Here is a 121,896-nt window from a genome sequence, read left to right on the forward strand (position 1 = left end):
CATAATTTAATTTAACTTTTGCCTAATTCTAGTGTTTAAAAGCAGAATTTTTAAAACTGCCTTTTAAAATCGGATATTGCCATTTTGACTGGAGGGCATTATGGCAATTATATAGAGTTACATCAATGAGGAAAAGATCCAACCATTTTGCATCAAGTTCTATTACTAATGGCCCAGAAATGCTGACATTTTCCATCAAATAATGGGCAATAACAGGTTATTCTAAATGTCGCTGTGTTAATCATCACTTCCCTGAGGTTCAAAGGGATTTGGGAGAATTTGAATGATAATAGTCATTAATATCTGCCTCTGGATTTGAGAGATAATAAATGGAGTTATAATTCACAACCACTTTTAACATAAAATCTTTCTGATGCTTTTAACAACCTTTACACAGCTCTATCTTAGTACTTCAAACAAATGGTTTTATCTTCAATTGATCCTATTAAACTTGTGTTTTAAAGTTCGATGGCTCTTCAGTACAATGGCAGCAAATGTGAATCTCCTGATTCAGCTCAGAACCTGTAATTAGAGACTCGGGAAATGCCTTGTAGTCCATCTTATTAATTTGCTAATAATCATTGCATAGCCTTCCATCAGAAATAAAATACTGTTTTAATTTCCACCCATCTCAACTTGAAGGATGTGGATGCGCTTTGCCAATCTCATTTCTAGCTGTCCAAATGCAGTTCGAAAATCTAATCTGTGTAATTTTTGAAAGCAGTTGCACAGGACTTATTCACTGCTACTCCAGAGCCTGGCCCTTCATTCCAGACATTTTGTTAATCTGTGATCTCCTGATATGTGTTCAAATGGAAAAAAAAACCTGTTTCTAAGGAAAAAATTAGAGAGTTGGATTCACCGATCAGTCTCAATGTTGCTAAAATGGTGAAATAATTCATTTTCAGCATTAGATCTGGGGAAAATATGACAAAGCCATAGAGTAGCAAAGCTTAAAACCGTTCACTAATACACTAAATCACTACAAAATTAATCTGACACGTTCATCAACATCATTCCTCTGCATCCAGTCCCAGTTCCCATTGTTCCAGTATAGATACAAAACTCACACTTACCCAATAACGTGCAAAATTGCTCAGGCACCTCCTGTCCACAAAAGCCAGGACTAATCTGATAATTCCATCTGTCTATCCTCGATCCTCAGCAAAGTGCTGGAAGATGCCCGTGACTGTGCGATCAAGTAGTACTTCCTCAGCAATAACTTGCTCCCTGACACTCAGTTTGAGTTCCACATGGATCACTGGACTCTTGAGCTCCATTCCAGCCCTTGTTCCAAGCAATGATAACAGAGCCTAATTCCAAAAGTATGATGTCATCAAAACAGCATTTGACCAAGTGTGGCTGCAAGGAGCCTGAGCAAGTTGAACTCAATGGGAAGTATAGGGCATGTACTTGCATGCAGCAGGAACTGGGCAAGTTTTAGGCTTGGGCTGATAAGTGACAAGTAACATTTGTGCCATGCAAGTGTCAGGCAATTGCCATTTATTACCAGAGAGAATCTAACCATCTCCTCTTGACATTCAATGGCATTACCATTGTTGAATTGCCCCGCTATCAACATCCTGGAGGTTACCTCTGACCAGAAACTTAACTGGACTAGCCATATAAATACTGTGGCTACCAGAGCAAGTCAGAGACTAGGAATCCAGCAGTGCTTAATCACCTCCTGATTCCCCAAAGCCTGTTCTCTTTCTTTTTAAAAATTATTTCATGGGATATGGGTACCGTTAGTAAAGCAAGCATTTATTGCCCATCCCTAATTGCCCTTGCCAGGTCATTTCAAGACCATTTAAGAGTGAACCATATTGCTGTGGGTCTGATGTTACAAGTAGGCCAAACCAGGGAAGGATGGCAGATTTCCATCCCTAATGGGCATTAGCAAACCAGATGGGTTTTTATGACAATTGTCAATCTTTTCATGGTGATCATCAGACTCTTGATTCCATTTCTTTTAATATTAAATTCAAATTTCACCATTTGAAGTGATGGTATTTGAACCCGGGTACCTGGATCCTGGGTCTCTGAATTAGTAGTCTAGTGACAATACCATTGCGCCTTCTACAAAGCACAAGCCAGGAGTATAATCTCCCCTTACCTCAAGAAGCTCAACACCATCCAGCACAAAGCAGTTCATTTGATTGGCACCACATCCAGCACCTTTAACATTCACTCACTCCACACTGACACACAGCTGTGTGTACCATCTACAAGAAGCATTGCACAAATCACCAAAGCTCCTTTGGCAGCACCTTCTGAACCGGCGACCTCCACCACCAAGGAGGACCAGGGCAACAGGCCCATAGGGAATTCGTCTTGTGCAAACTCCCCTCCAAGTCACAAGCTATCCTGACTTGAAAATATATAATCGTTCCTTCAATTCACTGGGTCAACACTTGGAGCTTCCTCTCTAATAGCAGTGTGGCTGTATCTATGCCAAATAGACAGCAATGGTTTGAGATGGCAGCTCACCATCACCTGCTTAAAGGCAATTAACAAACCAGATGGGTTTTTTGACAATCATAAGCGAACCAAATTTAGGCCTTCACAGCGATGTTTGCATTTATGTCAACTCTCTGTTTCCTGTTAGCGAGCTAAGTTTCAATCTATGCAACTGTGAGCTTTTATTTCAAGCAATAATCTTTGATGTGGCATCTTATCAAACGTCTTCTGTAAAACTAAGTGCAGTACATCCACTGATTCCCCTTTATCCACAGTACACATGCCTCCTTCAAAGAACTTCAATAAATTGGTTAAACATGGAATCATAATTGTGCAGAAGGAAGTCATTTGGCCCATCAAATCTGCACCAGCTGATACCCAGGTTTATCCTGTGACCCCACGTATTTACCCTGCTAATCCTATATATATCAGGACACTAAGAGGCAATTTAGTACGGTTAATTAACCTAACCTGCACGTGTTTAGACTGTGGGAGGAAACTGGAGCACCCGGAGGGAACATGCACAGACACAGGGAATTTGTGTAAACTACACGGACAGTGACTCAAAGCTGGAACTGAAACCGGATCCCTAATTCTGAGAGGCAGCAGTACTAACCACTGTGCCATCATGCCATTTTTTTATGATCTCCCTTTCACAAAATCATGTTGACTTTCCCTGATTGTCTTTATTTTTTGTGCAAGCTCCCCTCCAAGTCACAAGCCATCCTGACTTGGTTCACTGGGTCAACACTTGGAGCTTCCTCTCTAATAGCACTGTGGCTGTATCTATGCCAAATAGACAGCAATGGTTCAAGATGGCAGCTCACCATCACCTGCTTAAAGGCAATTAGAAAACCAGATGGGTTTTTTGATAACAGTAAGTGAACCAAATTCAGATCTTCTTAGTGATGTTCATATTTATGCTAATTCTCTGTCTCCTGTTAGCTAGCCAAGTTTCATCCATATAACCACAACATGAGCTATGAAATCTTTAATAATGGTTTCTAACATTTTGTCAATAACAGATGTTAGGCTAATTGCCCCATAGTTTGCTGCTCTTAGTCTCTCTCCTTTTAAAAAGGAGATACATTTGCTATCTTCTGATCTAATGGACCCTTACCTGAGTTTAGGGAATTTTGGAAAATTAAAACCAGGACATCAACAATCTCATTAACCACTTCTTTCAAGGCCTTAGGGTGAAGTCTATAATGGCCTGGGGATTTGTCAGCCCAACAATTTGCTCAGTACTACTTTGTTGGTGATTACAATTTCCCTGAGTTCCTCCCTTCCATTTACAGCTATTTCTGGGATGTTACTTATATCTTCTAGAGTGAAGATGCAAAATACCTTTTTAATGCATCCTCTAGTATTACTTTCCATTTCAATTTCCCACACAAACTTTCTATAGGACCAATGTCTCCTTTCTAATTTTAATCTCTTTTCTGATTTAAGTATCCATTGAAACTCTTACTATATGTCATTACGTTATTGACCATCTTTACCTCAAGCTACTCTCTTTAACCTTTTTTTAGTTAACAGCAAATGATGGGTCTACCTCTTGGCATTTTCCTTTCTCATTGGAATGTGTACAGTTTGAAGAGTTGAGTTCTAATGAGTTCTGGTCGATTTTCGTCTCTCAATCAGCACAGCCGAGGAGGATTATCAGATCATTATCTCATCCTATTTGTGGGAGCTTTTCGTGCATATATTAGCAGCCATTTTCCTAAGTTGCAACAATGACGACACTAAAAATCTCACTGTCCGTTATTTGTAGATGACACTGAAGTTGGGAGGTAATGGATAGTGAGGAGGATTGTCAGAGGATACAACAGGATATAAATTGGCTGGAGACCTAGACCACTTTGGGACAGTCTGAAGTAATGATGTCACTATGAAAATACAAGTTCTGTAAGTAAATTAACTGAAAGATAGGTAGATAGATTTAAAAATAGATGGATATGTTGAATATCCACTGTAACCAATGATTGAATAAGCTATAGCCAACATTATCTATGCAAAGCTACTATAATCCAATACTGACCCAGGAGTGTATGTAGGGAACTATTGAGAGCAAATTCTCTGGAAGACCTATTTCATCTGGTGCGGATTATTGTTGAGATGTTGAGGTTTGTGTGTCTGTGTTAAAAGTGAATATTAGCCAAGTGGTAAAAGTTTTACTCAGAGGATCACAGAATGGTTGTCACACAGAAAGATCAAGAACCAGAGGGAACTGATTTAAAGTAATTGGCTAAAGAGGCAATAATGACATGAGAACAAATGTTTTCACACTGCAAGTGGTCAGGATTTAGGATGCATTGCCTAAGGTACAGGCAGGTTCAACTGAGACTTTCAAAAGTGATTGGATCACTAAGAACCACTTGTAGACTATGAGGGAAAAGCAGGGGTGTCAGGACGAGATTAAATTTAATTGGAAAGAGCCAGTGTAGAGACTGTGTAGTAACATTCCATGATCCATTTTCCACAATGATTTAAAAAATTCCACTTTTTTTAAAGAAATTCATCTGTTTAAATTTATTTTAGCTGCTATCTGAACGCATTCATGTTTCACTACCTGGAAAATTAAAAATGAGGATTGTGTAAACTCCCAGATTTGCTGGTTTGTGAATGCTTCTGTTTGGATATTAAGCAGTCGTCAATACAAAACTGGTTTGGACATAGAACAGTGCGGTGGAAGGGTACTTTTCTAACTAGAGTCAGTGACAAGGATCAGTGCTGAACCTCCGTTGTTTGTAATATATATAAATGATTTGGAGGAAAATGTAGGTGGTCTGATGAGTAAATTTGCAGATGACACTAAAGTTGGGGGGGGGTAACGGATAGTCAGGAGGAATGTCAGAGGATACAGCAGGATATAAATTGGCTGGAGACCTAGACCAAAAGATGGCAAATGGAATTTTACCCAGATGAATGTAAGGTAATGTGATTTGGAATGTCGACTGCAGAAGGAAAGTATATAGTAAATGGTAGAGCCCTTAGAAATATTAGCATACAGAGGGATCTAGGACTGCAGATCCACAATTCCCTGTAGATGTCAACTCAGGTAGAAAAGGTGGTCAAGAAGGCATATGACATGCTGGCCTTGATTGGTTAGTGTGTTGAGTATGGGAATTGGAAAATGATGTTGCAGCTGTAACATCAGACTTCTGTTAGGCTGCATTTGGAGTATTACGTACAATTCTGGTGGCCACAGTATCGGAAGGACACTGATGCATAAGAAAGAGTGCAGAAGAGATTTACCAGGATGTTGCCAGGTTTGGAGGATATAGACTATGAAGAAGGGTTATAGAGAACATAGAACACTACAGCACAAACAGGCCCTTCGGCCCACAAGTTGCGCCGATCACATCAACACCTATCTATAACCCCCAATCCCATAAAACCCCATATACTCATCCAGGAGTCTTTTAAAAGACCCCAGCGAGTTTGCCTCCACCACCACTGACGGCAGCCGATTCCATTCACTCACCAGCCTCTGAGTGAAAAACTTACCCCTAACATCACTTCTGTACTTTCCTCCCCGCACCCTAAACCTGTGTCCTCTCGTAGCGACCATTTCAACCCGGGGAAATAGCCTCTGAGAATCCACCCTATCTATTCCTCTCAACATTTTATAAACCTCTATCAGGTCGCCTCTCAACCTACGTCTCTCCAGGGAAATGAGACCCAGTTCCCTCAACCTATCTTCATAAGGCATGCCTCCCAGTCCAGGCAACATCCTTGTAAATCTCCTCTGTACCCTTTCAATAGCTTCTACGTCCTTCCTATAGTGAGGTGACCAGAACTGCGCACAGTACTCCAAATGAGGCCTGACAAGGGTCTTATAAAGTTGCAGCATTACCTCCCGACTCCTAAACTCAATCCCTCGATTTATGAAGGCCAGTACACCATACGCCTTCTTGACCACCTCTTCCACCTGCGAGGCCGATTTAAGAGTCCTGTGGACCCGGACCCCAAGACCCTTCTGCTCCTCAACACTACTCAGACTTCTGCCCTTGATAGTGTACTCGTTCATCCCGTTGGTTCTGCCAAAATGGACGACTACGCATTTATCCGCGTTGAAGTCCATCTGCCACTTCTCCGCCCAGTCCTGCATCCTATTTATGTCCTGCTGCAACTTTTGCCATCCAAGTTGAACAAACTTGGATTGTTTTCATAGAAGAGTCTAAGGATAAAGGGGGAGCTGATCGGGGTTTACGAGGTTATGACAGGCTTGGATAGAGTAGATAGTCAGAGTCTTGTTCCCAAGGTCAAAATGGCAATTACTCAGGGGCGTAGGTTGAAAGTGAGAGAGGGAAAGTTTAAAAGAGATGTAAGGGGAAAGTGAATGCCTGGAACATGATGCTGGAGAAGGTGGTGGAAGCAGATTCTGTTCAAGAGGCATCTGGATACATACATGAAAAGGTAGGGAATAAAAGAATATGGACCACGTAGAGGCTAGAAAATATTAGATTAGAGAGGTATCTGTGCCAGCACAGACTTGGTGGGTCGAAGGGACTGTTCTTTAATTGGTTGCCTACCTGCTCTCTATCATCACTTTTCCTGTGACCAAGACACCTTCTTAACTTGGAGCCAGATTTCAACAATCTTTGGAAGATCATTATGGATTGGCTGATTGGCTATGATGGGGTGGTGAAAGTAACTATATAAATGTAAGTTTTAATTGTACAAGTCCATTTGTTGCCCTGAATTATTTATAGTTCTTTCACCAGCATTGGTTATGTCTGGGAGTGTCCTTTCAATTGCAAATAACTCAGTAACCATTGAGGTTAAACACCCCCAGCAACACCACAGGAATCTAATGTTGATCTCCCACTGGTTGGAGGAGGAACTTCTGGGGTAATTTACACATCAGAGCATGCTGCTGGCCCAGGGCACTATCGCTCGATGTGTTGATAGAGAGTTCCCAGCAGCAAACTGAATTCCTCCCTCCCTGAGGAGAGAGGAGTGTGGGGATTCAACACCACCCCCCTCTCCATGCAGGCCTCACATGAAGACTGGTCCAGTTCCCCATAATTGTGCCCTTTCTGAAAGGGCACATTCCTCCTCAAAGATCCCAGCAACTAACCCCCTCTTCAAAAATATTGAGAATTGAAAGGTCAGATATAAATCTCTTCCGTCTTCTTCAGTAATTCTGACATTCAATCGGTTCTGGGCTAACCCCAGCCGTACCTGCTTTCTCTCTGTCGGATTATTACAGTCATTTATTATTGGTTCAATGCCATTTTTCTTTCCCTGGAGAAGTCCCGGAGAATCCCAGGAGGTGCAGAGTAATCACTTGGACTGAAGCCATTACCTAATGTGTTCCGGCTTCCAATTTAGAACTCTTTTCTCACACAAAAACAAAATGTACATTGCAGAGTATAACTGGTGATTTTTAGAAGCAAAGATAAAACCTCAAGTGCAATGCCACAATTTAATTGAAAGAACTGATTTGAACAGAATCTCTGACCAGTAAAACCAAATACTTAAAATCGTCCCAAAAACGGTCATGAAACATCTGTTGAACAAACAAAAGGAATTATTAGTGGTGTCTGAGTGAGGGGGTAAACAGAGAGGTTGTGTGGTGTTGTTGGTAGTCTGATGCGAGTGGGAGAGTTTCCTGATAACCGTACTGCAGAAAGCAAGGGCAGATCACAATGGCACTTCACCAAGCACAATGGACCAATCTCATGGAAGTCTATAATTGCCATGGTATCATGAAGGGGGAATAGTTAAAATAAATGGGGAATAAAATTTAGAGCAGGAGTGGATAAGGATGATCTGAAACCCAATGTTAATCTTCTTTTTCACAGATGAAGTCTGACTTGCGACACATTTCCAATCTTCGATCTTTGTACTCTTTGGACATTTATTTTCATTAATTCAATGACTATTGTTTCTAGAGCAGTGGCTGTAATATTTCCTAATGGTGGCCCAGTCTCGGAGCTGGGAGGGAGTTCAGGCCCAGTCTCAGAGCTGGGAGAGAGCTCAGGCCCAGTCTCGGAGCTGGGAGAGAACTCAAGCCCAGTCATGGAGCTGGGAGAGAGCTCACGCCCATTCATGGGGCTGGGAGAGAGCTCAGGCCCTGTCATGGAGCTGGGAGAGAGCTCAGGCCCAGTCATGGAGCTGGGAGAGAGCTCAGGCCCAGTCATGGAGCTGGGAGAGAGCTCAGGCCCAGTCATGGAGCTGGGAGAGAGCTCAGGCCCATTCAGGGGGCTGGGAGAGAGCTCAGGCCCAGTCTCGGAGCTGGGAGAGAACTCAAGCCCAGTCATGGAGCTGGGAGAGAGCTCACGCCCATTCATGGGGCTGGGAGAGAGCTCAGGCCCTGTCATGGAGCTGGGAGAGAGCTCAGGCCCAGTCATGGAGCTGGGAGAGAGCTCAGGCCCAGTCATGGAGCTGGGAGAGAGCTCAGGCCCAGTCATGGAGCTGGGAGAGAGCTCAGGCCCATTCAGGGGGCTGGGAGAGAGCTCAGGCCCAGTCATGGGGCTGGGAGAGAGCTCAGGCCCAGTCTCAGAGCTGGGAGAGAGCTCACCCCAGTCATGGAGCTGGGAGAGAGCTCAGGCCCATTCAGGGGGCTGGGAGAGAGCTCAGGCCCAGTCATGGAGCTGGGAGAGAGCTCAGGCCCAGTCATGGAGCTGGGAGAGAGCTCAGGCCCAGTCATGGGGCTAGGAGTGAGCTCAGGCCCAGTCATGGAGCTGGGAGAGAGCTCAGGCCCTGTCATGGGGCTAGGAGTGAGCTCAGGCCCAGTCATGGGGCTGGGAGAGAGCTCAGGCCCAGTCATGGAGCTGGGAGAGAGCTCAGACCCAGTCATGGGGCTGGGAGAGAGCTCAGGCCCAGTCATGGAGCTGGGAGAGAGCTCAGGCCGAGTCATGGAGCTGGGAGAGAGCTCAGGCCCAGTCATGGGGCTAGGAGTGAGCTCAGGCCCAGTCATGGAGATAGGAGAGAGCTCAGGCCCAGTCATGGAGATGGGAGAGAGCTCAGGCCCAGTCATGGAGATGGGAGAGAGCTCAGACCCAGTCATGGAGCTGGGAGAGAGCTCAGGCCCTGAAATGGGGCTGGGAGAGAGCTCAGGCCCAGTCATGGAGATGGGAGAGAGCTCAGGCCCAGTCATGGAGATGGGAGAGAGCTCAGGCCCAGTCATGGAGCTGGGAGAGAGCTCAGGCCCTGTCATGGAGCTGGGAGAGGGCTCAGGCCCAGTCATGGAGCTGGGAGAGACTTCAGGCCCAGTCATGGGGCTAGGAGTGAGCTCAGGCCCAGTCATGGAGATGGGAGAGAGCTCAGGCCCAGTCATGGAGCTGGGAGAGAGCTCAGGCCCTGTCATGGAGCTGGGAGAGAGCTCAGGCCCAGTCATGGAGATGGGAGAGAGCTCAGGCCCTGTCATGGAGCTGGGAGAGAGCTCAGGCCCTGTCATGGAGCTGGGAGAGAGCTCAGGCCCTGTCATGGAGCTGGGAGAGAGCTCAGGCCCAGTCATGGAGATGGGAGAGAGCTCAGGCCCAGTCATGGAGCTGGGAGAGAGCTCAGGCCCTGTCATGGAGATGGGAGAGAGCTCAGGCCCAGTCATGGGGCTGGGAGAGAGTTCAGGCCCAGTCATGGAGATGGGAGAGAGCTCAGGCCCAGTCATGGGGCTGGGAGAGAGCTCAGGCCCAGTCAGGGAGATGGGAGAGAGCTCAGGCCCAGTCAGGGAGATGGGAGAGAGCTCAGGCCCAGTCATGGGGCTGGGAGAGAGCTCAGGCCCAGTCAGGGAGATGGGAGAGAGCTCAGGCCCAGTCATGGGACTGGGAGTGAGCTCAGGCCCAGTCATGGAGATGGGAGAGAGCTCAGGCCCAGTCATGGAGATGGGAGAGAGCTCAGGCCCTGTCATGGGGCTGGGAGAGACTTCAGGCCCAGTCATGGGGCTAGGAGTGAGCTCAGGCCCAGTCATGGAGATGGGAGAGAGCTCAGGCCCAGTCATGGAGATGGGAGAGAGCTCAGGCCCTGTCATGGAGATGGGAGAGAGCTCAGGCCCTGTCATGGGGCCGGGAGAGAGTTCAGGCCCAGTCATGGAGCTGGGAGAGACTTCAGGCCCAGTCATGGGGCTAGGAGTGAGCTCAGGCCCAGTCATGGAGATGGGAGAGAGCTCAGGCCCTGTCATGGAGATGGGAGAGAGCTCAGGCCCAGTCATGGAGCTGGGAGTGAGCACAGGCCCAGTTACGGAGCTGGGAGAGAGCTCAGGCCCAGTCATGGGGCTGGGAGAGAGCTCAGGCCCTGTCATGGAGATCGGAGAGAGCTCAGGCCCAGTCATGGAGATGGGAGTGAGCTCAGGCCCAGTCATGGGGCTGGGAGTGAGCTCAGGCCCAGTCATGGAGATGGGAGAGAGCTCAAGCCCAGTCATGGAGCTGGGAGTGAGCTCAGGCCCTGTCATGGAGATGGGAGAGAGCTCAGGCCCTGTCATGGGGCTGGGAGTGAGTTCAGGCCCAGTCATGGAGATGGGAGAGAGCTCAGGCCCAGTCATGGAGATGGGAGAGAGCTCAGGCCCAGTCATGGAGATGGGAGAGAGCTCAGGCCCTGTCATGGGGCTGGGAGTGAGCTCAGGCCCAGTCATGGGGCTGGGAGAGAGCTCAGGCCTAGTCATGGAGATGGGAGAGAGCTCAGGCCCAGTCATGGAGATGGGAGAGAGCTCAGGCCCTGTCATGGGGCTGGGAGTGAGCTCAGGCCCAGTCATGGGGCTGGGAGAGAGCTCAGGCCTAGTCATGGAGATGGGAGAGAGCTCAGGCCTAGTCATGGAGATGGGAGAGAGCTCAGGCCCAGTCATGGGGCTGGGAGAGAGCTCAGGCCCTGTCATGGGGCTAGGAGTGAGCTCAGGCCCAGTCATGGAGATGGGAGAGAGCTCAGGCCCAGTCATGGAGCTGGGAGAGAGCTCAGGCCCTTTCATGGAGATGGGAGAGAGCTCAGGCCGAGTCATGGAGATGGGAGAGAGCTCAGGCCCTGTCATGGGGCTGGGAGTGAGCTCAGGCCCAGTCATGGAGATGGGAGAGAGCTCAGGCCCAGTCATGGAGCTGGGAGAGAGCTCAGGCCCAGTCATGGGGCTGGGAGAGAGCTCAGGCCCTGTCATGGAGATGGGAGAGAGCTCAGGCCCAGTCATGGAGATGGGAGAGAGCTCAGGCCCAGTCATGGGGCTGGGAGTGAGTTCAGGCCCAGTCATGGAGATGGGAGAGAGCTCAGGCCCTGTCATGGGGCTAGGAGTGAGCTCAGGCCCAGTCATGGAGATGGGAGAGAGCTCAGGTGCAGCCATGGGGCTGGGAGAGAGCTCAGGCCCAGTCATGGAGATGGGAGAGAGCTCAGGCCCAGTCATGGGGCTGGGAGTGAGCTCAGGCGCAGTCATGGGGCGAGGAGTGAGCTCAGGCCCAGTCATGGAGATGGGAGAGAGCTCAGGCCCAGTCAGGGAGCTGGGAGAGAGCTCAGGCCCAGTCATGGGGCTGGGAGTGAGTTCAGGCACAGTCATGGAGATGGGAGAGAGCTCAGGCCCAGTCATGGAGATGGGAGAGAGCTCAGGCCTGTCATGGGGCTGGGAGTGAGTTCAGGCCCAGTCATGGAGATGGGAGAGAGCTCAGGCCCAGTCATGGAGATGGGAGAGAGCTCAGGCCCAGTCATGGGGCTGGGAGTGAGTTCAGGCCCAGTCATGGAGATGGGAGAGAGCTCAGGCCCAGTCATGGAGATGGGAGAGAGCTCAGGCCCAGTCATGGAGATGGGAGAGAGCTCAGGCCCAGTCATGGGGCTGGGAGTGAGCTCAGGCCCTGTCCTGGAGATGGGAGAGAGCTCAGGCCCTGTGATGGGGCTGGGAGTGAGCTCAGGCCCAGTCATGGAGATGGAAGAGAGCTCAGGCCCTCTCATGGGGCTGGGAGTGATCTCAGGCCCAGTCATGGAGCTGGGAGAGAGCTCAGGCCCTGTCATGGAGATGGGAGAGAGCTCAGGCCCAGTCATGGAGATGGGAGAGAGCTCAGGCCCAGTCATGGAGATGGGAGAGAGCTCAGACCCAGTCATGGAGCTGGGAGAGAGCTCAGGCCCTGAAATGGGGCTGGGAGAGAGCTCAGGCCCAGTCATGGAGATGGGAGGGAGCTCAGGCCCAGTCATGGAGATGGGAGAGAGCTCAGGCCCAGTCATGGAGATGGGAGAGAGCTCAGGCCCTGTCATGGAGCTGGGAGAGAGCTTAGGCCCAGTCATGGAGCTGGGAGAGACTTCAGGCCCAGTCATGGGGCTAGGAGTGAGCTCAGGCCCAGTCATGGAGATGGGAGAGAGCTCAGGCCCAGTCATGGAGCTGGGAGAGAGCTCAGGCCCTGTCATGGAGCTGGGAGAGAGCTCAGGCCCTGTCATGGAGATGGGAGAGAGCTCAGGCCCTGTCATGGAGCTGGGAGAGAGCTCAGGCCCTGTCATGGAGCTGGGAGAGAGCTCAGGCCCTGTCATGGAGCTGGGAGAGAGCTCAGGCCCAGTCATGGAGATGGGAGAGAGCTCAGGCCCAGTCATGGAGCTGGGAGAGAGCTCAGGCCCTGTCATGGAGATGGGAGACAGCTCAGGCCCAGTCATGGGGCTGGGAGTGAGTTCAGGCCCAGTCATGGAGATGGGAGAGATCTCAGGCCCAGTCATGGGACTGGGAGTGAGCTCAGGCCCAGTCATGGAGATGGGAGAGAGCTCAGGCCCAGTCATGGAGATGGGAGAGAGCTCAGGCCCTGTCATGGGGCTGGGAGAGAGCTCAGGCCCAGTCATGGGGCTAGGAGTGAGCTCAGGCCCAGTCATGGAGATGGGAGAGAGCTCAGGCCCAGTCATGGAGATGGGAGAGAGCTCAGGCCCTGTCATGGAGCTGGGAGAGAGCTTAGGCCCAGTCATGGAGCTGGGAGAGACTTCAGGCCCAGTCATGGGGCTAGGAGTGAGCTCAGGCCCAGTCATGGAGATGGGAGAGAGCTCAGGCCCAGTCATGGAGCTGGGAGAGAGCTCAGGCCCTGTCATGGAGCTGGGAGAGAGCTCAGGCCCAGTCATGGAGATGGGAGAGAGCTCAGGCCCTGTCATGGAGCTGGGAGAGAGCTCAGGCCCTGTCATGGAGCTGGGAGAGAGCTCAGGCCCTGTCATGGAGCTGGGAGAGAGCTCAGGCCCAGTCATGGAGATGGGAGAGAGCTCAGGCCCAGTCATGGAGCTGGGAGAGAGCTCAGGCCCTGTCATGGAGATGGGAGAGAGCTCAGGCCCAGTCATGGGGCTGGGAGTGAGTTCAGACCCAGTCATGGAGATGGGAGAGAGCTCAGGCCCAGTCATGGGACTGGGAGTGAGCTCAGGCCCAGTCATGGAGATGGGAGAGAGCTCAGGCCCAGTCATGGAGATGGGAGAGAGCTCAGGCCCTGTCATGGGGCTGGGAGAGAGCTCGGGCCCAGTCATGGAGCTAGGAGTGAGCTCAGGCCCAGTTATGGAGATGGGAGAGAGCTCAGGCCCAGTCATGGAGATGGGAGAGAGCTCAGGCCCTGTCATGGAGATGGGAGAGAGCTCAGGCCCTGTCATGGGGCTGGGAGAGAGTTCAGGCCCAGTCATGGAGCTGGGAGAGACTTCAGGCCCAGTCATGGGGCTAGGAGTGAGCTCAGGCCCAGTCATGGAGATGGGAGAGAGCTCAGGCCCTGTCATGGAGATGGGAGAGAGCTCAGGCCCAGTCATGGAGCTGGGAGCCAGCACAGGCCCAGTTATGGAGCTGGGAGAGAGCTCAGGCCCAGTCATGGGGCTGGGAGAGAGCTCAGGCCCTGTCATGGAGATCGGAGAGAGCTCAGGCCCAGTCATGGAGATGGGAGTGAGCTCAGGCCCAGTCATGGGGCTGGGAGTGAGCTCAGGCCCAGTCATGGAGATGGGAGAGAGCTCAAGCCCAGTCATGGAGCTGGGAGTGAGCTCAGGCCCTGTCATGGAGATGGGAGAGAGCTCAGGCCCTGTCATGGGGCTGGGAGTGAGTTCAGGCCCAGTCATGGAGATGGGAGAGAGCTCAGGCCCAGTCATGGAGATGGGAGAGAGCTCAGGCCCAGTCATGGAGATGGGAGAGAGCTCAGGCCCTGTCATGGGGCTGGGAGTGAGCTCAGGCCCAGTCATGGGGCTGGGAGAGAGCTCAGGCCCAGTCATGGAGATGGGAGAGAGCTCAGGCCCTGTGATGGGGCTGGGAGTGAGCTCAGGCCCAGTCATGGAGATGGAAGAGAGCTCAGGCCCTCTCATGGGGCTGGGAGTGATCTCAGGCCCAGTCATGGAGCTGGGAGAGAGCTCAGGCCCTGTCATGGAGATGGGAGAGAGCTCAGGCCCAGTCATGGAGATGGGAGAGAGCTCAGGCCCAGTCATGGAGATGGGAGAGAGCTCAGACCCAGTCATGGAGCTGGGAGAGAGCTCAGGCCCTGAAATGGGGCTGGGAGAGAGCTCAGGCCCAGTCATGGAGATGGGAGAGAGCTCAGGCCCAGTCATGGAGATGGGAGAGAGCTCAGGCCCAGTCATGGAGATGGGAGAGAGCTCAGGCCCTGTCATGGAGCTGGGAGAGAGCTTAGGCCCAGTCATGGAGCTGGGAGAGACTTCAGGCCCAGTCATGGGGCTAGGAGTGAGCTCAGGCCCAGTCATGGAGATGGGAGAGAGCTCAGGCCCAGTCATGGAGCTGGGAGAGAGCTCAGGCCCTGTCATGGAGCTGGGAGAGAGCTCAGGCCCAGTCATGGAGATGGGAGAGAGCTCAGGCCCTGTCATGGAGCTGGGAGAGAGCTCAGGCCCTGTCATGGAGCTGGGAGAGAGCTCAGGCCCTGTCATGGAGCTGGGAGAGAGCTCAGGCCCAGTCATGGAGATGGGAGAGAGCTCAGGCCCAGTCATGGAGCTGGGAGAGAGCTCAGGCCCTGTCATGGAGATGGGAGACAGCTCAGGCCCAGTCATGGGGCTGGGAGTGAGTTCAGGCCCAGTCATGGAGATGGGAGAGATCTCAGGCCCAGTCATGGGACTGGGAGTGAGCTCAGGCCCAGTCATGGAGATGGGAGAGAGCTCAGGCCCAGTCATGGAGATGGGAGAGAGCTCAGGCCCTGTCATGGGGCTGGGAGAGAGCTCAGGCCCAGTCATGGGGCTAGGAGTGAGCTCAGGCCCAGTCATGGAGATGGGAGAGAGCTCAGGCCCAGTCATGGAGATGGGAGAGAGCTCAGGCCCTGTCATGGAGCTGGGAGAGAGCTTAGGCCCAGTCATGGAGCTGGGAGAGACTTCAGGCCCAGTCATGGGGCTAGGAGTGAGCTCAGGCCCAGTCATGGAGATGGGAGAGAGCTCAGGCCCAGTCATGGAGCTGGGAGAGAGCTCAGGCCCTGTCATGGAGCTGGGAGAGAGCTCAGGCCCAGTCATGGAGATGGGAGAGAGCTCAGGCCCTGTCATGGAGCTGGGAGAGAGCTCAGGCCCTGTCATGGAGCTGGGAGAGAGCTCAGGCCCTGTCATGGAGCTGGGAGAGAGCTCAGGCCCAGTCATGGAGATGGGAGAGAGCTCAGGCCCAGTCATGGAGCTGGGAGAGAGCTCAGGCCCTGTCATGGAGATGGGAGAGAGCTCAGGCCCAGTCATGGGGCTGGGAGTGAGTTCAGACCCAGTCATGGAGATGGGAGAGAGCTCAGGCCCAGTCATGGGACTGGGAGTGAGCTCAGGCCCAGTCATGGAGATGGGAGAGAGCTCAGGCCCAGTCATGGAGATGGGAGAGAGCTCAGGCCCTGTCATGGGGCTGGGAGAGAGCTCAGGCCCAGTCATGGGGCTAGGAGTGAGCTCAGGCCCAGTTATGGAGATGGGAGAGAGCTCAGGCCCTGTCATGGAGATGGGAGAGAGCTCAGGCCCTGTCATGGAGATGGGAGAGAGCTCAGGCCCTGTCATGGGGCTGGGAGAGAGTTCAGGCCCAGTCATGGAGCTGGGAGAGACTTCAGGCCCAGTCATGGGGCTAGGAGTGAGCTCAGGCCCAGTCATGGAGATGGGAGAGAGCTCAGGCCCTGTCATGGAGATGGGAGAGAGCTCAGGCCCAGTCATGGAGCTGGGAGCCAGCACAGGCCCAGTTATGGAGCTGGGAGAGAGCTCAGGCCCAGTCATGGGGCTGGGAGAGAGCTCAGGCCCTGTCATGGAGATCGGAGAGAGCTCAGGCCCAGTCATGGAGATGGGAGTGAGCTCAGGCCCAGTCATGGGGCTGGGAGTGAGCTCAGGCCCAGTCATGGAGATGGGAGAGAGCTCAAGCCCAGTCATGGAGCTGGGAGTGAGCTCAGGCCCTGTCATGGAGATGGGAGAGAGCTCAGGCCCTGTCATGGGGCTGGGAGTGAGTTCAGGCCCAGTCATGGAGATGGGAGTGAGCTCAGGCCCTGTCATGGAGATGGGAGAGAGCTCAGGCCCTGTCATGGGGCTGGGAGTGAGTTCAGGCCCAGTCATGGAGATGGGAGAGAGCTCAGGCCCAGTCATGGGGCTGGGAGAGAGCTCAGGCCCAGTCATGGAGATGGGAGAGAGCTCAGGCCCAGTCATGGAGATGGGAGAGAGCTCAGGCCCTGTCATGGAGCTGGGAGAGAGCTCAGGCCCTGTCATGGGGCTAGGAGTGAGCTCAGGCCCAGTCATGGAGATGGGAGAGAGCTCAGGCCCAGTCATGGAGCTGGGAGAGAGCTCAGGCCCTTTGATGGAGATGGGAGAGAGCTGAGGCCGAGTCATGGAGTTGGGAGAGAGCTCAGGCCCTGTCATGGGGCTGGGAGTGAGCTCAGGCCCAGTCATGGAGATGGGAGAGAGATCAGGCCCAGTCATGGAGCTGGGAGAGAGCTCAGGCCCAGTCATGGAGATGGGAGAGAGCTCAGGCCCAGTCATGGAGATGGGAGAGAGCTCAGGCCCAGTCATGGAGATGGGAGTGAGCTCAGGCCCTGTCATGGGGCTAGGAGTGAGCTCAGGCCCTGTCATGGGGCTGGGAGAGAGCTCAGGCCCTGTCATGGAGATGGGAGAGAGCTCAGGCCCAGTCATGGAGATGGGAGAGAGCTCAGGCCCAGTCATGGGGCTGGGAGTGAGTTGAGGCCCAGTTATGGAGATGGGAGAGAGCTCAGGCCCTGTCATGGGGCTAGGAGTGAGCTCAGGCCGTGTCATGGAGATGGGAGAGAGCTCAGGCGCAGTCATGGGGCTGGGAGAGAGCTCAGGCCCAGTCATGGAGACGGGAGAGAGCTCAGGCCCAGTCATGGGGCTGGGAGTGAGCTCAGGCGCAGTCATGGGACGAGGAGTGAGCTCAGGCCCAGTCATGGAGATGGGAGAGAGCTCAGGCCCAGTCAGGGAGCTGGGAGAGAGCTCAGGCCCAGTGATGGGGCTGGGAGTGAGTTCAGGCCCAGTCATGGAGATGGGAGAGAGCTCAGGCCCAGTCATGGAGATGGGAGAGAGCTCAGGTCCAGTCATGGGGCTGGGAGTGAGTTCAGGCCCAGTCATGGAGATGGGAGAGAGCTCAGGCCCAGTCATGGAGATGGGAGAGAGCTCAGGCCCAGTCATGGGGCTGGGAGTGAGTTCAGGCCCAGTCATGGAGATGGGAGAGAGCTCAGGCCCAGTCATGGAGATGGGAGAGAGCTCAGGCCCAGTCATGGAGATGGGAGAGAGCTCAGGCCCAGTCATGGGGCTGGGAGTGAGCTCAGGCCCTGTCATGGAGATGGGAGAGAGCTCAGGCCCTGTGATGGGGCTGGGAGTGAGCTCAGGCCCAGTCATGGAGATGGAAGAGAGCTCAGGCCCTCTCATAGGGCTGGGAGTGATCTCAGGCCCAGTCATGGAGCTGGGAGAGAGCTCAGGCCCTGTCATGGAGATGGGAGAGAGTTCAGGCCCAGTCATGGAGATGGGAGAGAGCTCAGGCCCAGTTATGGAGATGGGAGAGAGCTCAGACCCAGTCATGGAGCTGGGAGAGAGCTCAGGCCCTGAAATGGGGCTGGGAGAGAGCTCAGGCCCTGTCATGGAGATGGGAGAGAGCTCAGGCCCAGTCATGGAGATGGGAGAGAGCTCAGGCCCAGTCATGGAGATGGGAGAGAGCTCAGGCCCTGTCATGGAGCTGGGAGAGGGCTTAGGCCCAGTCATGGAGCTGGGAGAGACTTCAGGCCCAGTCATGGGGCTAGGAGTGAGCTCAGGCCCAGTCATGGAGATGGGAGAGAGCTCAGGCCCAGTCATGGAGATCGGAGAGAGCTCAGGCCCAGTCATGGAGATGGGAGAGAGCTCAGGCCCAGTCATGGGGCTGGGAGTGAGCTCAGGCCCAGTCATGGAGATGGGAGAGAGCTCAAGCCCAGTCATAGAGCTGGGTATGAGCTCAGGCCCTGTCATGGAGATGGGAGAGAGCTCAGGCCCAGTCATGGAGCTGGGAGCGAGCACAGGCCCAGTTATGGAGCTGGGAGAGAGCTCAGGCCCAGTCATGGGGCTGGGAGAGAGCTCAGGCCCTGTCATGGAGATCGGAGAGAGCTCAGGCCCAGTCATGGGGCTGGGAGAGAGCTCAGGCCCAGTCATGGAGATGGGAGTGAGCTCAGGCCCAGTCATGGAGATGGGAGTGAGCTCAGGCCCAGTCATGGGGCTGGGAGTGAGCTCAGGCCCAGTCATGGAGATGGGAGAGAGCTCAAGCCCAGTCATGGAGCTGGGAGTGAGCTCAGGCCCTGTCATGGAGATGGGAGAGAGCTCAGGCCCTGTCATGGGGCTGGGAGTGAGTTCAGGCCCAGTCATGGAGATGGGAGAGAGCTCAGGCCCAGTCATGGAGATGGGAGAGAGCTCAGGCCCAGTCATGGAGATGGGAGAGAGCTCAGGCCCTGTCATGGGGCTGGGAGTGAGCTCAGGCCCAGTCATGGGGCTGGGAGAGAGCTCAGGCCCAGTCATGGAGATGGGAGAGAGCTCAGGCCCAGTCATGGAGATGGGAGAGAGCTCAGGCCCTGTCATGGAGCTGGGAGAGAGCTCAGGCCCTGTCATGGGGCTAGGAGTGAGCTCAGGCCCAGTCATGGAGCTGGGAGAGAGCTCAGGCCCTTTCATGGAGATGGGAGAGAGCTCAGGCCGAGTCATGGAGTTGGGAGAGAGCTCAGGCCCTGTCATGGGGCTGGGAGTGAGCTCAGGCCCAGTCATGGAGATGGGAGAGAGATCAGGCCCTGTCATGGAGCTGGGAGAGAGCTCAGGCCCAGTCATGGAGATGGGAGAGAGCTCAGGCCCAGTCATGGAGATGGGAGAGAGCTCAGGCCCAGTCATGGAGATGGGAGTGAGCTCAGGCCCTGTCATGGGGCTAGGAGTGAGCTCAGGCCCTGTCATGGGGCTGGGAGAGAGCTCAGGCCCTGTCATGGAGATGGGAGAGAGCTCAGGCCCAGTCATGGAGATGGGAGAGAGCTCAGGCCCAGTCATGGGGCTGGGAGTGAGTTGAGGCCCAGTCATGGAGATGGGAGAGAGCTCAGGCCCTGTCATGGGGCTAGGAGTGAGCTCAGGCCCTGTCATGGAGATGGGAGAGAGCTCAGGCGCATTCATGGGGCTGGGAGAGAGCTCAGGCCCAGTCATGGAGATGGGAGAGAGCTCAGGCCCAGTCATGGGGCTGGGAGTGAGCTCAGGCGCAGTCATGGGGCGAGGAGTGAGCTCAGGCCCAGTCATGGAGATGGGAGAGAGCTCAGGCCCAGTCACGGAGCTGGGAGAGAGCTCAGGCCCAGTCATGGGGCTGGGAGTGAGTTCAGGCCCAGTCATGGAGATGGGAGAGAGCTCAGGCCCAGTCATGGAGATGGGAGAGAGCTCAGGCCCTGTCATGGGGCTGGGAGTGAGTTCAGGCCCAGTCATGGAGATGGGAGAGAGCTCAGGCCCAGTCATGGAGATGGGAGAGAGCTCAGGCCCAGTCATGGGGCTGGGAGTGAGTTCAGGCCCAGTCATGGAGATGGGAGAGAGCTCAGGCCCAGTCATGGAGATGGGAGAGAGCTCAGGCCCAGTCATGGAGATGGGAGGGAGCTCAGGCCCAGTTAAGGGGCTGGGAGTGAGCTCAGGCCCTGTCATGGAGATGGGAGAGAGCTCAGGCCCTGTGATGGGGCTGGGAGCGAGCTCAGGCCCAGTCATGGAGATGGAAGAGAGCTCAGGCCCTCTCATGGGGCTGGGAGTGATCTCAGGCCCAGTCATGGAGCTGGGAGAGAGCTCAGGCCCTGTCATGGAGATGGGAGAGAGCTCAGGCCCAGTCATGGAGATGGGAGAGAGCTCAGGCCCAGTTATGGAGATGGGAGAGAGCTCAGACCCAGTCATGGAGCTGGGAGAGAGCTCAGGCCCTGAAATGGGGCTGGGAGAGAGCTCAGGCCCTGTCATGGAGATGGGAGAGAGCTCAGGCCCAGTCATGGAGATGGGAGAGAGCTCAGGCCCAGTCATGGAGATGGGAGAGAGCTCAGGCCCTGTCATGGAGCTGGGAGAGGGCTTAGGCCCAGTCATGGAGCTGGGAGAGACTTCAGGCCCAGTCATGGGGCTAGGAGTGAGCTCAGGCCCAGTCATGGAGATGGGAGAGAGCTCAGGCCCAGTCATGGAGCTGGGAGAGACCTCAGGCCCTGTCATGGAGCTGGGAGAGAGCTCAGGCCCAGTCATGGAGATGGGAGAGAGCTCAGGCCCTGTCATGCAGCTGGGAGAGAGCTCAGGCCCAGTCATGGAGCTGGGAGAGAGCTCAGGCCCAGTCATGGAGATGGGAGAGAGCTCAGGCCCTGTCATGGAGATGGGAGAGAGCTCAGGCCCAGTCATGGAGATGGGAGTGAGCTCAGGTCCTGTCATGGGGCTAGGAGTGAGCTCAGGCCCTGTCATGGGGCTGGGAGAGAGGTCAGGCCCTGTCATGGAGATGGGAGAGAGCTCAGGCCCAGTCATGGAGATGGGAGAGAGCTCAGGCCCAGTCATGGAGATGGCAGAGAGCTCAGGCGCAGTCATGGGGCTGGGAGAGAGCTCAGGCCCTGTCATGGAGATGGGAGAGAGCTCAGGCCCAGTCATGGAGATGGGAGAGAGCTCAGGCCCAGTCATGGGGCTGGGAGTGAGCTCAGGCCGTGTCATGGAGATGGGAGAGAGCTCAGGCCCTGTCATGGGGCTGGGAGTGAGCTCAGGCCCAGTCATGGAGATGGAAGAGAGCTCAGGCCCTGTCATGGGGCTGGGAGTGATCTCAGGCCCAGTCATGGAGCTGGGAGAGAGCTCAGGCCCTGTCATGGAGATGGGAGAGAGCTCAGGCCCAGTCATGGAGATGGGCGAGAGCTCAGGCCCAGTCATGGAGATGCGAGAGAGCTCAAGCCCTGTCATGGGGCTGGGAGTGAATTCAGGACCTGTCATGGAGATGGGAGAGATCTCAGGCCCAGTCATGGAGATGGGAGAGAGCTCAGGCCCTGTCATGGAGCTGGGAGAGAGCTCAGGCCCAATCATGGAGATGGGAGAGAGCTCAGGCCCAGTCATGGGGCTGGGAGTGAGCTCAGGCCCTGTCATGGAGATGGGAGAGAGCTCAGGCCCAGTCATGGAGATGAGAGAGAGCTCAGGCCCAGTCATGGAGATGGGAGAGAGCTCAGGCCGAGTCATGGAGATGGGAGAGAGCTCAGGCCCTGTCATGGGGTTGGGAGTGAGCTCAGGCCCTGTCATGGAGCTGGGAGAGAGCTCAGGCCCAGTCATGGAGATGGGAGAGAGCTCAGGCCCAGTCATGGAGATGGGAGAGAGCTCAGGCCCAGTCATGGAGATGGGAGAGAGCTCAGGCCCAGTCATGGAGATGGGAGAGAGCTCAGGCCCTGTCATGGGGCTGGGAGTGAGCTCAGGCCCAGTCATGGAGATGGGAGAGAGCTCACGCCCAGTCATGGGGCTGGGAGAGAGCTCAGGCCCAGTCATGGAGATGGGAGAGAGCTCAGGCCCAGTCATGGGGCTGGGAGAGAGCTCAGGCCCTGTCATGGAGATGGGAGAGAGCTCAGGCCCAGTCATGGAGATGGGAGAGAGCTCAGGCCCAGTCATGGGGCTGGGAGTGAGCTCAGGCCCAGTCATGGAGATGGGAGAGAGCTCAGGCCCTGTCATGGGGCTGGGAGTGAGCTCAGGCCCAGTCATGGAGATGGGAGAGAGCTCAGGCCCTGCCATGGGGCTGGGAGTGAGCTCAGGCCCAGTCATGGAGCTGGGAGAGAGCTCAGGCCCAGTCATGGAGATGGGAGAGAGCTCAAGCCCAGTCATGGAGATGGGAGAGAGCTCAGGCCCTGTCATGGAGATGGGAGAGAGCTCAGGCCCAGTCATCGGGCTAGGAGTGAGCTCAGGCCCTGTCATGGAGATGGGAGAGAGCTCAGGCCCAGTCATGGAGATGGGAGAGAGCTCAGGCCCAGTCATGGAGCTGGGAGAGAGCTCAGGTCCAGTCATGGAGATGGGAGAGAGCTCAGGCCCAGTCATGGAGATGGGAGAGAGCTCAGGCCCTGTCATGGAGATGGGAGAGAGCTCAGGCCCAGTCATAGAGCTGGGAGAGAGCTCAGGCCTTGTCATGGGGCTAGGAGTGACCTCAGGCCCAGTCATGGAGATGGGAGAGAGCTCAGGCCCAGTCATGGAGCTGGGAGTGAGCTCAGGCCCAGTCATGGAGATGGGAGGGAGCTCAGGCCCTGTCATGGAGATGGGAGAGAGCTCAGGCCCAGTCATGGGGCTAGGAGTGAGCTCAGGCCCAGTCATGGAGATGGGAGAGAGCTCAGGCCCGGTCATGGGGCTAGGAGTGAGCTCAGGCCCAGTCATGGAGATGGGAGAGAGCTCAGGCCCTGTCATGGTGCTGGGAGTGAGCTCAGGCCCAGTCATGGAGATGGGAGAGAGCTCAGGCCCAGTCATGGAGCTGGGAGTGAGCTCAGGCCCAGTCATGGAGATGGGGCAGAGCTCAGGCCCAGTCATGGAGCTGGGAGAGAGCTCAGGCCCATTCATGGAGATGGGAGAGAGCTCAGGTCCTGTCATGGGGCTAGGAGTGAGCTCAGGCCCAGTCATGGAGATGGGAGAGAGCTCAGGCCCAGTCATGGGGCTAGGAGTGAGCTCAGGCCCAGTCATAGAACATAGAACATAGAACATTACAGCGCGGAACAGGCCCTTCGGCCCACAATGTTGCGCCGACCAGTCTTATTTTTAAAAAAAAAACATTGACCCTCTAATCTAAACCAATCCCTTTTCGTCCATAAACCTATCCACCAATCTCTTAAACGCCCCCAAACTAGGCGCATTTACAACTGCAGCAGGCAGGGCATTCCAATCCCTCACCACCCGCTGGGTAAAGAACCTGCCCCTGACATCCGTCCTATAACTACCCCCCCTTAATTTAAAGCCATGCCCCCTCGTGCTAGATTTCTCCATCCGAGGAAACAGGCTATCACCATCCACCCTATCTAAACCTCTAATCATCTTATATGTTTCTATAAGATCCCCTCTTAGCCGCCTTCTTTCCAGTGAAAACAACCCCAAATCCCTCAGTCTCTCCTCATAGGACCTCCCCTCCATACCAGGCAACATCCTGGTAAACCTCCTCTGCACCGTCTCCAAAGCCTCCACATCCTTCCTGTAACGTGGGGACCAGAACTGCACACAGTACTCCAAGTGCGGCCGCACCAGAGTTGTGTACAGTTGCAACATGACGCTGCGACTCCTAAATTCAATCCCCCTACCAATAAACGCCAAGACACCGTATGCCTTCTTAACAACCTTATCCACTTGATTCCCAACCTTCAGGGATCTATGTACACATACACCTAGATCCCTCTGTTCATCCACACTATTCAAAGTCTTCCCGTTAGCCCTATACTCAACACATCTGTTATTCCTACCAAAGTGAATTACCTCACACTTCTCCGCATTAAACTCCATTCGCCACCTCTCGGCCCAGCTCTGCAACCTGTCCAAGTCTCCCTGCAAACTTCGACACCCTTCCTCACAATCTACCACACCTCCGACTTTGGTGTCATCAGCAAATTTACTAATCCACCCAACTATACCCTCATCCAGATCATTAATAAAAATTACAAACAGCAGTGGCCCCAAAACAGATCCCTGAGGCACACCACTCGTAACCGAACTCCATGACGAATATTTACCATCAACCACCACCTTCTGTCTCCTACCTGCTAACCAATTCCTGATCCAAGTACCTAAATTACCACCAATCCCATACATCTGCATTTTCTGCAGAAGCCTACCATGGTGAACCTTATCAAACGCCTTACTAAAATCCATATATACCACGTCAACTGCCTTACCCCCATCCACCTCTTTGGTCACCTTCTCAAAGAACTCAATAAGGTTAGTAAGGCACGACCTTACCGCTACAAAACCATGCTGACTATCTCTAATCAATTCATTACTCTCCAAATAACTATAAATCCTATCCCTAATAATTCTTTCTAAAACCTTACCCACTACAGAAGTAAGACTCACTGGTCTGTAATTCCCAGGGAAGTCTCTGCTCCCCTTCTTAAACAATGGGACAACATTTGCTGTCCTCCAATCTTCCGGTACTATACCAGAGACCAACGACGACCTGAAGATCAGAGCCAGTGGCTCTGCAATCACCTCTCTTGCCTCCCATAGAATCCTAGGGTAAATCCCGTCCGGACCAGGGGATTTTCAACCCATCTAGAATATCCAATACAATATCCCATCTCATGGAGATGGGAGAGAGCTCAGGCCCAGTCATTGGGCTAGGAGTGAGCTCAGGCCCAGTCATGGGGCTGGGAGTGAGCTCAGGCCCAGTCATGGAGATGGGAGAATTCAGGCCCAGTCATGGAGATGGGAGAGAGCTCAGGCCCAGTCATGGGGCTGGGAGTGAGCTCAGGCCCTGTCATGGAGATGGGAGAATTCAGGCCCAGTCATGGAGATGGGAGAGAGCTCAGGCCCAGTCATGGGGCTAGGAGTGAGCTCAGGCCCAGTCATGGAGATGGGAGAGAGCTCAGGCCCAGTCATGGGGCTGGGAGTGAGCTCAGGCCCAGTCATGGAAATGGGAGAGAGCTCAGGCCCAGTCATGGAGATGGGGCAGAGCTCAGGCCCAGTCATGGAGATGGGAGAGAGCTCAGGCCCAGTCATGGAGATGGGAGAGAGCTCAGGCCCTGTCATGGGGCTGGGAGTGAGCTCAGGCCCAGTCATGGAGATGGGAGAGAGCTCAGGCCCAGTCATGGAGATGGGAGAGAGCTCAGGCCCAGTCATGTAGATGGGAGAGAGCTCAGGCCCAGTCATGGAGATGGGAGAGAGCTCAGGCCCTGTCATGGGGCTGGTAGGGAGCTCAGGCCCAGTCATGGAGATGGGAGAGAGCTCAGGCCCTGTCATGGAGATGGGAGAGAGCTCAGACCCAGTCATGGAGATGGGAGAGAGCTCAGGCCCAGTCATGGAGATGGGAGAGAGCTCAGGCCCAGTCATGGAGCTGGGAGTGAGCTCAGGCCCTGTTATGGAGATGGGAGAGAGCTCAGGCCCAGTCATGGAGATGGGAGAGAGCTGAGGCCCAGTCATGGAGATGGGAGTGAGCTCAGGCCCTGTCATGGAGCTGGGAGAGAGCTCAGGCCCAGTCATGGGGCTGGGAGAGAGCTCAGGCCCTGTCATGGAGATGGGAGAGAGCTCAGGCCCAGTCATGGAGCTGTGAGAGAGCTCAGGCCCAGTCATGGGGCTAGGAGTGAGCTCAGGCCCAGTCATGGAGATGGGAGTGAGCTCCGGCCCAGTCATGGAGCTGGGAGAGAGCTCAGGCCCAGTCATGGAGCTGGGAGAGAGCTCAGGCCCAGTCATGGGGCTGGGAGAGAGCTCAGGCCCAGTCATGGAGATGGGAGAGAGCTCAGGCCCAGTCATGGGGCTGGGAGAGAGCTCAGGCCCAGTCATGGAGATGGGAGAGAGCTCAGGCCCAGTCATGGAGATGGGAGTGAGCTCAGGCCCAGTCATGGAGCTGGGAGAGAGCTGAGGCCCAGTCATGGAGCTGGGAGAGAGCTCAGGCCCAGTCATGGGGCTGGGAGAGAGCTCAGGCCCAGTCATGGAGATGGGAGAGAGCTCAGGCCCAGTCATGGAGATGGGAGAGAGCTCAGGCCCTGTTATGGGGCTGGGAGAGAGCTCAGGCCCTGTCATGGAGCTGGGAGAGAGCTCAGGCCCAGTCATGGAGATGGGAGAGAGCTCAGGCCCTGTCATGGAGCTGGGAGAGAGCTCAGGCCCAGTCATGGAGATGGGAGAGAGCTCAGGCCCTGTCATGGGGCTGGGAGAGAGCTCAGGCCCTGTCATGGAGCTGGGAGAGTGCTCTGGTACTGAGTTACTGGAGATGCATTGAATAAGGTTTGAAGGTCTCTATTTAATCAAAATAAACCTCTGAACAAATTTTGGCATTTTGCTCACATTTTTACTTTGTAAAATATTACAATATAGTAAGCTGTGAAGGAAACTAGCGGCATGGTGGCACAGTTGTTAGCACTACTGCCTCACAGTACCAGGGACCTGGGTTCATTTCTGGCCTTCAGTCACTGTCTGTGTGGTGTTTATACGTTCTCCCTATGTCTGTGTGGGTTTCCTCAAACACTTCAAAGATTGCAGATGAGGTTGATTGGCCACATTGAATTGCCCCTTGGTGTTAGGGAGATTAGATGGGTTGCTGGGATAGGCCTGAGTGGGGTTGTTATCAGTGCTGGCTGAATAGGCCAAAAGGCCTCGTTCTACAGTGGAAAGATTGTATAATTCTAAAAGGAAAAATCAGGTGATTGAATTTAAGAAAGACTGCCGACAGTATAAGAATGGAAAGAATCTGAAGAAAAGGCACAAGCTGCACAGGTCCCTGAACTGGACTGCCACTTCCCTATTCCACAACATCTTGGATTCACATCACACCATCATTCACTTCCCTGCCTGACCCCTGCACTTCCGTGCCTCACTCACCTCCACTGTTCCCTGTGGAAGAAAATTTCACAGACCAACCATCGTCCCTGAACCCAACAGAACGTCATCCCCCTGAACACAACACATCTTCATCCCCCTGAACCCAACACATCTTCATCCCCCTGAACCCAACACATTTTCATCCTCCTGAACCCAACACATCTTCATCCTCCTGAACCCAACACATCTTCATCCTGAACCCAACACATCTCCATCCTGAACCCAACACATCTTAATCCCCCTGAACCCAACACATCTTCATCCTGAACCCAACACATCTTCATCCTCCTGAACCCAACACATCTTCATCCCCCTGAACCCAACACATCTTCATCCCCCGAACCCAACACATCTTCATCCTCCTGAACCCAACACATCTTCATCCTCCTTAACCCAACACATCTTCATCCTCCTGAACCCAACACATCTTCATCCTGAACCCAACACATCTTCATCCTCCTGGAACCAACACATCTTCATCCTCCTGAACACAACACATCTTCATCCTCCTGAACCCAACACATCTTCATCCTCCTGAACCCAACACATCTTCATCCCCCTGAACCCAACACATCATCATCCTCCTGAACGCAACACATCTTCATCCCCCTGAACCCAACACATCTTAATCCTCCAGAACCCAACACATCTTCATCCTCCTGAACTCAACACATCTTCATCCCCCTGAACCCAACACATCTTCATCCCCCTGAACCCAACACATCTTCATCCTCCTGAACCCAACACATCTTCATCCTCCTGAACCCAACACATCTTCATCCTCCTGAACCCAACACATCTTCATCCCCCTGAACCCAACACATCTTCATCCCCCTGAACCCAACACATCTTCATCCTCCTGAACCCAACACATCTTCATCCTCCTGAACCCAACACATCTTCATCCTCCTGAACCCAACACATCTTCATCCTCCAGAACCCAACACATCTTCATCCTCCTCAACCCAACACATCTTCATCCTCCTGAACCCAACACATCTTCATCCTCCTGAACCCAACACATCTTCATCCTCCTGAACCCAACACATCTTCATCCTGAACCCAACACATCTTCATCCTCCTGAACCCAACACATCTTCATCCCCCTGAACCCAACACATCTTCATCCTGAACCCAACACATCTTCATCCTCCTGAACCCAACACATCTTCATCCTCCTGAACCCAACACATCTTCATCCCCCTGAACCCAACACATCTTCATCCTCCTGAACCCAACACATCTTCATCCTCCTGAACCCAACACATCTTCATCCCCCTGAACCCAACACATCTTCATCCACCTGAACCCAACACATGTTCATCACCCTGAACCCAACACATCTTCATCCTCCTGAACCCAACACATCTTCATCCTCCCTGAACCCAACACAACCTCATCCTGCTGAACCCAACACATCTTCATCCCCCTGAACCCAACACATCTTCATCCCCATGAACCCAACACATCTTCATCCCCCTGAACCCAACACATCTTCATCCTCCTGAACCCAACACAACTTCATCCTCCCTGAACCCAACACATCTTCATCCCGCTGAACCCAACACATCTTCATCCCCATGAACCCAACACATCTTCATCCCCCTGAACCCAACACATCTTCATCACCCTGAACCCAACACATCTTCATCCTCCTGAACCCAACACATCTTCATCCTCCCTGAACCCAACACATCTTCATCCCCCTGAACCCAACACATCTTCATCCTCCCTGAACCCAACACATCTTCATCCCCCTGAACCCAACACATCTTCATCCTCCCTGAACCCAACACATCTTCATCCCTCTGAACCCAGACATCTTCATCCTCCTGAACCCAACACATCTTCATCCCCCTGAACCCAACACATCTTCATCCTCCTGAACCCAACACATCTTCATCCCCCTGAACCCAACACATCTTCATCCCCCTGAACCCAACACATCTTCATCCCCCTGAACCCAACACATCTTCATCCCCCTGAACCCAACACATCTTCATCCTCCTGAACCCAACACATCTTCATCCTGAACCCAACACATCTTCATCCCACTGAACCCAACACATCTTCATCCCCCTGAACCCAACACATCTTCATCCCCCTGAACCCAACACATCTTCATCCCCCTGAACCCAACACATCTTCATCCCCCTGAACCCAACACATCTTCATCCCCCTGAACCCAACACATCTTCATCCTCCTGAACCCAACACATCTTCACCCTCCTGAACCCAACACATCTTCATCCTCCTGAACCCAACACATCTTCATCCCCCTGAACCCAACACATCTTCATCCTCCTGAACCCAACACATCTTCATCCTCCCTGAACCCAACACATCTTCATCCCCCTGAACCCAACACATCTTCATCCTCCTGAACCCAACACATCTTCATCCTGAACCCAACACATCTTCATCCCCCTGAACCCAACACATCTTCATCCTCCTGAGCCCAACACATCTTCATCCTCCTGAACCCAACACATCTTCATCCCCCTGAACCCAGCACATCTTCATCCTCCCTGAACCCAACACATCTTCATCCCCCTGAACCCAACACATCTTCATCCCCCTGAACCCAACACAACTTCATCCCCCTGAACCCAACACATCTTCATCCCCCTGAACCCAACACAACTTCATCCTCCTGAACCCAACACATCATCATCCCCCTGAACCCAACACATCTTCATCCTCCTGAACCCAACACATCATCATCCTCCTGAACCCAACACATCTTCATCCCCCTGAACCCAACACATCTTCATCCTGAACCCAACACATCTTCATCCCCCTGAACCCAACACATCTTCATCCTGAACCCAACACATCTTCATCCCCCTGAACCCAACATATCTTCATCCACCTAAACCCAACACAACTTCATCCTCCGGAATCCAACACATCTTCATCCTCCTGAACCCAACACATCTTCATCCTCCTGAACCCAACACATCTTCATCCCCCTGAACCCAACACATCTTCATCCTCCTGAACCCAACACATCTTCATCCTCCTGAACCCAACACATCTTCATCCCCCTGAACCCAACACATCTTCATCCACCTGAACCCAACACATCTTCATCACCCTGAACCCAACACATCTTCATCCTCCTGAACCCAACACATCTTCATCCTCCCTGAACCCAACACAACCTCATCCTCCTGAACCCAACACATCTTCATCCCCCTGAACCCAACACATCTTCATCCTCCTGAACCCAACACAACTTCATCCTCCCTGAACCCAACACATCTTCATCCCCCTGAACCCAACACATCTTCATCCCCATGAACCCAACACATCTTCATCCCCCTGAACCCAACACATCTTCATCACCCTGAACCCAACACATCTTCATCCTCCTGAACCCAACACACCTTCATCCTCCCTGAACCCAACACATCTTCATCCCCCTGAACCCAACACATCTTCATCCTCCTGAACCCAACACATCTTCATCCTGAACCCAACACATCTTCATCCCACTGAACCCAACACATCTTCATCCCCCTGAACCCAACACATCTTCATCCCCCTGAACCCAACACATCTTCATCCCCCTGAACCCAACACATCTTCATCCCCCTGAACCCAACACATCTTCATCCCCCTGAACCCAACACATCTTCATCCTCCTGAACCCAACACATCTTCACCCTCCTGAACCCAACACATCTTCATCCTCCTGAACCCAACACATCTTCATCCCCCTGAACCCAACACATCTTCATCCTCCTGAACCCAACACATCTTCATCCTCCCTGAACCCAACACATCTTCATCCCCCTGAACCCAACACATCTTCATTCTCCTGAACCCAACACATCTTCATCCTGAACCCAACACATCTTCATCCCCCTGAACCCAACACATCTTCATCCTCCTGAACCCAACACATCTTCATCCTCCTGAACCCAACACATCTTCATCCCCCTGAACCCAGCACATCTTCATCCTCCCTGAACCCAACACATCTTCATCCCCCTGAACCCAACACATCTTCATCCCCCTGAACCCAACACAACTTCATCCCCCTGAACCCAACACATCTTCATCCCCCTGAACCCAACACAACTTCATCCTCCTGAACCCAACACATCATCATCCCCCTGAACCCAACACATCTTCATCCTCCTGAACCCAACACATCATCATCCTCCTGAACCCAACACATCTTCATCCCCCTGAACCCAACACATCTTCATCCTGAACCCAACACATCTTCATCCCCCTGAACCCAACACATCTTCATCCTGAACCCAACACATCTTCATCCCCCTGAACCCAACATATCTTCATCCACCTGAACCCAACACAACTTCATCCTCCGGAACCCAACACATCTTCATCCCCCTGAACCTAACACATCTTCATCCTCCTGAACCCAACACAACTTCATCCTCCCTGAACCCAACACATCTTCATCCTCCCTGAACCCAACACATCTTCATCCCACTGAACCGAACACATCTTCATCCGCCTGAACCCAACACATCTTCAGCCCCCTGAACCCAACGCATCTTCATCCTCCCTGAGCCCAACACATCTTCATCCCCCTGAACCCAACACATCTTCATCCTCCATGAACCCAACACATCTTCATCCCCCTGAACCCAACACATCTTCATCCTCCCTGAACCCAACACAGCTTCATCCTCCCTGAACCCAACACAACTTCATCCTCCTGAACCCAACACATCTTCATCCTCCTGAACCGAACACATCTTCATCCTCCTGAACCCAACACATCTTCATCCCCCTGAACCCAACACATCTTCATCCTCCTGAACCCAACACATCTTCATCCTCCTGAACCCAACACATCTTCATCCTCCTGAACCCAACACAACTTCATCCTCCCTGAACCCAATACATCTTCATCCTCCCTGAACCCAACACATCTTCATCCCCCTGAACCCAACACATCTTCATCCTCCTGAACACAACACATCTTCATCCCCCTGAACCCAACACATCTTCATCCTCCTGAGCCCAACACATCTTCATCCTCCTGAACCCAACACATCTTCATCCCCCTGAACCCAACACATCTTCATCCTCCTGAACCCAACACATCTTCATCCTCCTGAACCCAACACATCTTCATCCCCCTGAACCCAGCACATCTTCATCCTCCCTGAACCCAACACATCTTCATCCCCCTGAACCCAACACATCTTCATCCCCCTGAACCCAACACATCTTCATCCCCCTGAACCCAACACAACTTCATCCTCCCTGAACCCAATACATCTTCATCCTCCCTGAACCCAACCCATCTTCATCCCCCTGAACCCAACACATCTTCATCCTCCCTGAACCCAGCACATCTTCATCCCCCTGAACCCAACACATCTTCATCCTGCCTGAACCCAACACATCTTCATCCCCCTGAACCCAACACATCTTCATCCTCCTGAACCCAACACATCTTCATCCCCCTGAACCCAACACATCTTCATCCTCCTGAACCCAACACATCTTCATCCCCCTGAACCCAACACATCTTCATCCTCTTGAACCCAACACATCTTCATCCCCCTGAACCCAACACATCTTCATCCCCCTGAACCCAACACATCTTCATCCTCCTGAACCCAACACATCTTCATCCTGAACCCAACACATCTTCATCCCCCTGAACCCAACACATCTTCATCCCCCTGAACCCAACACATCTTCATCCCCCTGAACCCAACACATCTTCATCCCCCTGAACCCAACACATCTTCATCCCCCTGAACCCAACACAACTTCATCCCCCTGAACCCAACACATCTTCATCCTCCTGAACCCAACACATCTTCATCCTGAACCCAACACATCTTCATCCTCCCTGAACCCAACACATCTTCATCCTCCTGAACCCAACACATCTTCATCCCCCTGAACCCAACACATCTTCATCCCCCTGAACCCAACACATCTTCATCCTCCTGAACCCAACACATCTTCATCCCCCTGAACCCAACACATCTTCATCCTCCTGAACCCAACACATCTTCATCCCCCTGAACCCAACACATCTTCATCCTCCTGAGCCCAACACATCTTTATCCTCCTGAACCCAACACATCTTCATCCCCCTGAACCCAACACATCTTCATCCCCCTGAACCCAACACATCTTCATGCCCCTGAACCCAACACATCTTCATCCCCCTGAACCCAACACATCTTCATCCCCCTGAACCCAACACATCTTCATCCCCCTGAACCCAACACATCTTCATCCCCCTGAACCCGACAGATCTTCATCCCCCTGAACCCAACACGTCTTCATCCCCCTGAACCCAACACATCTTCATTATTTCTCTTCGGTGTTCACGCAGGACGATATGAATGTAGCTGAGGAGGTCACTGGGGTGAAGGGGTGTAAAATAGAAAGTATTGTAGTTGATACAGAGGATGTGTTGGATATTCTAGATGGGTTGAAAATAGATAAGTCCCCTGGTCCAGACGGGATTTACCCTAGGATTCTATGGGAGGCAAGAGAGGTGATTGCAGAGCCACTGGCTCTGATCTTCAGGTCGTCGTTGGTCTCTGGTATAGTACCGGAAGATTGGAGGAAAGCGAATGTTGTCCCATTGTTTAAGAAGGGGAGCAGAGACTTCCCTGGGAATTATAGACCAGTGAGTCTTACTTCTGTAGTGGGCAAGGTTTTAGAAAGAATTATTAGAGATAGGATTTATAGTTATTTGGAGAGTAATGAATTGATTAGAGATAGTCAGCATGGTTTTGTAGCGGGAAGGTCGTGCCTTACTAACCTTATTGAGTTCTTTGAGAAGGTGACCAAAGAGGTGGATAGGGGTAAGGCAGTAGATGTGGTATATATGGATTTTAGTAAGGCGTTTGATAAGGTTCACCATGGTATGCTTCTGCAGAAAATGCAGATGTATGGGATTGGTGGTAATTTAGGTACTTGGATCAGGAATTGGTTAGCAGATAGGAGACAGAGGGTGGTGGTTGATGGTAATTATTCATCATGGAGTTCGGTTACGAGTGGTGTGCCTCAGGGATCTGTTTTGGGGCCACTGCTGTTCGTAATCTTTATTAATGATCTGGATGAGGGTATAGTTGGGTGGATTAGTAAGTTTGCTGATGACACCAAAGTCGGAGGTGTGGTAGATTGTGAGGAAGGGTGTCGAAGTTTGCAGGGAGACTTGGACAGGTTGCAGAGCTGGGCCGCGAGGTGGCGGATGGAGTTTAATGCGGAGAAGTGTGAGGTAATCCATTTCGGTAGGAATAACAGATGTGTTGAGTATAGGGCTAACGGGAGGACTTTGAATAGAGTGGAGGAGCAGAGGGATCTAGGTGTATGTGTACATAGATCCCTGAAAGTTGGGAATCAAGTAGATAAGGTTGTTAAGAAGGCATACGGTGTCTTGGCGTTTATTGGTAGGGGGATTGAATTTAGGAGTCGCAGCGTCATGTTGCAACTGTACACAACTCTGGTGCGGCCGCACTTGGAGTACTGTGTGCAGTTCTGGTCCCCACATTACAGGAAGGATGTGGAGGCTTTGGAGAGGGTACAGAGGAGGTTTACCAGGATGTTGCCTGGTATGCAGGGGAGGTCCTATGAGGACAGACTGAGGGATTTGGGGTTGTTTTCACTGGAAAGAAGGCGGCTAAGAGGGGATCTTATAGAAACATATAAGATGATTAGAGGTTTAGATAGGGTGGATGGTGATAGCCTGTTTCTTCGGATGGAGAAATCTAGCACGAGGGGGCATGGCTTTAAATTAAGGGGGGGTAGTTATAGGACGGATGTCAGGGGCAGGTTCTTTACCCAGAGGGTGGTGAGGGACTGGAATGCCCTGCCTGCTGCAGTTGTAAATGCGCCTAGTTTGGGGGCGTTTAAGAGATTGGTGGATAGGTTTATGGACGAACAGGGAGTGGTTTAGATTAGTGGGTCAATGTTTTTTTTAAAAAATAAGACTGGTCGGCGCAACATTGTGGGCCGAAGGGCCTGTTCCGCGCTGTAATGTTCTATGTTCTATGTTCTATGAACCCAACACATCTTCATCCCCCTGAACCCAACACATCTTCATCCTCCCTGAACCCAACACATCTTCATCCCCCTGAACCCAACACAACTTCATCCCCCTGAACCCAACACAACTTCATCCCCCTGAACCCAACACATCTTCATCCTCCTGAACCCACCACATCTTCATCCTGAACCCAACACATCTTCATCCTCCCTGAACCCAACACATCTTCATCCCCCTGAACCCAACACAACTTCATCCTCCTGAACCCAACACATCTTCATCCCCCTGAACCCAACACATCTTCATCCTCCCTGAACCCAGCACATCTTCATCCCCCTGAACCCAACACATCTTCATCCTCCCTGAACCCAACACATCTTCATCCCCCTGAACCCAACACAACTTCATCCCCCTGAACCCAACACATCTTCATCCCCCTGAACCCAACACATCTTCATCCCCCTGAACCCAACACATCTTCATCCTCCCTGAACCCAACACATCTTCATCCTCCCTGAACCCAACACATCTTCATCCCCCTGAACCCAACACAACTTCATCCCCCTGAACCCAACACAACTTCATCCCCCTGAACCCAACACATCTTCATCCTCCTGAACCCACCACATCTTCATCCCGAACCCAACACATCTTCATCCCCCTGAACCCAACACATCTTCATCCTCCTGAACCCAACACATCTTCATCCCCCTGAACCCAACACATCTTCATCCTCCTGAACCCAACACATCTTCATCCCCCTGAACCCAACACATCTTCATCCCCCTGAACCCAACACATCTTCATTATTTCTCTTCGGTGTTCACGCAGGACGATATGAATGTAGCTGAGGAGGTCACTGGGGTGAAGGGGTGTAAAATAGAAAGTATTGTAGTTGATACAGAGGATGTGTTGGATATTCTAGATGGGTTGAAAATAGATAAGTCCCCTGGTCCAGACGGGATTTACCCTAGGATTCTATGGGAGGCAAGAGAGGTGATTGCAGAGCCACTGGCTCTGATCTTCAGGTCGTCGTTGGTCTCTGGTATAGTACCGGAAGATTGGAGGACAGCGAATGTTGTCCCATTGTTTAAGAAGGGGAGCAGAGACTTCCCTGGGAATTATAGACCAGTGAGTCTTACTTCTGTAGTGGGCAAGGTTTTAGAAAGAATTATTAGAGATAGGATTTATAGTTATTTGGAGAGTAATGAATTGATTAGAGATAGTCAGCATGGTTTTGTAGCGGGAAGGTCGTGCCTTACTAACCTTATTGAGTTCTTTGAGAAGGTGACCAAAGAGGTGGATAGGGGTAAGGCAGTAGATGTGGTATATATGGAATTTAGTAAGGCGTTTGATAAGGTTCACCATGGTATGCTTCTGCAGAAAATGCAGATGTATGGGATTGGTGGTAATTTAGGTACTTGGATCAGGAATTGGTTAGCAGATAGGAGACAGAGGGTGGTGGTTGATGGTAATTATTCATCATGGAGTTCGGTTACGAGTGGTGTGCCTCAGGGATCTGTTTTGGGGCCACTGCTGTTCGTAATCTTTATTAATGATCTGGATGAGGGTATAGTTGGGTGGATTAGTAAGTTTGCTGATGACACCAAAGTCGGAGGTGTGGTAGATTGTGAGGAAGGGTGTCGAAGTTTGCAGGGAGACTTGGACAGGTTGCAGAGCTGGGCCGCGAGGTGGCGGATGGAGTTTAATGCGGAGAAGTGTGAGGTAATCCATTTCGGTAGGAATAACAGATGTGTTGAGTATAGGGCTAACGGGAGGACTTTGAATAGAGTGGAGGAGCAGAGGGATCTAGGTGTATGTGTACATAGATCCCTGAAAGTTGGGAATCAAGTAGATAAGGTTGTTAAGAAGGCATACGGTGTCTTGGCGTTTATTGGTAGGGGGATTGAATTTAGGAGTCGCAGCGTCATGTTGCAACTGTACACAACTCTGGTGCGGCCGCACTTGGAGTACTGTGTGCAGTTCTGGTCCCCACATTACAGGAAGGATGTGGAGGCTTTGGAGAGGGTACAGAGGAGGTTTACCAGGATGTTGCCTGGTATGCAGGGGAGGTCCTATGAGGACAGACTGAGGGATTTGGGGTTGTTTTCACTGGAAAGAAGGCGGCTAAGAGGGGATCTTATAGAAACATATAAGATGATTAGAGGTTTAGATAGGGTGGAAGGTGATAGCCTGTTTCCTCGGATGGAGAAATCTAGCACGAGGGGGCATGGCTTTAAATTAAGGGGGGGTAGTTATAGGACGGATGTCAGGGGCAGGTTCTTTACCCAGAGGGTGGTGAGGGACTGGAATGCCCTGCCTGCTGCAGTTGTAAATGCGCCTAGTTTGGGGGCGTTTAAGAGATTGGTGGATAGGTTTATGGACGAACAGGGAGTGGTTTAGATTAGTGGGTCAATGTTTTTTTTTAAAAATAAGACTGGTCGGCGCAACATTGTGGGCCGAAGGGCCTGTTCCGCGCTGTAATGTTCTATGTTCTATGTTCTATGAACCCAACACATCTTCATCCCCCTGAACCCAACACATCTTCATCCTCCCTGAACCCAACACATCTTCATCCCCCTGAACCCAACACAACTTCATCCCCCTGAACCCAACACAACTTCATCCCCCTGAACCCAACACATCTTCATCCTCCTGAACCCACCACATCTTCATCCCGAACCCAACACATCTTCATCCTCCTGAACCCAACACATCTTCATCCTCCTGAACCCAACACATCTTCATCCTCCTGAACCCAACACATCTTCATCCTCCTGAACCCAACACATCTTCATCCCCCTGAACCCAACACATCTTCATCCTCCCTGAACCCAACACATCTTCATCCCCCTGAACCCAACACAACTTCATCCCCCTGAACCCAACACATCTTCATCCTCCTGAACCCAACACATCTTCATCCTCCTGAACCCAACACAACTTCATCCTCCTGAACCCAACACATCTTCATCCTCCTGAACCCAACACATCTTCATCCTCCTGAACCCAACACATCTTCATCCTCCTGAGCCCAACACATCTTCATCCTCCTGAACCCAACACATCTTCATCCCCCTGAACCCCACACATCTTCATCCCCCTGAACCCAACACATCTTCATCCCCCTGAACCCAACACATCTTCATCCCCCTGAACCCAACACATCTTCATCCCCCTGAACCCAACACATCTTCATCCCCCTGAACCCAACACATCTTCATCCCCCTGAACCCAACACATCTTCATCCCCCTGAACCCAACACATCTTCATCCCCCTGAACCCAACACATCTTCATCCCCCTGAACCCAACACATCTTCATTATTTCTCTTCGGTGTTCACGCAGGACGATATGAATGTAGCTGAGGAGGTCACTGGGGTGAAGGGGTGTAAAATAGAAAGTATTGTAGTTGATACAGAGGATGTGTTAGATATTCTAGATGGGTTGAAAATAGATAAGTCCCCTGGTCCAGACGGGATTTACCCTAGGATTCTATGGGAGGCAAGAGAGGTGATTGCAGAGCCACTGGCTCTGATCTTCAGGTCGTCGTTGGTCTCTGGTATAGTACCGGAAGATTGGAGGACAGCGAATGTTGTCCCATTGTTTAAGAAGGGGAGCAGAGACTTCCCTGGGAATTATAGACCAGTGAGTCTTACTTCTGTAGTGGGCAAGGTTTTAGAAAGAATTATTAGAGATAGGATTTATAGTTATTTGGAGAGTAATGAATTGATTAGAGATAGTCAGCATGGTTTTGTAGCGGGAAGGTCGTGCCTTACTAACCTTATTGAGTTCTTTGAGAAGGTGACCAAAGAGGTGGATAGGGGTAAGGCAGTAGATGTGGCATATATGGAATTTAGTAAGGCGTTTGATAAGGTTCACCATGGTATGCTTCTGCAGAAAATGCAGATGTATGGGATTGGTGGTAATTTAGGTACTTGGATCAGGAATTGGTTAGCAGATAGGAGACAGAGGGTGGTGGTTGATGGTAATTATTCATCATGGAGTTCGGTTACGAGTGGTGTGCCTCAGGGATCTGTTTTGGGGCCACTGCTGTTCGTAATCTTTATTAATGATCTGGATGAGGGTATAGTTGGGTGGATTAGTAAGTTTGCTGATGACACCAAAGTCGGAGGTGTGGTAGATTGTGAGGAAGGGTGTCGAAGTCTGCAGGGAGACTTGGACAGGTTGCAGAGCTGGGCCGCGAGGTGGCGGATGGAGTTTAATGCGGAGAAGTGTGAGGTAATCCATTTCGGTAGGAATAACAGATGTGTTGAGTATAGGGCTAACGGGAGGACTTTGAATAGAGTGGAGGAGCAGAGGGATCTAGGTGTATGTGTACATAGATCCCTGAAAGTAGGGAATCAAGTAGATAAGGTTGTTAAGAAGGCATACGGTGTGTTGGCGTTTATTGGTAGGGGGATTGAATTTAGGAGTCGCAGCGTCATGTTGCAACTGTACACAACTCTGGTGCGGCCGCACTTGGAGTACTGTGTGCAGTTCTGGTCCCCACATTACAGGAAGGATGTGGAGGCTTTGGAGAGGGTACAGAGGAGGTTTACCAGGATGTTGCCTGGTATGCAGGGGAGGTCCTATGAGGACAGACTGAGGGATTTGGGGTTGTTTTCACTGGAAAGAAGGCGGCTAAGAGGGGATCTTATAGAAACATATAAGATGATTAGAGGTTTAGATAGGGTGGATGGTGATAGCCTGTTTCCTCGGATGGAGAAATCTAGCACGAGGGGGCATGGCTTTAAATTAAGGGGGGGTAGTTATAGGACGGATGTCAGGGGCAGGTTCTTTACCCAGAGGGTGGTGAGGGACTGGAATGCCCTGCCTGCTGCAGTTGTAAATGCGCCTAGTTTGGGGGCGTTTAAGAGATTGGTGGATAGGTTTATGGACGAACAGGGAGTGGTTTAGATTAGTGGGTCAATGTTTTTTTTAAAAAATAAGACTGGTCGGCGCAACATTGTGGGCCGAAGGGCCTGTTCCGCGCTGTAATGTTCTATGTTCTATGTTCTATGAACCCAACACATCTTCATCCCCCTGAACCCAACACATCTTCATCCTCCCTGAACCCAACACATCTTCATCCCCCTGAACCCAACACAACTTCATCCCCCTGAACCCAACACAACTTCATCCCCCTGAACCCAACACATCTTCATCCTCCTGAACCCACCACATCTTCATCCTGAACCCAACACATCTTCATCCTCCCTGAACCCAACACATCTTCATCCCCCTGAACCCAACACAACTTCATCCTCCTGAACCCAACACATCTTCATCCCCCTGAACCCAACACATCTTCATCCTCCCTGAACCCAACACATCTTCATCCCCCTGAACCCAACACATCTTCATCCTCCCTGAACCCAACACATCTTCATCCCCCTGAACCCAACACAACTTCATCCCCCTGAACCCAACACATCTTCATCCTCCTGAGCCCAACACATCTTCATCCTCCTGAACCCAACACATCTTCATCCTCCTGAACCCAACACATCTTCATCCTCCTGAACCCAACACATCTTCATCCTCCTGAACCCAACACATCTTCATCCTCCTGAACCCAACACATCTTCATCCTCCTGAACCCAACACATCTTCATCCTCCTGAGCCCAACACATCTTCATCCTCCTGAACCCAACACATCTTCATCCCCCTGAACCCCACACATCTTCATCCCCCTGAACCCAACACATCTTCATCCCCCTGAACCCAACACATCTTCATCCCCCTGAACCCAACACATCTTCATCCCCCTGAACCCAACACATCTTCATCCCCCTGAACCCAACACATCTTCATCCCCCTGAACCCAACACATCTTCATCCCCCTGAACCCAACACATCTTCATCCCCCTGAACCCAACACATCTTCATCCCCCTGAACCCAACACATCTTCATTATTTCTCTTCGGTGTTCACGCAGGACGATATGAATGTAGCTGAGGAGGTCACTGGGGTGAAGGGGTGTAAAATAGAAAGTATTGTAGTTGATACAGAGGATGTGTTGGATATTCTAGATGGGTTGAAAATAGATAAGTCCCCTGGTCCAGACGGGATTTACCCTAGGATTCTATGGGAGGCAAGAGAGGTGATTGCAGAGCCACTGGCTCTGATCTTCAGGTCGTCGTTGGTCTCTGGTATAGTACCGGAAGATTGGAGGACAGCGAATGTTGTCCCATTGTTTAAGAAGGGGAGCAGAGACTTCCCTGGGAATTATAGACCAGTGAGTCTTACTTCTGTAGTGGGCAAGGTTTTAGAAAGAATTATTAGAGATAGGATTTATAGTTATTTGGAGAGTAATGAATTGATTAGAGATAGTCAGCATGGTTTTGTAGCGGGAAGGTCGTGCCTTACTAACCTTATTGAGTTCTTTGAGAAGGTGACCAAAGAGGTGGATAGGGGTAAGGCAGTAGATGTGGTATATATGGAATTTAGTAAGGCGTTTGATAAGGTTCACCATGGTATGCTTCTGCAGAAAATGCAGATGTATGGGATTGGTGGTAATTTAGGTACTTGGATCAGGAATTGGTTAGCAGATAGGAGACAGAGGGTGGTGGTTGATGGTAATTATTCATCATGGAGTTCGGTTACGAGTGGTGTGCCTCAGGGATCTGTTTTGGGGCCACTGCTGTTCGTAATCTTTATTAATGATCTGGATGAGGGTATAGTTGGGTGGATTAGTAAGTTTGCTGATGACACCAAAGTCGGAGGTGTGGTAGATTGTGAGGAAGGGTGTCGAAGTTTGCAGGGAGACTTGGACAGGTTGCAGAGCTGGGCCGCGAGGTGGCGGATGGAGTTTAATGCGGAGAAGTGTGAGGTAATCCATTTCGGTAGGAATAACAGATGTGTTGAGTATAGGGCTAACGGGAGGACTTTGAATAGAGTGGAGGAGCAGAGGGATCTAGGTGTATGTGTACATAGATCCCTGAAAGTAGGGAATCAAGTAGATAAGGTTGTTAAGAAGGCATACGGTGTCTTGGCGTTTATTGGTAGGGGGATTGAATTTAGGAGTCGCAGCGTCATGTTGCAACTGTACACAACTCTGGTGCGGCCGCACTTGGAGTACTGTGTGCAGTTCTGGTCCCCACATTACAGGAAGGATGTGGAGGCTTTGGAGAGGGTACAGAGGAGGTTTACCAGGATGTTGCCTGGTATGCAGGGGAGGTCCTATGAGGACAGACTGAGGGATTTGGGGTTGTTTTCACTGGAAAGAAGGCGGCTAAGAGGGGATCTTATAGAAACATATAAGATGATTAGAGGTTTAGATAGGGTGGATGGTGATAGCCTGTTTCCTCGGATGGAGAAATCTAGCACGAGGGGGCATGGCTTTAAATTAAGGGGGGGTAGTTATAGGACGGATGTCAGGGGCAGGTTCTTTACCCAGAGGGTGGTGAGGGACTGGAATGCCCTGCCTGCTGCAGTTGTAAATGCGCCTAGTTTGGGGGCGTTTAAGAGATTGGTGGATAGGTTTATGGACGAACAGGGAGTGGTTTAGATTAGTGGGTCAATGTTTTTTTTAAAAAATAAGACTGGTCGGCGCAACATTGTGGGCCGAAGGGCCTGTTCCGCGCTGTAATGTTCTATGTTCTATGTTCTATGAACCCAACACATCTTCATCCCCCTGAACCCAACACATCTTCATCCTCCCTGAACCCAACACATCTTCATCCCCCTGAACCCAACACAACTTCATCCCCCTGAACCCAACACAACTTCATCCCCCTGAACCCAACACATCTTCATCCTCCTGAACCCACCACATCTTCATCCTGAACCCAACACATCTTCATCCTCCCTGAACCCAACACATCTTCATCCCCCTGAACCCAACACAACTTCATCCTCCTGAACCCAACACATCTTCATCCCCCTGAACCCAACACATCTTCATCCTCCCTGAACCCAACACATCTTCATCCCCCTGAACCCAACACATCTTCATCCTCCCTGAACCCAACACATCTTCATCCCCCTGAACCCAACACAACTTCATCCCCCTGAACCCAACACATCTTCATCCCCCTGAACCCAACACATCTTCATCCCCCTGAACCCAACACATCTTCATCCTCCCTGAACCCAACACATCTTCATCCTCCCTGAACCCAACACATCTTCATCCCCCTGAACCCAACACAACTTCATCCCCCTGAACCCAACACAACTTCATCCCCCTGAACCCAACACATCTTCATCCTCCTGAACCCACCACATCTTCATCCCGAACCCAACACATCTTCATCCCCCTGAACCCAACACATCTTCATCCTCCTGAACCCAACACATCTTCATCCTCCTGAACCCAACACATCTTCATCCTCCTGAACCCAACACATCTTCATCCCCCTGAACCCAACACATCTTCATCCCCCTGAACCCAACACATCTTCATTATTTCTCTTCGGTGTTCACGCAGGACGATATGAATGTAGCTGAGGAGGTCACTGGGGTGAAGGGGTGTAAAATAGAAAGTATTGTAGTTGATACAGAGGATGTGTTGGATATTCTAGATGGGTTGAAAATAGATAAGTCCCCTGGTCCAGACGGGATTTACCCTAGGATTCTATGGGAGGCAAGAGAGGTGATTGCAGAGCCACTGGCTCTGATCTTCAGGTCGTCGTTGGTCTCTGGTATAGTACCGGAAGATTGGAGGACAGCGAATGTTGTCCCATTGTTTAAGAAGGGGAGCAGAGACTTCCCTGGGAATTATAGACCAGTGAGTCTTACTTCTGTAGTGGGCAAGGTTTTAGAAAGAATTATTAGAGATAGGATTTATAGTTATTTGGAGAGTAATGAATTGATTAGAGATAGTCAGCATGGTTTTGTAGCAGGAAGGTCGTGCCTTACTAACCTTATTGAGTTCTTTGAGAAGGTGACCAAAGAGGTGGATAGGGGTAAGGCAGTAGATGTGGTATATATGGATTTTAGTAAGGCGTTTGATAAGGTTCACCATGGTATGCTTCTGCAGAAAATGCAGATGTATGGGATTGGTGGTAATTTAGGTACTTGGATCAGGAATTGGTTAGCAGATAGGAGACAGAGGGTGGTGGTTGATGGTAATTATTCATCATGGAGTTCGGTTACGAGTGGTGTGCCTCAGGGATCTGTTTTGGGGCCACTGCTGTTCGTAATCTTTATTAATGATCTGGATGAGGGTATAGTTGGGTGGATTAGTAAGTTTGCTGATGACACCAAAGTCGGAGGTGTGGTAGATTGTGAGGAAGGGTGTCGAAGTTTGCAGGGAGACTTGGACAGGTTGCAGAGCTGGGCCGCGAGGTGGCGGATGGAGTTTAATGCGGAGAAGTGTGAGGTAATCCATTTCGGTAGGAATAACAGATGTGTTGAGTATAGGGCTAACGGGAGGACTTTGAATAGTGTGGATGAACAGAGGGATCTAGGTGTATGTGTACATAGATCCCTGAAAGTTGGGAATCAAGTAGATAAGGTTGTTAAGAAGGCATACGGTGTCTTGGCGTTTATTGGTAGGGGGATTGAATTTAGGAGTCGCAGCGTCATGTTGCAACTGTACACAACTCTGGTGCGGCCGCACTTGGAGTACTGTGTGCAGTTCTGGTCCCCACATTACAGGAAGGATGTGGAGGCTTTGGAGAGGGTACAGAGGAGGTTTACCAGGATGTTGCCTGGTATGCAGGGGAGGTCCTATGAGGAGAGACTGAGGGATTTGGGGTTGTTTTCACTGGAAAGAAGGCGGCTAAGAGGGGATCTTATAGAAACATATAAGATGATTAGAGGTTTAGATAGGGTGGATGGTGATAGCCTGTTTCCTCGGATGGAGAAATCTAGCACGAGGGGGCATGGCTTTAAATTAAGGGGGGGTAGTTATAGGACGGATGTCAGGGGCAGGTTCTTTACCCAGAGGGTGGTGAGGGACTGGAATGCCCTGCCTGCTGCAGTTGTAAATGCGCCTAGTTTGGGGGCGTTTAAGAGATTGGTGGATAGGTTTATGGACGAACAGGGAGTGGTTTAGATTAGTGGGTCAATGTTTTTTTTAAAAAATAAGACTGGTCGGCGCAACATTGTGGGCCGAAGGGCCTGTTCCGCGCTGTAATGTTCTATGTTCTATGTTCTATGAACCCAACACATCTTCATCCCCCTGAACCCAACACATCTTCATCCTCCCTGAACCCAACACATCTTCATCCCCCTGAACCCAACACATCTTCATCCTCCCTGAACCCAACACATCTTCATCCCCCTGAACCCAACACAACTTCATCCCCCTGAACCCAACACAACTTCATCCCCCTGAACCCAACACATCTTCATCCTCCTGAACCCACCACATCTTCATCCTGAACCCAACACATCTTCATCCTCCCTGAACCCAACACATCTTCATCCCCCTGAACCCAACACAACTTCATCCTCCTGAACCCAACACATCTTCATCCTCCTGAACCCAACACATCTTCATCCTCCCTGAACCCAACACATCTTCATCCCCCTGAACCCAACACATCTTCATCCTCCCTGAACCCAACACATCTTCATCCCCCTGAACCCAACACAACTTCATCCCCCTGAACCCAACACATCTTCATCCCCCTGAACCCAACACATCTTCATCCCCCTGAACGCAACACATCTTCATCCCCCTGAACCCAACAGATCTTCATCCTCCTGAACCCAACACATCTTCATCCTGAACTCAACACAACTTCATCCCCCTGAACCCAACACATCTTCATCCTCCTGAACCCAACACATCTTCATCCTCCCTGAACCCAACACATCTTCATCCTCCTGAACCCAACGCATCTTCATCCTCCCTGAACCCAACACAACTTCGTCCTCCTGAACCCAACACATCTTCATCCCCCTGAACCCAACACATCTTCATCCTCCTGAACCCAACACATCTTCATCCTCCTGAACCCAACACATCTTCATCCCCCTGAACCCAACACATCTTCATCCTCCTGAACCCAACACATCTTCATCCCCCTGAACCCAACACATCTTCATCCTCCTGAACCCAACACATCTTCATCCTCCTGAACCCAACACATCTTCATCCCCCTGAACCCAACACATCTTCATCCCCCTGAACCCAACACATCTTCATCCCCCTGAACCCAACACATCTTCATCCTCCCTGAACCCAACACAACTTCATCCTCCTGAACCCAACACATCTTCATCCTCCCTGAACCCAACACATCTTCATCCTCCTGAACCCAACACATCTTCATCCTCCTGAACCCAACACATCTTCATCCTCCCTGAACCCAACACATCTTCATCCTCCCTGAACCCAACACATCTTCATCCTCCCTGAACCCAACACAACTTCATCCTCCTGAACCCAACACATCTTCATCCTCCCTGAACCCAACACATCTTCATCCCCCTGAACCCAACACATCTTCATCCTCCTGAACCCAACACATCTTCATCCCCCTGAACCCAACAAATCTTCATCCTCCTGAACCCAACACATCTTCATCCTCCTGAACCCAACACATCTTCATCCCCCTGAACCCAACACATCTTCATCCTCCCTGAACCCAACACATCTTCATCCTCCTGAACCCAACACATCTTCGTCCCCCTGAACCCAACACATCTTCATCCCCCTGAACCCAACACATCTTCATCCTCCTGAACCCAACACATCTTCATCCCCCTGAACCCAACACATCTTCATCCCCCTGAACCCAACACATCTTCATCCCCCTGAACCCAACACATCTTCATCCCCCTGAACCCAACACATCTTCATCCCCCTGAACCCAACACATCTTCATTATTTCTCTTTGGTGTTCACGCAGGACGATATGAATGTAGCTGAGGAGGTCACTGGGGTGAAGGGGTGTAAAATAGAAAGTATTGTAGTTGATACAGAGGATGTGTTGGATATTCTAGATGGGTTGAAAATAGATAAGTCCCCTGGTCCAGACGGGATTTACCCTAGGATTCTATGGGAGGCAAGAGAGGTGATTGCAGAGCCACTGGCTCTGATCTTCAGGTCGTCGTTGGTCTCTGGTATAGTACCGGAAGATTGGAGGACAGCGAATGTTGTCCCATTGTTTAAGAAGGGGAGCAGAGACTTCCCTGGGAATTATAGACCAGTGAGTCTTACTTCTGTAGTGGGCAAGGTTTTAGAAAGAATTATTAGAGATAGGATTTATAGTTATTTGGAGAGTAATGAATTGATTAGAGATAGTCAGCATGGTTTTGTAGCGGGAAGGTCGTGCCTTACTAACCTTATTGAGTTCTTTGAGAAGGTGACCAAAGAGGTGGATAGGGGTAAGGCAGTAGATGTGGTATATATGGATTTTAGTAAGGCGTTTGATAAGGTTCACCATGGTATGCTTCTGCAGAAAATGCAGATGTATGGGATTGGTGGTAATTTAGGTACTTGGATCAGGAATTGGTTAGCAGATAGGAGACAGAGGGTGGTGGTTGATGGTAATTATTCATCATGGAGTTCGGTTACGAGTGGTGTGCCTCAGGGATCTGTTTTGGGGCCACTGCTGTTCGTAATCTTTATTAATGATCTGGATGAGGGTATAGTTGGGTGGATTAGTAAGTTTGCTGATGACACCAAAGTCGGAGGTGTGGTAGATTGTGAGGAAGGGTGTCGAAGTTTGCAGGGAGACTTGGACAGGTTGCAGAGCTGGGCCGCGAGGTGGCGGATGGAGTTTAATGCGGAGAAGTGTGAGGTAATCCATTTCGGTAGGAATAACAGATGTGTTGAGTATAGGGCTAACGGGAGGACTTTGAATAGAGTGGAGGAGCAGAGGGATCTAGGTGTATGTGTACATAGATCCCTGAAAGTTGGGAATCAAGTAGATAAGGTTGTTAAGAAGGCATACGGTGTCTTGGCGTTTATTGGTAGGGGGATTGAATTTAGGAGTCGCAGCGTCATGTTGCAACTGTACACAACTCTGGTGCGGCCGCACTTGGAGTATTGTGTGCAGTTCTGGTCCCCACATTACAGGAAGGATGTGGAGGCTTTGGAGAGGGTACAGAGGAGGTTTACCAGGATGTTGCCTGGTATGCAGGGGAGGTCCTATGAGGACAGACTGAGGGATTTGGGGTTGTTTTCACTGGAAAGAAGGCGGCTAAGAGGGGATCTTATAGAAACATATAAGATGATTAGAGGTTTAGATAGGGTGGATGGTGATAGCCTGTTTCCTCGGATGGAGAAATCTAGCACGAGGGGGCATGGCTTTAAATTAAGGGGGGGCAGTTATAGGACGGATGTCAGGGGCAGGTTCTTTACCCAGAGGGTGGTGAGGGACTGGAATGCCCTGCCTGCTGCAGTTGTAAATGCGCCTAGTTTGGGGGCGTTTAAGAGATTGGTGGATAGGTTTATGGACGAACAGGGAGTGGTTTAGATTAGTGGGTCAATGTTTTTTTTAAAAAATAAGACTGGTCGGCGCAACATTGTGGGCCGAAGGGCCTGTTCCGCGCTGTAATGTTCTATGTTCTATGTTCTATGAACCCAACACATCTTCATCCCCCTGAACCCAACACATCTTCATCCTCCCTGAACCCAACACATCTTCATCCCCCTGAACCCAACACAACTTCATCCCCCTGAACCCAACACAACTTCATCCCCCTGAACCCAACACATCTTCATCCTCCTGAACCCACCACATCTTCATCCTGAACCCAACACATCTTCATCCCCCTGAACCCAACACATCTTCATCCTCCTGAACCCAACACATCTTCATCCTCCTGAACCCAACACATCTTCATCCTCCTGAACCCAACACATCTTCATCCTCCTGAACCCAACACATCTTCATCCCCCTGAACCCAACACATCTTCATCCTCCCTGAACCCAACACATCTTCATCCCCCTGAACCCAACACAATTTCATCCCCCTGAACCCAACACATCTTCATCCTCCTGAACCCAACACATCTTCATCCTGAACCCAACACATCTTCATCCTCCCTGAACCCAACACATCTTCATCCTCCTGAACCCAACACATCTTCATCCCCCTGAACCCAACACATCTTCATCCCCCTGAACCCAACACATCTTCATCCTCCTGAACCCAACACATCTTCATCCCCCTGAACCCAACACATCTTCATCCTCCTGAACCCAACACATCTTCATCCTCCTGAACCCAACACATCTTCATCCTCCTGAGCCCAACACATCTTCATCCTCCTGAACCCAACACATCTTCATCCCCCTGAACCCAACACATCTTCATCCCCCTGAACCCAACACATCTTCATCCCCCTGAACCCAACACATCTTCATCCCCCTGAACCCAACACATCTTCATCCCCCTGAACCCAACACATCTTCATCCCCCTGAACCCAACACATCTTCATCCCCCTGAACCCAACAGATCTTCATCCCCCTGAACCCAACACATCTTCATCCTCCTGAACCCAACACATCTTCATCCTCCCTGAACCTGACATCTCTTCGTCCTGCCATGGCCCGATACAATTTCTTTCCCTTGAACCTCATGTCCTCTCAGAGTAAATTCTTTCTCATCTGCAACAAGAAACCCCTTGGTTTTAAATTACATCCCCTCATTCTAGATCCCGTCCAGCTCCTTGATAATCCTATATGTTGTATTTTAAGCTGTATGTATGTTGAATCCTACATGATGTAGTCTTTCCAATGAAATGGTCAATTGCTTTGTCTTTGGGGGTGTTCGTCAACCAGTACAGGGTACTGCTGAACTAAGAGATAGAACAGCCTCCCCAATAACTGGGAAAATAGTTATCCCTCAGCCAATATTATCACAGCATCTCATCGTGATTCCATTGCTGTTCTTGGGATTTTGCTGTGTGCGAATCGGTGACCACATTTCTATATTCAGTTCAAAGTATTTAATTACCTTTGAGACCCCGTGTGTGGGATTTACTGGCCAAGCTTGCACCAAGACTGTAAATTCCACCCAAGGCCAATGGACCTTTGCATCGTCCACTGAAGTTTCTGTCCTGCCCACTATAATTCCTGCGATGAGCATGTTGGGAAAATTCCTCCCCATAAAATTGTAATAGATTGGGGGCAACTCGATGCTGTTTTAACTTTCTAGGCTTTATTGCTAACAGAAGATATATAGAATCATAAAAGTCTTACAGTGCAGAAGGAGGCCATTCAGTTCATCAAGCCTACACCAACTCCTACCCAGGCTTACCCCATAACCCCACTATTTATCCCACTAATCCCTTCCATCTATATATCTTGGGATATTAAGGGGCAATTTAGCATGGCAAATCCACCTAACCTGCACATCTTTGGACTGTGGGAGGAAACCCATGCTGACATGGGGGGAATGTGCAAACTCCACACAGACCATGGCCTGAGGATAGAATTGAACCCCGGTCACTAGCACTGTGAGGCAGCAATGCTAACCATGTGCCACCTTAATACATACAGATATAACAAGGTAAGACTAGACTACAAGTGCTCTCTAGGCTCACAGGCTTCAAACACCAATCCTTCCTCAACCCATGGTCTGCACCCTCCTGCTAATTCGCTCAGCTTCCTGCCGGAGTGATCCATAGAGTCCTCGCCAGTCACATGGCCCTTGGAACACACAACTCCCTCCTTCAGGGGCCACGCAATCGCACACCTTCCCCCCCAAAACTTATAGCATTCCTGCGGAGAAACAAAGAACAACATCTGTCAGCACATCACAGGCTCTTATACGAAAAAAAGGCATCCAGAAAAACATCTGGAAAATCCTTCCTAGGTCCAGATGTTCCAGGGCCTTCCTGGCTCTGTTTGGATGCTTGATTTCATAGCAGGTTTGTCTGAATTTAAAGGGCCAGACAGGACAGACAAGAATGGCAGGCTCATTAATCCTGTATCCAGTGGCTGTTTAGCATTTTCAGGCTCCACTGTCTCCTCCCCCGCGGGATGCTCAGATCCCACATTCCCCACCAAAATTTCAGTAGTTAGACTAACTGCTGGTATCACCTGGGGACATACCCTGTGTCCTTTACTGCTCTCCTCAGCTGGTCCACATGCGATCACCTGGGGACATACCCTGTGTCCATTACTGCTCTCCTCAGCTGGTCCACGTGTTTCCTAAGCCTGCAGCCTTGTACCTCCAGGATGCAAGAATCCTGGTCCCGTTCTGTCCATGATTTTACCAGCCACCTATGCCAGGCCTGCTGCAAAGTTTCTGAAAAAGATGGCATCCTCCACTTTAAACACTCTTTTTTTCTTCCTGCATCATGATTTACTTTCTGGGAGGCTTGCCTAGCTTCCACCCTCCCTGCCAAATTTGGAAATATCATATCCAATCTTGTCTGTAAATGATGGCCCATCAGTAACTTGGCAGGTATAATGCCTGTGGTCACATTTGGTGCATTGTTACATGATAATAGAAAACTGGTTATGTGTAAAGGAAGGAGCCTGTTCATTTGTTTTTTCATTGAAGTCCTGAGTGTTTGTGTTGTCTGCTCTGCCAGCTCATTTGATGCCGGGTGGTATGGTGCCAACTTCACATGTCGAACGCTATTAAAGTTGAGAAATTTTTGGAATTCTTCCACCATGAATGATATGCCATTATCCAACACAACCACTTCTGGAATTCCTGGCAAATAACTTTAACTTGTCAATGGTGGCTATGGCTGTTGTTGATTTTACCACTTGTCTATCTAACCGCTTGGATTGTGCGTCTACTATTATAAGAAACGCACGACCCATAAATGATCCAGGAATATCTAAGTGTAATCTCACCCTTGAACAGCCTGGCCACCCCCAAGAATGCAAATTCACCGGTGGTGATAAATGCTGTTGAGCTTCACAACGGGGCTTTGACTAACCATCTTTTCTATTTCTTTGTCAATGTCCAGCCACCACACATAGTTCCTGGCTCGGACCTTCATTCTATTTTGACCTAGATGAGAGTCATGTAATTCTTGTAACCGGTGTTGTCTCCCTGGGTTGGTGCTAAATTATTCTCCCCTTAATCTGGTTTCCAATGGACATACCATAAGCATAGACATGGGTCAAGGGTGGAGGAGGAAAATCACATTGTTAAAATGGCGGCGCGGGCTCGTTGGGCCAAAGGGCCTGTTTCCCATGCTGTGTTGTTCTTTGTTCTTTGTATAACTCTCACCCCCTACAATAACATTCCGTCTTCATGGGTTATTTCTGAGCTTCTAGGGTTTTAACGACTCTGACTCTCATACCGCCATCCTTACATGACCATCTTCTTTATCTTCACCAATACAAGGTCTCCTTCTGTTTACCACTTTTGCTGAAACTAGCAAGATGTATATCGAATGCAGAGCCAGTATAATCTGTTGAGGAACTAGTGGTGATGCTACTGTTTCTGGCAAAGATAAATGACTCAGTGCATCTACATGTGATACTTGTGATACAAGGTTGAAGCTGAAACATATAACTGGAGGCTATGAAAATAAAAGCCCATCTCTGCATCCATGCAGAGGCAATTGGTGGCACCAACTTAGCTTCTTTGAATGGACCTAACAATGGATTGTGGCCAAGTGTAAAATGTCAGCTATAAATATATCGATGGAACTTTTGGCCGCTTTCCTTGTCTATTTGGGAGTATTTCCTCTCAGTGTCAGACAGGTTTCTAGAAGCAAAGGCAATTGGCATTTCTGCATCATCAGGCATTGGGTGGAATAAAACAGTTCCCACTCCATATGGCAAAGCATCACAGATTACTAATAATGGTTTGTTTGGGTCAAAATGCACCAAAAAGGCAGATGACTGCAGGACCTGTTTAACTTTTTTGAAAGCTTTCTTCTCTGCTTCCCTTTGCCATCTTCGTTTTTTTAAAAAATGGTGGTGGGGATAAAATAGTTGAAACACTTTTAAGAATCTGCCAGAGTAGTTGGCCATGCCCAGAAACAATTTCAGCTCAGGTACTTAGGTATTGTGGTTGTGGGATCTCCTCGATAGCTTTTACCTTCCTGATCCCAAATAGGTCACTTCTTCTGATTGAAATGTACATTTTTCCCACTTCAGCCTAACCCCTGCTTCCTTAGAACATCTCAACACACCCCTAAATTGGATGTGTTCTTCATTATACAGATAAACCACTAGGTTGGAGATGCCTTGCAATGTGCTCTTCACTGTACACTGGAAAATGGCACAGGCTGCTGAGACTCCAAAAGACAATCTGGCAAGTCTTGTACGTGTTGATTGTCACCAACTTTTGTGAGTCCTCATTCAACTCCAGCTGCTGATAGGTATGGCTGAAGTCCAATTTAGTATACTAAACCTCCAGCTAGTTTAGCATAGAGATTTTCAATTCTGGGTATGGGGTACCTATCCCTCTGTGCTTGTTCATTGACAATTAATTTGTAATCACTGCAAATTCTGACTGTCCTAGCCAGTTTTAAAGTGAGGATGATGAGTGTAACCCATTCAGAAAATAGTAAGGGCTTTATGATATTTAAAGCTTCCAGCTGCACCTTTTGATGAAGGGCATAAGGCCCCAAAAAATGTAGGTGTCACCTCTTGATTCAGATAGATTTTAGCATTAGCTCCCTATATACATCCTAATTCGTTGCTGAAGACACTGATTATTTGTACAGCAGCTCCTGAAACCTCCATTCCTCAGGTTTAATATTCCCAACCAGTTTATCTGTTTAACCAATCAGATCCCATTAAACAAGCTCTGTGACCCTCGATTTCCAAAACTGGCAGCTTTGCTGTCTGGTTCTGATACTGTTGCTGCATCTAAAGTCTGCAGAGTCTCTCAGTATATGTCATAGAATCATACAATCATAGAACCCTACAGTGCAGAAAGAGTCCCTTCGGCCCATCGAGTCTGCACTGACCACAATCCCACCCATACCCTACCCCCATATCCCTACATATTTTACCCACTAATCCCTCTAACCTAAGCATCCTAAGGGTCAATTTGTCATTGTCAATCAACCTAACCCGCACACCTTTGGGCTGTGGGAGGAAACCAGAGCACCCGGAGGAAACCCACGCAGACATGAGGAGAATGTGCAAACTCCACACAGACATTGACCCAAGCCGGGAATCGAACCCAGGTCCCTGGAGCTGTGAAGCGGCAGTGCTAACCACTGTGCTACTGTGTGGACAAAACAGCACCTGATTCATTTAAGTTTTAATAGTTGGAGTTCCTTCTGTAGTTATGATCTGATCGCCTATGACTTTGGGAGCTGCCCCTTATCCACTTCCATTTTTAGTGCTTTGCTTTTTACTTGCATGGTTATCTCTATTGAGGGCACTTGGTTTACCTGGGTGTGGTTTAGAGTGAACAACTTGGATCCCTTACTAGGCTCGTCATCCAGTTTGTTTACAGAAGTTAAGCCAGCAGTTAGTGAGTGAGATTTTACTGCCTCGCTCGAGTGAGACCGGAAATTCCCACCCGAGGTAATTGGACATTTCCATGTCTGGCCCTTGCCTGCTCTGATTCTGTGGTGGGCAAGGGGATAGAACTCCACCATTTGTCTTTTATTTTGCACTAACTATTCTGATTGATTTGCTTTGCACCACGCTTTTAAATGACCTTTCTTGTTACCCTTGAAGCACACATATTCTTGAATGAACAAACTTCTTGTCAGCATTCTCCACCACATCAAAAACAAATTTCAGTTCTCAATATTACGCCTCTTCTACCATGCTCTGTTGCACCCACTCCTGGACTGGTTTGGACCACAGCCATTTCCCACCACAACCAATTTAGCTCATTCAGCACTTCTTACAAACATTGCAACTCTATTATGCCCTGCTCTATTTATTCAGTTGCCTGGAACAGCTCCACACCATTTTTATCTCTGCCAGGAATCTTTTGTGTAGTATTAGCTGTTTATTCCATAGACCATTCTGTCCCTTAACATTTCAGTTAGTGCTGGGCTGAATTTGCAGTGTTCTGCCAATCCCCAAGTCTTGCCATAAAGCCTGAAAGGGTCTCCTTGGCTCATGGATTGCTGTATGAAATTTGTTTCTCAACATAATGATCGCGAGGCAGAGGTTAAAATGATTTTTGACCAACTTCACAAATGACTGGTCAAATGACTTGATGTCTGGAGTGTCTGAGGGATGTTAATGTTCTTATTGAGCTGTAAGTATGTGAACCATAAACTGTTCGCAAAATAACCTTCCTTTTGTCTTCCAGGGTTATTTAATTTGCAGTGAAGTAATATCACAGCTTTTCTATATATTGTTCTTAGTCATCAACCTCTGGGTCAAATTACTTGGTCTTTCTTTTTCCGCACGTCCACTATGACTTGCACCAATTTTTTACAGATGTACCGTAGAAAGCATCCATTCCAGATGTATCACAGCTCGGTATGGTTCCTGCTCGGACCAAGATTGCAAGAAACTACAAAGAGTTGTGATTGTAGCCCAGTCCATCATGCAAACCAGCCTCCTATCCATTGATTCCATCTACACTTCCTGCTACCTTAGAAAAACAGCCAGCATAATCAAAGACCCAAACACCCTAGACATATTGTCTTCCATCCTTTTCCTTCAGGAAAAAGATAAAAGTCTGAGGTCACGTAACAATTGCCTCAAGAACAGCTTCTTCCCTGTTGTCACCAGACTTTTGACTGGATTCACCTTGTATTAAGTTGATCTTTCTGTACACCCTAGCTATGGCTGTAACACTATATTCTGCACTGTCTCCCTTCCTTCTCCACTATATACTCCATGAATGGCATACTTTGCCTGAATAGCACACAAGAAACAATACTTTTCACTGTATACACTGCATACGTGACAATAATAAATCAAATCAAATCATAGGCATTATGAAATGAGTGTACCCGACTTCTTACGCTCAACGCTCAAGTCTCCTCCCCCTCTAGCTGTGCACTGCGAACCTCAAAATTTTGATGCCTTGTTGCAAATGTAATAGATCGGGAGTAACTTGATGTAGCTTTAACTACAGAAGTGTTATTGTCACCGGAATATATAAGTAAAATTATAACAAAGTAAGACAAGTGTGACTGTTCTTCTGGATTTCTGGGCTCCATCTGCCAACCCTCCTTGATCTGTGTCCGCACCTTCTTGCTGTTTGGCTCAGCTTCCCACTGGAGCAATCCATAGAATCCTTGCCAGTCACGCAGCCCTCGGAACATGCCTCCCTTTCAAGGGCCATGTTGCTACAGAAATCTTTCGGTCTTCTTCTTATTTCAAAACTGTGAGAATAATGAGGAATAATCTGTAGGATTGTGTATTGATATGGAATAATATTCTTGTGTATGTTTCATATATAAATTGAAAGATTATTGAGAACCTTATTGATATCAGAGACACTTTTCCTGGTTAGAATTCAATCGGTTGCAGTTTTAATGTGATAATGGTGCAATGTTTGGGATGTGGGGTCAGAATGATAAAGATCCTTTTCATAAAGAAAACCGACCTTTATTTACACATTTTGTCAGTACAAATGAATAGTGTACAGTGCTTGTTATATACATTATATTACCTTAATCAAACCAAGAATCGAAGGCTGAGTTATATGAATTCATACATTTAAAATCTGCTCTTCTGCATGCTCTCACACAAAGATAGTTAACAGCTCTTGTATCTGGCCAGAGGCTGAAAGCTGGATCGAATTAAACAAGAGCGAATTTAAATAAAGACAAGACTTAGCAATAATAACAGAAATTGGAAGTTGCTGTATTCCTTGATGAAGACATGACATTAATAAAGTTCCTTGAACTCTCACACTGTCCAATAAGATATCTAGGTTAGTGTGCTCTATCTTGACCCTTGATTTTCTCAGTGAGTTCTGCTTCTCACAGGCCTCTGCCTCTGCCTGGGGCTGAAGTGGAGAGAGGCTGCAGTGCCCCAATCAGAAATGATGATACAATGTTAAAGTTCCACACCCACAAGAGGTTGAAATTGTGTCACAGCGATTTCTAATCTGTCCTGTGACCAGCAATGCTCAAAAGGAGAATTACTTTCATATTTCCAATGCTTCAAGTCAGCAAAAGACTTCTTTTGAATTCCTCCTTTTTTTCCTGAGGGGTTATTTAAAAATATATAATTATTAACAAAAAAACCTCTTAATCTTCTGGAAAGTTTGACAGCAGCTCATGTATCAGGATTCAGAGTAAATCATGAGTCTGTCCCCTGTAATTCCCCTCTCCAATTTCCCAATCCTGAAGGAGGCTTTTATAACTATTGCTGCTGTGTAAAAATGTTTCTCGTAGATGTTTTGTCACTTATATCAACACCCCCACCCCAGCTTCAAACACAGTTCAGTTCCAAAATGAGTCTGTCCCCACCTTGGGTGAGATTCTCTGACTCATTTTTCACCAGAATTCAACTTTTAAAGGGTTGGGGAAAAATAAAACACAAATAAATATCCTGGAGAGTCCGTCTCAGATTGATGTTCACCCCTTTAAGACTCACACTAAAGAGGTGACGACTGGGATTTTGCCATTATCTTCGGCCCACGGCTGCAGGTTCTGCAATGCGTACAAAGACGAGTTATGCAGGCACAGAGGGTCAGGCTGGATGGAATCATTGAGTGATTTCTGAAAGGCATCATGTTGCAGTTGTAACATCAGTCTATTGGCCTGTTGTCTCTCGGCCTCTCTCTCTTCTGCTGTCTGTCGCCTGGATGGGATAAACACACAATAACCCCATTAAAATCAGAGACCAACTCTTCACACCTAATCAAAAGGACCCTCAGTGACTTCTTGATCACCATATTAAACTATTGGTAGGGGGATTGAATTTTATTGGTAGGGGGATTGAATTTAGGAGTCGCAGCGTAATGTTGCAACTGTACACAACTCTGGTGCGGCCGCACTTGGAGTACTGTGTGCAGTTCTGGTCCCCACATTACAGGAAGGATGTGGAGGCTTTGGAGAGGGTGCAGAGGAGGTTTACCAGGATGTTGCCTGGTATGGAGGGGAGGTCCTATGAGGAGAGACTGAGGGATTTGGGGTTGTTTTCGCTGGAAAGAAGGCGGCTAAGAGGGGATTTTATTGAAACATGTAAGATGATTAGAGGTTTAGATAGGGTGGATAGTGATAGCCTTTTTCCTCTGATGGAGAAATCTAGCACGAGGGGGCATGGCTTTAAATTAAGGGGGGGTAGTTATAGGACGGATGTCAGGGGTAGGTTCTTTACCCAGAGGGTGGTGAGGGATTGGAATGCCCTGCCTGCTGCAGTTGTAAATGCGCCTAGTTTGGGGGCGTTTAAGAGGTCTGTGGACAGGTTTATGGACGAAAAGGGATTGGTTTAGGTTAGTGGGTCATTGTTTTGTAACTGGTCGGCGCAACATCGTGGGCTGAAGGGCCTGTTCTGCGCTGTAATGTTCTATGTTCTATGTTCTCTATCTGCTTCATTATCCATCACTGTTAGTGATGCACTCATTTCAGGACCCTGTGGGTTCAACCAGGAATGTCCCTGGTGAAGGAAGATGGTAGTCATGATGTGGAGATGCCGGCATTGGACTGGGGTAAACATAGTAAGAAGTCTCACAACATCAGGTTAGAGTCCAACAGGTTTATTTGGTAGTAAATGCCACTAGCTTTCAGAGCGCTGTTCCTTCATCAGGTGAGTGGAGAGTTCTGATCACTAACTGGGAATATAAAGGCACACACAGTTTAAACTGAAGAAGAATTAACAAGACTTAGGCCTAAAGTTGGCATGTGGTGACTTGGCGTGAGCCACATTGTGGAGAGCTTTTCTACAAGGGTAGCCGAGGGGGATTTCAATCCATCATCCTCTCTGCTTTCACTTAAAGCAAAATCAAACTGAACCCATTGTCCTGCTGTAACCTCACAGAAAGCCCCACCTCTCACACAGGTTGGAATTAAAAGATGAAATTGTCTCTCTGTGTCAATCCTTCAATCACACAGTATTCCACGCCCTGGGTTGACAGGAGCTCTTTCCCTCCCTGTTTCCACTTCCAGTTTCAAACCCCCTTTCCAACACAAGCAGGTTAGTGTGAACCTTTCCATAACTTGTCAAATCCCCGGGAACAAATTTGAATGTCTCCTTTAATGATGCTTCCCAGCCTTGTGCTTCACCCTGTTCTAGCATGTTTCCATGTCAGGATGGAGTCTAATCCATTTTCCTTCCAACACCAGGTTAAAGTCCAACAGGTTTATTTGGTAGCAAAAGCCACTAGTTTTCGGGTCTCTGACCCTTCGTCAGGTGAGTGGAGAGTTTTTTTTTCAGCACAAACAGGCCCTTCGGCCCACAAGTTGCACTGATCATATCCATACCTACCAGTTCTGATCATAATCGGGGGATGTAAAGACAGTTTACAGTGGACAATTCTGTAAACTGAGTGTGTGTCTTTACATCCCCTGTTTGTGATCAGAACTCTCCACTCACCTGGCGAAGGGTCAGAGACCTGAAAGCTAGTGGCTTTTGCTACCAAATAAATCTGTTGGACTTTAACCTGGCATTGTGAGACTTCTTACTGTGTTTACCCCAGTCTAACACTGGCATCTCCACATCATGACTACCATCTTTCTTCACCAGGGACGTTTCTGGTTGAACCCACAGGGTCCTGAATCTGAGTCCATCATTAACAGCGAAGTAAGATGAAGCAGATAGTCTAACATGGTGATCAAGAGGACAAGCTACAATCTCCCCCCAGCCCCAGTGACCCACCAAACAGTGGAGTCATTTTGACAATCTCTAGGCAAATCCACTGTGAAAAAGAACACATCTAGAACATAGAACATTACAGCGCAGTACAGGCCCTTCGGCCCTCAATGTTACGCCGACCAGTGGAACCAATCTAATGACCCTCTAACCTAAACTATTCCAATGTTATCCATATGCTTATCCACTGACCATTTGAACACCCTTAAAGTTGGCGAGTCCACAACTGCTGCAGGCAGGGCATTCCACGACCTTACTACCCTCTGAGTAAAGAACCTGTCTCTGACATCCATCCTATCTAATACTACCCATCTAATACTAAACAGAAAAAAACTTCCCCTTCCAGCACCCCAATTTGTAACAAAAATAGCAGATGATTAATTAAAAGTCTGGCACTCATGTCCTGTTGTGAAAAGTTCACATTTCCCCTTAAAGATCTGTGACTCTCCACATGACAGAAACACCGATGGCAGCATTAAACATCACAGTCCAAGTCATTAAGTGGAAGTGCAAGAGTCCCAACACTCATCCCTGGGGAACTCCAAACCTTTCTCCAATCTGAAAAACAACTACTTATCCCTGCTCTCTGTTTTCTGTCACTCAGCCAATTTCTTATCCAAGGGCCTACTTTTCCTTGTGCTCATACATCTGTTGTGTGGCACTATATGTGAAAATCCATACAGGCCATTTCAACAGCATTACCCATATCAACCTTCTCAAAAACTCCAGCAAGTTAGTTAAACATGATTTTCTTTTAAAAATATCCATGTTGTTTTTCTTTAGCTATCTTGCACCTGACCAAGAAACTATTGATTTTGACCCAAACTATAGTTTCCAGAACTTTCCATTCCACTGAACTCAAACAGACTGGTTTGTGGTTGCTGGCATTATCCTTGCAGCCTTTTTGAACAAGGGAGTAATATTCACAATTCTCCAATCCTCCAGCACCAGCTTTGTGTCTAAGGAACACTGTAAGATTATCACTGGTGCCTCAGCAATTTCCACTCTCATTTCCCTCAGTCCCCCTCGGATGCATATCATTCAATCCTGGTACCTTATCAATTTTGAGTAAAGGCAGTCTTTCTAACACTTCCTCCTTCTTCCAGTGTACCAGTTATCTTCTCTGATACCTCTGCCTGGGCAGCATCTTTTTCCTTTGTAAAGGCAGATGCAAAATACTCATTTAAAACCTTCACTATTTCTTCTGTCTCCACAAGTAAGTCCCTAATCAGCCTTAATCTTTTTTTTAACCACCCTATTATTTACTGGATTTGCCCATTTCACTGATCTCTGTCCACCTGATGTCTGTAATGCTTCTGAATTTCATATAATCTATGAACTGTGCTCTCCATGCCCAAATCCAGATCATTATTATACAAAATAGCAGCAATCCTCATACTAACCCCTAAAAGACTGTATATTTCCCTCCAGTCTGAAAACACATCCACTCACCATTATCTCTGCTTTCTGTTCCTCAGTCACTTTCAAATCCATGTACCCCTGCCCCTTTCATCCCAGTGTTTTTGGTTTTGATAACAGGTTTTTTATCCGGCATTTCCCAATACCTTTTGAAAGTCCAGATGCATCACTCTCACTAACCCTCTCCCCTACTTCATCAAACACTATCCAAACACTATTTGCCCTTTAACAAATCCATGGACGTCATTGGTCTCTTTCCAAATGACAATTCGGTTTCTCCTGGCCTACTGCCTCAAAAGGTTTCACCGACAGTATGTTAGGCTGGTTTCCTTGTAATTGCTGGATTGCCGCTGCCCCCACCGCTGCCCCCAACACCCCCCCCCCCACCCCCCCGCTGAGGGGTCGAGGGACCAGGCGAGGACAAGGGGGTGAGGGGGGAGGGCGGGGGACGAAGGGGTGAGAGGGGAGGGGGCAATCAAAGGGATGAGTGAGTGGGTGAGCGAGGGGGCGAGAGAGGGGATGGGACAGGGGGTGAGGGGGCGAGTGAGGAGGCGAGCGGATTGGCAAGAGGTCAAGCAAGGGGGTGAGGCGGTGGGCGAGGAGGCAAGCGAGGGAGGGAGCGAGGGGGCGAGTGAGGGGGCGAACGAGGAGGCGAGATGGTGGACAAGGGGGCGAAGGGGTGGGCGAGGAGATGAAGGGGAGGGTGAGGGGACAAGGGGCGAGGAGGCAAGTGAGGGGGCAGGGGTGCGTGCGAATTGCCGAGGGGGCAAGGAAGTGAGTGAGAGGGTGAGGGTGCAGGTAAGGGACGAGGCATGTAGGGGGCGAGGGGGCAGGTGAGGGGCCAGGCGAGGGGACGGGGCTGAGGGGCCGGGTGAGGACAAGGGGGCAAGGGGGAGGGCAAGGATAAGGGGGTGAGAGGCGAGGGCGAGGGGTTGGGCGAGGGTGCGAGGGGGAAAGTGAGGGGTTGGGCGAGGGGGCGGGCGAGGGAGTGGGCAAGGGGGTGGGCAAGGGGGCAGGCTAGGGGGGTGAGTGGGGGGGGCCGAGAAAGGGGCGAGGAGGCAAGTGGGGGGGGCAAGTGGGCGAGTGGGGGCGAGGGGGTGAGCGAGGGGACAAGGGGGCGAGAGAGGGGGAGAGTGAGGGGGAGAGCGAGGGGACGAGGAGGAGAGCAAGGGGGGAGCAAAGGGGAGAGCAAGGGGGGTGAGGGCGAGGGGGAGAGCGAGTGGGTTGAGTGGGAGAGCAAAGGGGAGGGGGGAGAGTGAGGGGACAAGTGAGGGGGAGAGTGATGGGGAGAGCAAAGGGGAGAGAGGGACAGAGAGGTGGGCGAGGTGGAGAGCGAGGGGGGTGAGGGGGAGAGTGGGGGGGGGGTGAGGGGGAGAGCGAGGGGGAGGGCGAGGGGGTAAGCAAGGTGGTGAGGGCTTGAGGGGGCAAATGAGATGGTGAGGGGGGCGAGCGAGGCGGCGAGTGAGGCGGTGAGCAAGAGGGTGAGGAGTTGAGCAAAGGGGTGAGGAGGTGAGCGAGGGGGTGAGCGAGGGGTGAGGGGGCGAGCGAAGGGGGTGAGGAAGCAGGCGAGGGGCTAGGTGGCGTGTAAGGGGGTGAGGGGGTGGGTGAGGGAGCGAGGGGATGGGTGAGGGCGAGAGTGGGCGGGCGAGGGGGTGTGCGAGGGGGCGAGGGGGCAAGGAGGCAGGTGAGGGCATGAGGTGGCAGGCGAGGGTGTGAGGGGGTGGGTGAGAGCGCAAGGGGGTGGGTGAGAACGCGAGGGGGCGGGAGAGGGGGTGAGGTGCAGGTGAGGGGGTGAGGGGCGGACGAGGGGGTGAGGGCGTGAGCGTGTATGCCAGGTGGCTAGCGGGCAAGGGGGCAGGCGAGTGGGTAAGGGGTTGGGTGAGGGTGCGAGGGGGCGGACAAGTGGGCGTGGTGCAGATGAGGAGCGAATGAGGGGGCCAGGGGGCTGGCGGGGGAGGAGCGTGAGCAGATAGGGAGGGTGCGAGGGGATTGAGTTAGGGGAGTGATTGAGGGAATGGTTGTGTTGGTGAATGAAATCTGAAATATTTTGAAGCTTTAAGATTGAAACTGAATTTTCAATAATAAGATGCAAAATCTGCATTGGTTAGAATAGAGTACGTGAATGGGTCAATGAATGTTAATATTATACCCCTGTCAAACAAGAAGCTCATTTCTCTGACTTAATTCTCAAATAGATAGGGTGATTGCTCTGAATATATTTAATTAGAGTTGCATGCCAACCAAACTCTGAAGGTACAAACGTGTCAATTGGATGAGGGCAATTTCTCATGGGTTTGGGCTAGTGGTTTAATAAGGATTTACAGATGGGCAGGCTGGTGCATGTTGTGTTTGAGAATTACGTTTGTGAGATTTAACGTTTGTATAAGAAATGTTTGTGTTAAATACGGAGATACATATAAACGTCCATGATAAATACACGTGTAGGAAGTATGTAAATATATGAAGTTGAATATTTAATGCATCATATATTTGAGGGAGTTTTTACACATTTATGAGAGACAGAAATACATCCAGAGAGAGTATTCGTGTGTGTGATCTAGAATGGGCTGATGGCCTAAAGAAGTTTTGATGCTGTACTGTGTGAATATGGTATGATTGTTCATGTTGGTTACAGCTTATTTATTTAACATTGAAACAGAACAGGGAAAATAATGATTATTTGCAGTCTGTTGAAACAGACACACACCTCACGAACAAACATGCTCACACACAAGGAGGCAAACTAATCCTTTCAATAACACCCCCTCCCAAACCCCCAATCCCCCATGCACCCCCAGCGTGTTATCATTGGTTGCATTATAACATCTCACATCCACTCCAATGTACCCACTCAAACCCTCATCCACTCTCCCATACATTCTAATATACCCAGTCATACCCATCCACACACTCACACCCACTCTCAAACACACACCCACCATACACTAACTGTAACACATTCTAATACACTCAGTTACACACCCATGACACATACTCCAACACACACTGTCACTCCCACTCATATACACACTCTGACACACACACATATGAACACACTCTCTCATACACACATGAACACACTCTCAACGCATTCACTCACACACATTTACTGAAACTTCCATCCTTGTTCGTGGCTGGGATTTTCCGATGCTGCTGCAGTGAATGGAGTTTTGGCTAGAATGCCAGATTCTCTGTCCTCAACATGCCAAGTGCAGTGGGGTGGACACAGACGAGATCGGTCACCTTCTTGAAGCAGGTAGCAACTTCAAATTGGTGTAGAGTGATATTTGTTACACAAATATTAAAAATGCTTACCACTCTATCGCTCGCCACACTTTGGCAAATTAGACCACAAGGCTGTGCTCTTGCTCTTGGCTTACAAACAAAAACTGAAACGGGAGAATCTGTCAAAGAAAATCATGCAATGTTGGTCTGAGGAATTGGATGATCCCCTATGGAACTGCTTAGAGTCAGTAGGCTGGTCAGTATATTAAAAACTCTGCAACCAGCCTGAAAGAGTACACCACTACAGTAACTGACTTCATCAGTAAGTGTGTAGAAGACTGTGTGCCAAAGAAGCAAATCCATGTTTCTCCTGACCGGAAACCATGAATGAACAGGGATATCCAATGCCAGATGAAGTCCAGGTTTGAGGCATTCAAGTCAGGTGACCCTGACCTACACTTGAAACACAGTAAGCAGCCTCACAACACCAGGTTAAAGTCCAATAGATTTATTTGGTAGCAAAAGCCACTAGCTTTCGGAGTACTGCTCCTTCATCAGGTGAGTGGGATTTCAGATCACAAACAGGGCATATAAAGACACAAACTCAATTTACAAAATAATGGTTGGAATGCGAGTCTCTACGGGAAATCAAGTCTTAAAGCCTCTGATTTTTGGGTAAGTGTTCTCCAACGTGGCCTTCATGACCACACGACAATGCAGAGTCTCTGACAGAGACTGATGGCCAAGTTCCGCACGGCCTCACCCGGGATCTTGGGTTCATGTCGCACTATCTGCAACCCTCATGACTTGCCTGGGCTTGTAAAATCTCACTAACTGCCCTGGCTGGAGACAATACACATCTCTTTAACCTGTGCTTAACACTCTCTCCACTCACATTGTCTGTACCTTTAAGACTTGATTACCGGTAAAGACTCACATTCCAAACATTATTTTGTAAATTGAGTTTGTGACTTTATATGCCCTGTTTGTGATCTGAAATCCCACTCACCTGATGAAGGAGCAATACTCCGAAAGCTAGTGGCTTTTTCTAGAAATAAACCTGTTGGAATTTAACCTGGTGTTGTGAGGCTTCTTACTGTGTTTACCCCAGTCCAATGCCAGCATCTCCATACGATGGCTATACTTGAAAGCCAGATATGATCTACAGAGATCCATTAAAGATGCCAAAAGACAATGCCAGACCAAGCTAGAATCCCAGGGATTCCCGCCGACTACGGCAAGGTTTGCAAGACATAACAGGCTACAAGATGAAGGCAGATAAAATGACATGCTCCAATGCACCCCTTCCCAATGAGCTCAATGCATTCTATGCCCATTTTGAACAAGAGATCAGCGAGAGCACTCCCACCATCCTGGAAGCCTCAGATGAACCTGTATCCGAGGTCACCATTGCCAATGTCAGAGCAGCCTTCTCAAAAGTCAACCTAAGGAAAGCAACTATCCCAGATGGGGTACCCAGACAAGCACTCGGGTCATAGAACATAGAACACTACAACACAAACAGGCCCTTTGGCCCACAAGTTGCGCTGATCACATCTATACCTACCAAGGCATAGAACTATCTGTAACTTCCAATGCCATTATATCCCATATACTCATCCAGAAGTCTTTTAAAAGACCCCAGCGAGTTTGCCTCTACCACCACCGATGGCAGCCGATTCCACTCACTCACCACCCTCTGAGTGAAAAACTTACCCCTAACATCTCCTCTGTACTTGCTTCCCAGCACCTTAAACCTGTGTCCTCTCATAGCGACCATTTCAGCCCTGGGAAATAGCCTCCAAGAATCCGCCCTATCTATTCCTCTCAACATTTTATAAACCTCTATCAGGTTGCCTCTCAACCTTCGTCTCTCCAGGGAGAAGAGACCTAGATCCCTCAACCTATCTTCATAAGGCATGCCTCCCAATCCAGGCAACATCCTTGTAAGTCTCCTCTACACCCTCTCAATAGCTTCCACATCCTTCCTGTAGTGAGGCGACCAGGAAGTCCTAGTGATAGTCCTAGATTAGTGAGGTCCTGCGTGAACCAGCTGGCAGTATTATTCACAGACATCTTGAACCCCCCTATACACGATCTGAGGTCCTTATCTGCTTCCAGAAGGCAACCATCATCTCGGTACCAAAGAAAAGCCAGGCAATGTGCTGATCATCCGATAGCTCTGACATCCATCATTATAACAAAGAACAAAGAACAAGTGCTTCAAAGGTTAGTCATGGCATGAATCAATTCCTGCCTACCAGACTGCCTGAATTCACTATAGTTCACCTATTGCCACAACAGCAGACACCATTTCCCTATCCCTATACTCAACCTTGGAACACCTAGATAACAAAGACACCTATGACAGGCTCCCGTTCATAGACTTTTGCTCAGTTTTTAATACCTATGAGTTTCATTTCCAAACTTCATGGCCTGGGGCTCAGCTCCTCCTTCTGCAACTGGATTCTAGACTTTCTAATCCACAGACCACAGTCAGCAAGGACAGGCAAAAACACTTCTTCCACGATCATCCTCAACATTGGTGCTCTGCAAGGCTGTGTCCTCAGCCCCGTACTATACTCCTTATACATCTATGACTGTGTGGTCAAATTCCTATCCAACTCGATTTTCAAGTTTGCTGATGACACCACCGTAGTGGGTGAGAACTCAAATAATGACAAGACACAGTACAGCAAAGAGATAGAAAATCTGGTGAGCTGATGTGATGACAATAATCTCTCCCCCAATGTCAACAAAATGAAAGAGATAGTAATTGACTTCAGGAAGCATAGTGGAGGGCATGCCCCCATCTACATCAATGGGGACAAAATAGAAATGGTCTAGAGCTTCATGTTTTTAGGTGTCCAGATCACCAACAATCTGTCCTGTTCCCTACAAGCCCAGCAAATCCTCTACTTTCTCAGGAGACTAAGGAAATTTGGCATGCCTGCTACAGATGCACCATAGAAAGCATTATTTCTGATTGTAATACAGCTTGGTATGGCTCCTGCTCTGTCTAAGACCGCAAGAAGCTACAAAGGGTTATGGATGAAGCCCAGTCCATCACTCAAACCAGCCTCCCATCCATTAACACTGTCTACACTTCCCGCTGCCTTGGAGAAACAGCTATCATAATCAAGCACCCCAGGCACCCCAAACATTCTCTCTTCCAACTTCTTCCAGCAGGAAAAAGATATGCCTGAGGATATGTTCCAACCGACTCAAGAACAGCTTCTTCCCTGCTGCCATCAGTCTTTTGAATGGACTTTCCTCGTATTAAGTTGATCTTTCTCTACCCCCAGCTATGACTGTAACAGTACATTTTGCACTCTCTTCTGCCCTTCTTCATGTATGATATGCTTTGTCTGCATAATGCACAAGGAGCAATACTGTATACTAATACATGTGACAGTAATAAATCAAATCAGAATTCCGCCCATTCTAACATACAGTCTAACACACACAAATGTTTCGTCTCACACACACACACATTTTAAATGCATTTTAAATGTGTTCACGCAGGGGGACAAGAATATAGCTGAGGAGGACACTGGGTCGCAGGGGAGTAGAATAGACAGTATTACAGTTGATAAGGAGGATGTGCTGGATATTCTTGAGGGATTGAAGATAGATAAGTCCCCTGGTCTGGATGGGATTTACCCTAGGATTCTCTGGGAGGCAAGGGAAGTGATTGCAGAGCCTCTGGCTCTGATCTTCAGGTCGTCGTTGGCCTCTGGTATAGTACCGGAAGATTGGAGGTTAGCGAATGTTGTCCCATTGTTTAAGAAGGGGAACAGAGACTTCCCTGGGAATTATAGACCGGTGAGTCTCACTTCTGTTGTGGGCAAGGTTTTAGAAAAAATTATTAGGGACAGGATTTATAGTTATTTGGAGAGTAATGAATTGATTGGAGATAGTCAGCATGGTTTTGTAGCAGGTAGGTCGTGCCTTACTAACCTTATTGAGTTTTTTGAAAAAGTGACCAAAGAGATGGATGGGGGTAAGGCAGTTGACGTGGTATATATGGATTTTAGTAAGGCGTTTGATAAGGTTCACCATGGTAGGCTTCTGCAGAAAATGCAGATGTATGGGATTGAGGGTAATCTAGGAAATTGGATCAGGAATTGGCTAGCAGATAGGAGACAGAGGGTGGTGGTTGATGGTAAATATTCGTCATGGAGTTCGGTTACGAGTGGTGTGCCTCAGGGATCTGTTTTGGGGCCACTGCTGTTTGTAATTTTTATTAATGATCTGGATGAGGGTATAGTTGGGTGGATTAGTAAATTTGCTGATGACACCAAAGTCGGAGGTGTGGTAGATTGTGAGGAAGGGTGTCATAGTTTGCAGGAAGACTTGGACAGGTTGCAGAGCTGGGCCGAGAGGTGGCGGATGGAGTTTAATGCGGAGAAGTGTGAGGTAATTCACTTTGGTAGGAATAACAGATGTGTTGAGTATAGGGTTAACGGGAGGACTTTGAGTAGTGTGGATGAACAGAGGGATCTAGGTGTATGTGTACATAGATCCCTGAAAGTTGGGAATCAAGTAGATAGGGTTGTTAAGAAGGCATACGGTGTCTTGGCGTTTATTGGTAGGGGGATTGAATTTAGGAGTCGCAGCGTCATGTTGCAACTGTTGCAGCAGGTGGTCAGGAAGGCGAATGGGATGCTGGCCTTCATAGCGAGGGGGATTGAATATAAAAGTAGGGAGGTCTTGCTGCAGCTGTATAGGGCATTGGTGAGGCCGCAGCTGGAGTACTGTGTGCAGTTTTGGGCGCCGCACCTGCGCAAGGGTATTTTGGCCCTGGAGGGAGTGCAGAGGAGGTTTACTAGGCTGATACCGGAGTTGAGGGGATTGAGCTATGAGGAGAGGCTGAATAAACTAGGCTTGTACTCGTTAGAGTTTAGAAGAATGAGGGGAGATCTCATTGAGACGTATAAGATGATGAATGGGATGGATAGGATAGAGGTGGAGAGACTCTTCCCGCTCAAAAAAGACAGTAGGACTAGGGGGCACAGCCTCAAGATAAAGGGGAGGCGGTTTAGAACGGAGTTGAGGAGGAACTTCTTCACTCAAAGGGTGGTGAATCTCTGGAATTCTCTGCCCGTTGAAGTGGTGGAGGCTGCCTCGCTAAATATTTTTAAGAAGCGGGTTGATGGGTTCTTGATAAGAGAGGGGATTAAGGGTTATGGGGAGAGGGCGGGAAAGTGGAACTGAGCCACAACAGATCAGCCATGATCTTATTGAATGGCAGGGCAGGCTCGAAGGGCTAGATGGCCTACTCCTGCTCCTATTTCTTATGTTCTTATGTAACTGTACACAACTCTGGTGCGGCCGCACTTGGAGTATTGTGTGCAGTTCTGGTCCCCACATTACAGGAAGGATGTGGAGGCTTTGGAGAGGGTGCAGAGGAGGTTTACCAGGATGTTGCCTGGTATGGAGGGGAGGTCCTATGAGGAGAGACTGAGGGATTTGGGGTTGTTTTCGCTGGAAAGAAGGCGGCTAAGAGAGGATCTTATTGAAACATATAAGATGATTAGAGGTTTAGATAGGGTGGACAGTGATAGCCTTTTTCCTCGGATGGAGAAATCTAGCACGAGGGGGCATGGCTTTAAATCAAGGGGGGGTAGTTATAGGACGGATGTCAAGGGTAGGTTCTTTACCCAGAGGGTGGTGAGGGATTGGAATGCCCTGCCTGCTGCGGTTGTAAATGCGCCTAGTTTGGGGGCGTTTAAGAGATCCGTGGATAGGTTTATGGACGAAAAGGGATTGGTTTAGGTTAGTGGGTCATTGTTTTTTAACTGGTTGGCGCAACATCGTGGGCCGAAGGGCCTGTTCTGCGCTGTAATGTTCTATGTTCTATATAACAAAAGCAAAATACTGAGGATGCTGGAAATCTGAAATAAAAACAGAAGTTGCTGAAAATAACAGCAGATTTTCAGCTTCAGAGAAATCGAATCGTATTTCACTCAAAACATTCACATGCTGCTGGAGCTGCTGAGTATTTCCAGCATTTTCTGTTTACATTTTACAGGCTCGTTCTGTTCAGTTTTTAATAATGTCACAATCTAACGCAAATGCTCTGCAGTATTTTTACAACAAAATACATTCGAATAGTTAGCTTTGATTTAAGATGATGCACTCACACCTCCATCATCTCATTCACCAAGGGAGACTTGCCCATTTCAGAGAGAAAGAGAAATCTGAATGTGCATTGCTGCCATCATTCATCCTTGAAATCTCCCCTGGCCTTTAGATTTATAACAATGGGAGAGATAGCGGAATAAACACCTTCCCTTTATTCACAGCTCCCTCTTTGGCGGCAGGAACTGCAGTCAGTTCTGATAACAGATTGCCCAATATAACCCTGTTGCTGCTGTTTATTGGTGTTATTACAAATGCTATCATCTTGTCCAGAATCTATTATATTTGACAGAGAGTTGTAAATGGGTCAATCCCCACTAATGAGCCATCAGCGTCAATCTCCGTATGTACAAGTACTTTCTATATGTCCAAGCATATTCCGAATCCTCAAGAAACAAATTCCTGCAACAAAAACAGACACCAGCCAGCAAGTCTCCATTATCACTCGCCTTTAAACATTTCTAATTAAACTTCTCAGGTCTTGGTGTGTTGATTTTTCAGACCCTTTCTAACAGACAAATAAATTGTCTTGCTTATTAATCAACAGCATGTCCACAGCCAGAACATCTGAAACCTTAATTCACACTCACCGGATACAGACCTGTTTTGAAGGGTTCTAAAGATAACATTGAACAAGGGCCGAGGGTGCGGTTGTTATTTAAAATAATGGGAGTTTCTTTAATTGGTTTGATTTATTGCAGGATCTTCTTCCTGCTCCCCATTTCTCAGGGCTGAACACTCCCAGTTACACAGCTCAGGTTTTCACATTCCCATTCCAGTTCCTGCAAAGTAATAGTTCCCCATCAAAGAGGGGTTATTACTGGTAAGAAAGTTAATTAAAATAGCCCTACGGTGCCAAGCCTGATTTTACAGACAACCGAGTCTTACTTAATTATTAAATAAAATGAAAATCACATACATAAAAAAAACGTTCTGCAAAATAATCTAACTGCAATTTCACCCAGCATCAACCTATCCCAGAAAGATGGTCAAATGGGGGATTTTATGGAACAGTTCAGAAGTGCAGAATCCCCTTTTCCACAACTCTGTGTCTCTCTCTTTCTCTCTCACACACGAATATAACATCCTCTTTTCCACATCTCTCACACAGACACAAATACAAAATCCCTTTCCACATCTCGTTATTTCTCTCTCACACACAGGAAATTGGGACTAAGTGCCCACGCCATGCTGGCAGCATCTTTCGGGTGGGATTCACCCACCTGGAAGATGCGAATGAACTCATTGCGAGCATCTCACTGGCCAGCCCCAGAGTTCCGAAACCGGGATGCCGTTTTTAAAGAATGGCCCGGTCTCCGCACTCAGAGACAACCTCCCCTTCCCTGAAAAATGAATTGATGGCCCCATAGCTACGCCAGAACCAACACTCCATTTTTGGTAAGATTGCGCTTCTATTTCTCTCTCTCACACACACATATTTACAAGAAAGCCCTTTCCACATCTTCCTATTTCTCTCTCTCGCACACGGATAGAGCATCCTCTTTTCTATATCTCCCTATCTCTCTCTCTCATAGAGACACAGATAGAAAATCCCCTTCCCCATATTTATTTCGCTCTCTCCCACACACACACATAGAAAATCCTCTGTTTCACTTCTCTATTTCTCTCTCTCACACACTGGTAAGAAGTGCTCCCCGGCTTCGCAACCTTCACAATCTCTATGAAGAGATTCACCAGTTAACAAACGGTTATCACACTCTAAAACAGAACTGTCCTTTCGGTCAAATTACAAAGCTGGAAATAGAGTGAATGAACTTTCTGAAACAAGCCTTGCCTGTTGCCTGGTTGAACAAGTCTTTTAATTGTATTTCGCAAAGTCCAATGTTTTAAATGCGGCTGGAAGCTCGCAATAAACGCCAGCCCGGATTGAGAGAAAGCCAGTGTGTTGTGCGGATAGAGAAATATTTTGAACGCTATTCGGGTAAAACGAGAACGCATTTCTTGTCCTATTTTAATTCTTGGGGATGTGATTCTAAAATCAAGCATGTTATCGATCTCTTTGTCACTCGCAGCATGATTAAATCTGTTCCTGTTACTCTCTCTCCCCGTTCCGCCTTTACATTTTAAATTCTATTTTACTATTTCTGTCACTCTCTGTATATTGAAACGCATCAATGTTACTTACTGTCACTTCCCTGTACTTTTAAATGTACTCATATTACCTTTCTCTGCACATCACTCCTTTATACCTTAACTCTATTAATGTTCTCTCTGTCCCCATCACTCAGTATTAAAACTATATTATCTTCATTGGCTCTGAAGCACTCCACTGTATTTCAAATGTTATTAGTTTAATCTCACACTCGATTTTAAGCATATTAATTTAATGTTACACTCTGTAGATCATTTGTCTGTAAATTAAATGTATTCTTTTCATTCCCTATTCCTGTATCATAAATGTAGTAATTTAAATCTCTAATCCAGTATAGTAAATGTTTTAATTTTGCTCGCTATTCCTGTACAATAAATGTTTAATTTTAATCTCTATTTCTGTAGAGTAAATGTATTAGTTTCACTCTCTGTTCCAGGTGAGTAACTGTATTAATTTCACTCTATTCTTGGTGAGCAAATGTATTAATTTCACTTGCTATTTTGGTGAGTAAATATATTAATTTTACTCTCTGTTCCAGGTGAATAAATGTATTAATTTCACTCTCTGTTTGCTCTCATTTCTGGTAGAATAAATGTGTTAATTTCACTCTCTATTCCAGTAGAGAAAATGTATTAATTACACTCCCAATTTCTGAAGATTAAATGTATTAATTTCATTCTCTATTCCTGGTGAATAAATGTATTAATTTCATTCTCAATTCCAGTTGAGTCAATCTGTTAATTTCACTCTCTATTCCAGTAGAATAATTATATTAATTTCAATCTCCATTCCTGGTGTCATAGAGTCATAGAGGTTTACAGCATGGAAATAGACCCTTTGGTCTAACTTGTCAATGCTGACCTTTTTTTTAAACCCCTAATCTAATCCCAATTGCCCGCATTTGCCCATATCCCTCTATGCCCATCGTACCCTGTAACTATCTAAATGCTTTTTAAAAGATAAAATTGTAGCTGCCTCTACAGCTACCTCTGGCAGCTTGTTCCAGACACTCACCACCCTCTGTGAAAAAATTGCCCCTCTGGACACTTTTGTATCTCTCTCCTCTCACCTTAAACCTATGCCCTCTAGTTTTACACTCCCCTATCTTTGGGACAAGATATTGACTATCTACCTTGTCTATGCTCCTCATTATTTTACAGACCTCTATAAGGTCATCCTTCAGCCTCCTATGCTCCAGAGAAAAGAGTCCCAGTCTCTTCAGCCTCTCAATCCATCAAGTCCTGGTAGCAGCCTAGTAAGTCTTTTCTGCACTCTTTCTAGTTTAATAATATACTTTCTATTAGAGGGTGACGAGAATTGCACACAATATTCCAAGTGTGGCTTTACCAATGTCTTGTACAAGTTTAACAAGACGTCCTAACTCCTGTATTCAATGTTCTGATTGATGAAACCAAGCATGTTGAATGCCTTCTTCATCACTCTGTCCACCTATGACTCGACTTTGAATGAGATCTCTTTGTTCTCTAACTTTCCCCAATGCCCTACCATTAATTGAGTAAGTCCTGCCCTGGTTCAATCTACCAAAATGCATTACCTCACATTTGTCTAAATTAAACTCCACCTGCCACTTGCCGACCCACTGGCCCAATTGATTAAGATCCCACTGCAATTGGAGATAACCTTCGTCACTTTCCACTATGCCACTAATCATGGTGTCATCTGCAAATTTATGAACCATGCATCTTATATTCTCATCCAAATCATTAATATAAATGACAAATAACAATGGACCCAGCACTGAGCCCTGAGGCACCCCACTTGTCACAGGCCTCCAGTTTGAAAAACAACTCTCTGCAACCACCCTGGCTTCTGAAAAGCTAATTCTGTATCCATTTAGATACCTCACCTGGATCCCATGAGATTAAACTTTATGCAATAACCTACCATGCAGTACCTTGTCAAAGGCCTTGGTAAAGTCCATGTAGACAACATCAGCTGCACTGCTGTCATCTACCTTCCTGGTTACCCCTTCAGAAAACTCAATTAAATTTGTGAGACATGATTTTCCACTCACAAACCCATGCTGACTGTCCCTAAACAGTCCTTGCATCTCTAAATGCCTGTAGATCCTGTCTTTTAAAATACCTTCCAACAATTTACCCACCACAGATGTGAGGCTCACCAGCCTGTAGTTCCTAGGGATTTCCCTGCAGCCCTTTTCACACAAAGGCACAACATTTGCCACTCTCCAATCTTCAGGCACCTTACCCGTGACTATCAATGATTCAAATATCAAGGGTTAGAGAATGCACAATTTCCTCCCTAGCCTCCCATAAAGTCCTGGGATATACCTCATCAGGTCCTGCAGATTTATCTTTCTTGATGCGCTTTAAGACTTCCAGCACCTCCTTCTCTGTAATATATACACTTCTCAAGACATCAATGTTTAATTCCCTAAGTTCCCTAACATCCATGCTTTTCTCAACAGTAAATACTGATGAGACATATTCACTTAAGATCTCACCCATCTCTTGTCGATCCACACATAGATTATCTTGTTGATCCCTAAGAGGCCCTACTCTCTGCCTTGTTACTCTTTTGCCCTTTATATATTTGTAGAAGCTGTTTGGATTCTCCTTTACCCTATCTGCCAAAACAATTTTGTGTCCCTTTTTGCCCTCCTGATTTCTCTCTTAACTCTACTCCTACACCCCCCATATTCTTCAAGAGATTCACTTGATTCCAGCTGCCTATGCAAGTCATGTGCCTCTTTCTTCTTTTTGACCAGGGCCTCAATATCCCCAGTCATCCAAGGTTCCTGTCTTCCTCCAGCCTTGCCTTCACTCTAATCTGTAATCTCCTTACATATTTGCTCCTCAATTTCCTGCTGACATGCCTGGTGAGTAAATGTGTTAATTTCACTCTCCATTCCGGAAGAGTAATGTATTAATATCAAGCTCTGTTCCTGGCGACTAAATGTATTAACGTCACTCTCAAATCCTAGTGAGTAAATGTGTTAATTTTGCTCGCTATTACTGGTGAGTAAAGGTTTTAATTTCACTCTCTATTCTAGTGGCATGAATGTATGAATTTCACTCTGTAATCCTGCTGGGTAAATATATTAATTTGACTCTCTGCTCCTGGTAAGTGAATGCATTAGTTTCACTCCCTATTCTTGGTGAGTAAATGTATTAATTTCACTCCTATTCTGGTAGAGTAAATGTAATAATTTCATTCTCTACTCCTGGTGAGTAAAAATATTAATATCACTCCCTATTCTGGATGAGCAAATGTATTAATTTCACTCTTTATTCTGCCAGAATAAATGTATGAATTTCACTGTCTAATCCTGGTGAATAAATGTATTAATTTCATTCCCTAATCCTGGTAAGCAAATGTATTAATCCCACTTTTATTCCAGTAGAGCAAATGTATGAATTTCACTCTCTATTCCTGGTGAGTAAACTACTACCTGTTCCAGTAGAGTAAATTGTGAGTATTCATTTCACTCTCTATTCCCAGTAAATGTATTAATTTCACTCTCTATTCCCGGTAAATGTATGAAGTTCACTCTCTATTCCTGGTGAGTAAATGTATTAATTTCACTGTCTGCTCCGGAAGAGTAAATGTATTAATTTTACTTTCTATTCTAGTAGAAGAAATGCATTAATTTTATTCTCTATTCTGGTAGAGTAAATGTATTGAGTTTGACCTGTAAATGTATTAATTTCACTCTCCATTCCTGGGGAGTAAAAGTATTAATTTCACTCATGGTTCCGGTAAAGTAAATGTAATAATTTCACCCTCTATTCCGGGTGAATACATATATTAATTCCAATTTCTAATCCTGGTCAGTAAATGAATTAATTTCACTCTCTAATCCAGGTCAGTAAATTATTACCTGTTCCGGTAAATTATGAGTAGTAATTTCACTCTCTGATCGTGGTGAGTAAATGTATTAATTACACTTTCTATTTGTGAACCATTAAAGTATTAATTCCACTCTTTATTCCTGAATCATTAATGTATTAAGTTCACTCTCTATTCCTGGTGAGTAAATATATTAATTTCACTCTCTATTCCGGTAGAGTAAATGTATTAATTTTATACACTCTTTCCGCATGGTAAACATATTAAATTCACTCATTATTTTTGCAGGTTGAATGTATAAATTTCACTCTCTATTTCTGTAACACAATTGCCTTATTTTCATTCTCTATTCCTGCGTACTAATGCATTAATTTTACATTCTATTTCTGTATTGTAAAGGTATTAATTTCACTCTGTATTTCAGTATGATAAATGTATTATCATTACTCCTCCATTGAAAATATATTAATTTCATTTTATTCTTGCATATTAAATGTATTGTTCTCACTTGCTATTTCTGTACATTAAAAGTAAAAATTTCACATTTTATTTCTGTATAGTAAATGTATGAATTTCACTCTCTATTCCAGTAGAGTAAATGTATTAGTTTCACTCACTAATCCTGGTGAGTAATTGAATCAATTTCACTCTCAATTCCAGTATAGTAAATGTATTAACTCCACTCACTATTCCTGTATCATAAAGGTATTAATTTGACTCTCTGTTCCTGTATTGTAAATGTATTAATTCTAGTCTCTATTCCTGTATCCTACAGGTATTAATTCTATCAGTTACTCACTCTCAGAAACACAACCCGCTTTAATTTTTACCATTTATACCATTTCACACAGATTACATTCCTTAATTTGATTAATTATTCCTTCTCACACAGTCCTCTGCGACTGGATCCTGAATCCCTAACGCACAGACCACAATCAGTAAGGATAGGCAACAACACCTCCTCCACAATCATCCTCAACACCAGTGCCCCACAAGACTGTGTCCTGAGCTCCTAGTATACTCCTTATACACTTATGACTTTGTGGCCAAATTCTCCTCCAACTTGATTTTCAAGTCTACTGATGACACCACCACAGTGGGTCGGATCTCAAATAATGACAAGACAGAGTATAGGAATGAGATAGAGAATCTTGTGAACTGGTGTGGTGACAATAATCTCTCCCTCAATCGCATCAAAATGAAGGAGATTGTTATTGACTTCAGGAAGAATGGTGTCTACATCAATGGGGATGAAGTAGGAAGGGTCGAGAGCTTCATGCTTGTAAGTGTCCAGATCACCAACATCCTGTCCTGGTCCCCCCATGCTGACGCTATAGTTAAGAAAGCCCACCAACGCCTCTACTTTCTCAGAAGACGAAGGAAATTTGGCATGTCAGCTATGACTCTCACCAACATTTACAGATGCACCATAGAAAGCATTCTTTCTGGTTGTATCACAGCTTGGTATGGCTCCTGCTCTGCCCAAGACCACAATAAACTGCAAAAGGTCATGAATGTAGCCCAATCCATCATGCAAACCAATCCCCCATCCATTGATCCTGTCTACATTTCCCACTCGCTCGGCAAAGCAGCCAGCATAATTAAGGACCCAACACACCCCAGACATTCTCTCTTCCACCTTCTTCTGTTGGGAAAAAGATACAAAAGTCTGAGGTCATGTACCAACCAACTCAAGAACAGCTTACCTGCTGCCTTCAGACTTTTGAATAGACTTACCTTGCATTAAGTTGATCTTTCTCTACACCCTAGCTATGACTATAACATTAGATTCTGCACTCTCTCAGATCCTTCTCTACGAACGGAATGCTTTGTCTGTATAGCCATCAAGAAACAATACTTTTCACTGTAAACTAATGCATGTGACAATAATAAATCAAATCAACATTACCATCTTAAATTCTATCTGTTACCATCTTTCACTCACACACACTACCCTCTTTAATTCTATCAGTCATTTTCTCACAAACATACTATGCCCTTTTTAATTTCAAATGCTTTTTCTGCCTCACATACCCATTACCCTCTTTAATTCTCAGTTATGCTCTTACACACACTATCTACTTTAATTCTATTAATTATTCTCTCTCACAAAGTCCTAATTTCTTTAATTCTATCAGTTATTTTCTCTCAAATACACTGCCGACTAATTCTATGAATAATTCTCTGACACAGGGTAGAAATTTCTTGTCCCACCCACCATGGGAATCGCAGCGGGCGGGATATGCACCATGCAAATATTCATTGATCTCGAGCGAGATTTTCTGACTTTGGGGCGAGCGCAGCCAGAAAATCCCACCCACATACAAACCTCATTAATGCTCAGTCATTCTCTCACACGCTCACTACGCTATTTAATCGTATCAATTATTCTCTCTCTCACACACAATATCCTCTTTAATTCCATCAGTTATTGTCATTCAGACAGATTACCCTGCCATCAGTTAATCTCTCTAACATACACACAAATGCTAAACAGTTTAACTCAATCAGTTATTTTCTCAGACAGACACTATATTCTGTAATACAATGAGTTATTCTCACACAAACACTATCTTCTTTAAATCTACAACTTACTCTCTACCATTCATGTGATCCTCTTTAATACCATCAATTATTTGCTCTTACGTACTTGCAGACTACCCTGCTTAATTCTATCACTTATTCTCTCATATACACAATATCCTCTTTAATTCTATTTGTTAATCTCTCACACACACACTGCCCTCTTTATCGGTTAATATCACACATGCAACCCTCTCCTCTTTAATTCTTCAACCATTAATTCTTTCTCTAACACACTGCCCTCCTAAATTCTATCAGTTACTCCCTCTCATACATACACTACCATCTTTAATTCTATCCGTTACTCTCTCTCCAATATACAGATCCCAATTTTCTGTTTCTGTTGATGGAAGTTTTTCCTGCCTTCACGCTCTGTAGCTGCATTTGTGCATGCTCATGCCAATGGAAACAGAAAAAGGCAGGCCAGTTTGGGACTTTTCAGTGAAGAGATGGAGAGTTGGATGCTTTACATGGAGTGTTTCCACTTTTATTTAAAGACAAATAAGTTAGATGATGAACTCTCAGTTTTTGTAAGTTCTATAGGGAGTAAAACATTTGCAACATTAAGAAATCTCATACAACCAGAGAAACCCGCAGAACGTCCCCTGGCAGATTTGTGGGAAGTATTAAGGAATCATTATGCCCCAAAGCCACTTATGACAGCAGAATATTTCTGATTTTCTAAGAGAATGCAGTTGGAAGGCGAATCCATTGCACAGTTTGTGGCAGTGTTAATGAAACAAGCTGAGCATTGTGAATTTGGCATTTTCCTACAGGATGGCTTGGGGGATCATTTGGAGTGTGGACTTCGCAATGAAATGATACAATGGAAAACTGCTGACAAGAAAAAGTCTGGATTTTAAAGTAGTTTTTGAGAAGCAATATAGTTTGGTATTGGTATCCAAGAATACAAAGTAGCCAAAGTGCAACAGAACATGTTGTCAACCATAGAATGCTGCCACTGTGGCAAGTCTGGCCACAAACAGTCCACATAGAACATAGACCATAGAACACCACAGCACAAACAGGCCCTTTGGCCCACAAGTTGCGCTGATCACATCCATACCTACAAGGCCATAGAACTATCTATAACTCCCAATCCCATTAAATCCCATGTACTCATCCAGGAGTCTTTTAAAAGACCCCAGCGAGTTCGCTTCTACCACCACCGGCAGCAGCCAATTCCACTCACTCACAACCCTCTGAGTGAAAAACTTACCTCTGACATTTCCTCTGTACCTGCTCCCCAGGAGATGTCAAGGGTAAGTTTTTCACTCAGAGGGTGGTGAGTGAGTGGAATCGGCTGCCATCAGTGGTGGTAGAGGCGAACTCGCTGGGGTCTTTTAAAAGACTCCTGGATGAGTACATGGGATTTAATGGGATTGGGAGTTATAGATAGTTCAATGGCTTGGTAGGTATGGATATGATCAGCACAACTTGTGGGCCGAAGGGCCTGTTTGTGCTGTAGTGTTCTATGTTCTATCTCCTCTGTACCTGCTCCCCAGCACCTTAAATCTGTGTCCTCTCATAGCGACCATTTCAGCCCTGGGAAATAGCCTCCGAGAATCCACCCTATCTATTCCTCTCAACATCTTATAAACCTCTATCAGGTCGCCTCTCAACCTTCGTGTCTCCAGGGAGAAGAGACCTAGCTCCCTCAACCTATCTTCATAAGGCATGCTTCCCAATCCAGACAACATCCTTGTAAATCTCCTCTGCACCCTCTCAATAGCTTCCACATCCTTCCTGTAGTGAGGCGACCAGAACTGCGCACAGTACTCCAAGTGGGGTCTGACAAGAGTCTTATAAAGACATGCTGGACTTTCAAGCCCAATGCCACAGCTGTAAGCGTGGGGCACATTGCCTGGAATTGTAGGGTGCGACTGAAAGAGGAAAAGTGGATTTGGAGAGTGAGGAACCTGAAGACTTGACACAAGATACATGCCGCCTGCCAAGGAGGAGACAGAGAGTCTGCTGGATTTGCTAATGAGGCAGAAGAACCCAATTCGACAGAATTTTGTTTAAAAATATTACTGGTTCAAGGAGGAGCTGATAGATTTTGGGTCCTTCCAAAGGTGAAAGGGAAGATAGCCAAAATGGAAGTAGTTATGGGGGGCACCAGTATCACTGACTCCAGACTCGGTATACAGAGAGAAGTTGAAAACTCTTGCTTTGAAACTTTCAGTAAGAGCCTTACTTATTTATACAGAGCATGTGGTGCCACTGAGAGGATATGTCCTGGTCAATATACAACTGGGGATTAATATGTAGACCTACTGTTGTGTGCAGTCAAGGGTGACTATCCTGCCTTGTTTGGATGCTCCTGGCTGCAGAAATTAAAATTAAATTGTGGCATGGTAAATAGGTTGGTGTATTCGAGAACAAGTTTACAGGATGTCCTGGAGAGATATAGGGACGCATTCAAGGGCACCCTTGGTGAGATGAAAGGGTTCAAGATAAAGATTCAACTAAAGCCAGAGGCTCTTCCAAGGAGTCTGAAGGCATGTCTGGTGCCAGATGCCATTCGGCCGAAGATAGAGGCTGAATTAGAATGTTGAGCGCGGGGGCACTGGAAACAGTCACGACCACAATTGGATCACCCTTATCATTGTCTGCTTAGAAGACTGACCACGCAGTGAGAATTTATGGGGGCTTCAAAGTATGGTAAATCCAGCATTGTGTGGAGACCAGTACCCATTTCCTCTCGTTGAGGATCTGTTTGGTGGATTGGCAGGAGAGGAGAAATTCTCAAAGATGGACTGGTCTCAGACTTATCATCAGTTGGGGGTCAGGAAAGAATTTGACCCACTCCTGACAATAATGACTGTTCAGGTGCTCTTCCACAATAAGCATTTTCCTTTAAGCATCATGTTCGCACCAGCCCTTTTCCAGAAAGCTATGGATTAAATTCTAAGTGGATTACTTGGTCTAGTGTTACCTGGGTGATTTTTTGGTGATGTGCTCCACTGAAGAAGAGCAGTTGATGAACCTTGAAGTGACCCTGCAGGGACATGGCTTTCACCCTGGTTGGAGCTTGCTGAGCCAGTTTCTGCTGACTGTGAGTCAGAGAGAGAGAGAGGTTTCCAGCATGGAAACAGGCCCTTCAGCCCAACTTGTCCATGCTGACAGTTTTTCACCATTAAGCTAGTCCCAATTGCCTGCATTGGGCCCTTATCCCTCTATTTTAGCCATGTAACTGTCTAAATGCTTTTTAAAAGACAAAATTGTATCCACCCCTACTACTGTGTTTGGCAGCTTGTTCCAGACACTCACCACCGCCTGAGTGAAAAAATTACCCTTCTTCTCCTCTCTCACCTTAAACCTAGACTCGCCTACCCTTGGGAAAAGATGTTGACTACCTAAGATCTACCTTATCCATGCCCCTCAATATTTTATAGACCTCTATAAGGTCACTCCTAAGCCTTCTACATTCCAGGGAAAAAAGTCCCAGCCTATTCAGCCTTTGCTCATAACTCAAGCCATTAATTTCTGGCAGCATCCCAGTAAATCTTTTCTGCACTTTTTCTAGTTTAATAATCTCATTTCTAAACAGAGTGAGCAGAACTGTGCACAGTATTCCAAATGTGGTCTCACCAATGTCTTGCACAATTTCAAAAGACGTCCCAACTCCTGGATTTAATGTTCTGACCAATGAAACCAAGCACGCCGAATGCTTTCTTCCTGTCTACCTGTGACTCCTCCTTCCACTGGCTGGATGCAGATGTGTTAATAAACAGTTCCAGTTAGTTTACTACCTCGTGATATTGTACTAGATTTTATGTTGGATCTCATGTACGATGCACATTACCCTCTTTAATTCTTAATCTCACACACACCTATACCCTCTTTAATTCTATCTTAATCTCGCGCACACACACACACACACACAAACGCATACACACACACACACAAACACACACACATCCTCTTTAAATCAGGGTGGAAATTTCCTGAAAAAAAACGAAGGGCCCAATTTTACCATCTTCATTCTAAGTGCTGAATCTGGGCACAATTCAGATTTGACTTGGAAACCTGCTCTCAAGCAACCCAATATGCACTTAGTCTGAAAAAAAATTGTGAGTCTGAATTGTGCAGTGGGCGGGGCTTAATACAAAACGCTGCTGGTCTGATTGGAGCTTTGAACTGAGCATGTGCAGTGAGAAAAAAAGTTTGAAAAATGCACCCCTGTCACATTGTTCCCAGGCCGCAAAATGTGGATAAAGTGGCCCGGGAGCGAAAAGCAGGAGCGATGGCCCCCATAGACGTCAGCCACCTCCACAACATAACCTTCCACCCACCACACCTCCCCACTACCCAGGCTGATCATGATGCCCTGCCCCCTTCCCCCCACCAATCGCCCGCAGAGTGGCAGCAGACCCCCCCTCCCACCTCCCCATCCCTCCCATCCCACCAGAGATCCATCTGGTCTCCCCTCTGCCCCCCCCCACTGCCCCCCCCCCGCCCCGCCACCCGCTCCACCAGAGGTCTCTCCCCCTCCCCCTGAGAATGATCGGGATTTCCGCCCCCCCCCCCCCCCCCCCGCCCCGGCCCACCAGCCAATGATCTGGCCTCTCTCTCTGCCCTCCCCTCCCCCCATCCCCACCTACCAGACAACAATTGGGCCTCTCTCCTCCCACCAGAAATACATCTGACCCGCCTCCTGCTCCCTCCCCCCGACCAGAGAACGATCTGACCCGTCTCCCTCCCCCTCCCATCACTGATCTGAGTCAGAGAGCTGCTGGAAAGTCTGAACTCATCTCTTCAGAAGCTGGAGCACCTGAAACAGGCCTTTGCCGAGCATATTGTTTCATGCCAAATCTGGACGCGCAAACATGATGGAAAAGGGGGAAATGCTGGTGAAGTTAGGTGGGCAACCCTTTAATTCAATTTAACTGCATGCAAATACATTTAATTGGCTGTTTCACCTGTTCTGGGTGCGATTTGGATTGCAGCCATTTTTGGGCCTTGGTAAAGTGGGCATCTGCATGGACGCAGGTGTGGATTGTGTCAATGACCTCACGCCCGACTTTACCCAGTTAAACGGGTGCAACACAATGGGAAAATCGAGCCCTAAGAATGCAGGTCTCCTGATTTGGGATTAGACGCACAAATCTCACACCCAAAAGATGCTAGTTTATTCAGAGCAGACAACCCATTGGCCAGCCCCACCCCCAGGTCGAGACAGGGCTGCCATTTGCAAATGGCACTGCTACCAGAAAAAATTAAATGGTCAACACCTTGCCCCCAGCTCAAGCCCACCCAACCCCAGGACCCTTGAAGGAGTATTCATCTACAGCCTGACAGCAGCAGAGGGCAAATGGCCACTAAACCTACTTTCTCAAGCCCTCACAGTGCCCAGACGCCAGGCCAGGGCGTCAATGCCAAGCTGCCAGGCAGTGCACTGTTGGTGCCAAGGTGTAAGTCCTGAGTGGGGGGACAGGCCCCCACAACAAAAAAATTAAATAGGGAGCCCTCCCACCACTGACAAGGGGAGCAGCACCAGTGCCAGGATGCCTGGTGCTCAGGGTGGCACTGCCAAGCCCCACACCCAATCACCAGGAAGCTTGGATGGCCTCTGATCTTCCTGGCAAGGCCAACATATGTGGTGCCTGTAAGTGGAGACCGTACGTGATTCTTGCTGGGGCGAAGTGAGCACGTGAGATAGCGTTTGGGACTCATTAATGATGTACATGTGTCACACACACACACACACTGCCCTTTTTAAATCTATCAGACTTCTTCCGACACATTCACACTACACTCTTCAATTCTATCTGTTATTCTCCCTTACACACATACTTTTGTTAGTTATTTTCTCTCACACATGCACACTACCATTTTTAATTCCATTAGATATCCTCCACACACTCATTACCCTCTTTAATTCTATCAGTTATTCTCTTTCACACACTACTTTTAAAAATTCTGTCACATAGTCTCTCTCAAAAATATTACACTCTAATTCTATCTCTTATCTCACACACTACCCTCTTTTCCGTTATCTCTCTCACACACAAACTACCCTCTTTATTACTGTCAGTTATTCTCTCACACACACAAGTTGTAATTGGATAGCTATACCCTTAAATCTATAAATGATTCTCACTCACATTGCACTAACCTCTTTAATTCTATCTCACACTCCGCCCTCCCTCCCTGTTTAATTCTATCACTTATTCTCTCCCAAACACACTCTAATTTCTTTAATTCTCTCAGTTTTTCATTCTCAAACACACATGTTCTCTCTTAATTACATCAGTTACTCTCTCACACAAACAAGATGGGCACACTTGGCGAGATGAAGTGGTAAGAGTGACGGGAGGCAGAAAATTAGGTTCATACCCAGTTTTCCACATCCCCCAATCGTACCAGCATTGTTGTGGTGGCAAAATAGGCTCCTCGCGCTTTACATAATAAGAACATAAGAAATAGGAGCAGGAGTAGGCCATCTAGCCCTTCGAGCCTGCCCCGCCATTCAATAAGATCATGGCTGATCTGTCGTGGCTCAGTTCCACTTTCCCGCCTTCTCCCCATAACCCTTAATCCCCTTGCCTATCAAAAACCTATCTACCCGCGTCTTAAATATATTTAGCGAGGTAGCCTCCACCACTTCAACGGGCAGAGAATTCCAGAGATTCACCACCCTTTGAGTGAAGAAGTTCCTCTTCAACTCTGTTCTAAACTGCGCCCCCCCCCCCCCTTATCTTGAGGCTGTGCCCTCTAGTTCTACTGTCCTTTCTGAGCGGGAACAGCCTCTCCACCTCTATCCTATCCATCCCATTCATCATCTTATATGTCTCAATGAGATCTCCCCTCATTCTTCTAAACTCTAACGAGTACAAGCCTAGTTTATTCAGCCTCTCCTCATAGTTCAACCCCCTCTCCCCCTCAATTATACATGTTTTGTATGTCATTAACAAGTTCCAGCCTACTTACCTTTGCCACCTCGCTGGTCGAGATTCCTCCCAGTGAGAATCATGTTTGGTCTCCACCAATGGGGACCCAGACATGATGGCTTCGTTAAGAGGATTGGAGGCCATTGAAGCCCCCTGAGTGGTTGGGGGCAACGCCCATGGGATAGGGCCAGCTTGGCAGTGCCTGCTTTATGGTGTCTGGGGCAATGCCAAGGGGCTGATCCAGATTGAGGGCAGAGCTAGAGTGGGGTGGAGATATAATGGGAAGAGACAAGTTCCACAGAGGTGGGAGGGATCTCTGTCGGCGTTGATAGGCAGGGGAGGGAAGGGAAAGTCTACTAGGGGGTGATCGGCGGGATGAGGGGACCATGTCATGAGGGGTCTGTGGGGGTGAGTCCCAATGTCTACAGGGGGATTGGGGGGGTTGGTGAGGAGATCTCCCAATACACTAGGAGATTGGGGCACCAGTGCAATGATGGTCCAAGAGCTCAGCAGCCAGCTTCACCAGAGAGCTGAGGCTGCATCCCCTCTCCCGCCTTGCTGGCAAAAATCACATCCTACCACTTTCTTTGTACTAAGTGCCATCAGATTGCATTTTCAAACGTGTTCAAAAAGCAAGTCTGAAATTCTCCTGTTTTCTCACATATTTGGCACTTAGAATAAAAGAGGGTCGGGGGGAATTTTACGAAAAAAGTTCTATCAGACACACACTACCATCTTGAATTCTATCAGTTATTTTCTGACACACACACTCCCTCCTTAACTCCATCAGTTATTCTCTCTCATGCCCTCATTTATTCAATCAGTTAATCTGTCTTTCACATAAACACTGTGCTCTTTAATTCTGTCACTTATTCTCTCCCTGACATACACTGCCATCTTTAATACCTTCAGTTATTCTCTCTCATACACTGACCTCTTTAATTTTAGCACTTTATCTCTCATTCACCTACTTCTTAAATTATATCAATTAATCTCTAACACACACACAATGCCCTCTTTAATTGTGTAAATTATTCTCTCTCACACATACACACTATCTTTCTGAATTCTATCACTTATTCTCTCAGACACACACACTGCCTTTTTTAATTCTATCAGTTATTCTCTCCCTCACACACAAACTCCACTCCTACAAGTCCATCAATTATTCTATATCACACACACACACTACCCACTTTAATTTTTATCAATTATTTTATTGCACACACATTGTCCCCTTTAATTCTACCAGCTATACCCTGAAACTCCCCTCCTTAATTCTCAGTTATTCCTGCTCACACACATGGATTACCCTCTTTAATTCCATCTCTCACACAGACTGTGCTATTTAAATCTATCAGTTATTTACTCACACACATAGAATTAATGAGGCCAATCTATCAGCTATACTCACAAACGGTGCCCTCTTTAATTCTATCATTATTCTCACACACAAACTGCACTCATTAATCGTATCAGTTATTCTCTCATATCCACACAACACCCTCCTTACTTATAAATTATTCTCTCACACGTAGTGATCTCTTCAATTCCATCAGTTGTTCTCACTCACTCACTCCTTGACTATCTTAGTTATTTACACTCACAATAATCTCTTTAATTCTAACAGATATTCTCTCACATGCACACACTAATCTCTTTAATTCTATCCCTTACTCTCACACAAACTACCCTCTAAAATTGTATCACATATGCTCTGACACACACTATGCTCTTTAATTCAATCTGTTTTTCTCTCACACACTCACTACCTCCTTAATTCTATCACCTATTTTCTCACATGTGAACAGTGATTTCTTTATTTCTGTACATTATTCTCTCTCAAACGTGCACCAGCCTCTTCATGTCTTTCTGTTATTTTCTTTCACAAATATCCTCTTTAATTCCATCAGTATTCTCTCTCACACATAAACTTTAATGTATAGCAGTTATTCTCTCACACAATAACTATCGTCTTTAATTCTATCATTGATTCTCTCTTCACACAAGATTCTCCTTAATTCAATGATAATTCTCACTCACATACACACACTACTCTTTTCAATTGTATCAGTTATTCTCTCACACACACTACCCGGTAGTTAGCACTGCTGTCTCACAGCACCAGGAACCTGGGTTCAATTCCTGGCTTGAGTCACTGTCTATGCAGAATCTACACGTTTTCCCTGTGTCTGTGTGAATTTCCTCTGGGTGCTCTGGTTTCCACCCAGGTCTGAAACACGTGCTGGTTAGATGCATCGACCATGCAAAATTCTCCTTCAGTGTATCCGAACAGGCGCCGAAGTATGGTGACTAGGGGATTTTCACAGTAACTTCATTGCGTTGTTAATGTAAGCATAATTGTGACACCAATAAATAAACTCAAACTTAATTATATCAGTTATTCACTCACTCTCATGCACACGAGCCTCTTTAATTCTATCGGTTATTCACTCATACACAATACCCTGTCTAATTATATCAGTTATTCCCTCACACACACTGAAAGAGTTAACAATCACACAAATGTAAGAATCACATTTTCACTAAATTCAGTCACACAGGGAAAGGTCTGAGAAAACGACAGGTCTCGATTAATGCAGACGCAGATAAGAGTCAAGGACCATATGACTCCATTACAGGGGAGGCCTCAGTCATATAGCACAAACACAGCTTGTCAGTATCTTCCTAACAAGAGACAATGGGACAGGGGAGTTGATATACTACTGGTTAGAAATATAGTTTTCACAATTATGCCTTGAAGATAATAGATACGTTGAAAGAAATATGTGCTTGGTAATATTGCAAATAGGTTGACGTGCACAAGTTGTAATTGGATAACTATACCCTTATGTTATGCATGATATAAATCTAATTGATTGTTTGCGTGGATATAGATAATTTCTGGCAAATGTACATTTTTAATTGGTATATGCTAATTTCATGTAACTGGATCTTAACTGTAATTGTTTGAATAATACTTGGATCAGGGTTTTTTCTTGGTATGCCATTTTCTGGAGCACTGGGACTAGCCTACACTATTGTTTGTAATAAAGGTCTTGTCTGAAACCCCAAGAGTGTTCGCCTGCTTTTCTAAAGAGTGAAGTACACTATAGCTGAATAGTTAGATTTTGGTCCCTAACACACACTGCACTCTTTAATTCTACCAGTTATTCTCTCTCTCACGCATCCACCTTTGTTAAATCTATCAGTTACTTTCTTGGATACACATACACTGCCTGTACAATAAATTCTATCATTTATTCTCCCTCATGAATATACACATCACTTTTTTATTCTATCAGTTATTCCCTCTCACACATTCTACCTTCTTTAATTCTAGCAGTTAATTCTCTTGCACACATACAACCCTTCTTAATTCTGTCAGTAATTCTCTCTCACGCACTTCATTCTTATTTTATCAGTTTTTCACTCACATATAAAACCGTCTTTAATTTTATCAGATATTCTCTCTCACAAACACACTACCCTGTTTAATTAAAGAAGTTATTCTTTCTCTCACACACACACTTCCCCGTATTATTTTATCAGTTACACTCTCACTCATATGCCACTGTCATTTATTCTATCAGTGATTCTCTCACGTATACTGTCCTCCTACATTCTACAAGTGGTTCTCTCTTGCACACACTATCCTCCATAATTTGATCAGATATTCTCTCTTTCACACACTACCCTCTTTAATTCTATTACTTAGTCTCTCCTACACACACAGTCTAATTTCTTTAATTCTCCCTCTCTCTCGCACAAGTTCCTCCTTAATTACATCAATAACTTTCTCTCAGACAACTTTATGGGCGTGATCTTACAATCTCAGATATTCTCCCTCTCTCACACACTACCTTCTTCAATTCTAGCAGTTATTCTCACAAATACTGCCCTCTTTAATTGTATGCGATATTCTCTCATACACAGTACCCTCTATAATTCAATCAGTTATCCTCTCTCTCTCACACACACACACATAACCCTCTTTAATTTTATCAGTTTTTCCCTCTTACACACACTTATTTCGCTAATTCTATTAGTTACTCACTATTTAATTGAATGCTCACTTATTCTCTTTGACAAATCCTACCCTCTTGAATTTTCACTCATTTTCACACACTCACTACCGTCTTCAATTTCTGGTTTCCCCATGCTGACACTATAGTTAAGGAAGCCCACCAACACTTCTACTTTCTCAGAAGATTAAGGAAATTTGGCATGTCATCTCACCAATTTAGCAGATGCACCATTGAAAGCATTCTTTCTGGTTGTATCACAGCTTGGTACGGCTCCTGCTCTGCCCAAGACTGCAAGAAACTACAAAAGGTCATGAATGTAGCCCAATCCATCACACAAACCAGTCTCCCGTCCCTTGACTCTGTCTCCACTTCTTGCTGCCTCGGCAAAGCAGCCAACATAATTAAAGACCCCACTCACTCTGGACATTCTCTCTTCCACCTTCTTCCATTAGGAAAAAAGATACAAAAGCCTGAGGTACATACCAACCTACTCAAGAACAGCTTCTTCCCTGCTGCTATCAGGCTTTTGAATGGACTTACCTTGCGTTAAGTTGATCTTTCTCTACATCCTAACTATAAATTGTAACACTACATTCTGCACTCTCTCGCTTCCTTCTCTATGAATGGCATGCTTTGTCGTATAGTGCACAAGAAACGATAATTTTCACTGTATGCTAATACATGTGACAATAATAAATCAAATCAATTCTATCAGTTATTCTTTCTTAGACACACGTGCGATCTGCTTTGATTCCATCAGCTGTTTTCTCTCTCACACACACTGCACTCTATAATTGTATCAGATATTCTCTCACATACACCCTGGCCAATTTGCATCCTGGCTGATTCCCTGCCCCATCCCCCCTCCACCCTCCCCCCCCTCCCAACCCCTGCCACCCCATCCTTGCCCCTGATGCAGCGTGCCACGCTGCAAAGGGAGTTCCTCCCGTCTCCTTGCCATGCCCAATGTCATGGACTTGCCCCTTCAAGCGCCACCTCCTTCAGGCCCTGCCCCCTCCCCTTGGGCTCTGTCCCTTTGTCACTGCCTAGTGGGCACTGCCAAGCTGTCAGTGGGCATTGCCAGTGTGTCAATCTGGCAATACAAAGCTGCCACTGCCCAAGGGCACAGCTCAGCTCTGCCCCCAACCATCCAAGGAGCTTCAATGGTCTCTGGTCCCACTGGCGAAGCCATCTTGTGAGGACCTCAGTGGTGGGGGCCATACATGATGCTCACTAGTGAGGACTTCCATTTGCTAGCCGGTAAGGGCAAGTAAGGTGGAATGATTGGGTCTGGGATTCATTAATAATATTTATAAATTCATTGCAGTGTTAATGTAAGCCTACTTGTGACATTAATAACTAAACTTTAAATGGCCTTATGAATATTTAAATCAGCCTGACATGACACCTTTTTTAGGTGCGAGGCTGAATTTGTCGGCAGAACAGGGCCAGTAACATAGCGAGATGCAAGAAACCGGGCGTAAGCCCAATTTTACCAGCTTGCCCGATCTTATCAGCTTGCCATGCTGACCAACTGGTGTGACAAGCCAGAAAGATTGCCCCTTTTGTCTAGAAGAAAAAAGAAATACGTGCTTAGTGATGATATAATTTAGTAGATGTGCTCAAATTGTTTTTGAACATTACGTAATCCCAATTATTGTTTGTGAATGGGTATAGATAACTTTTAAAATAAATGTACACCTTTGATTGGTAGATGTTAGTTGCTTGTAGTTGAGCTCCAGGGTATAACTGCCAACGTATTTCCTTGCTCAGGGAGCCTGTGAGCTCCCAGTGGCCAGCAGACTTCTTTGCTATTACTCAAATAAAGTTCTTGAACTCTGAGTGTTGCCTGGTCAGTTATGAGGGGTGAGGTACACTACAGTCAAACAGTTGTGAACCTCCCACAACACCACCATTTTATCACTTCTTTCAGTTTTTCTAACTCACACACACCATGGCCTCTTTACTTTTATCAGTTATACTCTCCCAGACACATACACCATCCTCTTTAGTTCTCTCATTTATTCCATCACATACATACTACCCTGTTTTCTTCGACCACTTATTCTCTGTCAGACATTCTACTCTCTTTAATGATATTAGTTACACACACATACACACACATTACCCTCTTTAATTCTATCAGTTATTCTCTCACACATGCTTCCTTTGCTAAGCTTATCAATTATTTTCTCTCTCACACTTGAATTCTTTAATTTTATCAGTTATTCTCTGTCACAAACGCTGCATTCCTAAATTCTATAATTTATTCTCTCATACACACTATCTTGTTTAATTCTATCAATCATCCTCCCACACATAAACTACCCTCTTTATTCAATGAGTTATTCTCGCATGCATTCTCAAACCTATTTAATTCTATCAATTATTTTGTAAGGTGTTATCCTTTAAAACTGAGATGAGGAGGAATTTCTACATCCAGAGAGTGGTGAATCTGTGGAACTCTTTGCTGCAGAAGTCTGTGGAGGCCAGGTCATTGAGTGTCTTTAAGGCAGAGATAGGTAGCTTCTTGATTAATAAGGGGGTCAAGGGTTTTGGGGAAAAGGCAGGAGAATGGGGATAAGGAAATTATCAGCCATGATTGAATGCTGGCACAGACTTGATGGGCCGAGTGGCCTAATTCTGCTCCTATGTTTGATGGTCTTTATGGTCTCAATTATTCTCTCTCACATAAACTTCTCTCTTCAATTCTATCAGTTATTCTGTCTCAAACACACACTATCCTCTTTATGTTATTCTCTCCCACATATGACCTTAGATCCATAGAATCATTGAAAAATTACAGCACTGAAGGAGGCCATTCAGCCCATTTTGTCCATGACAGCCCCAAGACACCCAGGTGCCCTCTCTAATCCCACCTTACTATATCTGGTCCAGCTTAGACCACTTAAGTTGCAGATCCAGGTACTTTTTAAATGGGTTTAGAGTCTCTGCCTCTACCACCAACTCAGGCAGCAAATACCAAGCACCACTATCACTACCCTCTGTGTAAGAAGTTCTTCCTCATGTCCCCTTTACGCCTACTGCCATTTATCTTGAATCTATGTCACTGGTTCTAGAATTCTCCACCAAGGGAACCAATTTTATTCTGTCCACTCTATCTCTTTCCCTCATAATTCTATACACCTCTATCAAGTAATCCTTCAGCTTTCTTTATTCCAAGGAAAATAACTTTAACCTACTCAATCTCTTCCAATACTACACTTTTCTAGTCCTGGCAACATTCTTGTAAACCTCCTCTATGCTCCCAAAGAGCAATTATATTCAGCCTGTAACATGCTGACCAGAACTGCACACAATATTCCAGTTGTAGCCTCACAAGTGTTTGAAACAATTCCAACATTGTATCCTACTTCTATATTCTATGGGCGGAATTTAACCAACATGTCCGCCCAAGTTTCGTATGATCCTGCCCGAGGCGAACAAAAAGTGCTTTTCTCCGAGCCTTGCCCATCCCTGGAATGGGGCGGGTGTGTTGGTAAAATTCCAACCTATATCTCTGCCAATGAAGGAGAGCATTCTATATGCATTCATTACAACCCTCTATTTGAACTGCTGCCTTTAGGGACCTGTGAACTTGTACGCCAAGATCTGTCACTTCATCTATCCCTCTCAGTATATTCCCATTTATTGTGAATTTCCTATAACTGTCCCTAAATACATTAACTCACACTTCTCTATGTTAAAATCCATCTGCCATTTTACCAATTCCACCAACCCATCTATATCATTTTGGAGATTTTACTTATTCTTTACACTCTCCAGTACTCAACCAATCTTTGTCTTATCTGCATATTTCCCAATTGTGTCCCCCAGGTTCACATCCAAATTGTTAATACATAACACGAACAGTAAGGCTCCCAACACCAAACCCAGTGGAACACCACTTAAAATAACTTTCCATTTGTAAGGGCGTCCATTGACTATTATCCTTTGTTTCCTGTTACTAAGCCAACTTTTGATCCAATTTGCCACATCACCCTGTATCTCATGAGCTTTTACTTTTTGACCAAGCTGCCATGTGGGACCATGTCAAATGCCTTGCTAAAATCCATGTACACAACATCCACTGTATTGCCTTCGTCAACTCTTCTTATCACTTCCTTAAAGAATTCAATCAAGTTTGTGTGGCAAGACCTTCCTTTAACAAATCCGTTCTTTTCTACGTGACAGTTATTCCTATGTCTCATGTTTGATTCTACGAATTTGCCAACCACCGATGAAAGACTAACTGGTCTATAATTGTTTGACATTTCCTTAGATCCCTTTTTAAATGTTTGCATTTCTAGAGTCCTCCGGTACTGCCCCTGTATCTAGTGAGATTGGAAAATCACCCTCAAAGCATCTGCTATCTCCTCCCTGACCTTTTTCAGCAGCCTTAGAAACAACCTAACTGGCCCACCAACTTTCAAGAATTCCAACCCTTTGAGTTCTTCTCTCTTTAAGTTCATCCCGTCCAACATCTCACAGTGTATCTCCTAGACTATATCTGCATCATCCCTTTCATTTGTAAACGCTGAGGCAATATTAACTTAAAACCTTCCCACAGCCTCTGCATGTACACACACATTCCTGTCTCCACCTCTGATAGGTCCAACTTTTTCTTCAATTAACCTTTTAACATTAATATATCAGTAAAATATCTTTGAGTTTTCTTTAACTTTACTTGCTAATCTTCTATCATGTCCTGTCTTTGATTTCCTTGTTTCCTTTTTTCCTTCATCCCTACACTTCCTATATTCATCTGGGCTATCTGTAGTGCTTAGTTCTTTGTGCCTACCATAAACGTTATTTTTCTGTTTGATGGTCCCCTGTATTCCTCCAGATAATCAGAGAGTCTAGATTTGGCAGTACCACTTATATTTGAAGGGGACATGTCTACTTTGTACATTTAGGATCTCACTTGGTAATGCTTCCCTCTTTAGTTCTATCAGTTATTCTGTTCCATACACACTATCCTCTATTATTCAAACAGTTATTTTCTCACATACACTGTCCTCTTTAATTCTACAAGTTTCAATCTCTCACACATACCAACCTCTCTAATTCTATCTGTTAATCTTTCTGACACATAAAATATCCGCTTAAATGGTTTGAGGTTATTCTCTCACGCAGTAACTACCCTCTTTAATTCTATCATTGATTCTCTCTTACGCACACAACCCTCTTTAATTCCAGCAGTTATTCTCTCTCATACACACTTCCTTCTTTAAGTTAATCAGTTATTTTCTCTCAAGCACACACACTATCTTTTCCAGGGAGGTCCCAGAGAGACCCTCACTAATGACATGCTAATGTATTAAAATGAGGTTTCTGTGTTCCCGCGGTGTGTTTCACGCCACTCCACTGGCGAGGAGCCAGAAAGAATAAAACTTGGAAATTCACCAGCTCAAATCATGCTCTCCAGATTTAGAGCAAGCACCGCCATTCCCACAAACAGAGACTGTGGGCTCACAATAGCCTCTTCTAACTTTTTTCCATCATTTCTATCACACACAATCCTTCTTCAATTCTATTAGTTTTTCTCTTATATTCATATTACTCTCCCCTCACTACAGTTCATTCTCTCTCTTACACACACACTACCTTCTTGAATTGTATCAGTTTTTCTCTTTCACACACCCTGCCCTCTTTCATTCTATCAGTTTTTTTTATCTCACACACAATACCCTCTTCAATTTTTTCAGTTATTCTCACTCACCTATGCATTACCTTCCATAATTCTATAACTTATAACTTATTCTTCACACTCACCCATCTCTCTTTTATTTGATAAGTTATTCCCTCCGTCATGCAATATCCCCTTTAATTCTATCAGTAATTGTCTCTTACATATGCAACCCTCCTTAATTCAGTCAGCTATTCCTTCTGATATTCTGTCAGTTATTCGCCCTCACACACACACAGAGACACAGACACAGACACACAGACGCACACACACACATGGGCAGAATCATGTCAAAACAGGGAGAAAACAGAAGTTTTCGGCACCGGTCTCTCAGGTGCCCTCTGTATCGCCACCTTCCGACACTTATTGTAGAATCCCTGCAGTGCAGAAGGAGGCTGTTTGGTCCATCGAGTCTGCACCGACCACAATCCCACCCAGTGCTTATCCCTGTCACCCCACATATTTACCCTTGCTAATCTCCCTGACACTAGTGTTAATTTAGCATGGCCAATCAACCTGAATGTGGGAGGAAACCAGAGCACCCGGAGCAAACCCACGCAGACACAGGGAGAATGTGCAAACTCCATACAGAAAGTGACCCAAAGCTGGAATTGAACCCGGGTCCCTGGCGCTGCGAGGCAGCAGTGCTAACCACTGTGCCACCTTGCTGCCCTTGGTGTGGTGAAAGATCCTCCATTCGAATCACATCGTTATAGAGGCTCCAGGCACCTGACCCATCGAGGTGGCTGCAGCTGTGCATCGTTAAGCAGAGGGGGCTGCATTCAAACACTCACAACGGGCTGACAGTCAGTCACACCAGGAAGATGGCACCACTGACAGCAGATCCACACTTTATGGAGGGAGAGTTGGAACGGCTGTTGGACACCGTGGCGGAGAAGAAAGCCATCTTCTACCCCAAGATGGTTGGCAACCCAGGATCAGCTGGCAATGTGGCAGCAGTAGCAGGGGCAGTCAGTGCCTGCGCATTGACATGCAATGCCAGTGAACAGTACCAAAAGAAAATGAACAATCTTGTTCGGGCAGCAAGGGGTGAGTGTCCATCCGTCGCACCTGCAATGTGCACTCCCTGATACCCTGCAGCCTTCCAGTACTCAACCCCTCCCCAGCGCCCCCAGCACCTTCCTCCAGCCCCTCTGGCACCCCCCACCTCCCCATTACAACACCTGTCTGCTGAGGCACAGCCCTGAGCCACTGACTGCCCCCATGCCTGACATCCCCTGGCCTTCCAGTCATCAGGCTTTCAATCCCCCTTCTGACCCCACAGGACAAGACAGTCCATCGAATACCACCTCCCCCCCACACCCGCCCCGGCACCCGGGCATTATTGCTCAGTGGTACTCAGTTCATAAATCTCCTTCGCTACTGCTATGCCTGAGCCATACTCCAACAGAGCAGTAATGATTCACGCCAACATGGCGTCACGTCAGGGAAACATCCAGGAGGGGGGAAGCAGCCGTGTCGACCTTGCTCATGATATTGAAACTCATTCAAATTCATGCTCATAAGTTTCATGCCATAAGTGGTTGGTGCTGTTCGAACAGGTCCAGGTAGATAGCAAACTGTTATGCTCTGAAGTGAATTGGATTTTTTACCTCACACGCTATTTTCCCAGCTCATCACAATGATCGACAGATGCGATGAGACGGTAAGATCATGCACTCTGTCACACACACACACACACACACACACACACACACACACACACACACACACACACACACACTACCCTCTTCAATTCTGTTAGATGTTCTCTCTCACACACATATGGTCTACCCCCTTTTATTCTGTCAGTTATTCTTTCTGATAATAGCAAATACTAACTCTTTAATTTCATCAGTTTTCCCACACACACATTATCCTCATTAATTCCATCAGTTTCCCCTCCACCCTCACACACACACACACACACACACACACACAGACACACACACACACACACACACACACACATTATAATTCTATCAGTTATACTCTTCCTTTTACATAGTATTCTCTTTAATTCTGTCAGTAAGTCTCACTCACACACATACCCTTCTTAATTTATCAGATATTCTCTCACACTCACATTACCATTTTTACATCTGTCAGTTATTTTCTTACATACAGTAGTCTCTTTAATTCTGAGTTATGCTCTTATACACACTACCCTCTTTAATTCTATCACAGATTTTCGCTCAAACACACACTATCCTCTTTCATTCAGTCAGTTATTCTCTCACATAGTAAATACCTTCTTTAGTTCTACAATTGATTCTCCCTTACGCACACAACCCTCCTTAATTTTGCCAGTAATTCTCTAACACACACTTCATTATTTTATAGTTATTCACATTTACATACACTATCCTGTTTAATTATATCAGTTATTCTCTGACACACACACTTTGCCACCTCTAATTCTACCAGATATTGTCTCTCACACAAACTAGCCTTTCTTTCATTTTATCCTCCCACACACACTACCATTTTTAATTTGACCAGTTATTCTCTCCCTCTCTTCCGTTCACATTAGCTCCTTTAATTCCAACAGTTATTGTCTCTCTCTCTCACTCACACACACACACACTTCACTCTTAGATTTTATCAGTTATTCCTTCACACTAACTGTGCTCATTAATTATATTAGTTATTCACTCACACAAACACTATACTCTTTAATTCTATCAGTTATTCCCCCTCTCTTGTAGTAGCATCACTATTTCTATCTGATATTCCATTTCACATACACACATTGCCCTTTTGAATTCTATTGGTTATTTTGTCATTCTTGCACACACTTGCCTCTTTTATTCTATCAGTTAATCTCACTAACACATTTACTATCTTGTTTTATTCTATCAGTTACTCCTTCACACACACTACACTCTTCAATGCTATCATTTATCCTCTGTCAAACACACACCTCCCTCTTTAATTCTTTCAGTCATTGTCTCTTACTCAGACAAGTCTCATTCTGTCAGTAATTCTCTCTCAAAAACACTTCCCTCATTTATTTTGTTATTTGTTCTCTGTCTCACACTCTATCTTCTTCAATTCTATCAGTTATTTTCTCTCACACACACACTGCCCTCTTCAAAGAACAAAAGAACAAAGAACGAAGAAAATTACAGCACAGGAACAGGCCCTTCGATCCTCCAAGCCTGCACAGACCATGCTGCCTGACTTAATTAAAACCCATACCTTTCCAGGGACGATATCCCTCTATTCCCATCCTATTCATGTACTTGTCAAAATGCCCCTTAAAAGTCACTACTGTATCTGCTCCCATTATCTCCCTGGCAACGAGTTCCAGGCACTCACTACTCTCTGTGTAAAAAATCTGCCTCGTACATCTCCTTTAAACCTTGCCCCTCGCACCTTAAACCAACGCCCCCTAGTAATTGACTCTTCCACCCTGGGAAAAAACTTCTGACTATCCACTCTGTCCATGCCCTTCATAACCTTATAGACTTCTATCAGGTCTCCCCTCAATCTCCGTTGCTCCAGTGAGAACAAACCAAATTTCTCCAATCTCTCCTCAAACTATTGCCCTCCATACCAGGCAACATCCTAGTAAATCTTTTCTGTACCCTCTCCAAAGCCTCCATGTCCTTTTGGTAGTGTGGTGACCAGAATTGAACTCTATATTCCAAGTGCGGCCTAACTAAGGTTCTATAAAGCTGCAACATGGCTTGCCTATTTTTAAACTCAATACCCCGGCTGATGAAGGCAAGCATGCTGTATGCCTTCTTGACTATCTTCTCCACCTACATAGCCACTTTCAGTGACCTGAATACCTGTACACCCAGATCCCTCTGCCGATCAATACTCTTAACGGTTCTGCCATTTACTGTATATTTCCTATCTGTATTAGACCTTCCAAAATGCATTACCTCACATTTGTCCAGATTAAACTCCATCTGCCATCTCTCCACCCAAATTCCAACTGATCTATATCCTGCTGTATCCTCTGATAGTCCTCATCGCTATCCGCAAATCTGCCAAACTTCGTATCATCCGCAAACTTACTAATTAATCCAGTTATACTTTCCTCCAAATCATTTATATATATTACAAACAACAAAGATCAATTCAAAGGTATTCTCCCACATACTCTACTGTTCTTAATTCTAGAATTTATTCTCTCTCACATACACACTTTCCTGTTTAATTCTATCAGCCATTGTCTCTTACACAAACAACCCTCATTTTGTCAATAATACTCTCTCACACACACTTTCCTCTATCATTCACGCCAGTCAATGCTATTGGTTATTCTCCCTTGCACACACTATCCCCTTTAATTTCAACGGTTATCCTCTCAAACCCATTCTGCCCTCTTTTATATTCTTATTTTCTCTCACACCCTGCCCTCTTTAATTCTATGTCTCTCTCCTTCAAGCTCAATGTTTAAGTATCTTTGATTCCTTCTTTGCTTGCTGTCACAGCGCTCTCTTTTTAAAGACAGTAATTGTGTTTTGCTTTCTCAGGTTTAGTATAGAATTACTATTCAATCTCCTTATCATTAAATTATGTTTTAAAGATGAAATAAAAACAGAAAATGCTGGGAATACTCACCATGTAAACTTTATTTTCTCCTCTACAGGCATTGCCTGAGCTCTTGAGAATTTCCTGCATTTTCTGTTTTTATTTTAGATTTCCAGCCTCCACAGTATTTTGCTGTTCCACTTTTAAATATATTCATTTAAACTTGGTTCTTTGTCACTCCCTATAAATAGTAATATATAATTGTTAATCTCCCTCCCTCTTGCAGCTCGGCAATCTTATATTGATTCTTCACTCAAAGGGTGGTGAATCTCTGGAATTCTCTGCCCGTTGAGGTGGTGGAGGCTGCCTCGCTAAATATTTTTAAGACGCGGGTTGATGGGTTTTTGATAAGAGAGGGGATTAAGGGTTATGGGGAGAAGGCGGGAAAGTGGAATTGAGCCACGACAGATCAGCCATGATCTTATTGAATGGCGGGGCAGGCTCGAAGGGCTAGTTGGCCTACTCCTGCTCCTATTTCTTATGTTCTTAATTTAATGCAAACTTTCTCTCCCTTTGAAAAAAAAGTTCAAACACAATTTCGTGTTTTTTATTTTGAGAAGTATTTGAACTGCCTGCCCTGTGTTCAGTGGTGTGCCAGTGTTACTCTCTCTGTTTCTCTGCAGCTTTCATTCCAATTTACCTTCACTCACCTCCATTTAGTTCGCCTGTTCTGGAACCAAGTTTTAACTTGAGCGTCCGTCATTTTGAGGGATTTGGCTAGCGCCGCTCTTTCAGCCGAGGCCAGATACTTCTGCCTGTGGAATCTCTTCTCCAACTCACAGATCTGGATCCTGGTGAAGGAGGTTCGGGGTTTCTTCCGTTTTGGAGGGGTTCTGTTCTGGTAAGGATGTCCGATCCGCCGGGTCACCGTGAAAGGAGTCAGGGCAGCTAGTGGAAGACAAGAGAACAGGGCACAGTCATCTCCAACGGGGTCAATTGAAGCCAAAAGCTGTTTCATTTGTAAAACAAATGTTCGTTTTCAATATTATTCACATTTAACTGTTACCCCGGGAATAAAGACTTTCACCCGCCCCGGAAAAGAAAACATACTTAAGGAATGAGCTTTAAACTCATACAAATAGAGGCGGCACACAACCACACACATAGATAAAGAGATACTGACACACACAGAGAGACTGTCACACAGACACGGCACAGTCAAACACACATAGATATGGTGACACATACACACAGACAAATACAGATACACATATCCACACACGTACATACAGACACACAGGCACAGGTACACACATACAGATACATAGGTACACACACAGGCATTAACCCACATACACAGACATAGATACACAGAGAGAGAGACATATATCACACAGCTACATACAGACACACATGCAACCCTCACACACACAACCAGACAGACACACAAAGACATGTAAACAGACACACTCAGACACAAAAAGATACAGACACACACAGACATGTATACAAAGAACAAAAAAATTAGAACACAAGAACAGGTCCTTCAGCCCTCCAAGCCTGCACCAAACATGCTGCCTGACTTAACTAAAACCCCCTACCCTTCCAGGGACCTTACGTATACACACAGACATAGGTGCATACAAAGGCACAAGCACAGACACACACATACAGATGTTCAGGCATGTTCACGCACACATGTAAACACACAGTTACACCCATATATAAATAGAGACAGACATAATAACCACATGTTATGGTCATGCTGAATCAGAATCACACACACACTCTACCCAAACTGGTAAACAATTCTAAATTGTTAATGTTGGAACTCTTTGGATTTATTAAAATAAAATTGATATTTTGAGTTTTGTCTTTATAATCTGAGTTGATTTAATAAGTGGTAGAGCAGACAGAGGAGGCAATGATTTCCATTTGGATTCAATCTGTCTCCTTACATCAATGCTGTTGGGAAATCAGTTCAAATGTTCTCACAATCAATTGCCTTTATTAACTTAATCATTAAATGGATTCATTATTGATAAGGTTTCATGTGGAGATGGCAAATACAACCTGTTTGATCAATTAAATATAATTTAAAAATTAGACATTAAGAATGGTGTTCCTTCACTCTGATGCAGTAACGGGTGGGAATGCTGTTCAGGCTTGAACCAACAGCCAAGAACTGAAAACAGAGAAATGAGAAATGAAGGGGAAGTGTAATCAGTCATTTCCCTGGTGTTAAAATTCAGAGAGGAAAAATTATGGTGAATAACAAGTCCAATTAGATGAACATTTAACAACGACTAGGAACAGGTTCAATCCCCTGATTTGCCTGGATTTTATCTGTATAGGTGCTTTGGTGGCACAATGGCATTGCAGTCTCACAGCACCAAGGACCTGTGTTCAATTCCTGACTTAGGTCATTGACTGTGCAGAGTCTGCACATTCTCCCCATGTCTGCATGGGTTTCTTCTGGGTGCTCCAGTTTCCTCCGACAGTCTGAAGGATGGCTGGTTAGGTGCATTGGCCATGTTAAATTTTCCGTCAGTGTACCTGAACAGGCACCAGAGTGTATCTACTAGGGGATTTTCACAATAACTTCATTGCAATGTTAATGTAAGCGTACTTGTGACACTAATAAATCAACTAAAATCGAGGCTTATTGTGTTGTGAAAGAGACTCATTGAGTTACATCCTACTGGAAGAGTGAAGAACAAAACATGTTTTAAATGCTGCAGTTTTTAACAATTCGTCCAGAATTCAAATGCAAAAGATAAAGGACACTTTTGCATGAAACTTGAAAGTACAAGACCTCTTTGTTCTCTTTGGATTGGGACCCTGTTCTGTTTGGGTCAGACCCCGTTCTCTCTGGGTCAGACCCCATTCTCACTGGGGCAGTCCTTGTTCTCTCTGGGTCAGACTTTGGTAAGAGTAACAGGAGTACAGAATATAGGGCTAATGGAAGGACTCTTGGTAATGTCGACGAGCAGAGAGATCCTGTTGTACATGTGCATAGATCCCTGAAAGTTGGCACCCAGGTTGATAAGGCTGTTAAGAAGGTGTACGGTGTGTTAGCTTTTATTGGTAGAGGGATTGAATTTCGGAGCCGTGAGGTCATGTTGCAACTGTACAAAACTCTGGTGCAGCCGCACTTGGAGTATTGTGTACAGTTCTGGTCGCCGCATTATAAGAAGGATGTGGAGGCACTGGAAAGGGTGCAGAGGAGGTTTACCAGGATGTTGCCTGGTATGGTGGGAAGGTCTTATGAGGAAAGGCTGAGGGACTTGAGGTTATTTTCATTGGAGAGAAGAAGGTTAAGAGGTGACCTAATTGAGACATACAAGATGATCAGAGGATTAGATAGGGTGGGCAGTGAGAGCCTTTTTCCTCGAATGGTGTTGGCTAACATGAGGGGACATAGCTTTAAATTAAGGGGTGGTAATTATAGGACGGATGTCAGAGGTAGGTTCTTTGCTCAGAGGGTAGTAAGGGCGTGGAATGCCCTGCAGCAGTTGTGGACTCGCCAACTTTAAGGGCGTTCAAATGGTCAGTAGATAGGCATATGGATAACTTTGGAATAATTTAGGTTAGAGGGTCATTAGATTGGTTCCATTGGTCGGCGCAACATCGAGGGCTGAAGGGCCTGTACTGCGCTGTAATGTTTGATGTTCCTGTTCTCTCTGCACTGGGACTCTGCTCCCTCCTTGATCAGACGTTGTTGTCTCTGGGTCGGGACCCTGTTCTCTCTGGGCCAGACCCTGTTCTCTCTGGGCCAGGACTCTGTTCTCTCTGGGCTAGTCCCTGTTCTCTCTGTTAGAATCATAGAGTGAAATAGGCCCTGCAGTCCCACTCAACCAGGCAGACCATGTTTCCTAAACTGAACTAATCCCATTTGCCTGCATTTGGCCTATATCCCTCTAATTCTTTCCTATCCGTGTACCTGTCAAAATGTATTTTAAATGTTGTAATTGTGCCTGCCTCTACCACCTCCTTTGGCAGCTCATTCTATTTGCACACCATCCTCTATGTGAAAAGGTTGCCCCTCAGGTCCCTTTTAAATCTTTCCCCTCTCACCTTAAACCTATGCCCTCTAAGAACAAAGAACAAAGGACAGTACAGCACAGGAACAGGCCCTTCGGCCCTCCAATCCTGCACTGATCACGTTGTCCTATCTAGACCAACCGTTTATATCCCTCTATTCCCCGTTTGTTCATATGCCAAACAGGATAAGTATTAAATATGGCTAATGTAACTGCCTCAACAATTCACTTGGCAATGCATTCCAGGTCCCCACCACCCTCTGTGTAAAAAACTTCCCCGCACATCTCCATTGAATGCTTCCCCCCTTATCTTGAACTTGTGTCCCCTTGTAATTGTCATTTCTGCCCTGGGAAAAAGCTTCCAACTGTTTACCCCATCTATACCTCTCATAATTTTATAAACTTTAGTTTTGAACTCCCCTACCCTGGGGAAAGGACCTTAGCTTTTCAACTTATCTCTGCTCCTCATGATTTTATAAACCTCTATAAGATCACCCCTCATCCTCATATATTCCAGGGACAAATAGTCCCAACCTATCCAGCCTCCCTTTATAATTAAAACCTTCCAGTCCTGGTAACATCCTTGTAAATCTTTTTACACCCTTTCCATTTTAATAACATCTTTTCCTATTGCAGGGCAACCAGAATTGTATGCAGTACTCCAAATGTGACCTTACCAATGTCTTGTACAGTTTTAACATAATGTCCCAACTCCTGTTCTCAATACTCTCTCTGACCGATGAAGGCAAGTATGCCAAATGCCTTCTTCACCACTCCTGGCTACCTGCGATGCCACTTTCAAGGAACTGTGTACCTGCACCTCTCTCTCTGTTTGACAACACACCTCAGGGACTACCATTAACTGTGTAAGTCCTTCTCTGGTTTGATTTTAACTCCATCTGCCATTCCTCGGCCCACTATTTGGTTGATCAAGATCCCATTGTAGTCTGAGATAACCTTCACTACATCACCAGTTTTGGCGTCATCCACAAACTTACAAACCATGCCTCCTATATTCTCATCCAAACTGTTTATAACAGTGGATCCAGCACCAATCCCTGCGGTACACTATTGGTCATAGGTCTCCAGTCTGAAAAACAACCCTCTACCACCACCCTCTGTTTCCTACTGGTGAGACAATTTTGTATCCAATTGGCAAGCTTTCCCCGAATCCTACGTGATGTAACTTTACTGACAAAGTCCACTTAGACAATGTCTATTACACTTCCCTCACCTATTTTCTTGGTCACCCCTTCAAAAACCTTTATCAAATTTGTAAGATTTCCCATGCACAAAGCTGTGTTTGATCCCTTGTCTTTCCAAATGCATGTAGGCCCTGTTCTCTCTGGGTCAGACCCTGTTCTCTCTGGGTCAGTGCCTGTTCTTTTAGAGTCAGTCCCTGTTCACTCTGCTTTCTCTGGGCTGGGACCCTGTTCTCTCTGGGTCAGACACTGTTCTCTCTGGGTTAGTCCCTGTTCACTCTGGGTTACTCCCTGTTCTCTGTGGGTGTGACCCTGTCTCTCTCTGAGTCAGTCCCTGTTCACTCTGGGTCAGGCACTGCTGTCTCTCTGTCAGATGCTGTTCTCTCTGCCTCAGGCACTGTTCTCTCTAGGTCAGACCCTGTTCTCTCTGGGTCATTCTCTGTTCACTCTGGGCCAAGGCCCTATTCACTCTGGATCAGTCCCTGTTCTCTCTGGGTCAGAACCTGTCTCTCTCTGGGTCAGTCCCTGTTCTTTCTGGGCTGGGATCTGATACTCGGTTTTGACGAAAGGTTGAGTTTATCTCCGCTGAAGTTTGCGAGGCTATCTTATTGAAAGTAAGTGCCCAAGGTGCTTTGATAGGATATATTCTGAGAAGATCTTTTCCCTCCTGGGGAATCTTATACTCAGGGGACCCAGTTTAAAAATAAGAGGTGTCCAGTTTAAGAGAGAGCTGAGGATGAATTTCTTCTCTGTTTTGATTGGCTCTATACTTAATGCCCGCACGCTCGTTACTTTCAGCATATTCCATAAACCTGTGGTTAAATTCTATCCAAATGATTTTTTCTCCCGCTGTGGGGATGTGTATAGTGATTTCCTGAACAGTCTCTTTAAAGTCAGAATTATCAAACCCTCCGGACCTGATTGTCAGTTTTAAACTTTTATCAGCTTTGTAAATAAATGTTACAACTTTAAATCTATTTAAAATAATGGATCTTTTCTCCGAGTTCAGACCCATTCGCCAATGTTTCTCAATGCAACGTGTTGACACCGCGATATTCAATTCGGGTAACTTTACATATTACTCATATCTACTAGATTTCTGCTAATAGGAAATAATAATTGAGTTCGAAATCAGGCGAATTTTAAAATACCGCCAATTTGTAAATGTGTGAAGAGTGAAGGAGGAGTAGTTTGCGAAGTTAATTCAAGTTGTAAAATGAGTGAAGTCCATTAACTTCACCAGCAGCTCCGCCGCTTCTCGGTAATCATTAAAATCGGGCCGTTTAAAGGCAGAATCCCGTCTGAGAGTTTAGTAACATTAAAATATTCAATCCGGTCCCCCACCAGTCTCACCTCTCCGCCCTTTCCCCCTGATTTAAAGCACATTGAAAGGTGACCCACATGCTTTTCCCTTACCTGTCAGCCTGTCTTTAGCAAACCTCCTGCTGCTTTCCATCCAGGGGAAGTTGAGACCACTCAGCCCAGCCACACTGCCAATGCTGGGCACGGCAGCCTGGGGGACGGGCCGATGAGCCGGCACTCTGATCACCCCAGCTGAAGCCAAGCCGTTCATGTTGAGATTGACACTGTAAGATCCGGACACGCTGTCCTCATAGGTAGCCGTCCCCAGGGTCGGGTAGGCAGTGGCCAGGGCCGGGTAGGCACCGCTGGCTAGGTAAGCTGCCTCGGAAACTCTGGCGCTGTTCTGCAGGCAGTTCTCCTGGTCGGAGCCACTGAGAATTTGGTCGATGCCGAAGCTGATGGGCTCATGTTGAGGCTGAGTCTGTGTGTTCCCCGGCTGATCCATACCGAACCCCCAAGCCCAGCAAGATCTACACCCTGGAGATTAAAAGCACACGCAGAAAAAGGTAATCTTTTAAAAGAGGTGCTTGGGCACAATGGATCCACGAAACATGCTCAGCAGTTGGACTTTGCGAAGGTTGAAGGGAGCAGGTGGGCTTTGAGAGGGAGTTGGCATTACTGTGGGAGCTTCCGACCACATATCCTGGCTGTGTGTTGCACCTCCAGCTACACAGCCCCCCTCACTGGCTGAAAACAAGAGGTCTTCCTCTGCCATTGGCTAACTCCTGGCAAATCCACAGGAAGACACGGCTCAGGGGCCGTGTGGATTTGTCAAGGGTGTGAGGGAGAGAGTCCATTGCAAAAACAACTGAGAACGAAAACTATTAGAATGAAGCGTTTTATTCAGAGGCTGGCTGTCCATTGTACGCTAGGGGCAAGTTCAGTGTTTGTCCCACGGGTTTATTTGGATACTGATGTGTGTCAGCCTGCTGGGGTTGAATAAATAGCAGCCACCTTCAGTTATTTTGCCCTGAATCCTATTATTCGATTTTACCTACAAGCCCGAGAGTTGGCCCCTGAAACCTTCCCAATAAAGTCTTACAAAGTGAACAAAACTGTTCAGGGAGCAGATGCTAAGTTTGATTTGAGATGTCGTTCAGTTCTTTTTCAAACGGATTATTATTTAAATTGTAGATCAATTACAGACCCACTGAAGGGGATTAACAGCGGTATCTTTTACCCGGTTCCAACCTTGGATTGAAAAAGCTACAACACAGCGCCTGGTTTTAAACCGAGATGGCAAACAGAGAATTAATTCCATTTCACTGTCACCAATAAAAGATTGGGGTTTTCTCGGGTTTCACACTCACCATCGCATTGTTTCGTCTTTATTCGTTTTGGAAATAAATTCAAGCAATTAAAAAAACCCCTCTAAAATCACAGAGCTAGTTTGAACCTCTCGACAGTTTTCAATTAAAATCTTCCGATTTGCCCGCTTGGGGAATCGGCGGGAGAAGGCAGAAAAATGAGGAAAGCCGGATTGTTGTAGAGGTTTTCCGGTCGGGAGGGGAGGACGAGCTGTTTCTAAATGAGCCGGTGGACTTCAGAAGGAAATGTTTTACCCTCTGATTAATATCAATTTTCCGCAACCGCCTGGAAAGCCCATTTATTGAGATTTTATATATAAAGTTTGGTTAAAACAAGTTGGTGTTTGGCCACACTCCCTAACCACGCCCAGCCCAATAAACATTCTAAATGTTGGGAATCAAACAAGGTTAGACTATCACTCTCTCGCCCATGTAGTCACTTATCTCTTTATAAGAGAAATGAAAAGAGGGAACGCGATTTTACATTAACACAATCAGCATTTTATCAGCGTATTAGAAACTATTTCGTGATTTTATCTATATAAAAAAAACCAGTAACAAGGCGGGGGTTATTAGTTTTGCAGAACCTTCCTATTCAATTACACAAACACGCTGAATAATTTAAATGACCGCAATAAAACGGCACAAAACAGTGGCGGCTTCAGAACCGATCTGTGTAATTTGCTGATTGCTGTTTAGAAGATGCATCGGAACTGGTTAAGTGGTCCTGAAATGTCAGGGCCAGTGCTTTCCGACAATTTTTAAAAATTAGCACGGATGAAATGCTGGGCACTTAACAAAAATTGAAACAAATAACCCTCCTCAAAAAGACTGCCTCTAAACTCTGCCGTTACGAAGTCTCGTCTTAACAAGAATTAATTTCCTTACAAGGAATTTTAAATTGCAATTTTTCATTATACATTTAATTAAATTAATTAAGACATTTAGTGTTTATTCGTTTTTAGAAATTGATCTGTATTTGCTTCGAATCTATTTAAAACGCCCCTTTTCGAATAAGTCACTTCACCAACATTTTAAGCAGTTTATTTGAGGCGCTCTTATTTAAAAGGGATTTTCAGTTTCTGCTCAACAAGGCGGCAGAGAAAGAACTTGAGGGCCTGCTCAATGAAGCCATTCCCGAACAAAGTATACGAATTACAAGATGCAATTCACAATAACAGTGTTGTAAATGTAGACGGCTCCACATGAACGGGTCCGACAGAAGAGGATTTAGACAAATTAAACTCCTTTCCCAGCAAGGAATCATCTTATTATCCCTCTCTCTCGCTCTCTGATGTGTGTAAGGATTAAGATAACTCTTCCTATTATTGTATGAACTATAGATATACGTACTATTAATAATTATAAAACCATAAAACTAAACTCTGCAATATCTATATATACAAACTTACATATTTACGATACACACAATTTAATGCACACGGTATGCAAAACACCAATGCTGTACATATAAACGCTACAGTATATTTAATATTGCTGGATATACTATGTTCGTATATATGTGCAATATTAAATATATGATATGCTTAATGTTTATATGTATAACATTAGTGCTTGCATATTTGTACAAAGTTAAATATACATTCTAAACTCTCTGTATATGGATATTAAATACTGTATGTAAATTATTAAAACATGTACAGCTAATGCAGAATTTGTGTAAATGTACAAATCAATTAGACACTACAAAGAGTGATTGTAAAATGATTTAATGTATTTAACAGACACCAAGCCAGATTTGTATTAAAGGCCAGTGTAAAATACGGCAGTGAATTTCAGAGAAACCGTTCTGTTCTCCTCGCCCCTACATTTTTCAGAATATCTCGCCTGCGGGGCAGGCTGTTGGGGTAAAACCCGAGGCCACGCCGACTATGCAAACAGATTCATATTCATTTTCACAAGTGTGCAGGATATACCCCGAACCAACCATTGAGATAAATAGTTGTACCTTCAACGGAGACAGTGCGAACAGAATGTGTGGAGCGGACTCGGCCTTGGGGCTGTTTTAATAAAAGATTTGGTCAGGTCACTGACAACCGGAGTTTAATTCCCACCTCAAACGGGACACACGCACAAAACAAAACCAGCCACTTTTTTGTGGTCCGTGTGCTGTTACTCGGACTTTTGGCTAAGGGTATAAAAAGAGACTGATGTCGAACATTTGATGAATTTATAGCCGTGGGATAGAGATCTCTCATCAACCGGCACCCGTTAGGAGAGAAGGAAGCGATCTCTGCCTCTGTCTGTCTCACTTTCCCATTACTAATAGATTTTTGCTGAGAGATTTTTTTTTCCTCATTCAGCTATCAATGGCCCGTCACACAGAGAGGGCTTTAATATCACTGAACGGAGACTATTTCCAGCAATTTAAATAAACGAATGGGGGTTATATTAATAAGGAACTTGGTCGCTGTGAATCTAGTCAGTTACAAAGAGCGATTCACAGACAATGAGAGCTCCCATACTCTGTAACTGCATTAAACCGGCTTCTTCACTCTGGAAAGGACCATTTTAAACCATATTTTTGGGGTATCGCAAATTTAATCATCCAAATCACGGAAGTTTAAACGCACTAAAAATTGAAATAGCAAAGACTCCCCGTGCTGCTGGTCATTACGAAATGAGCAGAATAAAATTTCGGGATGAAATCTTACTTCGTATGAAGTGTAAATTGGATGTTATTGACAGGATAAGAATTGTATAACATTCGATACACTTGCAATTTATATAATCTAATAGCGAGTGATGTGACACGGGGAACAATTGCATAATGTTTTATAATACATGGACATAATACAAATCTTAATGCATTCATGTAACAAACACTCCATATATGAATATTTTAAAAACAATATCGAACAAATACATAATTGCACATATATACAAACACCGCTGATGGTATAGATAAATGTTTGCATATATACACACAAACGCTACAGAAAATGTCGACTTTTTTCCCACAAAAATAAACACAATTTGTGATGGATCCATGCATGTGTAAACATAAATACTACCTATTTTGTAGATTTAGAATCTCACATATATATCAAAGACCATACATAGCGAATATATTTAACCTACAATGTGCAAACTGCACTATAAATAGTTTCGTACATTAACAAACAGCCACTGTACATTTAATTATTCGCGTATAAATAAAATTGTATCTTATATTTGATTTTGTACATTTAACTACAGCCACGGGAAGCAATGTAATTTAGTGTTAAATAAATACATACACAGTATATACAAACACCACCTCTGAATCTACAGCTGCAGGCTTTATAATGTGTATGTTCCATTTTCCAGATTTATAAATCAGTACACAGCCTGTATGTTTATTTTTCGTACGTTTACAAATGCTGTTTTAGATATTTGCACATAACAAGCTCAGGGCATATGCACAGACAATAAATACAATGTATATTTATTAATATTAATATACTCTGTCATATACAAACTGTGTTCGGCCCTTTGTGAAACGGTTGGGTAGGTTAATTTAATTTATTAAATTATATTTATTTTAAATACTTATGATTTAGCCAAAACGTCCCGCTGTCTCCAATCCCAGAATATCTGGCCGATATTAAAAGTACTTTCTTACTGTTGATCTATAAGGATGAATCTGAGTTTTTTGCACATCATTCTCCGTTAGCCGTCCCAGCTGTATCATAATATTTAACATATATTTAATACATTTAGTCAGTAGAGATGGCAGCTGCAGTCTAAGAACCAAAGTTATTTACCGACATTTCTCTGAGGCTGCAGCGCTGGTAGTTTACTAGTTAGTATTCTTCCCAGAACTGAGGAATCTGTTTTATTTATAAATAAAGAGAGGACGAGTGGGCAGTAAAGAGCTACTCGCTCTTTTACAACGGATGCAAGTCAGAACTGGAATTAAAAGAGATAGACGACCGCAGCGAAAGGCCTTGTCTTAACATTTATGACAAAAAAAAGGTTTCTTATATATTGTCTTTTAGAGTTACAACGAAACTCACTCGTTTGTTGCAGGAGAGTGTGAAGAAATTAACGGCGTCACCAGGGCGGAGAACAACAAATAGACAGAGAGGCACCGACCGTGGGGATAAATCCCACCTTGCAATCTAACACGGCACAGTCAGCACTGAGATTTCAATTCTCCCGTCTCGTTGTCATTTTATAACAAAGATTTTTTATAGATTATAAATAATTTTACACACTGTATTAAAACTACATTCTTCGTAAGATTATTTTTGTTTTGGGTGGCATTTTATCCAGCAGGTGGAAACAGAGACTTAATGCGATATTCACAGAGTGGGAGATGCGAACCAAGGGGACTGACAGTCCTATGAACAAGGACGATTGTTACATATATTCCGTGTTTATTCCTTCCAGTTTGACAATTATCTCCAGCTCGATCCAAAATTTTGAAATCTACTTTTGGACTCGCCACTCCTTTACAGCAAGCACAGGTAGCAAGATCCCAGTAACTAAACCATCTTTCTAATCCTGTTTTACCAGCCGAGATTTATGTTGTTAGAGGGAAACTGAGGTTGTGTCTGGATTCACCCGTTCGCCGGTTCCCCGGTCCTGGCCCAACTTCAGACACTGATTTCGAGCATAGAGTTTTCGGGCTGCAGTGTAAGTTCTGTCCCTGGCGTCCCAGGAATAGAAAAGGTGAGGAGAGAGTGGAAAGATGCCTGGGGCGGAGGGGGGAAGGTGGGGGGAAGGGGCGGGGGTGGGGGAGACAGACAGAGAGAGAGAAAGCGAATGGATAAGTGTACAACCCCGGCATCGCACACTCATGCTGGTGAATGTGGGTGAATGAGTGTGTGAGTGTGGCTGATAGCGAGTGAGTGTGAGAATGTGAAGGTGAAAGGCAAGTTATTAAGTGAGGGACAGAGAGAATGAGTGGAAATGAAAGCCTGGATTGATATTGGAGAGAGAATGAGAAGTGTGACTGAGTGAGTATTTGAGTGAAAGAGTGAATGGGAGTGCGAGAAAGTGGGAGTTTAAGAGGATGAATGTGAAAGACTGAATGAAAGTGTTTGTGAATAAAGTCATGATGTGGAGATGCCGGCGTTGGACTGGGGTAAAGACAGTAAGAAGCCTGACAACACCAGGTTTAAATCCAACCGATTTACTATCAAATAAATCTGTTGGACTTAAATCTGGTGTTGTCAGGCTTCTTACTTTGTGAATAAAGTCAGTGAATCTGAGCTGCGTTGTTCTTCACACTGTCCGGGAACATGAATATTGAGTTCCTGAGCTGTACCTGGACACTGAACATTCATTCACTCTTTACAGCCCAGTTAAATCCGCGGGATTCCTTTAATATTTGTACAGAACGCCACACCGGCCGAATACAACTAAAACGAGGAGGTTGTATAATATAACATGATTGGGGAGTGTTATAGAGAAGACACGGGCCCACTGTGAGAAACCCCACTTTAGGGATGGTCAGTGGTGTTAAATCCTCGCTCACAAATGTTCAAATAGCCGCTAAGGATGGAAATGGTAACGGGCGCTAATTCCATTCCCCTTGCTAGCCTGATGGAGTGTCTGAAGCTCCGGGTCATCAGTTTTTAGTTACTCTGTACCGTAGCTAATTGGATTGTCAGGATAGCAGCAACCTGCCGGCGAGCAGCCGGTGGTTCCTGCTTTCAGATCGGGGCCCCTAAACCAGCCTCAGGCTTTGGCTCCAACCCTCCGAGTACCAACTAACAGAGAGCAAGCACACACATAGACAGCCCCTAGGAAGGAGAGGTTTTGTTCAAGATAATTGAAGCGGGAATAGGCGGGCATATGTATAATGGTGGGATACGTGCCGAGGGCCATATTTTTATTACACGCGGCTGTTGATATTAATTTTCACTGTGTAAAATTTCACACCGGCCTTGCTGACGTTACGAGGGATATGCAAAGAGCGACTTGAATAATAAATGAGGTGCTTTTGAAAGGAATCTGAAACTGTCAGCTATTGGACAATATCACAACAACCAGCAGTAAGTAATAGTATATTTAAGCGACTTTAGTATGTTTTTATTAGGAATGTATTTAAATTGATATCTGTATTATTCTGTAAATGGTTTGCTGTTGAAAATGTTGCCTGGAAATCGTCAGTCTCTGAGGAAATAATTCCCCTTCGTCAACATACGGCATCCGAATTCAGCAGCCCTTGTGTGTGCGGGACACATTAACTGAATGTTTCAGCTCAGCCCAGCGCTCAGTGACTAACCCCTCTGTATGACATTCTGCAGGGACCTTGACCAACCTTCCCACAGGGGCGGGGGGTGGCAACATTTTACTCACCCAACAGGCCGATTTTAAAAAAATCAGACAGGTAAAGTTTGGCACAAAATTAAACTGAGGTTTGGAAAGACACATGTTGCTGAGAAAAATAAATGAGAACTAAATAAAGACGAGTATTGAAGTGTAATAGTGTTCGGGTGTGTGTTTCTGGCTCACTCACTCCCACTGTGGGAGTGCGGTGGTGTATGCGAGTCTTGACATGTAATCACGTCTTTACAGGTGCAGACTATGTGAGTGGAGAGCAGTTAAAGAAGTGTAAAGACTGTCAGCACCTGTAAAGACTTGATTACCTCGCGTTCCAACCATTATCTTGTAATTGAGTTTGGGTCTATGTATGCCCTGTTTGTGAAACAAATCCTGCACTCACCTGATGAAGGAGCGGCACTCCGAAAGCTCGTGTTATCAAATAAACCTGTTGGACTTAAACCCGGTATTGTAACACAACTTACTGTGCCCACCCCAGTCCAACGTCGGCAACTCCACATCACACACTCTCCTCACAACCCTCTTCTCCCTCACACTCCCCTCACAAACCCTCTCCTTCTTTACACTCCCCTCATATACATACTCCTCACATACACTCCCCTCACATACCCTCTTCCCCTCACACTCCCTTCAGATATACTTCCCTTACACACACTCTCTTCACAAACCCTCTCCTCCCTCGCTCCCTCACACACAACCCCATCAGACACACTCCCCTCACACACCCTCTTCTCCCTCATAATCCTCTCAGATATACGCTCCTTACACATCCTCATTTCCTCCTCACACACATCCCTCCCCCCGACACACACTCCCCTTGCACACACTCCCTCTTCCCCACACACACTCCCCTCACACACTCTCTTTGCACACTTCCCTCTCACACACTCCCTTTCCCCCTCACACACATTCCCTCCTTACACACACTCCCTCCCCCCTTACACACACTCCCTTACACACACTCTCTTTCCCCCTCGCACAAATTCCCTTTCCTCTTCACACACACTCTCCCTCACACACACTTGCTCTCCCCCTCACACACACTCCCCTCACACCCACTCCCCTCACACATTCTCTTCAATCCCCCTACTCCTCTCTCCCCCTCCCCCCCAACACACACACACTCACTCTAGGATAAGCCTGCTTTAAAACCTTACTAAAATGTCATAACACCTACAAAGCTACATTTCCAGTCCTCAGGGATGACTGTGCCCATCCCAGATAACTGCATCCATTACCAACTGTACCAACTACAAATAATTGTACTAACCTCAGATAGCTGCATTCATTGCAGGTAACTTGACTAATTATAGCCATCACAGAGAACTATATACATCACAACGCCTAAATACATCAGAGGTAATTGTACTAACCCACAGATAACTACTTAACATGGATAATCATATTAATTACAGACAACTGTACCCATCACAGATAATAGTACTAAACACAGATAAACATACACATCATAGATAGCTGTACTGATCAGAAGTAACTTGACTAACAACAAAGAACTGCTAATTACAGACAACTTCACCCATCATCAATAATTGTAATAACTGTAGATACCTGAACTAATCACTATAACTGTATTCATCTCAGAAATCCCGGACAAGCCCTCATTTTGGGCGGCATGGTAGCAGTGGTTAGCATTGCTGCTTCACAGGGCCAGGGACTCGGATTCGATTCCCGACTAGGGTCACTGTCTGTGTGGAGTTTGTACATCGTCTGTGTGGGTTTCCTGTGAGTTCTCCGGTTTCCTCCCACATTCTGAAAGATGTGCTGGTTAGGCGCTTTGTGCTGGACTGTGGCAACTAGGGGAATTTCACAGTAACTTTATTTCAGTGTTAATATAAGCCTTACTTGTGACTAATAAATAAACTTTATGGGAGGTATGGTGGCACAGTGGTTAGCATCATTGCCTCACATTGCCATGGACCCAGGTTCGATCCCCGACTTGGGTCACTGCCTGTGCAGAATTTGCATGTTCTCACTGTGTCCTAATGGGTTTCCTCTGGTTGCTCAGGTTTCCTCCCATACTCCAAAGATGTGCAGGTTAGGTTGATTGGCCTTGTTAAATTGCCCCTCGGTGTCAAGAGGACTAGTAGGGTAAATACATGGGGTTACGGGAATAGGGCCTGGGTGGGATTGTTGTCAATGCAGGCTCAATGGGCCACTTGGCCTCCTTCTGCACTGTTAGGTTTCTATGATCCTTTCTATGAAATCTCCACTAAAAATAGATAACTATACCTATCACTAATAACTGTACACATCTCAGAAAACTGTATTAACCACAGATAAATACATTGACCATACATAACTCCATAAGATATAGCAGCAGAAGTAGGCAATTCAGCCCATCAAGTCTGCTTCATCATTCTATGAGGTCATGACTGACCTGATATGATAATCCTTAACTCCACTTTCACACCTTATCCCCAGAACTTTTGATTCCCTTAATGATTAAATATCTGCCTATCTCAGTTTGAACATACTTAACAACTTAGCCTCCACAGCACTCCACGGTAAAGAATTGCACTACCCTCTGAGAGAAGAAATTCCTCTTCATCTCTGTCTTAAATGGCCAACCCCTCATTCTGAGATTATGCCCTCTGGACCTAGAGTCTTCCACAAGGAGTAACATCCCCTCAGCATCTACCCTGTGAAGCCCCCTGAGAATCCTAAATGTCTCAATAAGATCTCCTCACATTATTCTAAATTCCAATGAGTACAGGTCCAACCTGCTCAACCTCTCCTCATAAGAAAATCCCTCCATATCCACATTCAACCCAATGAACCTTCTCAGACTTCCTCCAGTGGAAATCTTTTTCTTCAGATAAGTGGACCAAAACTGTTCACAGTATTCCAGATGTGATCTAACTCATGCCTTGTATAGTTTTAGCAAGACTTCCCTTTTTTTGTAGTTCACTCTTTTTGAAATAAAGATCAACATTCAATTTGCCTTCCCTGTTACCAGTTGAACTTGCTGGTTTTTTGTAGTTCCCCCCAAATCCCTCTGTGCAGCAGCCTTTTGCAGTCTTTCTCCATTTAAATATTATTCACCTCCTTTGTTCTTCGTACCATAGAGACATAGAGATTTACAGCATAGAAACAGGCCATTCAGTCCAACTTGTCCATGCAGCCCACTTGTATCATTAAGCTATTGCCATTTGCCCACATTTGGTCCATATTTCTCTACACCCATCTTATCCATGTAACTGTCTAAAGGATTTTTTAAAAGATAAATTTGTACCTGTCTCTATCACTATCTCCGGCAAGTTATTCCCAACACTTACAGCCCTCTATAAAAAAACTCATCCTCTGGACCCTTATTTATCTCTTCCCTCTCACTTTAAACCTATGACCTCTAGTTTTAGGCTTCCCTACTGTTGGGAAAAGATGTTGGCCGTCTACCTTATCTACGTCCCTCATTATTTTATATACCTCCATAAGATCAACCCTAAGTCTGCTACACTCTAGGGCAACAAGTCCCAGTCTATCCGCCTTCTCTTTAGAACTCAAATCATCAAGTCCTGGTAGCATCCTAGTAAATCTTTTCTGCACTCTTTCTAGTTTAATAATATTCTTTCTATAATAGGGTGACCAGAATTGTACACATTATTCCAAGTATGGTCTTATGAATGTCTTGTACAACCTCAATAAGATGTCCCAAATCCTGTATTCAATGTTCTGACCAATGAAACCAAGCATGTCAAATGCCTTCTTCACCACCCTGTCCACTTGTGATTCCACTTTCAAAAAGCTATGAACTTGTACCCCCAGATCTCGTTGTTCTATAACTCTCCCCAACACCATTAACTGAGTAAATCCTACCCTGATTTGATCTAGCAAAATGCATCATCTTGCATTTATCTAAATTAAACTCCATCTGCCATTCATCAGTCCACTAGCCCAATTGATCAAGATCCTATTGCAATCCGAGATAACCTTCTTCACTGTGGAGAGACCAGCACTTCTCCCAAAGCTTTGTCCGATAAAACTGTGTGTTGAATCTTAGATCTGACTCCGAGTGGTGATTTTCCCACAACAAATTGGCGTAGTCAGGCAGGATCTCACCTGGTGAGTTGGTTGGTTGGCCTTGATCAGCGAACTGGAGTACAGATTTTTGAATCTGTGGGAGTCAGACTGAGCCAACCATGCAGTTAAAAATGGGGGAATTTATGGTACGATCGGATAGATACAGATACAGGAATTGATTGTTACTTGTGCTGATGAACTAAGAAATGCCTGTCTCAAACATCTCAAATGATGTCTCAAAAGAGAGGCGGTGCTCGACAGACTGGAGGGACTGATTGTGGACAAGTCCCCAGGACCGGATGGAATGCATCCGAGGGCTCTGAAAGAAATGGCGGAGGTGATAGTGGATGCCTTGGTGGTTATTTTCCAAACGTCGCTGGATTCCGGGGAAGTGCCGGAAGATTGGAAAACAGCTAATGTTACGCCGTTGTTTAAGAAGGATGCCAGGCAAAAGGCAGGGAATTATAGGCCGGTTAGTTTAACGTCTGTTGTAGGTAAAATGTTAGAATCCATCATCAAGGAGGAAATAGCGAGGCATCTTGAGGGGAATTGCTTGATAGAGCAGACGCAGCACGGTTTCGTTAAGGGGAAGTCGTGTCTGACAAATTTATTGGAGTTCTATGAGGATGTGTCTAGGGCGGTGGATAGAGGAGAGCCGGTGGATGTGGTCTTTCTTGATTTTCAGAAGGCGTTTGACAAGGTACCTCACAAGAGGTTATTGCAGAAGGTAAAGGGGCATGGAGTTGGGGGTAGGGTGTTAGCGTGGATAAAGGATTGGTTGTCAAATAGGAGGCAGAGAGTGGGGGTTAATGGGTGCTATTCGGATTGGCAGTTGGTGACTAGTGGAGTGCCCCAGGGGTCGGTGCTGGGGCCTCAGCTATTTACCATTTATATAGATGATCTGGAGGAGGGAACCGAGTGTATAGTGTCGAAATTTGCTGATGACACCAAGATTGGTGGAACGGCAAATTGCGTGGAGGGTGTGGAGAGTCTGCAGAAGGATCTAGATAGGCTGGGCGAATGGGCCAGGAACTGGCAAATGGAATTTAATGTTGGCAAGTGCGAGGTGGTCCACTTTGGTAGGAATAATAGTAGGAAGGACTATTACTTACGTGGCGAAAAACTGCAGCAGGCGACGGTGCAGAGGGACCTCGGGGTCCTGGTGCATGAGTCGCAAAAACCCAGCCTGCAGGTGCAGCAGGTGGTCAGGAAGGCAAATGGGATGCTGGCCTTCATAGCAAGGGGGATTGAATATAAAAGTAGGGAGGTCTTGCTGCGGCTATATAGGGCATTGGTGAGGCCACAGCTGGAGTACTGTGTGCAGTTTTGGTTGCCGTACTTACGCAAGGATATTTTGGCCTTGGAAGGAGTGCAGAGGAGGTTTACTAGGCTGATACCGGAATTGAGGGGGTTGAGCTATGAGGAGAGGCTGAATAAACTAGGCTTGTACTCGTTAGAGTTTAGAAGAATGAGGGGAGATCTCATTGAGACATATAAGATGATGAATGGGATGGATAGGATAGAGGTGGAGAGACTCTTCCCGCTCAGAGAGGACAGTAGGACTAGGGAGCACAGCCTCAAGATAAAGGGGGGGCGGTTTAGAACGGGGTTGAGGAGGAACTTCTTCACTCAAAGGGTGGTGAATCTCTGGAATTCTCTGCCCGTTGAAGTGGTGGAGGCTGCCTCGCTAAATATTTTTAAGATGCGGGTTGATGGGTTTTTGATAAGTGAGGGGATTAAGGGTTATGGGGAGAGGGCGGGAATGTGGAACTGAGCCACGACAGATCAGCCATGATCTTATTGAATGGCGGGGCAGGCTCGAAGGGCCAGATGGCCTACTCCTGCTCCTATTTCTTATGTTCTTATGTTCTTAAACATACAGCCTTAGACCAGTTGTTAAGAGGGGATATCCCCCACGTGAAGGTCAGGACCCTGAAGTGGGCGTAGAGGCACCAAGGAACTTAGGATCATGAAGCACAAGTAATAAACGTCATTTAGCATCAAACTCTGTAGTGGCAAACAACACAGAGTTTGCCACCTGTTTGCAAAGAAGTTTGTGTAGTTTGTGTACTTGTCTATCTCATTTTAAAGTGGTGTGGTAAGGAGCTGATCACTGTGACCTAGAGCCAGACTCCAGTGGAGGAAACATATTACCTTGGAGTTAATCATGGCCATGAATATAAATAGAAACCCTAATGGTGGAGAAAGCACATTGCTAAGGAATTAATTGTGGCCAGGGGTGTAGAAGTCTGCAGGACAGAAGAGAGAGAAACTAAGTGGGGACCTGCAGGTTCTCTTATTGATAAATATATGATAGACAGTTGTGCTGATTAAGAAGGTGCAAAGGGATGGCTGAGATGTTTCTCAGACCTTAGAACAACAGAGAAAGTGGGTAGATGGAGAAAAGAGAGACAAAACAAAAAAGGCAGGGGTATTATTAGTACATCAATTAGCTGGACTAATTGAACAAATAGTTGCCGCCATTAAAAAGTGATTTCATAGCGATTTCATAGTGATTTCATAGCCTTCATAGCGAGGGGGATTGAATATAAAAGTAGGGAGGTCTTGCTGCGGCTATATAGGGCATTGGTGAGGCCGCAGCTGGAGTACTGTGTGCAGTTTTGGGCGCCGTACTTACGCAAGGATATTTTGGCCTTGGAGGGAGTGCAGAGGAGGTTTACTAGGCTGATGCCGGAGTTGAGGGGGTTGAGCTATGAGGAGAGGCTGAATAAACTAGGCTTGTACTCGTTAGAGTTTAGAAGAATGAGGGGAGATCTCATTGAGACGTATAAGATGATGAATGGGATGGATAGGATAGAGGTGGAGAGACTCTTCCCGCTCAGAAAGGACAGTAGGACTAGGGGGCACAGCCTCAAGATAAAGGGGGGGCGGTTTAGAATGGAGTTGAGGAGGAACTTCTTCACTCAAAGGGTGGTGAATCTCTGGAATTCTCTGCCCGTTGAAGTGGTGGAGGCTGCCTCGCTAAATATTTTTAAGAAGCAGGTTGATGGGTTTTTGATAAGAGAGGGGATTAAGGGTTATGGGGAGAGGGCGGGAATGTGGAACTGAGCCATGACAGATCAGCCATGATCTTATTGAATGGCGGGGCAGGCTCGAAGGGCCAGATGGCCTACTCCCGCTCCTATTTCTTATGTTCTTATGTTCTTAAGTGGAACGAAGATAAGGATAAGATTAAAAAATTAGAATCCAGAGTAAGGGAATTGGAGAAAAGGAATCAAGTATTAGAGGAGAATCAATGGGGAGGGGAAACTGTTCCTCTGCCGCCTTATGAGTCCATACGACAGGGACCAACCGCCCCGCCAGAGGAAGGAGAAGCGTTAGAACACAACTTGGTGCCAGTAACCTGAGGGCGAATGGA

General features: G+C 46.6%; 1 protein-coding gene across 2 annotated transcripts; it reads right to left on the reverse strand.

Annotated features, from left to right (window-relative positions):
* Positions 1–57,631: 57,631 nt before the first annotated feature.
* Positions 57,632–107,320, reverse strand: LOC145351565 (T-cell leukemia homeobox protein 3-like). 2 transcript variants are annotated; one of them, XM_080201159.1, is made up of 4 exons: positions 106,930–107,320; positions 106,754–106,759; positions 100,979–101,216; positions 57,632–57,842 (listed from the first exon to the last, which is right to left on the reverse strand). In XM_080201159.1, exons 1-4 carry the CDS (start codon positions 107,318–107,320, stop codon positions 57,632–57,634), a joined length of 846 nt encoding a protein of 281 aa, XP_080057285.1. The 2 variants fall into 2 exon arrangements, with proteins under 2 accessions (XP_080057285.1, XP_080057284.1); XM_080201158.1 differs by lacking the exon at positions 106,754–106,759.
* Between the last annotated feature and the right edge of the window lie 14,576 nt (positions 107,321–121,896).

Source organism: Carcharhinus amblyrhynchos, chromosome 13 (genome assembly GCF_965287045.1).
Source record: "Carcharhinus amblyrhynchos chromosome 13, sCarAmb.v2.hapA, whole genome shotgun sequence".
Lineage (NCBI taxonomy): Eukaryota > Metazoa > Chordata > Chondrichthyes > Carcharhiniformes > Carcharhinidae > Carcharhinus > Carcharhinus amblyrhynchos.

Coding starts and splice junctions, on each gene's coding strand:
- LOC145351565 (XM_080201159.1), bottom strand. CDS start 107,320: ATGGATCAGCCGGGGAACACACAGACTCAGCCTCAACATGAGCCCATC. Junction 57,843..100,978: donor AACAGGCGAACTAAATGGAG/GTGAGTGAAGGT, acceptor TATCCCATCCAG/GCGACAGACAGCAGAAGAGA.